Here is a 144,179-nt window from a genome sequence, read left to right on the forward strand (position 1 = left end):
GCAAGTTTTCTTGCATTTTGTTTCGTACGAAAAATCATCGAATTTAGCAATATTTTGACGCTTATTATCTCCTTTTCCTTCATGTGATTAAAACAAAATATCATCGAATTAGGCAATATTTTGCCGTTTTTCCACGTTTTTGTGAATTTTCAGTTCATAGGTATTATTTCATTATATATACGATAAAAATGATGCAAACACATAATTGATTAGATAATAACCTTAAATACTTCATTTTCAATCAACTATTTGTTTCTCGTTAAAATACTGAGTAAGATATTGAAAATGGGAGAAGTTCTGTTTTTATTGCATATATCGACATTTCAGCCGGAATAGAGCGGTTTTCGTGTACATCTTCCATCGGTAATATAAACGGAAAATCAGGAACATTTTAGTTAATTCTAATGAAAACACATTGGTTTTTATCATTTGTATTGGAAACAACATTGTCATATGTCTTTTCTTGGATCTAAATAATACGAAACCTCGCTCTATGATTTGAAGTTAAAATCCACATTACATGGTAAAATAGTGACTTTTTTCACGTTTTTCATGTAGTGTGATTTTACGTAAATATATTCGTTTTTACCAATATTTCGATACTATTTTATGTAGTATCACGATATGTGATTTGGCCTTCAAATCTCAGAATTTCGCATAATATTGCATTTTAAGCAAGTTTTCTTGCATTTTGTTTCGTACGAAAAATCATCGAATATAGCAATATTTTGACGTTTATCATCTCCTTTTCCTTTATGTGATTTAAACAAAATATCATCGAATTAGGCAATATTTTGCCGTTTTTCCACGTTTTTGTAAATTTTCAGTCTATGGGTATTAATTCATTAAATATACGATAAAAATGATGCAAACACATAATTGATTGGAAATTAACCTTAAATACTTCATTTTCAATCAACTATTTGTTTCTCGTTAAAATACTGAGTAGGATATTGAAAAGGGGAGAAGTTCGGTTTTTATTGCAAATATCGACGTTTCAGCCGGATTAGAGCGGTTTTACGTGTACATCTTCCATCTGTAATATAAACGGAAAATCAGAAACATTCTAATTAATTATAATGTTAATTCTAATGAAAACAGATTGGTTTTATCATTTGTATTGGAAACAACATTGTCATATGTCTTTTCTTGGATCTAAATAATACGAAACCTTGCTCTATGATTTGAAGTTAAAATCCTCATATATGGTAAAATAGTGACTTTTTTCACGTTTTTCATGTAGTGTGATTTTACGTAAATATATTCGTTTTTACCAATATTTCGATACTATTTCATGTAACGATAAAAATGATGCAAACACATAATTGATTAGATAAAAACCTTAAATACTTCATTTTCAATCAACTATTTGTTTCTCGTTAAAATACTGAGTAAGATATTGAAAATGGGAGAAGTTCTGTTTTTATTGCATATATCGACATTTCAGCCGGAATAGAGCGGTTTTCGTGTACATCTTCCATCGGTAATATAAACGGAAAATCAGGAACATTTTAGTTAATTCTAATGAAAACACATTGGTTTTTATCATTTGTATTGGAAACAACATTGTCATATGTCTTTTCTTGGATCTAAATAATACGAAACCTCGCTCTATGATTTGAAGTTAAAATCCACATTACATGGTAAAATAGTGACTTTTTTCACGTTTTTCATGTAGTGTGATTTTACGTAAATATATTCGTTTTTACCAATATTTCGATACTATTTTATGTAGTATCACGATATGTGATTTGGCCTTCAAATCTCAGAATTTCGCATAATATTGCATTTTAAGCAAGTTTTCTTGCATTTTGTTTCGTACGAAAAATCATCGAATATAGCAATATTTTGACGTTTATCATCTCCTTTTCCTTTATGTGATTTAAACAAAATATCATCGAATTAGGCAATATTTTGCCGTTTTTCCACGTTTTTGTAAATTTTCAGTCTATGGGTATTAATTCATTAAATATACGATAAAAATGATGCAAACACATAATTGATTGGAAATTAACCTTAAATACTTCATTTTCAATCAACTATTTGTTTCTCGTTAAAATACTGAGTAGGATATTGAAAAGGGGAGAAGTTCGGTTTTTATTGCAAATATCGACGTTTCAGCCGGATTAGAGCGGTTTTACGTGTACATCTTCCATCTGTAATATAAACGGAAAATCAGAAACATTCTAATTAATTATAATGTTAATTCTAATGAAAACAGATTGGTTTTATCATTTGTATTGGAAACAACATTGTCATATGTCTTTTCTTGGATCTAAATAATACGAAACCTTGCTCTATGATTTGAAGTTAAAATCCTCATATATGGTAAAATAGTGACTTTTTTCACGTTTTTCATGTAGTGTGATTTTACGTAAATATATTCGTTTTTACCAATATTTCGATACTATTTCATGTAACGATAAAAATGATGCAAACACATAATTGATTAGATAAAAACCTTATATACTTCATTTATAATCAACTATTTGTTTCTCGTTAAAATACTGAGTAAGATATTGAAAAGGGGAGAAGTTCTGCTTTTATTGCATATATCGACGTTTCAGCCGGAATAGAGCGGTTTTCGTGTACATCTTCCATTGGTAATATAAACTGAAAATCAGGAACATTTTAGTTAATTCTAATGAAAACACATTGGTTTTTATCATTTGTATTGGAAACAACATTGTCATATTTCTTCTCTTGGATCTAAATAATACGAAACCTCGCTCTATGATTTGAAGTTAAAATCCTCATATATGGTAAAATAGTGACTATTTTCACGTTTTTCATGTAGTGTGATTTTACGTAAATATATTCGTTTTTACCAATATTTCGATACTATTTCATGTAGTATCACGATATGTGATTTGGCCTTCAAATCTCAGAATTTCGCATAATATTGCATTTTAAGCAAGTTTTCTTGCATTTTGTTTCGTACGAAAAATCATCGAATATAGCAATATTTTGACGTTTATCATCTCCTTTTCCTTTATGTGATTTAAACAAAATATCATCGAATTAGGCAATATTTTGCCGTTTTTCCACGTTTTTGTGAATTTTCAGTCTATGGGTATTAATTCATTAAATATACGATAAAAATGATGCAAACACATAATTTATTGGAAATTAACCTTAAATACTTCATTTTCAATCAACTATTTGTTTCTCGTTAAAATACTGAGTAGGATATTGAAAAGGGGAGAAGTTCGGTTTTTATTGCAAATATCGACGTTTCAGCCGGATAAGAGCGGTTTTACGTGTACATCATCCATCTGTAATATAAACGGAAAATCAGAAACATTCTAATTAATTCTAATGTTAATTCTAATGAAAACAGATTGGTTTTATAATTTGTATTGAAAACAACATTGTCATATGTCTTTTCTTGGATCTAAATAATACGAAACCTTGCTCTATGATTTGAAGTTAAAATCCTCATATATGGTAAAATAGTGACTTTTTTCACGTTTTTCATGTAGTGTGATTTTACGTAAATATATTCGTTTTTACCAATATTTCGATACTATTTCATGTAACGATAAAAATGATGAAAACACATCATTGATTAGATAAAAACCTTATATACTTCATTTTTAATCAACTATTTGTTTCTCGTTAAAATACTGAGTAAGATATTGAAAAGGGGAGAAGTTCTGCTTTTATTGCATATATCGACGTTTCAGCCGGAATAGAGCGGTTTTCGTGTACGTCTTCCATCGGTAATATAAACTGAAAATCAGGAACATTTTAGTTAATTCTAATGAAAACACATTGGTTTTTATCATTTGTATTGGAAACAACATTGTCATATGTCTTCTCTTGGATCTAAATAATACGAAACCTCGCTCTATGATTTGAAGTTAAAATCCTCATATATGGTAAAATAGTGACTATTTTCACGTTTTTCATGTAGTGTGATTTTACGTAAATATATTCGTTTTTACCAATATTTCGATACTATTTCATGTAGTATCACGATATGTGATTTGGCCTTCAAATCTCAGAATTTCGCATAATATTGCATTTTAAGCAAGTTTTCTTGCATTTTGTTTCGTACGAAAAATCATCGAATTTAGCAATATTTTGACGTTTATTATCTCCTTTTCCTTCATGTGATTAAAACAAAATATCATCGAATTAGGCAATATTTTGCCGTTTTTCCACGTTTTTGTGAATTTTCAGTTCATAGGTATTATTTCATTATATATACGATAAAAATGATGCAAACACATAATTGATTAGATAATAACCTTAAATACTTCATTTTCAATCAACTATTTGTTTCTCGTTAAAATACTGAGTAAGATATTGAAAATGGGAGAAGTTCTGTTTTTATTGCATATATCGACATTTCAGCCGGAATAGAGCGGTTTTCGTGTACATCTTCCATCGGTAATATAAACGGAAAATCAGGAACATTTTAGTTAATTCTAATGAAAACACATTGGTTTTTATCATTTGTATTGGAAACAACATTGTCATATGTCTTTTCTTGGATCTAAATAATACGAAACCTCGCTCTATGATTTGAAGTTAAAATCCTCATTACATGGTAAAATAGTGACTTTTTTCACGTTTTTCATGTAGTGTGATTTTACGTAAATATATTCGTTTTTACCAATATTTCGATACTATTTTATGTAGTATCACGATATGTGATTTGGCCTTCAAATCTCAGAATTTCGCATAATATTGCATTTTAAGCAAGTTTTCTTGCATTTTGTTTCGTACGAAAAATCATCGAATATAGCAATATTTTGACGTTTATCATCTCCTTTTCCTTTATGTGATTTAAACAAAATATCATCGAATTAGGCAATATTTTGCCGTTTTTCCACGTTTTTGTGAATTTTCAGTCTATGGGTATTAATTCATTAAATATACGATAAAAATGATGCAAACACATAATTGATTGGAAATTAACCTTAAATACTTCATTTTCAATCAACTATTTGTTTCTCGTTAAAATACTGAGTAGGATATTGAAAAGGGGAGAAGTTCGGTTTTTATTGCAAATATCGACGTTTCAGCCGGATTAGAGCGGTTTTACGTGTACATCTTCCATCTGTAATATAAACGGAAAATCAGAAACATTCTAATTAATTATAATGTTAATTCTAATGAAAACAGATTGGTTTTGTCATTTGTATTGGAAACAACATTGTCATATGTCTTTTCTTGGATCTAAATAATACGAAACCTTGCTCTATGATTTGAAGTTAAAATCCTCATATATGGTAAAATAGTGACTTTTTTCACGTTTTTCATGTAGTGTGATTTTTCGTAAATATATTCGTTTTTACCAATATTTCGATACTATTTCATGTAACGATAAAAATGATGCAAACACATAATTGATTAGATAAAAACCTTATATACTTCATTTTTAATCAACTATTTGTTTCTCGTTAAAATACTGAGTAAGATATTGAAAAGGGGAGAAGTTCTGCTTTTATTGCATATATCGACGTTTCAGCCGGAATAGAGCGGTTTTCATGTACATCTTCCATCGTTAATATAAACTGAAAATCAGGAACATTTTTGTTAATTCTAATGAAAACACATTGGTTTTTAGCATTTGTATTGGAAACAACATTGTCATATGTCTTCTCTTGGATCTAAATAATACGAAACCTCGCTCTATGATTTGAAGTTAAAATCCTCATATATGGTAAAATAGTGACTTTTTTCACGTTTTTCATGTAGTGTGATTTTACGTAAATATATTCGTTTTTACCAATATTTCGATACTATTTCATGTAGTATCACGATATGTGATTTGGCCTTCAAATCTCAGAATTTCGCATAATATTGCATTTTAAGCAAGTTTTCTTGCATTTTGTTTCGTACGAAAAATCATGGAATACAGCAATATTTTGACGTTTATCATCTCCTTTTCCTTTATGTGATTTAAACAAAATATCATCGAATTAGGCAATATTTTGCCGTTTTTCCACGTTTTTTGAATTTTCATTCTATGGGTATTAATTCATTATATACACGATAAAAATGATGCAAACACATAATTGATTAGAAATTAACCTTAAATACTTCATTTTCAATCAACCATTTGTTTCTCGTTAAAATACTGAGTAGGATATTGAAAAGGGGAAAAGTTCGGTTTTTATTGCATATATTGACGTTTCAGCCGGATTAGAGCGCTTTTACGTGTAAATCTTCCATCGGTAATATAAACGGAAAATCAGGAACATTTTAGTTAATTCTAATGAAAACACATTGATTTTTATCATTTGTATTGGAAACAACATTGTCATATGTCTTTTCTTGGATCTAAATAATACGAATCCTCGCTCTATGATTTGAAGTTAAAATCCTCAAATATGGTTAAATAGTGACTTTTTTCACGTTTCTCATGTAGTTTGATATTACGTAAATATATTCATTTTTACCAATATTTCGATACTCTTTCATGTAGTATCACGATATGTGATTTGGCCTTCAAATCACAGAATGTCGCATAATATTGCATTTTAAGCAAGTTTTCTTGCATTTTGTTTCGTACGAAAAATCATCGAATTTAGCAATATTTTGACGTTTATTATCTCCTTTTCTTTCATGTGATTAAAACAAAATATCATCGAATTAGGCAATATTTTGCCGTTTTTCCACGTTTTTGTGAATTTTCAGTTCATAGGTATTATTTCATTAAATATACGATAAAAATGATGCAAACACATAATTGATTGGAAATTAACCTTAAATACTTCATTTTCAATCAACTATTTGTTTCTCGTTAAAATACTGAGTAGGATATTGAAAAGGGGAGAAGTTCGGTTTTTATTGCAAATATCGACGTTTCAGCCGGATTAGAGCGGTTTTACGTGTACATCATCCATCTGTAATATAAACGGAAAATCAGAAACATTCTAATTAATTCTAATGTTAATTCTAATGAAAACAGATTGGTTTTATCATTTGTATTGGAAACAACATTGTCATATGTCTTTTCTTGGATCTAAATAATACGAAACCTTGCTCTATGATTTGAAGTTAAAATCCTCATATATGGTAAAATAGTGACTTTTTTCACGTTTTTCATGTAGTGTGATTTTACGTAAATATATTCGTTTTTACCAATATTTCGATACTATTTCATGTAACGATAAAAATGATGCAAACACATCATTGATTAGATAAAAACCTTATATACTTCATTTTTAATCAACTATTTGTTTCTCGTTAAAATACTGAGTAAGATATTGAAAAGGGGAGAAGTTCTGCTTTTATTGCATATATCGACGTTTCAGCCGGAATAGAGCGGTTTTCGTGTACATCTTCCATCGGTAATATAAACTGAAAATCAGGAACATTTTAGTTAATTCTAATGAAAACACATTGGTTTTTATCATTTGTATTGGAAACAACATTGTCATATGTCTTCTCTTGGATCTAAATAATACGAAACCTCGCTCTATGATTTGAAGTTAAAATCCTCATATATGGTAAAATAGTGACTATTTTCACGTTTTTCATGTAGTGTGATTTTACGTAAATATATTCGTTTTTACCAATATTTCGATACTCTTTCATGTAGTATCACGATATGTGATTTGGCCTTCAAATCTCAGAATTTCGCATAATATTGCATTTGAAGCAAGTTTTCTTGCATTTTGTTTCGTACGAAAAATCATCGAATATAGCAATATTTTGACGTTTATCACCTCCTTTTCCTTTATGTGATTTAAACAAAATATCATCGAATTAGGCAATATTTTGCCGTTTTTCCACGTTTTTGTGAATTTTCAGTCTATGGGTATTAATTCATTAAATATACGATAAAAATGATGCAAACACATAATTGATTGGAAATTAACCTTAAATACTTCATTTTCAATCAACTATTTGTTTCTCGTTAAAATACTGAGTAGGATATTGAAAAGGGGAGAAGTTCGGTTTTTATTGCAAATATCGACGTTTCAGCCGGATTAGAGCGGTTTTTACGTGTACATCTTCCATCTGTAATATAAACGGAAAATCAGAAACATTCTAATTAATTATCATGTTAATTCTAATGAAAACAGATTGGTTTTATAATTTGTATTGGAAACAACATTGTCATATGTCTTTTCTTGGATCTAAATAATACGAAACCTTGCACTATGATTTGAAGTTAAAATCCTCATATATGGTAAAATAGTGACTTTTTTCACGTTTTTCATGTAGTGTGATTTTACGTAAATATATTCGTTTTTACCAATATTTCGATACTATTTCATGTAACGATAAAAATGATGCAAACACATCATTGATTAGATAAAAACCTTATATACTTCATTTTTAATCAACTATTTGTTTCTCGTTAAAATACTGAGTAAGATATTGAAAAGGGGAGAAGTTCTGCTTTTATTGCATATATCGACGTTTCAGCCGGAATAGAGCGGTTTTCGTGTACATCTTCCATCGGTAATATAACCTGAAAATCAGGAACATTTTAGTTAATTCTAATGAAAACACATTGGTTTTTATCATTTGTATTGGAAACAACATTGTCATATGTCTTCTCTTGGATCTAAATAATACGAAACCTCGCTCTATGATTTGAAGTTAAATCCTCATATATGGTAAAATAGTGACTATTTTCACGTTTTTCATGTAGTGTGATTTTACGTAAATATATTCGTTTTTACCAATATTTCGATACTATTTCATGTAGTATCACGATATGTGATTTGGCCTTCAAATCTCAGAATTTCGCATAATATTGCATTTTAAGCAAGTTTTCTTGCATTTTGTTTCGTACGAAAAATCATCGAATATAGCAATATTTTGACGTTTATCATCTCCTTTTCCTTTATGTGATTTAAACAAAATATCATCGAATTAGGCAATATTTTGCCGTTTTTCCACGTTTTTGTGAATTTTCAGTCTATGGGTATTAATTCATTATATACACGATAAAAATGATGCAAACACATAATTGATTAGAAATTAACCTTAAATACTTCATTTTCAATCAACCATTTGTTTCTCGTTAATATACTGAGTAGGATATTGAAAAGGGGAAAAGTTCGGTTTTTATTGCATATATTGACGTTTCAGCCGGATTAGAGCGCTTTTAAGTGTACATCTTCCATCGGTAATATAAACTGAAAATCAGGAACATTTTAGTTAATTCTAATGAAAACACATTGGTTTTTATCATTTGTATTGGAAACAACATTGTCATATGTCTTTTCTTGGATCTAAATAATACGAAACCTCGCTTTATGATTTGAAGTTAAAATCCTCAAATATGGTTAAATAGTGACTTTCTTCACGTTTTTCATGTAGTTTGACATTACGTAAATATATTTATTTTTACCAATATTTCGATACTATTTCATGTAGTATCACGATATGTGATTTGGCCTTGAAATCTCAGAATGTCGCATAATATTGCATTTTAAGCAAGTTTTCTTGCATTTTGTTTCGTACGAATAATCATCGAATTTAGCAATATTTTGACGTTTATCATCCCCCTTTTCCTCTATGTTATTTAAACAAAATATAATCGAATTAGGCAATATTTTGCCGTTTTTCCACGTTTTTGTGAATTTTCAGTTTATGGGTATTAATTCATTATATATACGATAAAAATGATGCAAACACATAATTGATTAGATAAAAAGCTTATATACTTCATTTTCAATCAACAATTTGTTTCTCGTTAAAATACTGAGTAAGATATTGAAAAGGGGAGAAGTTCTGTTTTTATTGCATATATCGACGTTTCATCCGGAATAGAGCGGTTTTCGTGTACATCTTCCATCGGTAATATAAACGGAAAATCAGGAACATTTTAGTTAATTCTAATGAAAACTCATTGGTTTTTATCATTTGTATTGGAAACAACATTGTCATATGTCTTTTCTTGGATCTAAATAATACGAAACCTCGCTCTATGATTTGAAGTTAAAATCCTCATATATGGTAAAATAGTGACTTTTTTCACGTTTTTCTTGTAGTGTGATTTTACGTAAATATATTCGTTTTTACCAATATTTCGATACTATTTCATGTAGTATCACGATATGTGATTTGGCCTTGAAATCTCAGAATTTCGCATAATATTGCATTTTAAGCAAGTTTTCTTGCATTTTGTTTCGTACGAAAAATCATCGAATTTAGCAATATTTTGACGTTTATCATCTCCTTTTCCTTCATGTGATTTAAACAAAATATCATCGAATTAGGCAATATTTTGCCGTTTTTCCACGTTTTTGTGAATTTTCAGTCTTTGGGTATTAATTCATTAAATATACGATAAAAATGATGCAAACACATAATTGATTGGAAATTAACCTTAAATACTTCATTTACAATCAACTATTTGTTTTTCGTTAAAATACTGAGTAGGATATTGTAAAGGGGAGAAGTTCGGTTTTTATTGCATATATCGACGTTTCAGCCGGATTAGAGCGGTTTTACGTGTGCATCTTCCATCGGTAATATAAACGGAAAATCAGGATCATTTTAGTTAATTCTAATGAAAACACATTGGATTTTATCATTTGTATTGGAAACATCATTGTCATATGTCTTTTCTTTGATCTAAATACTTCGAAACCTCGCTCTATGATTTGAAGTTAAAATCCTCAAATATGGTTAAATAGTGAATTTTTTCACGTTTTTCATGTAGTTTGATATTACGTAAATATATTCATTTTTACCAATATTTCGATACTATTTCATGTAGTATCACGATATGTGATTTGGCCTTCAAATATCAGAATGTCGCATAATATTGCATTTTAAGCAAGTTTTCTTGCATTTTGTTTCTTACGAAAAATCATCGAATTTAGCAATATTTTGACGGTTATAATCCCCTTTTCCTCTATGTGATTAAAACAAATTATAATCGAATTAGGCGATATTTTGACGTTTTTCCACGTTTTTGTTAATTTTCAGTCTATGGGTATTAATTCATTAAATATACAATAAATATGATGCAAACACATAATTGATTAGAAATTAACCTTAAATACTTCATTTTCAATCAACCATTTGTTTCTCGTTAAAATACTGAGTAGGATATTGAAAAGGGGAGAAGTTCGGTTTTTATAGCATATATCGACGTTTCAGCCGGATTAGAGCGGTTTTACGTGTACATCTTCCAACGGTAATATTTACGGAAAATCAGGAACATTTTAGTTAATTCTAATGAAAACACATTGGTTTTTATCATTTGTATTGGAAACAACATCGTCATATGTCTTTTCTTGGATCTAAATAATTCGAAACCTCGCTCTATGATTTGAAGTTAAAATCCTCAAATTTTGTAAAATAGTGACTTTTTCACGGTAATTATGTAGTTTGATACTACGTAAATATATTCATATTTACCAATATTTCGGGACTAATTCATGTAGTATCACGATATGTGATTTGGCCTTTAAATCTCAGAATGTCGCATAATATTGCATTTTAAGGTTATTATCTAATCAATTATGTGTTTGCATCATTTTTATCGTATATATAATGAATTAATACCCATAAACTGAAAATTCACAAAAACGTGGAAAAACGGCAAAATATTGCCTAAATCGATGATATTTTGTTTTAATCACATGAAGGAAAAGGAGATGATAAACGTCAAAATATTGCTAAATTCGATGATTTTTCGTACGAAACAAAATGCAAGAAAACTTGCTTAAAATGCAATATTATGCGAAATTCTGAGATTTGAAGGCCAAATCACACATCGTGATACTACATGAAATAGTATCGAAATATTGGTTAAAACGAATATATTTACGTAAAATCACTTTACGTAAAAAATGAAAAATGAAAAAAAAGACATGAAAAACGTGAAAAAAGTCACTATTTTACCATATATGAGGATTTTAACTTCAAATCATAGAGCGAGGTTTCGTATTATTTAGATCCAAGAAAAGTCATATGACAATGTTGTCTCCAATACAAATGATAAAAACCAATGTGTTTTCATTAGAATTAACTAAAATGTTCCTGATTTTCCGTTTATATTACCGATGTAAGATGTACACGAAAACCGCTCTATTCCGGCTGAAACGTCGATATATGCAATAAAAACAGAACTTCTCCCCTTTTCAATATCCTACTCAGTATTTTAACGAGAAACAAATAGTTGATTGAAAATGAAGTATTTAAGGTTATTATTTAATCAATTATGTGGTGTCATCATTTTTATCGTATATATAATGAATTAATACCCATAAACTGAAAATTCACAAAAACGTGGAAAAACTGCAAAATATTGCCTAATTCGATGATATTTTGTTTTAATCACATGAAGGAAAGGAGATAATAAACGTCAAAATATTGCTAAATTCGATGATTTTTCGTACGAAACAAAATACAAGAAAACCTGCTTAAAATGCAATATTATGCGAATTTCTGAGATTTCAAGGCCAAATCACATATCGTGATACTACATGAAATAGTATCGAAATATTGGTAAAAATGAATATATTTACGTAATGTCAAACTACATGAAAAACGTGAAAAAAGTCACTATTTAACCATATTTAAGGATTTTAACTTCAAACCATAGAGCGAGGTTTCGTATTATTTAGATCCGAGAAAAGACATATGACAAGGTTGTTTCCAATACAAATGATAAAACCAATCTGTTTTCATTAGAATTAACATTAGAATTAATTAGAATGTTCCTGATTTTTCCGTTTATATTACCGATGGAAGATGTAAACGTAAAACCGCTCTAATCCGGCTGAAACGTCGATATATGCAATAAAAACCGAACTTCTCCCCTTTTCAATATCCTACTCAGTATTTTAAGGAGAAACAAATAGTTGATTGAAAATGAAGTATTTAGGGATAATTTCCAATCAATTATGTGTTTGCATCATTTTTATCGTATATTTAATGAATTAATACCCAAAGACTGAAAATTCACAAAAACGTGGAAAAACGGCAAAATATTGCCTAATTCGATGATATTTTGTTTAAATCACACGAAGGAAAAGGAGATGATAAACGTCAAAGTATTGCTAAATTCGATGATTTTTCGTACGAAACAAAATGCAAGAAAACTTGCTTAAAATGCAATATTATGCGAAATTCTGAGATTTGAGGCCAAATCACATATCGTGATACTACATGAAATAGTATTGAAATATTGGTATATATGAATATATTTACGTAGTATCAAACTACATAATTACCGTGAAAAAGTCACTATTATACAATATTTGAGGACTTTAACTTCAAATCATAGAGCGAGGTTTCGAATTGTTTAGATCCAAGAAAAGACATATGGCAATGTTGTTTCCAATACAAATGATAAAAACCAATGTGTTTTCATTAGAATTAACTAAAATGTTCCTGATTTTCCGTTTATTTTACCGATGGAAGATGTACACGTAAAACCGCTCTAATCCGGATGAAACGTCGATATATGCAATAAAAACAGAACTTCTCCCCTTTTCAATATCCTACTCAGTATTTTAAGGAGAAACAAATACTTGAGTGAAAATGAAGTATTTAAGGTTAATTTCTAACTAATTATGTGTTTGCATCATTTTTATCGTATATTTAATGAATTAATACCCGTAGACTGAAAATTCACAAAAACGTGGAAAAACCGCAAAATATTGCCTAATTCGATGATATTTTGTTTTAATCACATAGAGGAAAAGGGGATAATAAACGTCAAAATATTGCTAAATTCGATGATTTTTCGTACGAAACAAAATGCAAGAAAACTTGCTTAAAATGCAATATTATACCACATTCTGAGAATTCAAGGCCAAATCACATATCGTGATACTACATGAAATTGTATCGAAATATTGGTAAAAATGAATATATTTACGTAATGTCAAACTACATGAAAAACGTGAAAAAAGTCACTATTTAACCATATTTGAGGATTTTAACTTCAAATCATAGAGCGAGGTTTCGTATTATTTAGATCCAAGAAAAGAAATATGACAAGGTTGTTTCCAATACAAATGATAAAACCAATCTGTTTTCATTAGAATTAACATTAGAATTAATTAGAATGTTCCTGATTTTCCGTTTATATTACCGATGGAAGATGTACACGAAAACCGCTCTATTCCGGCTGAAATTTCGATATATTCAATAAAAACAGAATTTCTCCCCTTTTCAAAATCTTACTCAGTATTTTAACGAGAAACAAATAGTTGATTGAAAATGAAGTATTTAAGGTTATTATCTAATCAATTATGTGTTTGCATCATTTTTATCGTATATATAATGAATTAATACCCATAAACTGAAAATTCACAAAAACGTGGAAAAACGGCAAAATATTGCCTAATTCAATGATATTTTGTTTTAATCACATGAAGGGAAAGGAGATAATAAACGTCAAAATATTACGAAATTCGATGATTTTTCGTACGAAACAAAATGCAAGAAAACTTGCTTAAAATGCAATATTATGCGAAATTCTGAGGGTTGAAGGCCAAATCACATATCGTGATACTACATGATATAGTATCGAAATATTGGTAAAAACGAATATATTTACGTAAAATCACACTACATGAAAACGTGAAAATATCACTATTTTACCATATATGAGGATTTTAACTTCAAATCATAGAGCGAGGTTTCGTATTATTTAGATGCAAGAAAAGACATATGACAATGTTGTTTCCAATACAAATGATAAAAACCTATGTGTTTTCATTAGAATTAACTAAAATATTCCTGATTTTCCGTTTATATTACCGATGGAAGATGTACACGAAAACCGCTCTATTCCGGCTAAAACTTCGATATATGCAATAAAAACCGAACTTCTCCCCTTTTCAATATCCTACTCAGTATTTTAACGAGAAACAAATAGTTGATTGAAAATGATGTATTTAAGGTTATTATCTAATCAATTATGTGTTTGCATCATTTTTATCGTATATATAATGAATTAATACCCATAAACTGAAAATTCACAAAAACGTAAAAAAACGGCAAAATATTGCCTTAATCGATATTTTGTTTTAATCACATGAAGGAAAAGGAGATAATAAACGTCAAAATATTGCTAAATTCGATGATTTTTCGTACGAAACAAAATACAAGAAAACCTGCTTAAAATGCAATATTATGCGACATTCTGAGATTTCAAGGCCAAATCACATATCGTGATACTACATGAAATAGTATCGAAATATTGGTAAAAAAGAATATATTTACGTAATGTCAAACTACATGAAAAACGTGAAAAAAGTCACTATTTAACCATATTTAAGGATTTTAACTTCAAATCATAGAGCGAGGTTTCGTATTATTTAGATCCAAGAAAAGACATATGACAAGGTTGTTTCCAATACAAATGATAAAACCAATCTGTTTTCATTAGAATTAACTAAAATGTTCCTGATATTCCGTTTGAAAAGGGGATGATAAACATTAAAATATTGCTAAATTCGATTATTTTTCGTACGAAACAAAATGCAAGAAAACTTGCTTAAAATGCAATATTATGCGACATTCTGAGATTTGAAGGCCAAATCACATGTCGTGATACTACATGAAATAGTATCGAAATATTGGTATATATGAATATATTTACGTAGTATCAAACTACATAATTACCGTGAAAAAGTCACTATTATACAATATTTGAGGATTTTAACTTCAAATCATAGAGCGAGGTTTCGAATTATTTGGATCCAAGAAAAGACATATGTCAATGTTGTTTCCAATACAAATGATAAAAACCAATGTGTTTTCATTAGAATTAACTAAAATGTTCCTGATTTTCCGTTTATATTACCGATGTAAACCGTTTGTACACGTAAAACCGCTCTAATCCGGCTGAAACGTCGATATATGCAATAAAAACCGAACTTCTCCCGTTTTAATACCCTACTCAGTATTTTAACGAGAAACAAATAGTTGAGTGAAAATGAAGTATTTAAATTTAATTTCTAACTAATTATGTGTTTACATCATTTTTATCGTATATTTAATGAATTAATACCCATAGACTGAAAATTCACAAAAACGTGGAAAAACCGCAAAATATTGCCTAATTCGATGATATTTTGTTTTAATCACACAGAGGAAAAGGGGATAATAAACGTCAAAATATTGCTAAATTCGATGATTTTTCTTAAGAAACAAAATGCAAGAAAACTTGCTTAAAATGCAATATTATGCGTCATTCTGAGATTTGAAGGCCAAATCACATATCGTGATACTACATGAAATAGTATCGAAATATTGGTAAAACGAATATATTTATGTAATGTCAAACTACGTGAAAAACGTGAAAAAAGTCACTATTTAACCATATTTGAGGATTTAAACTTAAAATCATAGAGCGAGGTTCCGTATTATTTAGATCCAAAAAAAGACATATGACAATGTTGTTTCCAATACAAATGATAAAAACCAATGTGTTTTCATTTGAATTAACTAAAATGTTCCTGATTTTCCGTTTATATTACCGATGGAAGATGTACACGAAAACCGCTCTATTCCGGCTGAAATTTCGATATATTCAATAAAAACAGAATCTCTCCCCTTTTCAAAATCTTACTCAGTATTTTAACGAGAAACAAATAGTTGATTGAAAATGAAGTATTTAAGGTTATTATCTAATCAATTATGTGTTTGCATCATTTTTATCGTATATATAATGAATTAATACCCATAAACTGAAAATTCACAAAAACGTGGAAAAACGGCAAAATATTGCCTAATTCAATGAAATTTTGTTTTAATCACATGAAGGAAAAGGAGATAATAAACGTCAAAATATTACTAAATTCGATGATTTTTCGTACGAAACAAAATGCAAGAAAACTTGCTTAAAATGCAATATTATGCGACATTCTGAGATTTGAAGGCCAAATCACATAACGTGATACTACATAAAATAGTATCGAAATATTGGTAAAAATGAATATATTTACGTAATATCACAAAACATGAGAAACGTGAAAACAGTCACTATTTAACCATATTTGAGGATTTTAACTTCAAATCATTGTGCGAGGTTTCGTACTATTTAGATCCAAGAAAAGACATATGACAAGGTTGTTTCCAATACAAATGATAAAACCAATCTGTTTTCATTAGAATTAACAAAAATGTTCCTGATATTCCGTTTGAAAAGGGGATGATAAACATCAAAATATTGCTAAATTCGATTATTTTTCGTACGAAACAAAATGCAAGAAAACTTGCTTAAAATGCAATATTATGCGAAATTCTGAGATTTGAAGGCCAAATCACATATCGTGATACTACATGATATAGTATCGAAATATTGGTAAAAACGAATATATTTACGTAAAATCACACTACATGAAAACGTGAAAATATCACTATTTTACCATATATGAGGATTTTAACTTCAAATCATAGAGCGAGGTTTCGTATTATTTAGATGCAAGAAAAGACATATGACAATGTTGTTTCCAATACAAATGATAAAAACCTATGTGTTTTCATTAGAATTAACTAAAATGTTCCTGATTTTCCGTTTATATTACCGATGGAAGATGTACACGAAAACCGCTCTATTCCGGCTAAAACTTCGATATATGCAATAAAAACCGAACTTCTCCCCTTTTCAATATCCTACTCAGTATTTTAACGAGAAACAAATAGTTGATTGAAAATGATGTATTTAAGGTTATTATCTAATCAATTATGTGTTTGCATCATTTTTATCGTATATATAATGAATTAATACCCATAAACTGAAAATTCACAAAAACGTAAAAAAACGGCAAAATATTGCCTTAATCGATATTTTGTTTTAATCACATGAAGGAAAAGGAGATAATAAACGTCAAAATATTGCTAAATTCGATGATTTTTCGTACGAAACAAAATACAAGAAAACCTGCTTAAAATGCAATATTATGCGACATTCTGAGATTTCAAGGCCAAATCACATATCGTGATACTACATGAAATAGTATCGAAATATTGGTAAAAAAGAATATATTTACGTAATGTCACACTACATGAAAAACGTGAAAAAAGTCACTATTTAACCATATTTGAGGTTTTTTACTTCAAATCATAGAGCGAGGTTTCGTATTATTTAGATCCAAGAAAAGACATATGACAAGGTTGTTTCCAATACAAATGATAAAACCAATCTGTTTTCATTAGAATTAACTAAAATGTTCCTGATATTCCGTTTGAAAAGGGGATGATAAACATCATAATATTGCTAAATTCGATTATTTTTCGTACGAAACAAAATGCAAGAAAACTTGCTTAAAATGCAATATTATGCGACATTCTGAGATTTGAAGGCCAAATCACATGTCGTGATACTACATGAAATTGTATCGAAATATTGGTATATATGAATATATTTACGTAGTATCAAACTACATAATTACCGTGAAAAAGTCACTATTATACAATATTTGAGGATTTTTACTTCAAATCATAGAGCGAGGTTTCGAATTATTTAGATCCAAGAAAAGACATATGGCAATGTTGTTTCCAATACAAATGATAAAAACCAATGTGTTTTCATTAGAATTAACTAAAATGTTCCTGATTTTCCGTTTATATTACCGATGTAAACCGTTTGTACACGTAAAACCGCTCTAATCCGGCTGAAACATCGATATATGCAATAAAAACCGAACTTCTCCCTTTTTAATATCCTACTCAGTATTTTAACGAGAAACAAATAGTTGAGTGAAAATGAAGTATTTAAATTTAATTTCTAACTAATTATGTGTTTACATCATTTTTATCGTATATTTAATGAATTAATACGCATAGACTGAAAATTCACAAAAACGTGGAAAAACCGCAAAATATTGCCTAATTCGATGATATTTTGTTTTAATCACACAGAGGAAAAGGGGATAATAAACGTCAAAATATTGCTAAATTCGATGATTTTTCTTAAGAAACAAAATGCAAGAAAACTTGCTTAAAATGCAATATTATGCGTCATTCTGAGATTTGAAGGCCAAATCACATATCGTGATACTACATGAAATAGTATCGAAATATTGGTAAAACGAATATATTTATGTAATGTCAAACTACGTGAAAAACGTGAAAAAAGTCACTATTTAACCATATTTGAGGATTTAAACTTAAAATCATAGAGCGAGGTTCCGTATTATTTAGATCCAAAAAAAGACATATGACAATGTTGTTTCCAATACAAATGATAAAAACCAATGTGTTTTCATTTGAATTAACTAAAATGTTCCTGATTTTCCGTTTATATTACCGATGGAAGATGTACACGAAAACCGCTCTATTCCGGCTGAAATTTCGATATATTCAATAAAAACAGAATTTCTCCCCTTTTCAAAATCTTACTCAGTATTTTAACGAGAAACAAATAGTTGATTGAAAATGAAGTATTTAAGGTTATTATCTAATCAATTATGTGTTTGCATCATTTTTATCGTATATATAATGAATTAATACCCATAAACTGAAAATTCACAAAAACGTGGAAAAACGGCAAAATATTGCCTAATTCAATGATATTTTGTTTTAATCACATGAAGGAAAAGGAGATAATAAACGTCAAAATATTACTAAATTCGATGATTTTTCGTACGAAACAAAATGCAAGAAAACTTGCTTAAAATGCAATATTATGCGACATTCTGAGATTTGAAGGCCAAATCACATAACGTGATACTACATAAAATAGTATCGAAATATTGGTAAAAATGAATATATTTACGTAATATCACAAAACATGAGAAACGTGAAAACAGTCACTATTTAACCATATTTGAGGATTTTAACTTCAAATCATTGAGCGAGGTTTCGTATTATTTAGATCCAAGAAAGGACATATGACAAGGTTGTTTCCAATACAAATGATAAAACCAATCTGTTTTCATTAGAATTAACTAAAATGTTCCTGATATTCCGTTTGAAAAGGGGATGATAAACATCAAAATATTGCTAAATTCGATTATTTTTCGTACGAAACAAAATGCAAGAAAACTTGCTTAAAATGCAATATTATGCGACATTCTGAGATTTGAAGGCCAAATCACATGTAGTGATACTACATGAAATAGTATCGAAATATTGGTGTATATGAATATATTTACGTAGTATCAAACTACATAATTACCGTGAAAAAGTCACTATTATACAATATTTGAGGATTTTAACTTCAAATCATAGAGCGAGGTTTCGAATTATTTAGATCCAAGAAAAGACATATGACAATGTTGTTTCCAATACAAATGATAAAAACCAATGTGTTTTCATTAGAATTAACTAAAATGTTCCTGATTTTCCGTTTATATTACCGATGTAAACCGTTTGTACACGTAAAACCGCTCTAATCCGGCTGAAACGTCGATATATGCAATAAAAACCGAACTTCTCCCTTTTTAATATCCTACTCAGTATTTTAACGAGAAACAAATAGTTGAGTGAAAATGAAGTATTTAAATTTAATTTCTAACTAATTATGTGTTTACATCATTTTTATCGTATATTTAATGAATTAATACCCATAGACTGAAAATTCACAAAAACGTGAAAAAAACGCAAAATATTGCCTAATTCGATGATATTTTGTTTTAATCACATTGAGGAAAAGGGGATAATAAACGTCAAAATATTGCTAAATTCGATGATTTTTCTTAAGAAACAAAATGCAAGAAAACTTGCTTAAAATGCAATATTATGCGTCATTCTGAGATTTGAAGGCCAAATCATATATCGTGATACTACATGAAATAGTATCGAAATATTGGTAAAAACGAATATATTTATGTAATGTCAAACTACGTGAAAAACGTGAAAAAAGTCACTATTTAACCATATTTGAGGATTTAAACTTAAAATCATAGAGCGAGGTTCCGTATTATTTAGATCCAAAAAAAGACATGACAATGTTGTTTCCAATACAAATGATAAAAACCAATGTGTTTTCATTTGAATTAACTAAAATGTTCCTGATTTTCCGTTTATATTACCGATGGAAGATGTACACGAAAACCGCTCTATTCCAGCTGAAACGTCGATATATGCAATAAAAACAGAATTTCTCCCCTTTTCAATATCTTACTCAGTATTTTAACGAGAAACAAACAGTTGATTGAAAATGAAGTATTTAAGGTTATTATCTAATCAATTATGTGTTTGCATCATTTTTATCGTATATATAATGAATTAATACCCATAAACTGAAAATTCACAAAAACGTGGAAAAACGGCAAAATATTGCCAAAATCGATGATATTTTGTTTTAATCACATGAAGGAAAAGGAGATAATAAACGTCAAAATATTGCTAAATTCGATGATTTTTCGTACGAAACAAAATACAAGAAAACTTGCTTAAAATGCAATATTGTGCGACATTCTGAGATTTCAAGGCCAAATCACATATCGTGATACTACATGAACTAGTATCGAAATATTGGTAAAAATGAATATATTTACGTAATGTCAAACTACATGAAAAAAGTCACTATTTAACCATATTTGATGATTTTAACTTCAAATCATAGAGCGATGTTTCGTATTATTTAGATCCAAGAAAAGACATATGACAAGGTTGTTTCCAATACAAATGATAAAACCAATCTGTTTTCATTAGAATTAACTTTAGAATTAATTAGAATGTTCCTGATTTTCCGTTTATATTTCCGATGGAAGATGTACACGTAAAACCGCTCTAATCCGGCTGTAACGTCGATATATGCAATAAAAACCGAACTTCTCCCCTTTTCAATATCCTACTCAGTATTTTAACGAGAAACAAATAGTTGATTGAAAATGAAGTATTTAAGGTTAATTTCCAATCAATTATGTGTTTGCATCATTTTTATCGAATATTTAATGAATTAATACCCAAAGACTGAAAATTCACAAAAACGTGGAAAAACGGCAAAATATTTCCTAATATGATGATATTTTGTTTAAATCATATGAAGGAAAAGGCGATGATAAACGTCAAAATATTGCTAAATTCGATGATTTTTCGTACGAAACAAAATGCAAGAAAACTTGCTTAAAATGCAATATTATGCGAAATTCTGAGATTTGAAGGCCAAATCACATATCGTGATACTACATGAAATAGTATCGAAATATTGGTAAAAACGAATATATTTACGTAAAATCACACTACATGAAAACGTGAAAATATCACTATTTTACCATATATGAGGATTTTAACTTCAAATCATAGAGCGAGGTTTCGTATTATTTAGATGCAAGAAAAGACATATGACAATGTTGTTTCCAATACAAATGATAAAAACCTATGTGTTTTCATTAGAATTAATTAAAATGTTCCTGATTTTCCGTTTATATTACCGATGGAAGATGTACACGAAAACCGCTCTATTCCGGCTAAAACTTCGATATATGCAATAAAAACCGAACTTCTCCCCTTTTCAATATCCTACTCAGTATTTTAACGAGAAACAAATAGTTGATTGAAATGATGTATTTAAGGTTATTATCTAATCAATTATGTGTTTGCATCATTTTTATCGTATATATAATGAATTAATACCCATAAACTGAAAATTCACAAAAACGTAAAAAAAACGGCAAAATATTGCCTTAATCGATATTTTGTTTTAATCACATGAAGGAAAAGGAGATAATAAACGTCAAAATATTGCTAAATTCGATGATTTTTCGTACGAAACAAAATACAAGAAAACCTGCTTAAAATGCAATATTATGCGACATTCTGAGATTTCAAGGCCAAATCACATATCGTGATACTACATGAAATAGTATCGAAATATTGGTAATAAACAACATATTTACGTAATGTCAAACTACATGAAAAACGTGAAAAAAGTCACTATTTAACCATATTTAAGGATTTTAACTTCAAATCATAGAGCGAGGTTTCGTATTATTTAGATCCAAGAAAAGACATATGATAAGGTTGTTTCCAATACAAATGATAAAACCAATCTGTTTTCATTAGAATTAACTAAAATGTTCCTGATATTCCGTTTGAAAAGGGGATGATAAACATCAAAATATTGCTAAATTCGATTATTTTTCGTATGAAACAAAATGCAAGAAAACTTGCTTAAAATGCAATATTATGCGACATTCTGAGATTTGAAGGCCAAATCACATAACGTGATACTACATAAAATAGTATCGAAATATTGGTAAAAATGAATATATTTACGTAATATAAAAAAAACATGAGAAACGTGAAAATAGTCACTATTTAACCATATTTGAGGATTTTAACTTCAAATCATAGAGTGAGGTTTCGTATTATTTAAATCCAAGAAAAGACATATAACAAGGTTGTTTCCAATAGAAATGATAAAACCAATCTGTTTTCATTAGAATTAACATTAGAATTAATTAGAATGTTCCTGATTTTCCGCTTATATTACGGATGGAAGATGTACACGTAAAACCGCTCTAATCCGGCTGAAACGTCGATATATGCAATAAAAACCGAACTTCTCCCCTTTTCAATATCCTACTCAGTATTTTAACGAGAAACAAATAGTTGATTGAAAATGAAGTATTTAAGGATAATTTCCAATCAATTATGTGTTTGCATCATTTTTATCGTATATTTAATGAATTAATACCCAAAGACTGAAAATTCACAAAAACGTGGAAAAACGGCAAAATATTTCCTAATTCGATGATATTTTGTTCAAATCACATGAAGGAAAAGGCGATAATAAACTTCAAAATATTGCTAAATTCGATGATTTTTCGTATGAAACAAAATGCAAGAAAACTTGCTTAAAATGCAATATTATGCGACATTCTGAGATTTGAAGGCCATATCACATATCGTGATACTACATGAAATAGTATCGAAATATTGGTATATATGAATATATTTACGTAATGTCAAACTACATGAAAAACGTGAAAAAAGTCACTATTTAACCATATTTGAGGATTTTAACTTCAAATCATAGAGCGAGGTTTCGTATTATTTAGATCCAAGAAAAGACATATGACAAGGTTGTTTCCAATACAAATGATAAAACCAATCTGTTTTCATTAGAATTAACATTAGAATTAATTAGAATGTTCCTGATTTTCCGCTTATATTACGGATGGAAGATGTACACGTAAAACCGCTCTAATCCGGCTGAAACGTCGATATATGCAATAAAAACCGAACTTCTCCCCTTTTCAATATCCTACTCAGTATTTTAACGAAAAAACAAATAGTTGATTGAAAATGAAGTATTTAAGGATAATTTCCAATCAATTATGTGTTTGCATCATTTTTATCGTATATTTAATGAATTAATACCCAAAGACTGAAAATTCACAAAAACGTGGAAAAACGGCAAAATATTTCCTAATTCGATGATATTTTGTTCAAATCACGTGAAGGAAAAGGCGATAATAAACGTCAAAATATTGCTAAATTCGATGATTTTTCGTATGAAACAAAATGCAAGAAAACTTGCTTAAAATGCAATATTATGCGACATTCTGAGATTTGAAGGCCAAATCACATATCGTGATACTACATGAAATAGTATCGAAATATTGGTATATATGAATATATTTACGTAGTATCAAACTACATAATTACCGTGAAAAAGTCACTATTATACAATATATAAGGATTTTAACTTCAAATCATAGAGCGAGGTTTCGAATTATTTAGATCCAAGAAAAGACATATGACAATGTTGTTTCCAATACAAATGATAAAAACCAATGTGTTTTCATTAGAATTAACTAAAATGTTCCTGATTTTCCGTTTATATTACCGATGAAAGATGTACACGTAAAACCGCTCTAATCCGGCTGAAACGTCGATATATGCAATAAAAACCGAACTTCTCCCCTTTTGAATATCCTACTCAGTATTTTAACGAGAAACAAATAGTTGATTGAAAATGAAGTCTTTAAGGCTATTAACTAATCAATTATGTGTTTGCATCATTTTTATCGTATATATAATGAATTAATACCCATAAACTGAAAATTCACAAAAACGTGGAAAAACGGCAAAATATTGCCTAAATCGATATTTTGTTTTAATCACATGAAGGAAAAGGAGATAATAAACGTCAAAATATTGCTAAACTCGATGATTTTTATTACGAAACAAAATACAAGAAAACTTGCTTAAAATGCAATATTATGCGACATTCTGAGATTTGAAGGCCAAATCACATATCGTGATACTACATGAAATAGTATCGAAATATTGGTAAAAATGAATATATTTACGTAATGTCAAACTACATGAAAAACGTGAAAAAAGTCACTATTTAACCATATTTGAGGATTTTAACTTCAAATCATAGAGCGAGGTTTCGTATTATTTAGATCCAAGAAAAGACATATGACAAGGTTGTTTCCAATACAAATGATAAAACCAATGTGTTTTCATTAGAATTAACATTAGAATTAATTAGAATGTTCCTGATTTTCCGCTTATATTACGGATGGAAGATGTACACGTAAAACCGCTCTAATCCGGCTGAAACGTCGATATATGCAATAAAAACCGAACTTCTCCCCTTTTCAATATCCTACTCAGTATTTTAACGAGAAACAAATAGTTGATTGAAAATGAAGTATTTAAGGATAATTTCCAATCAATTATGTGTTTGCATAATTTTTATCGTATATTTAATGAATTAATACCCAAAGACTGAAAATTCACAAAAACGTGGAAAAACGGCAAAATATTTCCTAATTCGATGATATTTTGTTCAAATCACATGAAGGAAAAGGCGATAATAAACGTCAAAATATTGCTAAATTCGATGATTTTTCGTATGAAACAAAATGCAAGAAAACTTGCTTAAAATGCAATATTATGCGACATTCTGAGATTTGAAGGCCAAATCACATATCGTGATACTACATGAAATAGTATCGAAATATTGGTAAAAATGAATATATTTACGTAATGTCAAACTACATGAGAAACGTGAAAACAGTCACTATTTAACCATATTTGAGGATTTTAACTTCAAATCATAGATCGAGGTTTCGTATTATTTAGATCCAAGAAAAGACATATGACAAGGTTGTTTCCAATACAAATGATAAAACCAATCTGTTTTCATTAGAATTAACATTAGAATTAATTAGAATGTTCCTGATTTTCCGTTTATATTACCGATGGAAGATGTACTCGAAAACCGCTCTATTCCGGCTGAAACATCGATATATGCAATAAAAACCGAACTTCTCCCCTTTTCAATATCTTACTCAGTATTTTAACGAGAAACAAATAGTTGATTGAAAATGAAGTATTTAAGGTTATTATCTAATCAATCATGTGTTTGCATCATTTTTATCGTATATATAATGAATTAATACCCATAAACTGAAAATTCACAAAAACGTGGAAAAACGGCAAAATATTGCCTAATTCGATGATATTTTGTTTTAATCACATGAAGGAAAAGGAAATAATAAACGTCAAAATATTGCTAAATTCGATGATTTTTCGTACGAAACAAAATACAAGAAAACTTGCTTAAAATGGAATATTATGCGACATTCTGAGATTTGAAGGCCAAATCACATATCGTGATACTACATGAAATATTATCGAAATATTGGTAAAAATAAATATATTTACGTATAATCAAACTACATGAGAAACGTGAAAAAAGTCACTATTTAACCATATTTGAGGATTTTAACTTCAAATCATAGGGCGAGGTTTCGTATTAATTAGATCCAAGGAAAGACATATGACAATGTTGTTTCCAATACAAATGATAAAAACCAATGTGTTTTCATTAGAATTAACTAAAATGTTCCTGATATTCCGTTTGAAAAGGGGATGATAAACGTCAAAATATTGCTAAATTCGATGATTTTTCGTACGAAACAAAATGCAAGAAAACTTGCTTAAAATGCTATATTATGCGACATTCTGAGATTTGAAGGCCAAATCACATATCGTGATACTACATGAAATAGTATCGAAATATTGGTAAAAATAAATATATTTACGTATTATCAAACTACATGAGAAACGTGAAAAAAGTCACTATTTTACAAAATTTGAGGATTTTAACTTCAAATCATAGAGCGAGGTTTCGTATTATTTAGATCCAAGAAAAGACATATGACGATGTTGTTTCCAATACAAATGATAAAAACCAATGTGTTTTCATTAGAATTAACTAAAATGTTCCTGATTTTCCGTTAATATTACCGATGGAAGATGTACACGTAAAACCGCTCTAATCCGGCTGAAACGTCGATATATGCAATAAAAACCGAACTTCTCCCCTTTTCAATATCCTACTCAGTATTTTAACGAGAAACAAATGGTTGATTGAAAATGAAGTATTTAAGGTTAATTTCTAATCAATTATGTGTTTGCATCATATTTATCGTATATTTAATGAATTAATACCCATAGACTGAAAATTCACAAAAACGTGGAAAAACGGCAAAATATTGCCTAATTCGATGATATTTTGTTTTAATCACATAGAGGAAAAGGGGATGATAAACGTCAAAATATTGCTAAATTCGATGATTTTTTGTAAGAAACAAAATGCAAGAAAACTTGCTTAAAATGCAATATTATGCGACATTCTGAGATTTGAAAGCCAAATCACATATCGTGATACTACATGAAATAGTATCGAAATATTGGTATAAACGAATATATTTACGTAAAATCACACTACATGAAAAACGTGAAAAAAGTCACTAATTTACCATATATGAGGATTTTACCTTCAAATCATTGAGCGAGGTTTCGTATTATTTAGATCCAAGAAAAGTCATATGACAATGTTGTTTCCAATACAAATGATAAAAACCAATGTGTTTTCATTAGAATTAACTAAAATGTTCCTGATTTTCCGTTTATATTACCGATGGAAGATGTACTCGAAAACCGCTCTATTCCGGCCGAAACATCGATATATGCAATAAAAACAGAACTTCTCCCCTTTTCAATATCTTACTCAGTATTTTAACGAGAAACAAATAGTTGATTGAAAATGAAGTATTTAAGGTTATTATCTAATCAATTATTTGTTTGCATCATTTTTATCGTATATATAATGAATTAATACCCATAAACTGAAAATTCACAAAAACGTGGAAAAACGGCAAAATATTGCCTAATTCGATGATATTTTGTTTTAATCACATGAAGGAAAAGGAAATAATAAACGTCAAAATATTGCTAAATTCGATGATTTTTCGTACGAAACAAAATACAAGAAAACTTGCTTAAAATGGAATATTATGCGACATTCTGAGATTTGAAGGCCAAATCACATATCGTGATACTACATGAAATAGTATCGAAATATTGGTAAAAATAAATATATTTACGTATTATCAAACTACATGAGAAACGTGGAAAAAGTCACTATTTAACCATATTTGAGGATTTTAACTTCAAATCATAGGGCGAGGTTTCGTATTAATTAAATCCAAGGAAAGACATATGACAATGTTGTTTCCAATACAAATGATAAAAACCAATGTGTTTTCATTAGAATTAACTAAAATGTTCCTGATATTCCGTTTGAAAAGGGGATGATAAACGTCAAAATATTGCTAAATTCGATGATTTTTCTTACGAAACAAAATGCAAGAAAACTTGCTTAAAATGCAATATTATGCGACATTCTGAGATTTGAAGGCCAAATCACATATCGTGATACTACATGAAATAGTATCGAAATATTGGTAAAAATAAATATATTTACGTATTATCAAACTACATGAGAAACGTGAAAAAAGTCACTATTTAACCATATTTGAGGATTTTAACTTCAAATCATAGAGCGAGGTTTCGTATTAATTAGATCCAAGGAAAGACATATGACAATGTTGTTTCCAATACAAATGATAAAAACCAATGTGTTTTCATTAGAATTAACTAAAATGTTCCTGATATTCCGTTTGAAAAGGGGATGATAAACGTCAAAATATTGCTAAATTCGATGATTTTTCGTACAAAACAAAATGCAAGAAAACTTGCTTAAAATGCAATATTATGCGACATTCTAAGATTTGAAGGCCAAATCACATATCGTGATACTACATGAAATAGTATCGAAATATTGGTAAATATGAATATATTTACGTAGTATCAAACTACATAATTACCGTGAAAAAGCCACTATTTTACAAAATTTGAGGATTTTAACTTCAAATCATAGAGCGAGGTTTCGAATTATTTAGATCCAAGAAAAGACATATGACGATGTTGTTTCCAATACAAATGATAAAAACCAATGTGTTTTCATTAGAATTAACTAAAATGTTCCTGATTTTCCGTTTATATTACCGATGGAAGATGTACACGTAAAACCGCTCTAATCCGGCTGAAACGTCGATATATGCAATAAAAACCGAACTTCTCCCCTTTTCAATATCCTACGCAGTATTTTAACGAGAAACAAATGGTTGATTGAAAATGGAGTATTTAAGGTTAATTTCTAATCAATTATGTGTTTGCATCATATTTATCGTATATTTAATGAATTAATACCCATAGACTGAAAATTCACAAAAACGTGGAAAAACGGCAAAATATTGCCTAATTCGATGATATTTTGTTAAAATCACATAGAGGAAAAGGGGACGATAAACGTCAAAATATTGCTAAATTCGATGATTTTTCGTAAGAAACAAAATGCAAGAAAACTTGCTTAAAATGCAATATTATGCGACATTCTGAGATTTGAAAGCCAAATCACATACTACTTGAAATAGTATCGAAATATTGGTATAAACGAATATATTTACGTAAAATCACACTACATGAAAAAGGTGAAAAAAGTCACTAATTTACCATATATGAGGATTTTAACTTCAAATCATAGAGCGAGGTTTCGTATTATTTAGATCCAAGAAAAGACATATGACAATGTTGTTTCCAATACAAATGATAAAAACCAATGTGTTTTCATTAGAATTAACTAAAATGTTCCTGATTTTCCGTTTATATTACCGATGGAAGATGTACTCGAAAACCGCTCTATTCCGGCAGAAACATCGAAATATGCAATAAAAACAGAACTTCTCCCCTTTTCAATATCTTACTCAGAATTTTAACGAGAAACAAATAGTTGATTGAAAATGAAGTATTTAAGGTTATTATCTAATCAATTATTTGTTTGCATCATTTTTATCGTATATATAATGAATTAATACCCATTAACTGAAAATTCACAAAAACGTGGAAAAACGGCAAAATATTGCCTAATTCGATGATATTTTGTTTTAATCACATGAAGGAAAAGGAAATAATAAACGTAAAAATATTGCTAAATTCGATGATTTTTCGTACGAAACAAAATACAAGAAAACTTGCTTAAAATGGAATATTATGCGACATTCTGAGATTTGAAGGCCAAATCACATATCGTGATACTACATGAAATAGTATCGAAATATTGGTAAAAATAAATATATTTACGTATTATCAAACTACATGAGAAACGTGAAAAAAGTCACTATTTAACCATATTTGAGGATTTTAACTTCAAATCATAGAGCGAGGTTTCGTATTAATTAGATCCAAGGAAAGACATATGACAATGTTGTTTCCAATACAAATGATAAAAACCAATGTGTTTTCATTAGAATTAACTAAAATGTTCCTGATACTCCGTTTGAAAAGGGGATGATAAACGTCAAAATATTGCTAAATTCGATGATTTTTCGTACGAAACAAAATGCAAGAAAACTTGCTTAAAATGCAATATTATGCGACATTCTGAGATTTGAAGGCCAAATCACATATCGTGATACTACATGAAATAGTATCGAAATATTGGTAAATATGAATATATTTACGTAGTATCAAACAACATAATTACCGTGAAAAAGTCACTATTTTACAAAATTTGAGGATTTTAACTTCAAATCATAGAGCGAGGTTTCGAATTATTTAGATCCAAGAAAAGACATATGACGATGTTGTTTCCAATACAAATGATAAAAACCAATGTGTTTTCATTAGAATTAACTAAAATGTTCCTGATTTTCCGTTTATATTACCGATGGAAGATGTACACGTAAAACCGCTCTAATCCGGCTGAAACGTCGATATATGCAATAAAAACCGAACTTCTCCCCTTTTCAATATCCTACTCAGTATTTTAACGAGAAACAAATGGTTGATTGAAAATGAAGTATTTAAGGTTAATTTCTAATCAATTATGTGTTTGCATCATATTTATCGTATATTTAATGAATTAATACCCATAGACTGAAAATTCACAAAAACGTGGAAAAACGGCAAAATATTGCCTAATTCGATGATATTTTGTTTTAATCACATAGAGGAAAAGGGGATGATAAACGTCAAAATATTGCTAAATTCGATGATTTTTCGTAAGAAACAAAATGCAAGAAAACTTGCTTAAAATGCAATATTATGCGACATTCTGAGATTTGAAGGCCAAATCACATATCGTGATACTACATGAAATAGTATCGAAATATTGGTATAAACGAATATATTTACGTAAAATCACACTACATGAAAAACGTGAAAAAAGTCACTAATTTGCCATATATGAGGATTTTAACTTCAAATCATAGAGCGAGGTTTCGTATTATTTAGATCCAAGAAAAGACATATGACAATGTTGTTTCCAATACAAATGATAAAAACCAATGTGTTTTCATTAGAATTAACTAAAATGTTCCTGATTTTCCGTTTATATTGCCGATGGAAGATGTACTCGAAAACCGCTCTATTCTGGCCGAAACATCGATATATGCAATAAAAACAGAACTTCTCCCCTTTTCAATATCTTACTCAGTATTTTAACGAAAAACAAACAGTTGATTGAAAATGAAGTATTTAAGGTTATTATCTAATCAATTATTTGTTTGCATCATTTTTATCGTATATATAATGAATTAATACCCATAAACTGAAAATTCACAAAAACGTGGAAAAACGGCAAAATATTGCCTAATTCGATGATATTTTGTTTTAATCACATGAAGGAAAAGGAAATAATAAACATCAAAATATTGCTAAATTCGATGATTTTTCGTACGAAACAAAATACAAGAAAACTTGCTTAAAATGGAATATTATGCGACATTCTGAGATTTGAAGGCCAAATCACATATCGTGATACTACATGAAATAGTATCGAAATATTGGTAAAAATAAATATATTTACGTATTTTCAAACTACATGAGAAACGTGAAAAAAGTCACTATTTAACCATATTTGAGGATTTTAACTTCAAATCATAGAGCGAGGTTTCGTATTAATTAGATCCAAGGAAAGACATATGACAATGTTGTTTCCAATACAAATGATAAAAACCAATGTGTTTTCATTAGAATTAACTAAAATGTTCCTGATACTCCGTTTGAAAAGGGGATGATAAACGTCAAAATATTGCTAAATCCGATGATTTTTCGTACGAAACAAAATGCAAGAAAACTTGCTTAAAATGCAATATTATGCGACATTCTGAGATTTGAAGGCCAAATCACATATCGTGATACTACATGAAATAGTATCGAAATATTGGTAAATATGAATATATTTACGTAGTATCAAACAACATAATTACCGTGAAAAAGTCACTATTTTACAAAATTTGAGGATTTTAACTTCAAATCATAGAGCGAGGTTTCGAATTATTTAGATCCAAGAAAAGACATATGACGATGTTGTTTCCAATACAAATGATAAAAACCAATGTGTTTTCATTAGAATTAACTAAAATGTTCCTGATTTTCCGTTTATATTACCGATGGAAGATGTACACGTAAAACCGCTCTAATCCGGCTGAAACGTCGATATATGCAATAAAAACCGAACTTCTCCCCTTTTCAATATCCTACTCAGTATTTTAACGAGAAACAAATGGTTGATTGAAAATGAAGTATTTAAGGTTAATTTCTAATCAATTATGTGTTTGCATCATATTTATCGTATATTTAATGAATTAATACCCATAGACTGAAAATTCACAAAAACGTGGAAAAACGGCAAAATATTGCCTAATTCGATGATATTTTGTTTTAATCACATAGAGGAAAAGGGGATGATAAACGTCAAAATATTGCTAAATTCGATGATTTTTCGTAAGAAACAAAATGCAAGAAAACTTTCTTAAAATGCAATATTATGCGACATTCTGAGATTTGAAGGCCAAATCACATATCGTGATACTACATGAAATAGTATCGAAATATTGGTATAAACGAATATATTTACGTAAAATCACACTACATGAAAAACGTGAAAAAAGTCACTAATTTACCATATATGAGGATTTTAACTTCAAATCATAGAGCGAGGTTTCGTATTATTTAGATCCAAGAAAAGACATATGACAATGTTGTTTCCAATACAAATGATAAAAACCAATGTGTTTTCATTAGAATTAACTAAAATGTTCCTGATTTTCCGTTTATATTACCGATGGAAGATGTACTCGAAAACCGCTCTCTTCTGGCCGAAACATCGATATATGCAATAAAAACAGAACTTCTCCCCTTTTCAATATCTTACTCAGTATTTTAACGAAAAACAAATAGTTGATTGAAAATGAAGTATTTAAGGTTATTATCTAATCAATTATTTGTTTGCATCATTTTTATCGTATATATAATGAATTAATACCCATAAACTGAAAATTCACAAAAACGTTGAAAAACGGCAAAATATTGCCTAATTCGATGATATTTTGTTTTAATCACATGAAGGAAAAGGAAATAATAAACGTCAAAATATTGCTAAATTCGATGATTTTTCGTACGAAACAAAATACAAGAAAACTTGCTTAAAATGGAATATTATGCGACATTCTGAGATTTGAAGGCCAAATCACATATCGTGATACTACATGAAATAGTATCGAAATATTGGTAAAAATAAATATATTTACGTATTATCAAACTACATGAGAAACGTGAAAAAAGTCACTATTTAACCATATTTGAGGATTTTAACTTCAAATCATAGAGCGAGGTTTCGTATTAATTAGATCCAAGGAAAGACATATGACAATGTTGTTTCCAATACAAATGATAAAAACCAATGTGTTTTCATTAGAATTAACTAAAATGTTCCTGATACTCCGTTTGAAAAGGGGATGATAAACGTCAAAATATTGCTAAATTCGATGATTTTTCGTACGAAACAAAATGCAAGAAAACTTGCTTAAAATGCAATATTATGCGACATTCTGAGATTTGAAGGCCAAATCACATATCGTGATACTACATGAAATAGTATCGAAATATTGGTAAATATGAATATATTTACGTAGTATCAAACAACATAATTACCGTGAAAAAGTCACTATTTTACAAAATTTGAGGATTTTAACTTCAAATCATAGAGCGAGGTTTCGAATTATTTAGATCCGAGAAAAGACATATGACGATGTTGTTTCCAATACAAATGATAAAAACCAATGTGTTTTCATTAGAATTAACTAAAATGTTCCTGATTTTCCGTTTATATTACCGATGGAAGATGTACACGTAAAACCGCTCTAATCCGGCTGAAACGTCGATATATGCAATAAAAACCGAACTTCTCCCCTTTTTAATATCCTACTCAGTATTTTAACAAGAAACAAATGGTTGATTGAAAATGAAGTATTTAAGGTTAATTTCTAATCAATTATGTGTTTGCATCATATTTATCGTATATTTAATGAATTAATACCCATAGACTGAAAATTCACAAAAACGTGGAAAAACGGCAAAATATTGCCTAATTCGATGATATTTTGTTTTAATCACATAGAGGAAAAGGGGATGATAAACGTCAAAATATTGCTAAATTCGATGATTTTTCGTAAGAAACAAAATGCAAGAAAACTTGCTTAAAATGCAATATTATGCGACATTCTGAGATTTGAAGGCCAAATCACATATCGTGATACTACATGAAATAGTATCGAAATATTGGTATAAACGAATATATTTACGTAAAATCACACTACATGAAAAACGTGAAAAAAGTCACTAATTTACCATATATGAGGATTTTAACTTCAAATCATAGAGCGAGGTTTCGTATTATTTAGATCCAAGAAAAGACATATGACAATGTTGTTTCCAATACAAATGATAAAAACCAATGTGTTTTCATTAGAATTAACTAAAATGTTCCTGATTTTCCGTTTATATTACCGATGGAAGATGTACTCGAAACCGCTCTATTCTGGCCGAAACATCGATATATGCAATAAAAACAGAACTTCTCCCCTTTTCAATATCTTACTCAGTATTTTAACGAGAAACAAATAGTTGATTGAAAATGAAGTATTTAAGGTTATTATCTAATCAATTATTTGTTTGCATCATTTTTATCGTATATATAATGAATTAATACCCATTAACTGAAAATTCACAAAAACGTGGAAAAACGGCAAAATATTGCCTAATTCGATGATATTTTGTTTTAATCATATGAAGGAAAAGGAAATAATAAACGTCAAAATATTGCTAAATTCGATGATTTTTCGTACGAAACAAAATACAAGAAAACTTGCTTAAAATGGAATATTATGCGACATTCTGAGATTTGAAGGCCAAATCACATATCGTGATACTACATGAAATAGTATCGAAATATTGGTACAAATAAATATATTTACGTATTATCAAACTACATGAGAAACGTGAAAAAAGTCACTATTTAACCATATTTGAGGATTTTAACTTCAAATCATAGAGCGAGGTTTCGTATTAATTAGATCCAAGGAAAGACATATGACAATGTTGTTTCCAATACAAATGATAAAAACCAATGTGTTTTCATTAGAATTAACTAAAATGTTCCTGATACTCCGTTTGAAAAGGGGATGATAAACGTCAAAATATTGCTAAATTCGATGATTTTTCGTACGAAACAAAATGCAAGAAAACTTGCTTAAAAAGCAATATTATGCGACATTCTGAGATTTGAAGGCCAAATCACATATCGTGATACTACATGAAATAGTATCGAAATATTGGTAAATATGAATACATTTACGTAGTATCAAACAACATAATTACCGTGAAAAAGTCACTATTTTACAAATTTTGAGGATTTTAACTTCAAATCATAGAGCGAGGTTTCGAATTATTTAGATCCAAGAAAAGACATATGACGATGTTGTTTCCAATACAAATGATGAAAACCAATGTGTTTTCATTAGAATTAACTAAAATGTTCCTGATTTTCCGTTTATATTACCGATGGAAGATGTACACGTAAAACCGCTCTAATCCGGCTGAAACGTCGATATATGCAATAAAAACCGAACTTCTCCCCTTTTCAATATCTTACTCAGTATTTTAACGAAAAACAAATAGTTGATTGAAAATGAAGTATTTAAGGTTATTATCTAATCAATTATTTGTTTGCATCATTTTTATCGTATATATAATGAATTAATACCCATAAACTGAAAATTCACAAAAACGTGGAAAAACGGCAAAATATTGCCTAATTCGATGATATTTTGTTTTAATCACATGAAGGAAAAGGAAATAATAAACGTCAAAATATTGCTAAATTCGATGATTTTTCGTACGAAACAAAATACAAGAAAACTTGCTTAAAATGGAATATTATGCGACATTCTGAGATTTGAAGGCCAAATCACATATCGTGATACTACATGAAATAGTATCGAAATATTGGTAAAAATAAATATATTTACGTATTATCAAACTACATGAGAAACGTGAAAAAAGTCACTATTTAACCATATTTGAGGATTTTAACTTCAAATCATAGAGCGAGGTTTCGTATTAATTAGATCCAAGGAAAGACATATGACAATGTTGTTTCCAATACAAATGATAAAAACCAATGTGTTTTCATTAGAATTAACTAAAATGTTCCTGATACTCCGTTTGAAAAGGGGATGATAAACGTCAAAATATTGCTAAATTCGATGATTTTTCGAACGAAACAAAATGCAAGAAAACTTGCTTAAAATGCAATATTATGCGACATTCTGAGATTTGAAGGCCAAATCACATATCGTGATACTACATGAAATAGTATCGAAATATTGGTAAATATGAATATATTTACGTAGTATCAAACAACATAATTACCGTGAAAAAGTCACTATTTTACAAAATTTGAGGATTTTAACTTCAAATCATAGAGCGAGGTTTCGAATTATTTAGATCCAAGAAAAGACATATGACGATGTTGTTTCCAATACAAATGATAAAAACCAATGTGTTTTCATTAGAATTAACTAAAATGTTCCTGATTTTCCGTTTATATTACCGATGGAAGATGTACACGTAAAACCGCTCTAATCCGGCTGAAACGTCGATATATGCAATAAAAACCGAACTTCTCCCCTTTTCAATATCCTACTCAGTATTTTAACGAGAAACAAATGGTTGATTAAAAATGAAGTATTTAAGGTTAATTTCTAATCAATTATGTGTTTGCATCATATTTATCGTATATTTAATGAATTAATACCCATAGACTGAAAATTCACAAAAACGTGGAAAAACGACAAAATATTGCCTAATTCGATGATATTTTGTTTTAATCACATAGAGGAAAAGGGGATGATAAACGTCAAAATATTGCTAAATTCGATGATTTTTCGTAAGAAACAAAATGCAAGAAAACTTGCTTAAAATGCAATATTATGCGACATTCTGAGATTTGAAAGCCAAATCACATATCGTGATACTACATGAAATAGTATCGAAATATTGGTATAAACGAATATATTTACGTAAAATCACACTACATGAAAAACGTGAAAAAAGTCACTAATTTACCATATATGAGGATTTTAACTTCAAATCATAGAGCGAGGTTTCGTATTATTTAGATCCAAGAAAAGACATATGACAATGTTGTTTCCAATACAAATGATAAAAACCAATGTGTTTTCATTAGAATTAACTAAAATGTTCCTGATTTTCCGTTTATATTACCGATGGAAGATGTACTAGAAAACCGCTCTATTCCGGCCGAAATATCGATATATGCAATAAAAACAGAACTTCTCCCCTTTTCAATATCTTACTCAGTATTTTAACGAGAAACAAATAGTTGATTGAAAATGAAGTATTTAAGGTTATTATCTAATCAATTATTTGTTTGCATCATTTTTATCGTATATATAATGAATTAATACCCATAAACTTAAAATTCACAAAAACGTGGAAAAACGGCAAAATATTGCCTAATTCGATGATATTTTGTTTTAATCACATGAAGGAAAAGGAAATAATAAACGTCAAAATATTGCTAAATTCGATGATTTTTCGTACGAAACAAAATACAAGAAAACTTGCTTAAAATGGAATATTATGCGACATTCTGAGATTTGAAGGCCAAATCACATATCGTGATACTACATAAAATAGTATCGAAATATTGGTAAAAATAAATATATTTACGTATTATCAAACTACATGAGAAACGTGAAAAAAATCACTATTTAACCATATTTGAGGATTTTAACTTCAAATCATAGGGCGAGGTTTCGTATTAATTAGATCCAAGGAAAGACATATGACAATGTTGTTTCCAATACAAATGATAAAAACCAATGTGTTTTCATTAGAATTAACTAAAATGTTCCTGATATTCCGTTTGAAAAGGGGATGATAAACGTCAAAATATTGCTAAATTCGATGATTTTTCGTACGAAACAAAATGCAAGAAAACTTGCTTAAAATGCAAAATTTGCGACATTCTGAGATTTGAAGGCCAAATCACATATCGTGATACGACATGAAATAGTATCGAAATATTGGTAAAAATAAATATATTTACGTATTATCAAACTACATGAGAAACGTGAAAAAGTCACTATTTAACCATATTTGAGGATTTTAACTTCAAATCATAGAGCGAGGTTTCGTATTAATTAGATCCAAGGAAGGACATATGACAATGTTGTTTCCAATACAAATGATAAAAACCAATGTGTTTTCATTAGAATTAACTAAAATGTTCCTGATTTTCCGTTTATATTACCGATGGAAGATGTACTCGAAAACCGCTCTATTCCGGCTGAAACATCGATATATGCAATAAAAACCGAACTTCTCCCCTTTTCAATATCTTACTCAGTATTTTACCGAGAAACATATAGTTAATTGAAAATGAAGTATTTAAGGTTATTATCTAATCAATTATGTGTTTGCATCATTTTTATCGTATATATAATGAATTAATACCCATAAACTGAAAATTCACAAAAACGTGGAAAAACGGCAAAATATTGCCTAATTCGATGATATTTTGTTTTAATCACATGAAGGAAAAGGAAATAATAAACGTCAAAATATTGCTAAATTCGATGATTTTTCGTACGAAACAAAATACAAGAAAACTTGCTTAAAATGGAATATTATGCGACATTCTGAGATTTGAAGGCCAAATCACATATCGTGATACTACATGAAATAGTATCGAAATATTGGTAAAAATAAATATATTTACGTATTATCAAACTACATGAGAAACGTGAAAAAAGTCACTATTTAACCATATTTGAGGATTTTAACTTCAAATCATAGAGCGAGGTTTCGTATTAATTAGATCCAAGGAAAGACATATGACAATGTTGTTTCCAATACAAATGATAAAAACCAATGTGTTTTCATTAGAATTAACTAAAATGTTCCTGATATTCCGTTTGAAAAGGGGATGATAAACGTCAAAATATTGCTAAATTCGATGATTTTTCGTACGAAACAAAATACAAGAAAACTTGCTTAAAATGCAATATTATGCGACATTCTGAGATTTGAAGGCCAAATCACATATCGTGATACTACATGAAATAGTATCGAAATATTGGTAAATATGAATATATTTACGTAGTATCAAACTACATAATTACCGTGAAAAAGTCACTATTTTACAAAATTTGAGGATTTTAACTTCAAATCATAGAGCGAGGTTTCGAATTATTTAGATCCAAGAAAAGACATATGACGATGTTGTTTCCAATACAAATGATAAAAACCAATGTGTTTTCATTAGAATTAACTAAAATGTTCCTGATTTTCCGTTTATATTACCGATGGAAGATGTACACGTAAAACCGCTCTAATCCGGCTGAAACGTCGATATATGCAATAAAAACCGAACTTCTCCCCTTTTCAATATCCTACTCAGTATTTTAACGAGAAACAAATGGTTGATTGAAAATGAAGTATTTAAGGTTAATTTCTAATCAATTATGTGTTTGCATCATATTTATCGTATATTTAATGAATTAATACCCATAGACTGAAAATTCACAAAAACGTGGAAAAACAGCAAAATATTGCCTAATTCGATGATATTTTGTTTTATTCACATAGAGGAAAAGGGGATGATAAACGTCAAAATATTGCTAAATTCGATGATTTTTCGTAAGAAACAAAATGCAAGAAAACTTGCTTAAAATGCAATATTATGCGACATTCTGAGATTTGAAAGCCAAATCACATATCGTGATACTACATGAAATAGTATCGAAATATTGGTATAAACGAATATATTTACGTAAAATCACACTACATGAAAAACGTGAAAAAAGTCACTAATTTACCATATATGAGGATTTTAACTTCAAATCATAGAGCGAGGTTTCGTATTATTTAGATCCAAGAAAAGACATATGACAATGTTGTTTCCAATACAAATGATAAAAACCAATGTGTTTTCATTAGAATTAACTAAAATGTTCCTGATTTTCCGTTTATATTACCGATGGAAGATGTACTAGAAAACCGCTCTATTCCGGCCGAAATATCGATATATGCAATAAAAACAGAACTTCTCCCCTTTTCAATATCTTACTCAGTATTTTAACGAGAAACAAATAGTTGATTGAAAATGAAGTATTTAAGGTTATTATCTAATCAATTATTTGTTTGCATCATTTTTATCGTATATATAATGAATTAATACCCATAAACTTAAAATTCACAAAAACGTGGAAAAACGGCAAAATATTGCCTAATTCGATGATATTTTGTTTTAATCACATGAAGGAAAAGGAAATAATAAACGTCAAAATATTGCTAAATTCGATGATTTTTCGTACGAAACAAAATACAAGAAAACTTGCTTAAAATGGAATATTATGCGACATTCTGAGATTTGAAGGCCAAATCACATATCGTGATACTACATGAAATAGTATCGAAATATTGGTAAAAATAAATATATTTACGTATTATCAAACTACATGAGAAACGTGAAAAAAGTCACTATTTAACCATATTTGAGGATTTTAACTTCAAATCATAGGGCGAGGTTTCGTATTAATTAGATCCAAGGAAAGACATATGACAATGTTGTTTCCAATACAAATGATAAAAACCAATGTGTTTTCATTAGAATTAACTAAAATGTTCCTGATATTCCGTTTGAAAAGGGGATGATAAACGTCAAAATATTGCTAAATTCGATGATTTTTCGTACGAAACAAAATGCAAGAAAACTTGCTTAAAATGCAAAATTTGCGACATTCTGAGATTTGAAGGCCAAATCACATATCGTGATACGACATGAAATAGTATCGAAATATTGGTAAAAATAAATATATTTAAGTATTATCAAACTACATGAGAAACGTGAAAAAAGTCACTATTTAACCATATTTGAGGATTTTAACTTCAAATCATAGAGCGAGGTTTCGTATTAATTAGATCCAAGGAAGGACATATGACAATGTTGTTTCCAATACAAATGATAAAAACCAATGTGTTTTCATTATAATTAACTAAAATGTTCCTGATTTTCCGTTTATATTACCGATGGAAGATGTCCTCGAAAACCGCTCTATTCCGGCTGAAACATCGATATATGCAATAAAAACCGAACTTCTCCCCTTTTCAATATCTTACTCAGTATTTTAACGAGAAACATATAGTTAATTGAAAATGAAGTATTTAAGGTTATTATCTAATCAATTATGTGTTTGCATCATTTTTATCGTATATATAATGAATTAATACCCATAAACTGAAAATTCACAAAAACGTGGAAAAACGGCAAAATATTGCCTAATTCGATGATATTTTGTTTTAATCACATGAAGGAAAAGGAAATAATAAACGTCAAAATATTGCTAAATTCGATGATTTTTCGTACGAAACAAAATACAAGAAAACTTGCTTAAAATGGAATATTATGCGACATTCTGAGATTTGAAGGCCAAATCACATATCGTGATACTACATGAAATAGTATCGAAATATTGGTAAAAATAAATATATTTACGTATTATCAAACTACATGAGAAACGTGAAAAAAGTCACTATTTAACCATATTTGAGGATTTTAACTTCAAATCATAGAGCGAGGTTTCGTATTAATTAGATCCAAGGAAAGACATATGACAATGTTGTTTCCAATACAAATGATAAAAACCTATGTGTTTTCATTAGAATTAACTAAAATGTTCCTGATATTCCGTTTGAAAAGGGGATGATAAACGTCAAAATATTGCTAAATTCGAAGATTTTTCGTACGAAACAAAATGCAAGAAAACTTGCTTAAAATGCAATATTATGCGACATTCTGAGATTTGAAGGCCAAATCACATATCGTGATACTACATGAAATAGTATCGAAATATTGGTAAATATGAATATATTTACGTAGTATCAAACTACATAATTACCGTGAAAAAGTCACTATTTTACAAAATTTGAGGATTTTAACTTCAAATCATAGAGCGAGGTTTCGAATTATTTAGATCCAAGAAAAGACATATGACGATGTTGTTTCCAATACAAATGATAAAAACCAATGTGTTTTCATTAGAATTAACTAAAATGTTCCTGATTTTCCGTTTATATTACCGATGGAAGATGTACACGTAAAACCGCTCTAATCCGGCTGAAACGTCGATATATGCAATAAAAACCGAACTTCTCCCCTTTTCAATATCCTACTCAGTATTTTAACGAGAAACAAATGGTTGATTGAAAATGAAGTATTTAAGGTTAATTTCTAATCAATTATGTGTTTGCATCATATTTATCGTAAATTTAATGAATTAATACCCATAGACTGAAAATTCACAAAAACGTGGAAAAACGGCAAAATATTGCCTAATTCGATGATATTTTGTTTTATTCACATAGAGGAAAAGGGGATGATAAACGTCAAAATATTGCTAAATTCGATGATTTTTCGTAAGAAACAAAATGCAAGAAAACTTGCTTAAAATGCAATATTATGCGACATTCTGAGATTTGAAAGCCAAATCACATATCGTGATACTACATGAAATAGTATCGAAATATTGGTAAAATAAATATATTTACGTATTATCAAACTACATGAGAAACGTGAAAAAAGTCACTATTTAACCATATTTGAGGATTTTAACTTCAAATCATAGAGCGAGGTTTCGTATTAATTAGATCCAAGGAAAGACATATGACAATGTTGTTTCCAATACAAATGATAAAAACCAATGTGTTTTCATTAGAATTAACTAAAATGTTCCTGATAATCCGTTTGAAAAGGGGATGATAAACGTCAAAATATTGCTAAATTCGATGATTTTTCGTACGAAACAAAATGCAAGAAAACTTGCTTAAAATGCTATATTATGCGACATTCTGAGATTTGAAGGCCACATCACATATCGTGATACTACATGAAATAGTATCGAAATATTGGTAAAAATAAATATATTTACGTATTATCAAACTACATGAGAAACGTGAAAAAAGTCAGTTCATTTTCAATCAACTATTTGTTTCTCGTTAAAATACTGAGTAAGATATTGAAAAGGGGAGAAGTTCTGTTTTTATTGCATATATCGATGTTTCAGCCGGAATAGAGCGGTTTTCGAGTACATCTTCCATCGGTAATATAAACGGAAAATCAGGAACATTTTAGTTAATTCTAATTAAAACACATTGGTTTTTATCATTTGTATTGGAAACAACATTGTCATATGTCTTTTCTTGGATCTAAATAATACGAAACCTCGCTCTATGATTTGAAGTTAAAATCCTCATATATTGTAAAATAGTGACTTTTTCACTGTAATTAAGTAGTTTGATACAACGTAAATATATTCATATTTACCAATATTTCGATACTATTTCATGTAGTATCACGATATGTGATTTGGCCTTCAAATCTCAGAATGTCGCAAAATATTGCATTTTAAGCAAGTTTTCTTGCATTTTGTTTCGTACGAAAAATCATCGAATTTAGCAATATTTTGACGTTTATCATCCCCTTTTCAAACGGAATATCAGGAACATTTTAGTTAATTCTAATGAAAACACATTGGTTTTTATCATTTGTATTGGAAACAACATTGTCATATGTCTTTTCTTGGATCTAAATAATACGAAACCTCGCACTATGATTTGAAGTTAAAATCCTCATATATGGTAAATTAGTGACTTTTTTCACGTTTTTCATGTAGTGTGATTTTACGTAAATATATTCGTTTATACCAATATTTCGATACTATTTCATTTAGTATCACGATATGTGATTTGGCCTTCAAATCTCAGAATGTCGCATAATATTGCATTTTAAGCAAGTTTTCTTGCATTTTGTTTCGTACGAAAAATCATCGAATTTAGCAATACTTTGACGTTTATCATCTCCTTTTCCTTCATGTGATTTAAACAAAATATCATCGAATTAGGCAATATTTTGCCGTTTTTCCACGTTTTTGTGAATTTTCAGTCTTTGGGTATTAATTCATTAAATATACGATAAAAATGATGCAAACACATAATTGATTGGAAATTATCCCTAAATACTTCATTTTCAATCAACTATTTGTTTCTCGTTAAAATACTGAGTAGGATATTGAAAAGGGGAGAAGTTCGGGTTTTATTGCATATATCGACGTTTCAGCAGGATTAGAGCGGTTTTACGTTTACATCTTCCATCGGTAATATAAACGGAAAATCAGGAACATTCTAATTAATTCTAATGTTAATTCTAATGAAAACAGATTGGTTTTATCATTTGTATTGGAAACAATCTTGTCATATGTCTTTTCTTGGATCTAAATAATACGAAACCTCGCTGTATGATTTGAAGTTAAAATCCTCAAATATGGTTAAATATTGACTTTTTTCACGTTTTTCATGTAGTTTGACATTACGTAAATATATTCATTTTTACCAATATTTCGATACTATTACATTTAGTATCACGATATGTGATTTGGCCTTCAAATCTCAGAATGTCACATAATATTGCATTTTAAGCAAGTTTTCTTGTATTTTGTTTCGTACGAAAAATCATCGAATTTAGCAATATTTTGACGTTTATTATCTCCTTTTCCTTCATGTGATTAAAACAAAATATCGATTTAGGCAACATTTTGCCGTTTTTCCACGTTTTTGTGAATTTTCAGTTTATGGGTATTAATTCATTATATATACGATAAAAATGATGCAAACACATAATTGATTAGATAATAACCTTAAATACTTCATTTTCAATCAACTATTTGTTTCTCGTTAAAATACTGAGTAGGATATTGAAAAGGGGAGAAGTTAGGTTTTTTTTGCATATATCGACGTTTCAGCCGGATTAGAGCGGTTTTACGTGTACATCTTAAATCGGTAATATAAACGGAAAATCAGGAACATTTTAGTTAATTCAAATGAAAACACATTGGTTTTTATCATTTGTATTGGAAACAACATTGTCATATGTCTTTTCTTGGATCTAAATAATACGAAACTTCGCTCTATGATTTGAAGTTAAAATCCTCATATATGGTAAATTAGTGATTTTTTTCACGTTTTTCATGTAGTGTGATTTTACGTAAATATATTTGTTTATACCAATATTTCGATACTATTTCATGTAGTATCACGATATGTGATTTGGCCTTCAAATCTCAGAATTTCGCATAATATTGCATTTTAAGCAAGTTTTCTTGCATTTTGTTTCGTACGAAAAATCATCGAATTTAGCAATATTTTGACGTTTATTATCGCCTTTTCCTTCATGTGATTTGAACAAAATATCATCGAAATAGGAAATATTTTGCCGTTTTTCCACGTTTTTGTGAATTTTCAGTCTTTGGGTATTAATTCATTAAATATACGATAAAAATGATGCAAACACATAATTGATTGGAAATTAACCTTAAATACTTCATTTTCAATCAACTATTTGTTTCTCGTTAAAATACTGAGTAAGATATTGAAAAGGGGAGAAGTTCGGTTTTTATTGCATATATCGACGTTTCAGCCGGATTAGAGCGGTTTTACGTGTACATCTTCCATCCGTAATATAAACGGAAAATCAGGAACATTCTAATTAATTCTAATGTTAATTCTAATGAAAACAGATTGGTTTTTTTCATTTGTATTGGAAACAACCTTGTCATATGTCTTTTCTTGGATCTAAATAATACGAAACCTCGCTCTATGATTTGAAGTTAAAATCCTCAAATATGGTTAAATAGTGACTTTTTTCATGTAGTTTGACATTACGTAAATATATTCATTTTTACCAATATTTCGATACTATTTCATGTAGTATCACGATATGTGATTTGGCCTTGAAATCTCAGAATGTCGGATAATATTGCATTTTAAGCAAGTTTTCTTGTATTTTGTTTCGTACGAAAAATCATCGAATTTAGCAATATTTTGACGTTTATTATCTCCTTTTCCTTCATGTGATTAAAACAAAATATCATCGATTTAGGCAATATTTTGCCGTTTTTCCACGTTTTTGTGAATTTTCAGTTTATGGGTATTAATTCATTATATATACGATAAAAATGATGCAAACACATAATTGATTAGATAATAACCTTAAATACTTCATTTTCAATCAACTTTTTGTTTCTCGTTAAAATACTGAGTAAGATATTGAAAAGGGGAGAAGTTCTGTTTTTATTGCATATATCGACGTTTCAGCTGGAATAGAGCGGTTTTCGTGTACATCTTCCATCGGTAATATAAACGGAAAATCAGGAACATTTTAGTTAATTCAAATGAAAACACATTGGTTTTTATCATTTGAATTGGAAACAACATTGTCATATGTCTTTTCTTGGATATAAATAATACGGAACCTCGCTCTATGATTTGAAGTTAAAATCCTCAAATACGGTTAAATAGTGACTTTTTTCACGTTTTTCACGTAGTTTGACATTACGTAAATATATTCGTTTTTACCAATATTTCGATACTATTTCATGTAGTATCACGATATGTGATTTGGCCTTCAAATCTCAGAATGTCGCATAATATTGCATTTTAAGCAAGTTTTCTTGCATTTTGTTTCTTACGAAAAATCATCGAATTTAGCAATATTTTGACGTTTATTATCCCCTTTTTCTCTATGTGATTAAAACAAAATATCATCGAATTAGGCAATATTTTGCGTTTTTTCCACGTTTTTGTGAATTTTCAGTCTATGGGTATTAATTCATTAAATATACGATAAAAATGATGTAAACACATAATTAGTTAGAAATTAACCTTAAATACTTCATTTTCACTCAACTATTTGTTTCTCGTTAAAATACTGAGTAGGATATTGAAAAGGGGAGAAGTTCGGTTTTTATTGCATATATCGACGTTTCAGCCGGAATAGAGCGGTTTTCGTGTACATCTTCCATCGGTAATATAAACGGAAAATCAGGAACATTTTAGTTAGTTCTAATGAAAACACATTGGTTTTTATCATTTGTATTGGAAACAACATTGTCATATGTCTTTTCTTGGATCTAAATAATACGAAACCTCGCTCTATGATTTGAAGTTAAAATCCTCATATATGGTAAATTAGTGACTTTTTTCACGTTTTTCATGTAGTGTGATTTTACGTAAATATATTTGTTTATACCAATATTTCGATACTATTTCATGTAGTATCACGATATGTGATTTGGCCTTCAAATCTCAGAATTTCGCATAATATTGCATTTTAAGCAAGTTTTCTTGCATTTTGTTTCGTACGAAAAATCATCGAATTTAGCAATATTTTGACGTTTATTATCTCCTTTTCCTTCATGTGATTAAAACAAAATATCATCGAATTAGGCAATATTTTGCCGTTTTTCCACGTTTTTGTGAATTTTCAGTTTATGGGTATTAATTCATTATATATACGATAAAATTGATGCAAACACATAATTGATTAGATAATAACCTTAAATACTTCATTTTCAATCAACTATTTGTGTCTCGTTAAAATACTGAGTAGGATATTGAAAAGGGGAGAAGTTCGGTTTTTATTGCATATATCGAAGTTTTAGCGGGAATAGAGCGGTTTTCGTGTACATCTTCCATCGGTAATATAAACGGAAAATCAGGAACATTTTAGTTAATTCTAATGAAAACACATAGGTTTTTATCATTTGTATTGGAAACAACATTGTCATATGTCTTTTCTTGCATCTAAATAATACGAAACCTCGCTCTATGATTTGTAGTTAAAATCCTCATATATGGTAAAATAGTGACTTTTTTCACGTTTTCATGTAGTGTGATTTTACGTAAATATATTCGTTTTTACCAATATTTCGATACTATTTCATGTAGTATCACGACATGTGATTTGGCCTTCAAATCTCAGAATTTCGCATAATATTGCATTTTAAGCAAGTTTTCTTGCATTATGTTTCGTACGAAAAATCATCGAATTTAGCAATATTTTGACGTTTATCATCGCCTTTTCATTCATGTGATTTAAACAAAATATCATCAAATTAGGAAATATTTTGCCGTTTTTCCACGTTTTTGTGAATTTTCAGTCTTTGGGTATTAATTCATTAAATATACAATAAAAATGATGCAAACACATAATTGATTGGAAATTAACCTTAAATACTTCATTTTCAATCAACTATATGTTTCTCGTTAAAATACTGAGTAGGATATTGAAAAGGGGGGAAGTTCGGTTTTTATTGCATATATCGACGTTACAGCCGGATTAGAGCGGTTTTACGTGTACATCTTCCATCGGTAATATAAACGGAAAATCAGGAACATTCTAATTAATTCTAATGTTTATTCTAATGAAAACAGATTGGTTTTATCATTTGTATTGGAAACAACCTTGTCATATGTCTTTTCTTGGATTTAAATAATACGAAACCTCGCTCTATGATTTGAAGTTGAAATCCTCAAATATGGTTAAATAGTGACTGTTTTCACGTTTCTCATGTAGTTTGATATTACGTAAATAATATCTTTTATATTAATAATATAGTAAATAATAAATATAATAATAATATAATAATAATATAATAATAATAATATAGTAAATAATATAGTAAATAATAATGCATTTTTACCAATATTTCGATACTATTTTATGTAGTATCACGATATGTGATTTGGCCTTCAAATCTCAGAATGTCGCATAATATTGCATTTTAAGCAAGTTTTCTTGCATTTTGTTTCAGACGAAAAATCATCGAATTTAGCAATATTTTGACGTTCATCATCCCCCTTTTCCTCTATGTGATTTAACCAAAATATCATCGAATTAGGCAATATTTTGCCGTTTTTCCACGTTTCTGTGAATTTTCAGTTTATGGGTATTAATTCATTATATATACGATAAAAATGATGCAACCACATAATTGATTAGATAATAACCTTAAATACTTCATTTTCAATCAACTATTTGTTTCTCGTTAAAATACTGAGTAAGATATTGAAAAGGGGAGAAGTTCTGCTTTTATTGCATATATCGAAGTTTTAGCCGTAATAGAGCGGTTTTCGTGTACATCTTCCATCGGTAATATAAACGGAAAATCAGGAACATTTTAGTTAATTCTAATGAAAACACATAGGTTTTTATCATTTGTATTGGAAACAACATTGTCATATGTCTTTTCTTGGATCCAAATAATACGAAACCTCGCTCTATGATTTGAAGTTAAAATCCTCATATATGGTAAAATAGTGACTTTTTCACGTTTTTCATGTCGTTTTTTTTTTTTCATTTTTCATTTTTTATGTAAAGTGATTTTACGTAAATATATTCGTTTTTACCAATATTTCGATACTATTTCATGTAGTATCACGATATGTGATTTGGCCTTCAAATCTCAGAATTTCGCATAATATTAAATTTTAAGCAAGTTTTCTTGCATTTTGTTTCGTACGAAAAATCATCGAATTTAGCAATATTTTGACGTTTATCATCGCCTTTTCCTTCATGTGATAAAAACAAAATATCATCGAATTAGGCAATATTTTGCCGTTTTTCCACGTTTTTGTGAATTTTCAGTCTTTGGGTATTAATTCATTAAATATACGATAAAAATGATGCAAACACATAATTGATTGGAAATTAACCTTAAATACTTCATTTTCAATCAACTATTTGTTTCTCGTTAAAATACTGAGTAGGATATTGAAAAGGGGAGAAGTTCGGTTTTTATTGCATATATCGACGTTTCAGCCGGATTAGAGCGGTTTTACGTGTACATCTTCCATCGGTAATATAAACGGAAAATCAGGAACATTCTAATTAATTCTAAAGTTAATTCTAATGAAACAGATTGGTTTTATCATTTGTATTGGAAACAACCTTGTCATATGTCTTTTCTTGGATCTAAATAATACGAAACCTCGCTCTATGATTTGAAGTTAAAATCCTCAAATATGGTTAAATAGTGACTTTTTTCACGTTTTTCATGTAGTTTGACATTACGTAAATATATTCATTTTTACCAATATTTCGATACTATTTCATGTAGTATCACGATATGTGATTTGGCCTTGAAATCTCAGAATGTCGCATAATATTGCATTTTAAGCAAGTTTTCTTGCATTTTGTTTCGTACGAAAAATCTTCGAATTTAGCAATATTTTGATGTTTATCATCCCCCTTTTCCTCTATGTGATTTAAACAAAATATCATCGAATTAGGCAATATTTTGCGGTTTTTCCACGTTTTTGTGAATTTTCAGTCTATGGGTATAATTCATTAAATATACGATAAAAATGATGCAAACACATAATTAGTTAGAAATTAACCTTAAATACTTCATTTTCACTCAACTATTTGTTTCTCGTTAAAATACTGAGTAGGATATTGAAAAGGGAAGAAGTTCGGTTTTTATTGCATATATCGACGTTTCAGCCGGAATACAGCGGTTTTACGTGTACATTTTTCATCGGTAATATAAACGGAAAATCTGGAACATTTTAGTTAATTCTAATGAAAACACATTGGTTTTTATCATTTGTATTGGAAACAACATTGTCATATGTATTTTCTTGGATCTAAATAATTCGAAACCTCGCTCTATGATTTGAAGTTAAAATACTCAAATATTGTATAATAGTGACTTTTTCACGGAAATTATGTAGTTTGATACTACGTAAATATATTCATATATACCAATATTTCGATACTATTTCATGTAGTATCACGATATGTGATTTGGCCTTCAAATCTCAGAATGTCGCATAATATTGCATTTTAAGCAAGTTTTCTTGCATTTTGTTTCGTACGAAAAATCATCGAATTTAGCAATATTTTGACGTTTATCATCCCCTTTTCAAACGGAATATCAGGAACATTTTAGTTAATTCTAATGAAAACACATTGGTTTTTATCATTTGTATTGGAAAAAAACATTGTCATATGTCTTTTCGTGGATCTAAATAATACGAAACCTCGCTCTATGATTTGAAGTTGAAATCCTCAAATATGGTTAAATAGTGACTGTTTTCACGTTTCTCATGTAGTTTGATATTACGTAAATATATTCATTTTTACCAATATTTCGATACTATTTCATGTAGTATCACGATATGTGATTTGGCCTTGAAATCTCAGAATGTCGCATAATATTGCATTTTAAGCAAGTTTTCTTGCATTTTGTTTCGTACGAAAAATCATCGAATTTAGCAATATTTTGACGTTTATTATCTCCTTTTCCTTCATGTGATTAAAACAAAATATCATCGAATTAGGCAATATTTTGCCGTTTTTCCACGTTTTTGTGAATTTTCAGTTTATGGGTATTAATTCATTATATATACGATAAAAATGATGCAAACACATAATTGATTAGATAATAACCTTAAATACTTCATTTTCAATAAACTATTTTTTCTCGTTAAAATACTGAGTAAGATATTGAAAAGGGGAGAAGTTCTGTTTTTATTGCATATATCGAAATTTCAGCCGGAATAGAGCGGTTTTCGTGTACATCTTCCATCGGTAATATAAACGGAAAATCAGGAACATTTTAATTAATTGTAATGAAAACACATTGGTTTTTATCATTTGTATTGGCAACAACATAGTCAAATGTCTTTTCTTGGATCTAAATAATACGAAACCTCGCTCTATGATTTGAAGTTAAAATCCTCATATATGGTAAAATAGTGAATTTTTTCACGTTTTTCAAGTAGTGTGATTTTACGTAAATATATTCGTTTTTACCAATATTTCGATACTATTTCATGTAGTATCACGATATGTGATTTGGCCTTCAAATCGCAGAATTTCGCATAATATTGCATTTTAAGCAAGTTTTCTTGCATTTTGTTTCGTACGAAAAATCATCGAATTTAGCAATACTTTGACGTTTATCATCTCCTTTTCCTTCATGTGATTTAAACAAAATATCATCAAATTAGGCAATATTTTGCCGTTTTTCCACGTTTTTGTGAATTTTCAGTCTTTGGGTATTAATTCATTAAATATACGATAAAAATGATGCAAACACATAATTGATTGGAAATTATCCCTAAATACTTCATTTTCAATCAACTGTTTGTTTCTCGTTAAAATACTGAGTAGGATATTGAAAAGGGGAGAAGTTCGGTTTTTATTGCATATATCGACGTTTCAGCCGGATTAGAGCGATTTTACGTTTACATCTTCAATCGGTAATATAAACGGAAAATCAGGAACATTCTAATTAATTCTAATGTTAATTCTAATGAAAACAGATTGGTTTTATCATTTGTATTGGAAACAACCTTGTCATATGTCTTTTCTTGGATCTAAATAATACGAAACCTCGCTCTATGATTTGAAGTTAAAATCCTCAAATATGGTTAAATAGTGACTGTTTTCACGTTTCTCATGTAGTTTGATATTACGTAAATATATTCATTTTTACAATATTTCGATACTATTTTATGTAGTATCACGATATGTGATTTGGCCTTCAACTATCAGAATGTCGCATAATATTGCATTTTAAGCAAGTTTTCTTGTATTTTGTTTCGTACGAAAAATCATCGAATTTAGCAATATTTTGACGTTTATTATCTCCTTTTCCTTCATGTGATTAAAACAAAATATCATCGAATTAGACAATATTTTGCCGTTTTTCCACGTTTTTGTGAATTTTCAGTTTATTGGTATTAGTTCATTATATATACGATAAAAATGATGCAAACACATAATTGATTAGATAATAACCTTAAATACTTCATTTTCAATCAACTATTTGTTTCTCGTTAAAATACTGAGTAAGATATTGAAAAGGGGAGAAGTTCTGTTTTTATTGAATATATCGAAATTTCAGCCGGAATAGAGCGGTTTTCGTGTACATCTTCCATCGGTAATATAAACGGAAAATCAGGAACATTTTAATTAATTCTAATGAAAACACATTGGTTTTTATCATTTGTATTGGAAACAACATTGTCATATGTCTTTTCTTGGATCTAAATAATACGAAACCTCGCTCTATGATTTGAAGTTAAAATCCTCATATATGGTAAAATAGTGACTTTTTTCACGTTTTTCAAGTAGTGTGATTTTACGTAAATATATTCGTTTTTACCAATATTTCGATACTATTTCATGTAGTATCACGATATGTGATTTGGCCTTCAAATCTCAGAATTTCGCATAATATTGCATTTTAAGCAAGTTTTCTTGCATTTTGTTTCGTACGAAAAATCATCGAATTTAGCAATACTTTGACGTTTATCATCTCCTTTTCCTTCATGTGATTTAAACAAATTATCATCGAATTAGGCAATATTTTGCCGTTTTTCCACGTTTTTGTGAATTTTCAGTCTTTGGGTATTAATTCATTATATATACGATAAAAATGATGCAAACACATAATTGATTGGAAATTATCCTTAAATACTTCATTTTCAATCAACTATTTGTTTCTCGTTAAAATACTGAGTAGGATATTGAAAAGGGGAGAAGTTCGGTTTTTATTGCATATATCGACGTTTCAGCCGGATTAGAGCGGTTTTACGTTTACATCTTCCATCGGTAATATAAACGGAAAATCAGGAACATTCTAATTAATTCTAAAGTTAATTCTAATGAAACAGATTGGTTTTATCATTTGTATTGGAAACAACCTTGTCATATGTCTTTTCTTGGATCTAAATAATACGAAACCTCGCTCTATGATTTGAAGTTAAAATCCTCAAATATGGTTAAATAGTGACTGTTTTCACGTTTCTCATGTAGTTTGATATTACGTAAATATATTCATTTTTACCAATATTTCGATACTATTTCATGTAGTATCACGATATGTGATTTGGCCTTGAAATCTCAGAATGTCGCATAATATTGCATTTTAAGCAGGTTTTCTTGTATTTTGTTTCGTACAAAAAATCATCGAATTTAGCAATATTTTGACGTTTATTATCTCCTTTTCCTTCATGTGATTAAAACAAAATATCGATTTAGGCAGTATTTTGCCGTTTTTCCACGTTTTTGTGAATTTTCAGTTTATGGGTATTAATTCATTATATATACGATAAAAATGATGCAAACACATAATTGATTAGATAATAACCTTAAATACTTCATTTTCAATCAACTATTTGTTTCTCGTTAAAATACTGAGTAGGATATTGAAAAGGGGAGAAGTTCGGTTTTTATTGCATATATCGAAGTTTTAGCCGGAATAGAGCGGTTTTCGTGTACATCTTCCATCGGTAATATAAACGGAAAATCAGGAACATTTTAGTTAATTCTAATGAAAACACATAGGTTTTTATCATTTGTATTGGAAACAACATTGTCATATGTCTTTTCTTGCATCTAAATAATACGAAACCTCGCTCTATGATTTGAAGTTAAAATCCTCATATATGGTAAAATAGTGACTTTTTTCACGTTTTCATGTAATGTGATTTTACGTAAATATATTCGTTTTTACCAATATTTCGATACTATTTCATGTAGTATCATGATATGTGATGTGGCCTTCAAATCTCAGAATTTCGCATAATATTGCATTTTAAGCAAGTTTTCTTGCATTTTGTTTCGTACGAAAAATCATCGAATTTAGCAATATTTTGACGTTTATCATCGCCTTTTCCTTCTTGTGATTTAAACAAAATATCATCGAATTAGGAAATATTTTGCCGTTTTTCCACGTTTTTGTGAATTTTCAGTCTTTGGGTATTAATTCATTAAATATACGATAAAAATGATGCAAAACCATAATTGATTGAAAATTAACCGTAAATACTTTATTTTCAATCAACTATTTGTTTCTCGTTAAAATACTGAGTAGGATATTGAAAAGGGGAGAAGTTCGGTTTTTATTGCATATATCGACGTTTCAGCCGGATTAGAGCGGTTTTTCGTGTACATCTTCCATCGGTAATATAAACGGAAAATCAGGAACATTTTAATTAATTCTAATGAAAACACATTGGTTTTTATCATTTGTATTGGAAACAACATTGTCATATGTCTTTTCTTGGATCTAAATAATACGAAACCTCGCTCTATGATTTGAAGTTAAAATCCTCAAATATGGTTAAATAGTGACTGTTTTCACGTTTCTCATGTAGTTTGATATTACGTAAATATATTCATTTTTACAATATTTCGATACTATTTTATGTAGTATCACGATATGTGATTTGGCCTTCAACTATCAGAATGTCGCATAATATATCATTTTAAGCAAGTTTTCTTGTATTTTGTTTCGTACGAAAAATCATCGAATTTAGCAATATTTTGACGTTTATTATCTCCTTTTCCTTCATGTGATTAAAACAAAATATCATCGAATTAGGCAATATTTTGCCGTTTTTCCACGTTTTTGTGAATTTTCAGTTTATTGGTATTAGTTCATTATATATACGATAAAAATGATGCAAAGACATAATTGATTAGATAATAACCTTAAATACTTCATTTTCAATCAACTATTTGTTTCTCGTTAAAATACTGAGTAAGATATTGAAAAGGGGAGAAGTTCTGTTTTTATTGAATATATCGAAATTTCAGCCGGAATAGAGCGGTTTTCGTGTACATTTTCCATCGGTAATATAAACGGAAAATCAGGAACATTTTAATTAATTCTAATGAAAACACATTGGTTTTTATCATTTGTATTGGAAACAACATTGTCATATGTCTTTTCTTGGATCTAAATAATACGAAACCTCGCTCTATGATTTGAAGTTAAAATCCTCATATATGGTAAAATAGTGACTTTTTTCACGTTTTTCACGTAGTTTGACATTACGTAAATATATTCGTTTTTACCAATATTTCGATACTATTTCATGTAGTATCACGATATGTGATTTGGCCTTCAAATCTCAGAATGTCGCATAATATTGCATTTTAAGCAAGTTTTCTTGCATTTTGTTTCTTACGAAAAATCATCGAATTTAGCAATATTTTGACGTTTATTATCCCCTTTTTCTCTATGTGATTAAAACAAAAATATCATCGAATTAGGCAATATTTTGCGTTTTTTCCACGTTTTTGTGAATTTTCAGTCTATGGGTATTAATTCATTAAATGTACGATAAAAATGATGTAAACACATAATTAGTTAGAAATTAACCTTAAATACTTCATTTTCACTCAACTATTTGTTTCTCGTTAAAATACTGAGTAGGATATTGAAAAGGGGAGAAGTTCGGTTTTTATTGCATATATCGACGTTTCAGCCGGATTAGAGCGGTTTTACGTGTACAAACGGTTTACATCGGTAATATAAACGGAAAATCAGGAACATTTTAGTTAATTCTAATGAAAACACATTGGTTTTTATCATTTGTATTGGAAACAACATTGTCATATGTCTTTTCTTGGATCTAAATAATTCGAAACCTCGCTCTATGATTTGAAGTTAAAATCCTCAAATATTGTATAATAGTGACTTTTTCACGGTAATTATGTAATTTGATACTACGTAAATATATTCATATATACCAATATTTCGATACTATTTCATGTAGTATCACGATATGTGATTTGGCCTTCAAATCTCAGAATGTCGCATAATATTGCATTTTAAGCAAGTTTTCTTGCATTTTGTTTCGTACGAAAAATCATCGAATTTAGCAATATTTTGACGTTCATCATCCCCCTTTTCCTCTATGTGATTTAAACAAAATATCATCGAATTAGGCAATATTTTGCCGTTTTTCCACGTTTCTGTGAATTTTCAGTTTATGGGTATTAATTCATTATATATACGATAAAAATGATGCAACCACATAATTGAATAGATAATAACCTTAAATACTTCATTTTCAATCAACTATTTGTTTCTCGTTAAAATACTGAGTAGGATATTGAAAAGGGGAGAAGTTCTGTTTTTATTGCATATATCGACGTTTCAGCCGGAATAGAGCGGTTTTCGTGTACATCTTCCATCGGTAATATAAACGGAAAATCAGGAACATTTTAGTTAGTTCTAATGAAAACACATTGGTTTTTATCATTTGTATTGGAAACAACATTGTCATATGTCTTTTCTTGGATCTAAATAATACGAAACCTCGCTCTATGATTTGAAGTTAAAATCCTCATATATGGTAAATTAGTGACTTTTTTCACGTTTTTCATGTAGTGTGATTTTACGTAAATATATTTGTTTATACCAATATTTCGATACTATTTCATGTAGTATCACGATATGTGATTTGGCCTTCAAATCTCAGAATTTCGCATAATATTGCATTTTAAGCAAGTTTTCTTGCATTTTGTTTCTTACGAAAAATCATCGAATTTAGCAATATTTTGACGTTTATTATCGCCTTTTCCTTCATGTGATTTAAACAAAATATCATCGAATTAGGAAATATTTTGCCGTTTTTCCACGTTTTTGTGAATTTTCAGTCTTTGGGTATTAATTCATTAAATATACGATAAAAATGATGCAAACACATAATTGATTGGAAATTAACCTTAAATACTTCATTTTCAATCAACTATTTGTTTCTCGTTAAAATACTGAGTAGGATATTGAAAAGGGGAGAAGTTCGGTTTTTATTGCATATATCGACGTTCAGCCGGAATAGAGCGGTTTTCGTGTACATCTTCCATCGGTAATATAAACGGAAAATCAGGAACATTTTAGTTAATTCTAATGAAAACACATTGGTTTTTATCATTTGTATTGGAAACAACATTGTCATATGTCTTTTCTTGGATCTAAATAATACGAAACCTCGCTCTATGATTTGAAGTTAAAATCCTTATATATGGTAAAATAGTGACTTTTTTCACGTTTTTCATGTAGTGTGATTTTACGTAAATATATTCGTTTTTACCAATATTTCGATACTATTTTATGTAGTATCACGATATGTGATTTGGCCTTCAAATCTCAGAATGTCGCATAATATTGCATTTTAAGCAAGTTTTCTTGCATTTTGTTTAGTACGAAAAATCATCGAATTTAGCAATATTTTGACGTTTATTATCTCCGTTTCCTTCATGTGATTAAAACAAAATATCATCGAATTAGGCAATATTTTGCCGTTTTTCCACGTTTTTGTGAATTTTCAGTTTATGGGTATTAATTCATTATATATACGATAAAAATGATGTAAACACATAATTGATTACATAATAACCTTAAATACTTCATTTTCAGTCAACAATTTGTTTCTCGTTAAAATACTGAGTAAGTTATTGAAAAGGGGAGAAGTTCTGTTTTTATTGCATATATCGAAATTTCAGCCGGAATAGAGCGGTTTTCGTGTACATCTTCCATCGCTAATATAAACGGAAAATCAGGAACATTTTAATTAATTCTAATGAAAACACATTGGTTTTTATCATTTGTATTGGAAACAACATTGTCATATGGCTTTTCTTGGATCTAAATAATACGAAACCTCGCTCTATGATTTGAAGTTAAAATCCTCATATATGGTTAAATAGTGACTTTTTTCACGTTTTTCATGTAGTTTGACATTACGTAAATATTTACATTTTTACCAATATTTTGATACTATTTCATGTAGTATCACGATATGTGATTTGGCCTTCAAATCTCAGAATGTCGCATAATATTGCATTTTAAGCAAGTTTTCTTGCATTTTGTTTCGTACGAAAAATCATCGAATTTAGCAATATTTTGACGTTTATTATCTCCTTTTCCTTCATGTGATTAAAACAAAATATCATCGAATTAGGCAATATTTTGCCGTTTTTCCACGTTTTTGTGAATTTTCAGTTTATGGGTATTAATTCATTATATATACGATAAAATTGATGCAAACACATAATTGATTAGATAATAACCTTAAATACTTCATTTTCAATCAACTATTTGTTTCTCGTTAAAATACTGAGTAGGATATTGAAAAGGGGAGAAGTTCGGTTTTTATTGCACATATCGAAGTTTTAGCGGGAATAGAGCGGTTTTCGTGTACATCTTCCATCGGTAATATAAACGGAAAATCAGGAACATTTTAGTTAGTTCTAATGAAAACACATAGGTTTTTATCATTTGTATTGGAAACAACATTGTCATATGTCTTTTCTTGCATCTAAATAATACGAAACCTCGCTCTATGATTTGAAGTTAAAATCCTCATATATGGTAAAATAGTGACTTTTTTCACGTTTTCATGTAGTGTGATTTTACGTAAATATATTCGTTTTTACCAATATTTCGATACTATTTCATGTAGTATCACGATATGTGATTTGGCCTTCAAATCTCAGAATTTCGCATAATATTGCATTTTAATCAAGTTTTCTTGCATTTTGTTTTGTACGAAAAATCATCGAATTTAGCAATATTTTGACGTTTATCATCGCCTTTTCATTCATGTGATTTAAACAAAATATCATCAAATTAGGAAATATTTTGCCGTTTTTCCACGTTTTAGTGAATTTTCAGTCTTTGGGTATTAATTCATTAAATATACAATAAAAATGATGCAAACACATAATTGATTGGAAATTAACCTTAAATACTTCATTTTCAATCAACTATTTGTTTCTCGTTAAAATACTGAGTAGGATATTGAAAAGGGGGGAAGTTCGGTTTTTATTGCATATATCGACGTTCAGCCGGAATAGAGCGGTTTTCGTGTACATCTTCCATCGGTAATATAAACGGAAAATCAGGAACATTTTAGTTAATTCTAATGAAAACACATTGGTTTTTATCATTTGTATTGGAAACAACATTGTCATATGTCTTTTCTTGGATCTAAATAATACGAAACCTCGCTCTATGATTTGAAGTTAAAATCCTTATATATGGTAAAATAGTGACTTTTTTCACGTTTTTCATGTAGTGTGATTTTACGTAAATATATTCGTTTTTACCAATATTTCGATACTATTTTATGTAGTATCACGATATGTGATTTGGCCTTCAAATCTCAGAATGTCGCATAATATTGCATTTTAAGCAAGTTTTCTTGCATTTTGTTTCGTACGAAAAATCATCGAATTTAGCAATATTTTGACGTTTATTATCTCCTTTTCCTTCATGTGATTAAAACAAAATATCATCGAATTAGGCAATATTTTGCCGTTTTTCCACGTTTTTGTGAATTTTCAGTTTAAGGGTATTAATTCATTATATATACGATAAAATTGATGCAAACACATAATTGATTAGATAATAACCTTAAATACTTCATTTTCAATCAACTATTTGTTTCTCGATAAAATACTGAGTAGGATATTGAAAAGGGGAGAAGTTCGGTTTTTATTGCATATATCGAAGTTTTAGCGGGAATAGAGCGGTTTTCGTGTACATTTCCCATCGGTAATATAAACGGAAAATCAGGAACATTTTAGTTAATTCTAATGAAAACACATAGGTTTTTATCATTTGTATTGGAAACAACATTGTCATTTGTCTTTTCTTGCATCTAAATAATACGAAACCTCGCTCTATGATTTGAAGTTAAAATCCTCATATATGGTAAAATAGTGACTTTTTCACGTTTTCATGTAGTGTGATTTTACGTAAATATATTCGTTTTTACCAATATTTCGATACTATTTCATGTAGTATCACGATAAGTGATTTGGCCTTCAAATCTCAGAATTTCGCATAATATTGCATTTTAATCAAGTTTTCTTGCATTTTGTTTCGTACGAAAAATCATCGAATTTAGCAATATTTTGACGTTTATCATCGCCTTTTCATTCATGTGATTTAAACAAAATATCATCAAATTAGGAAATATTTTGCCGTTTTTCCACGTTTTTGTGAATTTTCAGTCATTGGGTATTAATTCATTAAATATACAATAAAAATGATGCAAACACATAATTGATTGGAAATTAACCTTAAATACTTCATTTTCAATCAACTATTTGTTTCTCGTTAAAATACTGAGTAGGATATTGAAAAGGGGGGAAGTTCGGTTTTTATTGCATATATCGACGTTACAGCCGGATTAGAGCGGTTTTACGTGTACATCTTCCATCGGTAATATAAACGGAAAATCAGGAACATTCTAATTAATTCTAATGTTTATTCTAATGAAAACAGATTGGTTTTATCATTTGTATTGGAAACAACCTTGTCATATGTCTTTTCTTGGATCTAAATAATACGAAACCTCGCTCTATGATTTGAAGTTGAAATCCTCAAATATGGTTAAATAGTGACTGTTTTCACGTTTCTCATGTAGTTTGATATTACGTAAATAATATCTTTTATATTAATAATATAGTAAATAATAAATATAATAATAATATAATAATAATATAATAATAATAATATAGTAAATAATATAGTAAATAATAATGCATTTTTACCAATATTTCGATACTATTTTATGTAGTATCACGATATGTGATTTGGCCTTCAAATCTCAGAATGTCGCATAATATTGCATTTTAAGCAAGTTTTCTTGCATTTTGTTTCGTACGAAAAATCATCGAATTTAGCAATATTTTGACGTTCATCATCCCCCTTTTCCTCTATGTGATTTAAACAAAATATCATCGAATTAGGCAATATTTTGCCGTTTTTCCACGTTTCTGTGAATTTTCAGTTTATGGGTATTAATTCATTATATATACGATAAAAATGATGCAACCACATAATTGAATAGATAATAACCTTAAATACTTCATTTTCAATCAACTATTTGTTTCTCGTTAAAATACTGAGTAGGATATTGAAAAGGGGAGAAGTTCTGTTTTTATTGCATATATCGACGTTTCAGCCGGAATAGAGCGGTTTTCGTGTACATCTTCCATCGGTAATATAAACGGAAAATTAGGAACATTTTAGTTAGTTCTAATGAAAACACATTGGTTTTTATCATTTGTATTGGAAACAACATTTTCATATGTCTTTTCTTGGATCTAAATAATACGAAACCTCGCTCTATGATTTGAAGTTAAAATCCTCATATATGGTAAATTAGTGACTTTTTTCACGTTTTTCATGTAGTGTGATTTTACGTAAATATATTTGTTTATACCAATATTTCGATACTATTTCATGTAGTATCACGATATGTGATTTGGCCTTCAAATCTCAGAATTTCGCATAATATTGCATTTTAAGCAAGTTTTCTTGCATTTTGTTTCGTACGAAAAATCATCGAATTTAGCAATATTTTGACGTTTATTATCGCCTTTTCCTTCATGTGATTTAAACAAAATATCATCGAATTAGGAAATATTTTGCCGTTTTTCCACGTTTTTGTGAATTTTCAGTCTTTGGGTATTAATTCATTAAATATACGATAAAAATGATGCAAACACATAATTGATTGGAAATTAACCTTAAATACTTCATTTTCAATCAACTATTTGTTTCTCGTTAAAATACTGAGTAGGATATTGAAAAGGGGAGAAGTTCGGTTTTTATTGCATATATCGACGTTCAGCCGGAATAGAGCGGTTTTCGTGTACATCTTCCATCGGTAATATAAACGGAAAATCAGGAACATTTTAGTTAATTCTAATGAAAACACATTGGTTTTTATCATTTGTATTGGAAACAACATTGTCATATGTCTTTTCTTGGATCTAAATAATACGAAACCTCGCTCTATGATTTGAAGTTAAAATCCTTATATATGGTAAAATAGTGACTTTTTCACGTTTTTCATGTAGTGTGATTTTACGTAAATATATTCGTTTTTACCAATATTTCGATACTATTTTATGTAGTATCACGATATGTGATTTGGCCTTCAAATCTCAGAATGTCGCATAATATTGCATTTTAAGCAAGTTTTCTTGCATTTTGTTTAGTACGAAAAATCATCGAATTTAGCAATATTTTGACGTTTATTATCTCCGTTTCCTTCATGTGATTAAAACAAAATATCATCGAATTAGGCAATATTTTGCCGTTTTTCCACGTTTTTGTGAATTTTCAGTTTATGGGTATTAATTCATTATATATACGATAAAAATGATGTAAACACATAATTGATTACATAATAACCTTAAATACTTCATTTTCAGTCAACAATTTGTTTCTCGTTAAAATACTGAGTAAGTTATTGAAAAGGGGAGAAGTTCTGTTTTTATTGCATATATCGAAATTTCAGCCGGAATAGAGCGGTTTTCGTGTACATCTTCCATCGCTAATATAAACGGAAAATCAGGAACATTTTAATTAATTCTAATGAAAACACATTGGTTTTTATCATTTGTATTGGAAACAACATTGTCATATGGCTTTTCTTGGATCTAAATAATACGAAACCTCGCTCTATGATTTGAAGTTAAAATCCTCATATATGGTTAAATAGTGACTTTTTTCACGTTTTTCATGTAGTTTGACATTACGTAAATATTTACATTTTTACCAATATTTTGATACTATTTCATGTAGTATCACGATATGTGATTTGGCCTTCAAATCTCAGAATGTCGCATAATATTGCATTTTAAGCAAGTTTTCTTGCATTTTGTTTCGTACGAAAAATCATCGAATTTAGCAATATTTTGACGTTTATTATCTCCTTTTCCTTCATGTGATTAAAACAAAATATCATCGAATTAGGCAATATTTTGCCGTTTTTCCACGTTTTTGTGAATTTTCAGTTTATGGGTATTAATTCATTATATATACGATAAAATTGATGCAAACACATAATTGATTAGATAATAACCTTAAATACTTCATTTTCAATCAACTATTTGTTTCTCGTTAAAATACTGAGTAGGATATTGAAAAGGGGAGAAGTTCGGTTTTTATTGCACATATCGAAGTTTTAGCGGGAATAGAGCGGTTTTCGTGTACATCTTCCATCGGTAATATAAACGGAAAATCAGGAACATTTTAGTTAGTTCTAATGAAAACACATAGGTTTTTATCATTTGTATTGGAAACAACATTGTCATATGTCTTTTCTTGCATCTAAATAATACGAAACCTCGCTCTATGATTTGAAGTTAAAATCCTCATATATGGTAAAATAGTGACTTTTTTCACGTTTTCATGTAGTGTGATTTTACGTAAATATATTCGTTTTTACCAATATTTCGATACTATTTCATGTAGTATCACGATATGTGATTTGGCCTTCAAATCTCAGAATTTCGCATAATATTGCATTTTAATCAAGTTTTCTTGCATTTTGTTTTGTACGAAAAATCATCGAATTTAGCAATATTTTGACGTTTATCATCGCCTTTTCATTCATGTGATTTAAACAAAATATCATCAAATTAGGAAATATTTTGCCGTTTTTCCACGTTTTTGTGAATTTTCAGTCTTTGGGTATTAATTCATTAAATATACAATAAAAATGATGCAAACACATAATTGATTGGAAATTAACCTTAAATACTTCATTTTCAATCAACTATTTGTTTCTCGTTAAAATACTGAGTAGGATATTGAAAAGGGGGGAAGTTCGGTTTTTATTGCATATATCGACGTTCAGCCGGAATAGAGCGGTTTTCGTGTACATCTTCCATCGGTAATATAAACGGAAAATCAGGAACATTTTAGTTAATTCTAATGAAAACACATTGGTTTTTATCATTTGTATTGGAAACAACATTGTCATATGTCTTTTCTTGGATCTAAATAATACGAAACCTCGCTCTATGATTTGAAGTTAAAATCCTTATATATGGTAAAATAGTGACTTTTTTCACGTTTTTCATGTAGTGTGATTTTACGTAAATATATTCGTTTTTACCAATATTTCGATACTATTTTATGTAGTATCACGATATGTGATTTGGCCTTCAAATCTCAGAATGTCGCATAATATTGCATTTTAAGCAAGTTTTCTTGCATTTTGTTTCGTACGAAAAATCATCGAATTTAGCAATATTTTGACGTTTATTATCTCCTTTTCCTTCATGTGATTAAAACAAAATATCATCGAATTAGGCAATATTTTGCCGTTTTTCCACGTTTTTGTGAATTTTCAGTTTAAGGGTATTAATTCATTATATATACGATAAAATTGATGCAAACACATAATTGATTAGATAATAACCTTAAATACTTCATTTTCAATCAACTATTTGTTTCTCGTTAAAATACTGAGTAGGATATTGAAAAGGGGAGAAGTTCGGTTTTTATTGCATATATCGAAGTTTTAGCGGGAATAGAGCGGTTTTCGTGTACATCTTCCATCGGTAATATAAACGGAAAATCAGGAACATTTTAGTTAATTCTAATGAAAACACATAGGTTTTTATCATTTGTATTGGAAACAACATTGTCATATGTCTTTTCTTGCATCTAAATAATACGAAACCTCGGTCTATGATTTGAAGTTAAAATCCTCATATATGGTAAAATAGTGACTTTTTTCACGTTTTCATGTAGTGTGATTTTACGTAAATATATTCGTTTTTACCAATATTTCGATACTATTTCATGTAGTATCACGATATGTGATTTGGCCTTCAAATCTCAGAATTTCGCATAATATTGCATTTTAATCAAGTTTTCTTGCATTTTGTTTCGTACGAAAAATCATCGAATTTAGCAATATTTTGACGTTTATCATCGCCTTTTCATTCATGTGATTTAAACAAAATATCATCAAATTAGGAAATATTTTGCCGTTTTTCCACGTTTTTGTGAATTTTCAGTCATTGGGTATTAATTCATTAAATATACAATAAAAATGATGCAAACACATAATTGATTGGAAATTAACCTTAAATACTTCATTTTCAATCAACTATTTGTTTCTCGTTAAAATACTGAGTAGGATATTGAAAAGGGGGGAAGTTCGGTTTTTATTGCATATATCGACGTTACAGCCGGATTAGAGCGGTTTTACGTGTACATCTTCCATCGGTAATATAAACGGAAAATCAGGAACATTCTAATTAATTCTAATGTTTATTCTAATGAAAACAGATTGGTTTTATCATTTGTATTGGAAACAACCTTGTCATATGTCTTTTCTTGGATCTAAATAATACGAAACCTCGCTCTATGATTTGAAGTTGAAATCCTCAAATATGGTTAAATAGTGACTGTTTTCACGTTTCTCATGTAGTTTGATATTACGTAAATAATATCTTTTATATTAATAATATAGTAAATAATAAATATAATAATAATATAATAATAATATATTAATAATAATATAGTAAATAATATAGTAAATAATAATGCATTTTTACCAATATTTCGATACTATTTTATGTAGTATCACGATATGTGATTTGGCCTTCAAATCTCAGAATGTCGCATAATATTGCATTTTAAGCAAGTTTTCTTGCATTTTGTTTCATACGAAAAATCATCGAAATTAGCAATATTTTGACGTTCATCATCCCCCTTTTCCTCTATGTGATTTAACCAAAATATCATCGAATTAGGCAATATTTTGCCGTTTTTCCACGTTTCTGTGAATTTTCAGTTTATGGGTATTAATTCATTATATATACGATAAAAATGATGCAACCACATAATTGATTAGATAATAACCTTAAATACTTCATTTTCTATCAACTATTTGTTTCTCGTTAAAATACTGAGTAGGATATTGAAAAGGGGAGAAGTTCTGTTTTTATTGCATATATCGACGTTTCAGCCGGAATAGAGCGTTTTTCGTGAACATCTTACATCAGTAATATAAACGGAAAATCAGGAACATTTTAGTTAATTCTAATGAAAACACATTGGTTTTTATCATTTGTATTGGAAACAACATTGTCATATATCTTTTCTTGGATCTAAATAATACGAAACCTCGCTCTATGGTTTGAAGTTAAAATCCTCATATATGGTAAATTAGTGACTTTTTTCACGTTTTTCTTGTAGTGTGATTTTACGTAAATATATTTGTTTATACCAATATTTCGATACTATTTCATGTAGTATCACGATGTGTGATTTGGCCTTCAAATCTCAGAATGTCGCATAATATTGCATTTTAAGCAAGTTTTCTTGCATTTTGTTTCTTACGAAAAATCATCGAATTTAGCAATATTTTGACGTTTATCATCCCCTTTTCCTCTATGTGATTAAAACAAAATATCATCGAATTAAGCAATATTTTGCCGTTTTTCCACGTTTTTGTGAATTTTCAGTTTATGGGTATTAATTCATTATATATACGATAAAAATGATGCTAACACATAATTGATTAGATAATAACCTTAAATACTTCATTTTCAATCAACTATTTGTTTCTCGTTAAAATACTGAGTAAGATATTGAAAAGGGGAGAAGTTCTGCTTTTATTGCATATATCGAAGTTTTAGCCGTAATAGAGCGGTTTTCGTGTACATCTTCCATCGGTAATATAAACGGAAAATCAGGAACATTTTAGTTAATTCTAATGAAAACACATAGGTTTTTATCATTTGTATTGGAAACAACATTGTCATATGTCTTTTCTTGGATCTAAATAATACGAAGCCTCGCTCTATGATTTGAAGTTAAAATCCTCATATATGGTAAAATAGTGACTTTTTCACGTTTTTCATGTCGTTTTTTTTTCATTTTTCATTTTTTATGTAAAGTGATTTTACGTAAATATATTCGTTTTTACCAATATTTCGATACTATTTCATGTAGTATCACGATATGTGATTTGGCCTTCAAATCTCAGAATTTCGCATAATATTGCATTTTAAGCAAGTTTTCTTGCATTTTGTTTCGTACGAAAAATCATCGAATTTAGCAATATTTTGACGTTTATCATCGCCTTTTCCTTCATGTGATAAAAACTAAATATCATCGAATTAGGCAATATTTTGCCGTTTTTCCACGTTTTTGTGAATTTTCAGTCTTTGGGTATTAATTCATTAAATATACGATAAAAATGATGCAAACACATAATTAGTTAGAAATTAACCTTAAATACTTCATTTTCACTCAACTATTTGTTTCTCGTTAAAATACTGAGTAGGATATTGAAAAGGGAAGAAGTTCGGTTTTTATTGCATATATCGACGTTTCAGCCGGATTACAGCGGTTTTACGTGTACATTTTTCATCGGTAATATAAACGGAAAATCTGGAACATTTTAGTTAATTCTAATGAAAACACATTGGTTTTTATCATTTGTATTGGAAACAACATTGTCATATGTATTTTCTTGGATCTAAATAATTCGAAACCTCGCTCTATGATTTGAAGTTAAAATCCTCAAATATTGTATAATAGTGACTTTTTCACGGAAATTATGTAGTTTGATACAACGTAAATATATTCATATATACCAATATTTCGATACTATTTCATGTAGTATCACGATATGTGATTTGGCCTTCAAATCTCAGAATGTCGCATAATATTGCATTCTAAGCAAGTTTTCTTCCATTTTGTTTCGTACGAAAAATCATCGAATTTAGCAATATTTTGACGTTTATCACCCCCTTTTCAAACGGAATATCAGTAACATTTTAGTTAATTCTAATGAAAACACATTGGTTTTTATCATTTGTATTGGAAAAAACATTGTCATATGTCTTTTCGTGGATCTAAATAATACGAAACCTCGCTCGATGATTTGAAGTTGAAATCCTCAAATATGGTTAAATAGTGACTGTTTTCACGTTTCTCATGTAGTTTGATATTACGTAAATATATTCATTTTTACCAATATTTCGATACTTTTTCATGTAGTATCACGATATATGATTTGGCCTTGAAATCTCAGAATGTCGCATAATATTGCATTTTAAGCAAGTTTTCTTGCATTTTGTTTCGTACGAAAAATCATCGAATTTAGCAATATTTTGACGTTTATTATCTCCTTTTCCTTCATGTGATTAAAACAAAATATCATCGAATTAGGCAATATTTTGCCGTTTTTCCACGTTTTTGTGAATTTTCAGTTTATGGGTATTAATTCATTATATATACGATAAAAATGATGCAAACACATAATTGATTAGATAATAACCTTAAATACTTCATTTTCAATAAACTATTTTTTCTCGTTAAAATACTGAGTAAGATATTGAAAAGGGGAGAAGTTCTGTTTTTATTGCATATATCGAAATTTCAGCCGGAATAGAGCGGTTTTCGTGTACATCTTCCATCGGTAATATAAACGGAAAATCAGGAACATTTTAATTAATTGTAATGAAAACACATTGGTTTTTATCATTTGTATTGGCAACAACATAGTCAAATGTCTTTTCTTGGATCTAAATAATACGAAACCTCGCTCTATGATTTGAAGTTAAAATCCTCATATATGGTAAAATAGTGAATTTTTTCACGTTTTTCAAGTAGTGTGATTTTACGTAAATATATTCGTTTTTACCAATATTTCGATACTATTTCATGTAGTATCACGATATGTGATTTGGCCTTCAAATCTCAGAATTTCACATAATATTGCATTTTAAGCAAGTTTTCTTGCATTTTGTTTCGTAAGAAAAATCATCGAATTTAGCAATACTTTGACGTTTATCATCTCCTTTTCCTTCATGTGATTTAAACAAAATATCATCAAATTAGGCAATATTTTGCCGTTTTTCCACGTTTTTGTGAATTTTCAGTCTTTGGGTATTAATTCATTAAATATACGATAAAAATGATGCAAACACATAATTGATTGGAAATTATCCCTAAATACTTCATTTTCAATCAACTGTTTGTTTCTCGTTAAAATACTGAGTAGGATATTGAAAAGGGGAGAAGTTCGGTTTTTATTGCATATATCGACGTTTCAGCCGGATTAGAGCGATTTTACGTTTACATCTTCAATCAGTAATATAAACGGAAAATCAGGAACATTCTAATTAATTCTAATGTTAATTCTAATGAAAACAGATTGGTTTTATCTTTTGCATTGGAAACAACCTTGTCATATGTCTTTTCTTGGATCTAAAACATACTAAACATCGCTCTATGATTTGAAGTTAAAATCCCTAAATATGGTTAAATAGTGACTTTTTTCACGTTTTTCATGTAATTTGAAATTACGTAAATATATTCATTTTTACCAATATTTCGATACTATTTCATGTAGTATCACGATATGTGATTTGGCCTTGAAATCTCAGAATGTCGCATAATATTGCATTTTAAGCAGGTTTTCTTGTATTTTGTTTCGTACAAAAAATCATCGAATTTAGCAATATTTTGACGTTTATTATCTCCTTTTCCTTCATGTGATTAAAACAAAATATCGATTTAGGCAATATTTTGCCGTTTTTCCACGTTTTTGTGAATTTTCAGTTTATGGGTATTAATTCATTATATATACGATAAAAATGATGCAAACACATAATTGATTAGATAATAACCTTAAATACTTCATTTTCAATCAACTATTTGTTTCTCGTTAAAATACTGAGTAGGATATTGAAAAGGGGAGAAGTTCGGTTTTTATTGCATATATCGAAGTTTTAGCCGGAATAGAGCGGTTTTCGTGTACATCTTCCATCGGTAATATAAACGGAAAATCAGGAACATTTTAGTTAATTCTAATGAAAACACATAGGTTTTTATCATTTGTATTGGAAACAACATTGTCATATGTCTTTTCTTGCATCTAAATAATACGAAACCTCGCTCTATGATTTGAAGTTAAAATCCTCATATATGGTAAAATAGTGACTTTTTTCACGTTTTCGTGTAGTGTGATTTTACGTAAATATATTCGTTTTTACCAATATTTCGATACTATTTCATGTAGTATCACGATATGTGATTTGGCCTTCAAATCTCAGAATTTCGCATAATATTGCATTTTAAGCAAGTTTTCTTGCATTTTGTTTCGTACGAAAAATCATCGAATTTAGCAATATTTTGACGTTTATCATCGCATTTTCCTTCTTGTGATTTAAACAAAATATCATCGAATTAGGAAATATTTTGCCGTTTTTCCACGTTTTTGTGAATTTTCAGTCTTTGGGTATAAATTCATTAAATATACGATAAAAATGATGCAAAAACATAATTGATTGGAAATTAACCGTAAATACTTCATTTTCAATCGACTATTTGTTTCTCGTTAAAATACTGAGTAGGATATTGAAAAGGGGAGAAGTTCGGTTTTTATTGCATATATCGACGTTTCAGCCGGATTAGAGCGGTTTTACGTGTACATCTTCCATCGGTAATATAAACGGAAAATCAGGAACATTCTAATTAATTCTAATGTTAATTCTAATGAAAACAGATTGGTTTTATCATTTGTATTGGAAACAACCTTGTCATATGTCTTTTCTTGGATCTAAATAATACGAAACCTCGCTCTATGATTTGAAGTTAAAATCCTCAAATATGGTTAAATAGTGACTGTTTTCACGTTTCTCATGTAGTTTGATATTACGTAAATATATTCATTTTTACAATATTTCGATACTATTTTATGTAGTATCACGATATGTGATTTGGCCTTCAACTATCAGAATGTCGCATAATATTGCATTTTAAGCAAGTTTTCTTGTATTTTGTTTCGTACGAAAAATCATCGAATTTAGCAATATTTTGACGTTTATTATCTCCTTTTCCTTCATGTGATTAAAACAAAATATCATCGAATTAGACAATATTTTGCCGTTTTTCCACGTTTTTGTGAATTTTCAGTTTATTGGTATTAGTTCATTATATATACGATAAAAATGATGCAAACACATAATTGATTAGATAATAACCTTAAATACTTCATTTTCAATCAACTATTTGTTTCTCGTTAAAATACTGAGTAAGATATTGAAAAGGGGAGAAGTTCTGTTTTTATTGAATATATCGAAATTTCAGCCGGAATAGAGCGGTTTTCGTGTACATCTTCCATCGGTAATATAAACGGAAAATCAGGAACATTTTAATTAATTCTAATGAAAACACATTGGTTTTTATCATTTGTATTGGAAACAACATTGTCATATGTCTTTTCTTGGATCTAAATAATACGAAACCTCGCTCTATGATTTGAAGTTAAAATCCTCATATATGGTAAAATAGTGACTTTTTTCACGTTTTTCAAGTAGTGTGATTTTACGTAAATATATTCGTTTTTACCAATATTTCGATACTATTTCATGTAGTATCACGATATGTGATTTGGCCTTCAAATCTCAGAATTTCGCATAATATTGCATTTTAAGCAAGTTTTCTTGCATTTTGTTTCGTACGAAAAATCATCGAATTTAGCAATACTTTGACGTTTATCATCTCCTTTTCCTTCATGTGATTTAAACAAATTATCATCGAATTAGGCAATATTTTGCCGTTTTTCCACGTTTTTGTGAATTTTCAGTCTTTGGGTATTAATTCATTAAATATACGATAAAAATGATGCAAACACATAATTGATTGGAAATTATCCTTAAATACTTCATTTTCAATCAACTATTTGTTTCTCGTTAAAATACTGAGTAGGATATTGAAAAGGGGAGAAGTTCGGTTTTTATTGCATATATCGACGTTTCAGCCGGATTAGAGCGGTTTTACGTTTACATCTTCCATCGGTAATATAAACGGAAAATCAGGAACATTCTAATTAATTCTAAAGTTAATTCTAATGAAACAGATTGGTTTTATCATTTGTATTGGAAACAACCTTGTCATATGTCTTTTCTTGGATCTAAATAATACGAAACTCAATGATTTGAAGTTAAAATCCTCAAATATGGTTAAATAGTGACTGTTTTCACGTTTCTCATGTAGTTTGATATTACGTAAATATATTCATTTTTACCAATATTTCGATACTATTTCATGTAGTATCACGATATGTGATTTGGCCTTGAAATCTCAGAATGTCGCATAATATTGCATTTTAAGCAGGTTTTCTTGTATTTTGTTTCGTACAAAAAATCATCGAATTTAGCAATATTTTGACGTTTATTATCTCCTTTTCCTTCATGTGATTAAAACAAAATATCGATTTAGGCAGTATTTTGCCGTTTTTCCACGTTTTTGTGAATTTTCAGTTTATGGTATTAATTCATTATATATACGATAAAAATGATGCAAACACATAATTGATTAGATAATAACCTTAAATACTTCATTTTCAATCAACTATTTGTTTCTCGTTAAAATACTGAGTAGGATATTGAAAAGGGGAGAAGTTCGGTTTTTATTGCATATATCGAAGTTTTAGCCGGAATAGAGCGGTTTTCGTGTACATCTTCCATCGGTAATATAAACGGAAAATCAGGAACATTTTAGTTAATTCTAATGAAAACACATAGGTTTTTATCATTTGTATTGGAAACAACATTGTCATATGTCTTTTCTTGCATCTAAATAATACGAAACCTCGCTCTATGATTTGAAGTTAAAATCCTCATATATGGTAAAATAGTGACTTTTTTCACGTTTTCATGTAATGTGATTTTACGTAAATATATTCGTTTTTACCAATATTTCGATACTATTTCATGTAGTATCACGATATGTGATTTGGCCTTCAAATCTCAGAATTTCGCATAATATTGCATTTTAAGCAAGTTTTCTTGCATTTTGTTTCGTACGAAAAATCATCGAATTTAGCAATATTTTGACGTTTATCATCGCCTTTTCCTTCTTGTGATTTAAACAAAATATCATCGAATTAGGAAATATTTTGCCGTTTTTCCACGTTTTTGTGAATTTTCAGTCTTTGGGTATTAATTCATTAAATATACGATAAAAATGATGCAAAAACATAATTGATTGAAAATTAACCGTTAATACTTCATTTTCAATCAACTATTTGTTTCTCGTTAAAATACTGAGTAGGATATTGAAAAGGGGAGAAGTTCGGTTTTTATTGCATATATCGACGTTTCAGCCGGATTAGAGCGGTTTTACGTGTACATCTTCCATCGGTAATATAAACGGAAAATCAGGAACATTCTAATTAATTCTAATGTTAATTCTAATGAAAACAGATTGGTTTTATCATTTGTATTGGAAACAACCTTGTCATATGTCTTTTCTTGGATCTAAATAATACGAAACCTCGCTCTATGATTTGAAGTTAAAATCCTCAAATATGGTTAAATAGTGACATGTTTTCACGTTTCTCATGTAGTTTGATATTACGTAAATATATTCATTTTTACAATATTTCGATACTATTTTATGTAGTATCACGATATGTGATTTGGCCTTCAACTATCAGAATGTCGAATAATATATCATTTTAAGCAAGTTTTCTTGTATTTTGTTTCGTACGAAAAATCATCGAATTTATCAAAATTTTGACGTTTATTATCTCCTTTTCCTTCATGTGATTAAAACAAAATATCATCGAATTAGGCAATATTTTGCCGTTTTTCCACGTTTTTGTGAATTTTCAGTTTATTGGTATTAGTTCATTATATATACGATAAAAATGATGCAAACACATAATTGATTAGATAATAACCCTTAATACTTCATTTTCAATCAACTATTTGTTTCTCGTTAAAATACTGAGTAAGATATTGAAAAGGGGAGAAGTTCTGTTTTTATTGAATATATCGAAATTTCAGCCGGAATAGAGCGGTTTTCGTGTACATCTTCCATCGGTAATATAAACGGAAAATCAGGAACATTTTAATTAATTATAATGAAAACACATTGGTTTTTATCATTTGTATTGGAAACAACATTGTCATATGTCTTTTCTTGGATCTAAATAATACGAAACCTCGCTCTATGATTTGAAGTTAAAATCCTCATATATGGTAAAATAGTGACTTTTTTCACGTTTTTCAAGTAGTGTGATTTTACGTAAATATATTCGTTTTTACCAATATTTCGATACTATTTCATGTAGTATCACGATATGTGATTTGGCCTTTAAATCTCAGAATTTCGCATAATATTGCATTTTAAGCAAGTTTTCTTGCATTTTGTTTCGTACGAAAAATCATCGAATTTAGCAATACTTTGACGTTTATCATCTCCTTTTCCTTCATGTGATTTAAACAAATTATCATCGAATTAGGCAATATTTTGCCGTTTTTCCACGTTTTTGTGAATTTTCAGTCTTTGGGTATTAATTCATTAAATATACGATAAAAATGATGCAAACACATAATTGATTGGAAATTATCCTTAAATACTTCATTTTCAATCAACTATTTGTTTCTCGTTAAAATACTGAGTAGGATATTGAAAAGGGGAGAAGTTCGGTTTTTATTGCATATATCGACGTTTCAGCCGGATTAGAGCGGTTTTACGTTTACATCTTCCATCGGTAATATAAACGGAAAATCAGGAACATTCTAATTAATTCTAAAGTTAATTCTAATGAAACAGATTGGTTTTATCATTTGTATTGGAAACAACCTTGTCATATGTCTTTTCTTGGATCTAAATAATACGAAACCTCGCTCTATGATTTGAAGTTAAAATCCTCAAATATGGTTAAATAGTGACTGTTTTCACGTTTCTCATGTAGTTTGATATTACGTAAATATATTCATTTTTACCAATATTCCGATACTATTTTATGTAGTATCACGATATGTGATTTGGCCTTCAAATCTCAGAATGTTGCATAATATTGCATTTTAAGCAAGTTTTCTTGCATTTTGTTTCGTACGAAAAATCATCGAATTTAGCAATATTTTGACGTTTATTATCTCCTTTTCCTTCATGTGATTAAAACAAAATATCATCGAATTAGGCAATATTTTGCCGTTTTTCCACGTTTTTGTGAATTTTCAGTTTATGGGTATTAATTCATTATATATACGATAAAAATGATGCAAACACATAATTGATTAGATAATATCCTTAAATACTTCATTTTCAATCAACTATTTGTTTCTCGTTAATATACTGAGTAAGATATTGAAAAGGGGAGAAGTTCTGTTTTTATTGCATATATCGAAATTTCAGCCGGAATAGAGCGGTTTTCGTGTACATCTTCAATCGGTAATATAAACTGAAAATCAGGAACATTTTAATTAATTCTAATGAAAACACATTGGTTTTTATCATTTGTATTGGAAACAACAATGTCATATGTCTTTTCTTGGATCTAAATAATACGAAACCTCGCTCTATGATTTGAAGTTAAAATCCTCAAATATGGTTAAATAGTGACTTTTTTCACGTTTTTCATGTAGTTTGACATTACGTAAATATATTCATTTTTACCAATATTTCGATACTATTTCATGTAGTATCACGATATGTGATTTGGCCTTGAAATCTCAGAATGTCGCATAATATTGCATTTTAAGCAAGTTTTCTTGCATTTTGTTTCGTACGAAAAATCTTCGAATTTAGCAATATTTTGATGTTTATCATCCCCCTTTTCCTCTATGTGATTTAAACAAAATATCATCGAATTAGGCAATATTTTGCGGTTTTTCCACGTTTTTGTTAATTTTCAGTCTATGTGTATTAATTCATTAAATATACGATAAAAATGATGCAAACACATAATTAGTTAGAAATTAACCTTAAATACTTCATTTTCACTCAACTATTTGTTTCTCGTTAAAATACTGAGTAGGATATTGAAAAGGGAAGAAGTTCGGTTTTTATTGCATATATCGACGTTTCAGCCGGATTACAGCGGTTTTACGTGTACATTTTTCATCGGTAATATAAACGGAAAATCTGGAACATTTTAGTTAATTCTAATGAAAACACATTGGTTTTTATCATTTGTATTGGAAACAACATTGTCATATGTATTTTCTTGGATCTAAATAATTCGAAACCTCGCTCTATGATTTGAAGTTAAAATCCTCAAATATTGTATAATAGTGACTTTTTCACGGAAATTATGTAGTTTGATACTACGTAAATATATTCATATATAACAATATTTCGATACTATTTCATGTAGTATCACAATATGTGATTTGGCCTTCAAATCTCAGAATGTCGCATAATATTGCATTTTAAGCAAGTTTTCTTGCATTTTGTTTCGTACGAAAAATCATCGAATTTAGCAATATTTTGACGTTTATCATCGCATTTTCCTTCTTGTGATTTAAACAAAATATCATCGAATTAGGAAATATTTTGCCGTTTTTCCACGTTTTTGTGAATTTTCAGTCTTTGGGTATTAATTCATTAAATATACGATAAAAATGATGCAAACACATAATTGATTAGATAATAACCTTAAATACTTCATTTTCAATAAACTATTTTTTCTCGTTAAAATACTGAGTAAGATATTGAAAAGGGGAGAAGTTCTGTTTTTATTGCATATATCGAAATTTCAGCCGGAATAGAGCGGTTTTCGTGTACATCTTCCATCGGTAATATAAACGGAAAATCAGGAACATTTTAATTAATTGTAATGAATACACATTGGTTTTTATCATTTGTATTGGCAACAACATAGTCAAATGTTTTTTCTTGGATCTAAATAATACGAAACCTCGCTCTATGATTTGAAGTTAAAATCCTCATATATGGTAAAATAGTGAATTTTTTCACGTTTTTCAAGTAGTGTGATTTTACGTAAATATATTCGTTTTTACCAATATTTCGATACTATTTCATGTAGTATCACGATATGTGATTTGGCCTTCAAATCTCAGAATTTCGCATAATATTGCATTTTAAGCAAGTTTTCTTGCATTTTGTTTCGTACGAAAAATCATCGAATTTAGCAATATTTTGACGTTTATCATCCCCTTTTCAAACGGAATATCAGGAACATTTTAGTTAATTCTAATGAAAACACATTGGTTTTTATCATTTGTATTGGAAAAAACATTGTCATATGTCTTTTCGTGGATCTAAATAATACGAAACCTCGCTCTATGATTTGAAGTTGAAATCCTCAAATATGGTTAAATAGTGACTGTTTTCACGTTTCTCATGTAGTTTGATATTACGTAAATATATTCATTTTTACCAATATTTCGATACTATTTCATGTAGTATCACGATATGTGATTTGGCCTTGAAATCTCAGAATGTCGCATAATATTGCATTTTAAGCAAGTTTTCTTGCATTTTGTTTCGTACGAAAAATCATCGAATTAAGCAATATTTTGACGTTTATTATCTCCTTTTCCTTCATGTGATTAAAACAAAATATCATCGAATTAGGCAATATTTTGCCGTTTTTCCACGTTTTTGTGAATTTTCAGTTTATGGGTATTAATTCATTATATATACGATAAAAATGATGCAAACACATAATTGATTAGATAATAACCTTAAATACTTCATTTTCAATAAACTATTTTTTCTCGTTAAAATACTGAGTAAGATATTGAAAAGGGGAGAAGTTCTGTTTTTATTGCATATATCGAAATTTCAGCCGGAATAGAGCGGTTTTCGTGTACATCTTCCATCGGTAATATAAACGGAAAATCAGGAACATTTTAATTAATTGTAATGAAAACACATTGGTTTTTATCATTTGTATTGGCAACAACATAGTCAAATGTCTTTTCTTGGATCTAAATAATACGAAACCTCGCTCTATGATTTGAAGTTAAAATCCTCATATATGGTAAAATAGTGAATTTTTTCACGTTTTTCAAGTAGTGTGATTTTACGTAAATATATTCGTTTTTACCAATATTTCGATACTATTTCATGTAGTATCACGATATGTGATTTGGCCTTCAAATCTCAGAATTTCGCATAATATTGCATTTTAAGCAAGTTTTCTTGCATTTTGTTTCGTACGAAAAATCATCGAATTTAGCAATACTTTGACGTTTATCATCTCCTTTTCCTTCATGTGATTTAAACAAATTATCATCGAATTAGGCAATATTTTGCCGTTTTTCCACGTTTTTGTGAATTTTCAGTCTTTGGGTATTAATTCATTAAATATACGATAAAAATGATGCAAACACATAATTGATTGGAAATTATCCTTAAATACTTCATTTTCAATCAACTATTTGTTTCTCGTTAAAATACTGAGTAGGATATTGAAAAGGGGAGAAGTTCGGTTTTTATTGCATATATCGACGTTTCAGCCGGATTAGAGCGGTTTTACGTTTACATCTTCCATCGGTAATATAAACGGAAAATCAGGAACATTCTAATTAATTCTAAAGTTAATTCTAATGAAACAGATTGGTTTTATCATTTGTATTGGAAACAACCTTGTCATATGTCTTTTCTTGGATCTAAATAATACGAAACTCTATGATTTGAAGTTAAAATCCTCAAATATGGTTAAATAGTGACTGTTTTCACGTTTCTCATGTAGTTTGATATTACGTAAATATATTCATTTTTACCAATATTTCGATACTATTTCATGTAGTATCACGATATGTGATTTGGCCTTGAAATCTCAGAATGTCGCATAATATTGCATTTTAAGCAGGTTTTCTTGTATTTTGTTTCGTACAAAAAATCATCGAATTTAGCAATATTTTGACGTTTATTATCTCCTTTTCCTTCATGTGATTAAAACAAAATATCGATTTAGGCAGTATTTTGCCGTTTTTCCACGTTTTTGTGAATTTTCAGTTTATGGGTATTAATTCATTATATATACGATAAAAATGATGCAAACACATAATTGATTAGATAATAACCTTAAATACTTCATTTTCAATCAACTATTTGTTTCTCGTTAAAATACTGAGTAGGATATTGAAAAGGGGAGAAGTTCGGTTTTTATTGCATATATCGAAGTTTTAGCCGGAATAGAGCGGTTTTCGTGTACATCTTCCATCGGTAATATAAACGGAAAATCAGGAACATTTTAGTTAATTCTAATGAATACACATAGGTTTTTATCATTTGTATTGGAAACAACATTGTCATATGTCTTTTCTTGCATCTAAAAATAACGAAACCTCGCTCTATGATTTGAAGTTAAAATCCTCATATATGGTAAAATAGTGACTTTTTTCACGTTTTCATGTAATGTGATTTTACGTAAATATATTCGTTTTTACCAATATTTCGATACTATTTCATGTAGTATCACGATATGTGATTTGGCCTTCAAATCTCAGAATTTCGAATAATATTGCATTTTAAGCAAGTTTTCTTGCATTTTGTTTCGTACGAAAAATCATCGAATTTAGCAATATTTTGACGTTTATCATCGCCTTTTCCTTCTTGTGATTTAAACAAAATATCATCGAATTAGGAAATATTTTGCCGTTTTTCCACGTTTTTGTGAATTTTCAGTCTTTGGGTATTAATTCATTAAATATACGATAAAAATGATGCAAAAACATAATTGATTGAAAATTAACCGTAAATACTTCATTTTCAATCAACTATTTGTTTCTCGTTAAAATACTGAGTAGGATATTGAAAAGGGGAGAAGTTCGGTTTTTATTGCATATATCGACGTTTCAGCCGGATTATAGCGGTTTTACGTGTACATCTTCCATCGGTAATATAAACGGAAAATCAGGAACATTCTAATTAATTCTAATGTTAATTCTAATGAAAACAGATTGGTTTTATCATTTGTATTGGAAACTACCTTGTCATATGTCTTTTCTTGGATCTAAATAATACGAAACCTCGCTCTATGATTTGAAGTTAAAATCCTCAAATATGGTTAAATAGTGACATGTTTTCACGTTTCTCATGTAGTTTGATATTACGTAAATATATTCATTTTTACAATATTTCGATACTATTTTATGTAGTATCACGATATGTGATTTGGCCTTCAACTATCAGAATGTCGCATAATATTGCATTTTAAGCAAGTTTTCTTGTATTTTGTTTCGTACGAAAAATCATCGAATTTAGCAATATTTTAACGTTTATTATCTCCTTTTCCTTCATGTGATTAAAACAAAATATCATCGAATTAGGCAATATTTTGCCGTTTTTCCACGTTTTTGTGAATTTTCAGTTTATTGGTATTAGTTCATTATATATACGATAAAAATGATGCAAACACATAATTGATAAGATAATAACCCTTAATACTTCATTTTCAATCAACTATTTGTTTCTCGTTAAAATACTGAGTAAGATATTGAAAAGGGGAGAAGTTCTGTTTTTATTGAATATATCGAAATTTCAGCCGGAATAGAGCGGTTTTCGTGTACATCTTCCATCGGTAATATAAACGGAAAATCAGGAACATTTTAATTAATTCTAATGAAAACACATTGGTTTTTATCATTTGTATTGGAAACAACATTGTCATATGTCTTTTCTTGGATCTAAATAATACGAAACCTCGCTCTATGATTTGAAGTTAAAATCCTCATATATGGTAAAATAGTGACTTTTTTCACGTTTTTCAAGTAGTGTGATTTTACGTAAATATATTCGTTTTTACCAATATTTCGATACTATTTCATGTAGTATCACGATATGTGATTTGGCCTTCAAATCTCAGAATTTCGCATAATATTGCATTTTAAGCAAGTTTTCTTGCATTTTGTTTCGTACGAAAAATCATCGAATTTAGCAATACTTTGACGTTTATCATCTCCTTTTCCTTCATGTGATTTAAACAAATTATCATCGAATTAGGCAATATTTTGCCGTTTTTCCACGTTTTTGTGAATTTTCAATCTTTGGGTATTAATTCATTAAATATACGATAAAAATGATGCAAACACATAATTGATTGGAAATTATCCTTAAATACTTCATTTTCAATCAACTATTTGTTTCTCGTTAAAATACTGAGTAGGATATTGAAAAGGGGAGAAGTTCGGTTTTTATTGCATATATCGACGTTTCAGCCGGATTAGAGCGGTTTTACGTTTACATCTTCCATCGGTAATATAAACGGAAAATCAGGAACATTCTAATTAATTCTAAAGTTAATTCTAATGAAACAGATTGGTTTTATCATTTGTATTGGAAACAACCTTGTCATATGTCTTTTCTTGGATCTAAATAATACGAAACCTCGCTCTATGATTTGAAGTTAAAATCCTCAAATATGGTTAAATAGTGACTGTTTTCACGTTTCTCATGTAGTTTGATATTACGTAAATATATTAATTTTTACCAATATTCCGATACTATTTTATGTAGTATCACGATATGTGATTTGGCCTTCAAATCTCAGAATGTTGCATAATAATGCATTTTAAGCAAGTTTTCTTGCATTTTGTTTCGTACGAAAAATCATCGAATTTAGCAATATTTTGACGTTTATTATCTCCTTTTCCTTCATGTGATTAAAACAAAATATCATCGAATTAGGCAATATTTTGCCGTTTTTCCACGTTTTTGTGAATTTTCAGTTTATGGGTATTAATTCATTATATATACGATAAATATGATGCAAACACATAATTGATTAGATAATATCCTTAAATACTTCATTTTCAATCAACTATTTGTTTCTCGTTAAAATACTGAGTAAGATATTGAAAAGGGGAGAAGTTCTGTTTTTATTGCATATATCGACGTTTCAGCCGGATTACAGCGGTTTTACGTGTACATTTTTCATCGGTAATATAAACGGAAAATCTGGAACATTTTAGTTAATTCTAATGAAAACACATTGGTTTTTATCATTTGTATTGGAAACAACAATGTCATATGTCTTTTCTTGGATCTAAATAATACGAAACCTCGCTCTATGATTTGAAGTTAAAATCCTCAAATATGGTTAAATAGTGACTTTTTTCACGTTTTTCATGTAGTTTGACATTACGTAAATATATTCATTTTTACCAATATTTCGATACTATTTCATGTAGTATCACGATATGTGATTTGGCCTTGAAATCTCAGAATGTCGCATAATATTGCATTTTAAGCAAGTTTTCTTGCATTTTGTTTCGTACGAAAAATCTTCGAATTTAGCAATATTTTGATGTTTATCATCCCTCTTTTCCTCTATGTGATTTAAACAAAATATCATCGAATTAGGCAATATTTTGCGGTTTTTCCACGTTTTTGTGAATTTTCAGTCTATGTGTATTAATTCATTAAATATACGATAAAAATGATGCAAACACATAATTAGTTAGAAATTAACCTTAAATACTTCATTTTCACTCAACTATTTGTTTCTCGTTAAAATACTGAGTAGGATATTGAAAAGGGAAGAAGTTCGGTTTTTATTGCATATATCGACGTTTCAGCCGGATTACACCGGTTTTACGTGTACATTTTTCATCGGTAATATAAACGGAAAATCTGGAACATTTTAGTTAATTCTAATGAAAACACATTGGTTTTTATCATTTGTATTGGAAACAACATTGTCATATGTATTTTCTTGGATCTAAATAATTCGAAACCTCGCTCTATGATTTGAAGTTAAAATCCTCAAATATTGTATAATAGTGACTTTTTCACGGAAATTATGTAGTTTGATACTACGTAAATATATTCATATATACCAATATTTCGATACTATTTCATGTAGTATCACGATATGTGATTTGGCCTTCAAATCTCAGAATGTCGCATAATATTGCATTTTAAGCAAGTTTTCTTGCATTTTGTTTCGTACGAAAAATCATCGAATTTAGCAATATTTTGACGTTTATCATCGCATTTTCCTTCTTGTGATTTAAACAAAATATCATCGAATTAGGAAATATTTTGCCGTTTTTCCACGTTTTTGTGAATTTTCAGTCTTTGGGTATTAATTCATTAAATATACGATAAAAATGATGCAAACACATAATTGATTAGATAATAACCTTAAATACTTCATTTTCAATAAACTATTTTTTCTCGTTAAAATACTGAGTAAGATATTGAAAAGGGGAGAAGTTCTGTTTTTATTGCATATATCGAAATTTCAGCCGGAATAGAGCGGTTTTCGTGTACATCTTCCATCGGTAATATAAACGGAAAATCAGGAACATTTTAATTAATTGTAATGAAAACACATTGGTTTTTATCATTTGTATTGGCAACAACATAGTCAAATGTTTTTTCTTGGATCTAAATAATACGAAACCTCGCTCTATGATTTGAAGTTAAAATCCTCATATATGGTAAAATAGTGAATTTGTTCACGTTTTTCAAGTAGTGTGATTTTACGTAAATATATTCGTTTTTACCAATATTTCGATACTATTTCATGTAGTATCACGATATGTGATTTGGCCTTCAAATCTCAGAATTTCGCATAATATTGCATTTTAAGCAAGTTTTCTTGCATTTTGTTTCGTACGAAAAATCATCGAATTTAGCAATATTTTGACGTTTATCATCCCCTTTTCAAACGGAATATCAGGAACATTTTAGTTAATTCTAATGAAAACACATTGGTTTTTATCATTTGTATTGGAAAAAACATTGTCATATGTCTTTTCGTGGATCTAAATAATACGAAACCTCGCTCTATGATTTGAAGTTGAAATCCTCAAATATGGTTAAATAGTGACTGTTTTCACGTTTCTCATGTAGTTTGATATTACGTAAATATATTCATTTTTACCAATATTTCGATACTATTTCATGTAGTATCACGATATGTGATTTGGCCTTGAAATCTCAGAATGTCGCATAATATTGCATTTAAGCAAGTTTTCTTGCATTTTGTTTCGTACGAAAAATCATCGAATTAAGCAATATTTTGACGTTTATTATCTCCTTTTCCTTCATGTGATTAAAACAAAATATCATCGAATTAGGCAATATTTTGCCGTTTTTCCACGTTTTTGTGAATTTTCAGTTTATGGGTATTAATTCATTATATATACGATAAAAATGATGCAAACACATAATTGATTAGATAATAACCTTAAATACTTCATTTTCAATAAACTATTTTTTCTCGTTAAAATACTGAGTAAGATATTGAAAAGGGGAGAAGTTCTGTTTTTATTGCATATATCGAAATTTCAGCCGGAATAGAGCGGTTTTCGTGTACATCTTCCATCGGTAATATAAACGGAAAATCAGGAACATTTTAATTAATTGTAATGAAAACACATTGGTTTTTATCATTTGTATTGGCAACAACATAGTCAAATGTCTTTTCTTGGATCTAAATAATACGAAACCTCGCTCTATGATTTGAAGTTAAAATCCTCATATATGGTAAAATAGTGAATTTTTTCACGTTTTTCAAGTAGTGTGATTTTACGTAAATATATTCGTTTTTACCAATATTTCGATACTATTTCATGTAGTATCACGATATGTGATTTGGCCTTCAAATCTCAGAATTTCGCATAATATTGCATTTTAAGCAAGTTTTCTTGCATTTTGTTTCGTACGAAAAATCATCGAATTTAGCAATACTTTGACGTTTATCATCTCCTTTTCCTTCATGTGATTTAAACAAATTATCATCGAATTAGGCAATATTTTGCCGTTTTTCCACGTTTTTGTGAATTTTCAGTCTTTGGGTATTAATTCATTAAATATACGATAAAAATGATGCAAACACATAATTGATTGGAAATTATCCTTAAATACTTCATTTTCAATCAACTATTTGTTTCTCGTTAAAATACTGAGTAGGATATTGAAAAGGGGAGAAGTTCGGTTTTTATTGCATATATCGACGTTTCAGCCGGATTAGAGCGGTTTTACGTTTACATCTTCCATCGGTAATATAAACGGAAAATCAGGAACATTCTAATTAATTCTAAAGTTAATTCTAATGAAACAGATTGGTTTTATCATTTGTATTGGAAACAACCTTGTCATATGTCTTTTCTTGGATCTAAATAATACGAAACTCAATGATTTGAAGTTAAAATCCTCAAATATGGTTAAATAGTGACTGTTTTCACGTTTCTCATGTAGTTTGATATTACGTAAATATATTCATTTTTACCAATATTTCGATACTATTTCATGTAGTATCACGATATGTGATTTGGCCTTGAAATCTCAGAATGTCGCATAATATTGCATTTTAAGCAGGTTTTCTTGTATTTTGTTTCGTACAAAAAATCATCGAATTTAGCAATATTTTGACGTTTATTATCTCCTTTTCCTTCATGTGATTAAAACAAAATATCGATTTAGGCAGTATTTTGCCGTTTTTCCACGTTTTTGTGAATTTTCAGTTTATGGGTATTAATTCATTATATATACGATAAAAATGATGCAAACACATAATTGATTAGATAATAACCTTAAATACTTCATTTTCAATCAACTATTTGTTTCTCGTTAAAATACTGAGTAGGATATTGAAAAGGGGAGAAGTTCGGTTTTTATTGCATATATCGAAGTTTTAGCCGGAATAGAGCGGTTTTCGTGTACATCTTCCATCGGTAATATAAACGGAAAATCAGGAACATTTTAGTTAATTCTAATGAAAACACATAGGTTTTTATCATTTGTATTGGAAACAACATTGTCATATGTCTTTTCTTGCATCTAAATAATACGAAACCTCGCTCTATGATTTGAAGTTAAAATCCTCATATATGGTAAAATAGTGACTTTTTTCACGTTTTCATGTAATGTGATTTTACGTAAATATATTCGTTTTTACCAATATTTCGATACTATTTCATGTAGTATCACGATATGTGATTTGGCCTTCAAATCTCAGAATTTCGAATAATATTGCATTTTAAGCAAGTTTTCTTGCATTTTGTTTCGTACGAAAAATCATCGAATTTAGCAATATTTTGACGTTTATCATCGCCTTTTCCTTCTTGTGATTTAAACAAAATATCATCGAATTAGGAAATATTTTGCCGTTTTTCCACGTTTTTGTGAATTTTCAGTCTTTGGGTATTAATTCATTAAATATACGATAAAAATGATGCAAAAACATAATTGATTGAAAATTAACCGTAAATACTTCATTTTCAATCAACTATTTGTTTCTCGTTAAAATACTGAGTAGGATATTGAAAAGTGGAGAAGTTCGGTTTTTATTGCATATATCGACGTTTCAGCCGGATTATAGCGGTTTTACGTGTACATCTTCCATCGGTAATATAAACGGAAAATCAGGAACATTCTAATTAATTCTAAAGTTAATTCTAATGAAACAGATTGGTTTTATCATTTGTATTGGAAACAACCTTGTCATATGTCTTTTCTTGGATCTAAATAATACGAAACCTCGCTCTATGATTTGAAGTTAAAATCCTCAAATATGGTTAAATAGTGACTGTTTTCACGTTTCTCATGTAGTTTGATATTACGTAAATATATTCATTTTTACCAATATTCCGATACTATTTTATGTAGTATCACGATATGTGATTTGGCCTTCAAATCTCAGAATGTTGCATAATAATGCATTTTAAGCAAGTTTTCTTGCATTATGTTTCGTACGAAAAATCATCGAATTTAGCAATATTTTGACGTTTATTATCTCCTTTTCCTTCATGTGATTAAAACAAAATATCATCGAATTAGGCAATATTTTGCCGTTTTTCCACGTTTTTGTGAATTTTCAGTTTATGGGTATTAATTCATTATATATACGATAAATATGATGCAAACACATAATTGATTAGATAATATCCTTAAATACTTCATTTTCAATCAACTATTTGTTTCTCGTTAAAATACTGAGTAAGATATTGAAAAGGGGAGAAGTTCTGTTTTTATTGCATATATCGAAATTTCAGCCGGAATAGAGCGGTTTTCGTGTACATCTTCAATCGGTAATATAAACTGAAAATCAGGAACATTTTAATTAATTCTAATGAAAACACATTGGTTTTTATCATTTGTATTGGAAACAACAATGTCATATGTCTTTTCTTGGATCTAAATAATACGAAACCTCGCTCTATGATTTGAAGTTAAAATCCTCAAATATGGTTAAATAGTGACTTTTTTCACGTTTTTCATGTAGTTTGACATTACGTAAATATATTCATTTTTACCAATATTTCGATACTATTTCATGTAGTATCACGATATGTGATTTGGCCTTGAAATCTCAGAATGTCGCATAATATTGCATTTAAGCAAGTTTTCTTGCATTTTGTTTCGTACGAAAAATCTTCGAATTTAGCAATATTTTGATGTTTATCATCCCTCTTTTCCTCTATGTGATTTAAACAAAATATCATCGAATTAGGCAATATTTTGCGGTTTTTCCACGTTTTTGTGAATTTTCAGTCTATGTGTATTAATTCATTAAATATACGATAAAAATGATGCAAACACATAATTAGTTAGAAATTAACCTTAAATACTTCATTTTCACTCAACTATTTGTTTCTCGTTAAAATACTGAGTAGGATATTGAAAAGGGAAGAAGTTCGGTTTTTATTGCATATATCGTCGTTTCAGCCGGATTACAGCGGTTTTACGTGTACATTTTTCATCGGTAATATAAACGGAAAATCTGGAACATTTTAGTTAATTCTAATGAAAACACATTGGTTTTTATCATTTGTATTGGAAACAACATTGTCATATGTATTTTCTTGGATCTAAATAATTCGAAACCTCGCTCTATGATTTGAAGTTAAAATCCTCAAATATTGTATAATAGTGACTTTTTCACGGAAATTATGTAGTTTGATACTACGTAAATATATTCATATATACCAATATTTCGATACTATTTCATGTAGTATCACGATATGTGATTTGGCCTTCAAATCTCAGAATGTCGCATAATATTGCATTTAAGCAAGTTTTCTTGCATTTTGTTTCGTACGAAAAATCATCGAATTTAGCAATATTTTGACGTTTATCATCGCATTTTCCTTCTTGTGATTTAAACAAAATATCATCGAATTAGGAAATATTTTGCCGTTTTTCCACGTTTTTGTGAATTTTCAGTCTTTGGGTATTAATTCATTAAATATACGATAAAAATGATGCAAACACATAATTGATTAGATAATAACCTTAAATACTTCATTTTCAATAAACTATTTTTTCTCGTTAAAATACTGAGTAAGATATTGAAAAGGGGAGAAGTTCTGTTTTTATTGCATATATCGAAATTTCAGCCGGAATAGAGCGGTTTTCGTGTACATCTTCCATCGGTAATATAAACGGAAAATCAGGAACATTTTAATTAATTGTAATGAAAACACATTGGTTTTTATCATTTGTATTGGCAACAACATAGTCAAATGTTTTTTCTTGGATCTAAATAATACGAAACCTCGCTCTATGATTTGAAGTTAAAATCCTCATATATGGTAAAATAGTGAATTTTTTCACGTTTTTCAAGTAGTGTGATTTTACGTAAATATATTCGTTTTTACCAATATTTCGATACTATTTCATGTAGTATCACGATATGTGATTTGGCCTTCAAATCTCAGAATTTCGCATAATATTGCATTTTAAGCAAGTTTTCTTGCATTTTGTTTCATACGAAAAATCATCGAATTTAGCAATACTTTGACGTTTATCATCTCCTTTTCCTTCATGTGATTTAAACAAATTATCATCGAATTAGGCAATATTTTGCCGTTTTTCCACGTTTTTGTGAATTTTCAGTCTTTGGGTATTAATTCATTAAATATACGATAAAAATGATGCAAACACATAATTGATTGGAAATTATCCTTAAATACTTCATTTTCAATCAACTATTTGTTTCTCGTTAAAATACTGAGTAGGATATTGAAAAGGGGAGAAGTTCGGTTTTTATTGCATATATCGACGTTTCAGCCGGATTAGAGCGGTTTTACGTTTACATCTTCCATCGGTAATATAAACGGAAAATCAGGAACATTCTAATTAATTCTAAAGTTAATTCTAATGAAACAGATTGGTTTTATCATTTGTATTGGAAACAACCTTGTCATATGTCTTTTCTTGGATCTAAATAATACGAAACTCAATGATTTGAAGTTAAAATCCTCAAATATGGTTAAATAGTGACTGTTTTCACGTTTCTCATGTAGTTTGATATTACGTAAATATATTCATTTTTACCAATATTTCGATACTATTTCATGTAGTATCACGATATGTGATTTGGCCTTGAAATCTCAGAATGTCGCATAATATTGCATTTTAAGCAGGTTTTCTTGTATTTTGTTTCGTACAAAAAATCATCGAATTTAGCAATATTTTGACGTTTATTATCTCCTTTTCCTTCATGTGATTAAAACAAAATATCGATTTAGGCAGTATTTTGCCGTTTTTCCACGTTTTTGTGAATTTTCAGTTTATGGGTATTAATTCATTATATATACGATAAAAATGATGCAAACACATAATTGATTAGATAATAACCTTAAATACTTCATTTTCAATCAACTATTTGTTTCTCGTTAAAATACTGAGTAGGATATTGAAAAGGGGAGAAGTTCGGTTTTTATTGCATATATCGAAGTTTTAGCCGGAATAGAGCGGTTTTCGTGTACATCTTCCATCGGTAATATAAACGGAAAATCAGGAACATTTTAGTTAATTCTAATGAAAACACATAGGTTTTTATCATTTGTATTGGAAACAACATTGTCATATGTCTTTTCTTGCATCTAAATAATACGAAACCTCGCTCTATGATTTGAAGTTAAAATCCTCATATATGGTAAAATAGTGACTTTTTTCACGTTTTCATGTAATGTGATTTTACGTAAATATATTCGTTTTTACCAATATTTCGATACTATTTCATGTAGTATCACGATATGTGATTTGGCCTTCAAATCTCAGAATTTCGAATAATATTGCATTTTAAGCAAGTTTTCTTGCATTTTGTTTCGTACGAAAAATCATCGAATTTAGCAATATTTTGACGTTTATCATCGCCTTTTCCTTCTTGTGATTTAAACAAAATATCATCGAATTAGGAAATATTTTGCCGTTTTTCCACGTTTTTGTGAATTTTCAGTCTTTGGGTATTAATTCATTAAATATACGATAAAAATGATGCAAAAACATAATTGATTGAAAATTAACTGTAAATACTTCATTTTCAATCAACTATTTGTTTCTCGTTAAAATACTGAGTAGGATATTGAAAAGGGGAGAAGTTCGGTTTTTATTGCATATATCGACGTTTCAGCCGGATTATAGCGGTTTTACGTGTACATCTTCCATCGGTAATATAAACGGAAAATCAGGAACATTCTAATTAATTCTAATGTTAATTCTAATGAAAACAGATTGGTTTTATCATTTGTATTGGAAACAACCTTGTCATATGTCTTTTCTTGGATCTAAATAATACGAAACCTCGCTCTATGATTTGAAGTTAAAATCCTCATATATGGTAAAATAGTGACTTTTTTCACGTTTTTCAAGTAGTGTGATTTTACGTAAATATATTCGTTTTTACCAATATTTCGATACTATTTCATGTAGTATCACGATATGTGATTTGGCCTTCAAATCTCAGAATGTCGCATAATATATCATTTTAAGCAAGTTTTCTTGTATTTTGTTTCGTACGAAAAATCATCGAATTTAGCAATATTTTGACGTTTATTATCTCCTTTTCCTTCATGTGATTAAAACAAAATATCATCGAATTAGGCAATATTTTGCCGTTTTTCCACGTTTTTGTGAATTTTCAGTTTATTGGTATTAGTTCATTATATATACGATAAAAATGATGCAAACACATAATTGATTAGATAATAACCCTTAATACTTCATTTTCAATCAACTATTTGTTTCTCGTTAAAATACTGAGTAAGATATTGAAAAGGGGAGAAGTTCTGTTTTTATTGAATATATCGAAATTTCAGCCGGAATAGAGCGGTTTTCGTGTACATCTTCCATCGGTAATATAAACGGAAAATCAGGAACATTTTAATTAATTCTAATGAAAACACATTGGTTTTTATCATTTGTATTGGAAACAACATTGTCATATGTCTTTTCTTGGATCTAAATAATACGAAACCTCGCTCTATGATTTGAAGTTAAAATCCTCATATATGGTAAAATAGTGACTTTTTTCACGTTTTTCAAGTAGTGTGATTTTACGTAAATATATTCGTTTTTACCAATATTTCGATACTATTTCATGTAGTATCACGATATGTGATTTGGCCTTCAAATCTCAGAATGTCGCATAATATTGCATTTTAAGCAAGTTTTCTTGCATTTTGTTTCGTACGAAAAATCATCGAATTTAGCAATATTTTGACGTTTATCATCGCATTTTCCTTCTTGTGATTTAAACAAAATATCATCGAATTAGGAAATATTTTGCCGTTTTTCCACGTTTTTGTGAATTTTCAGTCTTTGGGTATTAATTCATTAAATATACGATAAAAATGATGCAAACACATAATTGATTAGATAATAACCTTAAATACTTCATTTTCAATAAACTATTTTTTCTCGTTAAAATACTGAGTAAGATATTGAAAAGGGGAGAAGTTCTGTTTTTATTGCATATATCGAAATTTCAGCCGGAATAGAGCGGTTTTCGTGTACATCTTCCATCGGTAATATAAACGGAAAATCAGGAACATTTTAATTAATTGTAATGAAAACACATTGGTTTTTATCATTTGTATTGGCAACAACATAGTCAAATGTTTTTTCTTGGATCTAAATAATACGAAACCTCGCTCTATGATTTAAAGTTAAAATCCTCATATATGGTAAAATAGTGAATTTTTTCACGTTTTTCAAGTAGTGTGATTTTACGTAAATATATTCGTTTTTACCAATATTTCGATACTATTTCATGTAGTATCACGATATGTGATTTGGCCTTCAAATCTCAGAATTTCGCATAATATTGCATTTTAAGCAAGTTTTCTTGCATTTTGTTTCGTACGAAAAATCATCGAATTTAGCAATATTTTGACGTTTATCATCCCCTTTTCAAACGGAATATCAGGAACATTTTAGTTAATTCTAATGAAAACACATTGGTTTTTATCATTTGTATTGGAAAAAACATTGTCATATGTCTTTTCGTGGATCTAAATAATACGAAACCTCGCTCTATGATTTGAAGTTGAAATCCTCAAATATGGTTAAATAGTGACTGTTTTCACGTTTCTCATGTAGTTTGATATTACGTAAATATATTCATTTTTACCAATATTTCGATACTATTTCATGTAGTATCACGATATGTGATTTGGCCTTGAAATCTCAGAATGTCGCATAATATTGCATTTAAGCAAGTTTTCTTGCATTTTGTTTCGTACGAAAAATCATCGAATTAAGCAATATTTTGACGTTTATTATCTCCTTTTCCTTCATGTGATTAAAACAAAATATCATCGAATTAGGCAATATTTTGCCGTTTTTCCACGTTTTTGTGAATTTTCAGTTTATGGGTATTAATTCATTATATATACGATAAAAATGATGCAAACACATAATTGATTAGATAATAACCTTAAATACTTCATTTTCAATAAACTATTTTTTCTCGTTAAAATACTGAGTAAGATATTGAAAAGGGGAGAAGTTCTGTTTTTATTGCATATATCGAAATTTCAGCCGGAATAGAGCGGTTTTCGTGTGCATCTTCCATCGGTAATATAAACGGAAAATCAGGAACATTTTAATTAATTGTAATGAAAACACATTGGTTTTTATCATTTGTATTGGCAACAACATAGTCAAATGTCTTTTCTTGGATCTAAATAATACGAAACCTCGCTCTATGATTTGAAGTTAAAATCCTCATATATGGTAAAATAGTGAATTTTTTCACGTTTTTCAAGTAGTGTGATTTTACGTAAATATATTCGTTTTTACCAATATTTCGATACTATTTCATGTAGTATCACGATATGTGATTTGGCCTTCAAATCTCAGAATTTCGCATAATATTGCATTTTAAGCAAGTTTTCTTGCATTTTGTTTCGTACGAAAAATCATCGAATTTAGCAATACTTTGACGTTTATCATCTCCTTTTCCTTCATGTGATTTAAACAAATTATCATCGAATTAGGCAATATTTTGCCGTTTTTCCACGTTTTTGTGAATTTTCAGTCTTTGGGTATTAATTCATTAAATATACGATAAAAATGATGCAAACACATAATTGATTGGAAATTATCCTTAAATACTTCATTTTCAATCAACTATTTGTTTCTCGTTAAAATACTGAGTAGGATATTGAAAAGGGGAGAAGTTCGGTTTTTATTGCATATATCGACGTTTCAGCCGGATTAGAGCGGTTTTACGTTTACATCTTCCATCGGTAATATAAACGGAAAATCAGGAACATTCTAATTAATTCTAAAGTTAATTCTAATGAAACAGATTGGTTTTATCATTTGTATTGGAAACAACCTTGTCATATGTCTTTTCTTGGATCTAAATAATACGAAACTCAATGATTTGAAGTTAAAATCCTCAAATATGGTTAAATAGTGACTGTTTTCACGTTTCTCATGTAGTTTGATATTACGTAAATATATTCATTTTTACCAATATTTCGATACTATTTCATGTAGTATCACGATATGTGATTTGGCCTTGAAATCTCAGAATGTCGCATAATATTGCATTTTAAGCAGGTTTTCTTGTATTTTGTTTCGTACAAAAAATCATCGAATTTAGCAATATTTTGACGTTTATTATCTCCTTTTCCTTCATGTGATTAAAACAAAATATCGATTTAGGCAGTATTTTGCCGTTTTTCCACGTTTTTGTGAATTTTCAGTTTATGGGTATTAATTCATTATATATACGATAAAAATGATGCAAACACATAATTGATTAGATAATAACCTTAAATACTTCATTTTCAATCAACTATTTGTTTCTCGTTAAAATACTGAGTAGGATATTGAAAAGGGGAGAAGTTCGGTTTTTATTGCATATATCGAAGTTTTAGCCGGAATAGAGCGGTTTTCGTGTACATCTTCCATCGGTAATATAAACGGAAAATCAGGAACATTTTTGTTAATTCTAATGAAAACACATAGGTTTTTATCATTTGTATTGGAAACAACATTGTCATATGTCTTTTCTTGCATCTAAATAATACGAAACCTCGCTCTATGATTTGAAGTTAAAATCCTCATATATGGTAAAATAGTGACTTTTTTCACGTTTTCATGTAATGTGATTTTACGTAAATATATTCGTTTTTACCAATATTTCGATACTATTTCATGTAGTATCACGATATGTGATTTGGCCTTCAAATCTCAGAATTTCGAATAATATTGCATTTTAAGCAAGTTTTCTTGCATTTTGTTTCGTACGAAAAATCATCGAATTTAGCAATATTTTGACGTTTATCATCGCCTTTTCCTTCTTGTGATTTAAACAAAATATCATCGAATTAGGAAATATTTTGCCGTTTTTCCACGTTTTTGTGAATTTTCAGTCTTTGGGTATTAATTCATTAAATATACGATAAAAATGATGCAAAAACATAATTGATTGAAAATTAACTGTAAATACTTCATTTTCAATCAACTATTTGTTTCTCGTTAAAATACTGAGTAGGATATTGAAAAGGGGAGAAGTTCGGTTTTTATTGCATATATCGACGTTTCAGCCGGATTATAGCGGTTTTACGTGTACATCTTCCATCGGTAATATAAACGGAAAATCAGGAACATTCTAATTAATTCTAATGTTAATTCTAATGAAAACAGATTGGTTTTATCATTTGTATTGGAAACAACCTTGTCATATGTCTTTTCTTGGATCTAAATAATACGAAACCTCGCTCTATGATTTGAAGTTAAAATCCTCAAATATGGTTAAATAGTGACATGTTTTCACGTTTCTCATGTAGTTTGATATTACGTAAATATATTCATTTTTACAATATTTCGATACTATTTTATGTAGTATCACGATATGTGATTTGGCCTTCAACTATCAGAATGTCGCATAATATATCATTTTAAGCAAGTTTTCTTGTATTTTGTTTCGTACGAAAAATCATCGAATTTAGCAATATTTTGACGTTTATTATCTCCTTTTCCTTCATGTGATTAAAACAAAATATCATCGAATTAGGCAATATTTTGCCGTTTTTCCACGTTTTTGTGAATTTTCAGTTTATTGGTATTAGTTCATTATATATACGATAAAAATGATGCAAACACATAATTGATTAGATAATAACCCTTAATACTTCATTTTCAATCAACTATTTTTTCTCGTTAAAATACTGAGTAAGATATTGAAAAGGGGAGAAGTTCTGTTTTTATTGCATATATCGAAATTTCAGCCGGAATAGAGCGGTTTTCGTGTACATCTTCCATCGGTAATATAAACGGAAAATCAGGAACATTTTAATTAATTGTAATGAAAACACATTGGTTTTTATCATTTGTATTGGCAACAACATAGTCAAATGTTTTTTCTTGGATCTAAATAATACGAAACCTCGCTCTATGATTTGAAGTTAAAATCCTCATATATGGTAAAATAGTGAATTTTTTCACGTTTTTCAAGTAGTGTGATTTTACGTAAATATATTCGTTTTTACCAATATTTCGATACTATTTCATGTAGTATCACGATATGTGATTTGGCCTTCAAATCTCAGAATTTCGCATAATATTGCATTTTAAGCAAGTTTTCTTGCATTTTGTTTCGTACGAAAAATCATCGAATTTAGCAATATTTTGACGTTTATCATCCCCTTTTCAAACGGAATATCAGGAACATTTTAGTTAATTCTAATGAAAACACATTGGTTTTTATCATTTGTATTGGAAAAAACATTGTCATATGTCTTTTCGTGGATCTAAATAATACGAAACCTCGCTCTATGATTTGAAGTTGAAATCCTCAAATATGGTTAAATAGTGACTGTTTTCACGTTTCTCATGTAGTTTAATATTACGTAAATATATTCATTTTTACCAATATTTCGATACTATTTCATGTAGTATCACGATATGTGATTTGGCCTTGAAATCTCAGAATGTCGCATAATATTGCATTTAAGCAAGTTTTCTTGCATTTTGTTTCGTACGAAAAATCATCGAATTAAGCAATATTTTGACGTTTATTATCTCCTTTTCCTTCATGTGATTAAAACAAAATATCATCGAATTAGGCAATATTTTGCCGTTTTTCCACGTTTTTGTGAATTTTCAGTTTATGGGTATTAATTCATTATATATACGATAAAAATGATGCAAACACATAATTGATTAGATAATAACCTTAAATACTTCATTTTCAATAAACTATTTTTTCTCGTTAAAATACTGAGTAAGATATTGAAAAGGGGAGAAGTTCTGTTTTTATTGCATATATCGAAATTTCAGCCGGAATAGAGCGGTTTTCGTGTACATCTTCCATCGGTAATATAAACGGAAAATCAGGAACATTTTAATTAATTGTAATGAAAACACATTGGTTTTTATCATTTGTATTGGCAACAACATAGTCAAATGTCTTTTCTTGGATCTAAATAATACGAAACCTCGCTCTATGATTTGAAGTTAAAATCCTCATATATGGTAAAATAGTGAATTTTTTCACGTTTTTCAAGTAGTGTGATTTTACGTAAATATATTCGTTTTTACCAATATTTCGATACTATTTCATGTAGTATCACGATATGTGATTTGGCCTTCAAATCTCAGAATTTCGCATAATATTGCATTTTAAGCAAGTTTTCTTGCATTTTGTTTCGTACGAAAAATCATCGAATTTAGCAATACTTTGACGTTTATCATCTCCTTTTCCTTCATGTGATTTAAACAAATTATCATCGAATTAGGCAATATTTTGCCGTTTTTCCACGTTTTTGTGAATTTTCAGTCTTTGGGTATTAATTCATTAAATATACGATAAAAATGATGCAAACACATAATTGATTGGAAATTATCCTTAAATACTTCATTTTCAATCAACTATTTGTTTCTCGTTAAAATACTGAGTAGGATATTGAAAAGGGGAGAAGTTCGGTTTTTATTGCATATATCGACGTTTCAGCCGGATTAGAGCGGTTTTACGTTTACATCTTCCATCGGTAATATAAACGGAAAATCAGGAACATTCTAATTAATTCTAAAGTTAATTCTAATGAAACAGATTGGTTTTATCATTTGTATTGGAAACAACCTTGTCATATGTCTTTTCTTGGATCTAAATAATACGAAACTCAATGATTTGAAGTTAAAATCCTCAAATATGGTTAAATAGTGACTGTTTTCACGTTTCTCATGTAGTTTGATATTACGTAAATATATTCATTTTTACCAATATTTCGATACTATTTCATGTAGTATCACGATATGTGATTTGGCCTTGAAATCTCAGAATGTCGCATAATATTGCATTTTAAGCAGGTTTTCTTGTATTTTGTTTCGTACAAAAAATCATCGAATTTAGCAATATTTTGACGTTTATTATCTCCTTTTCCTTCATGTGATTAAAACAAAATATCGATTTAGGCAGTATTTTGCCGTTTTTCCACGTTTTTGTGAATTTTCAGTTTATGGGTATTAATTCATTATATATACGATAAAAATGATGCAAACACATAATTGATTAGATAATAACCTTAAATACTTCATTTTCAATCAACTATTTGTTTCTCGTTAAAATACTGAGTAGGATATTGAAAAGGGGAGAAGTTCGGTTTTTATTGCATATATCGAAGTTTTAGCCGGAATAGAGCGGTTTTCGTGTACATCTTCCATCGGTAATATAAACGGAAAATCAGGAACATTTTTGTTAATTCTAATGAAAACACATAGGTTTTTATCATTTGTATTGGAAACAACATTGTCATATGTCTTTTCTTGCATCTAAATAATACGAAACCTCGCTCTATGATTTGAAGTTAAAATCCTCATATATGGTAAAATAGTGACTTTTTTCACGTTTTCATGTAATGTGATTTTACGTAAATATATTCGTTTTTACCAATATTTCGATACTATTTCATGTAGTATCACGATATGTGATTTGGCCTTCAAATCTCAGAATTTCGAATAATATTGCATTTTAAGCAAGTTTTCTTGCATTTTGTTTCGTACGAAAAATCATCGAATTTAGCAATATTTTGACGTTTATCATCGCCTTTTCCTTCTTGTGATTTAAACAAAATATCATCGAATTAGGAAATATTTTGCCGTTTTTCCACGTTTTTGTGAATTTTCAGTCTTTGGGTATTAATTCATTAAATATACGATAAAAATGATGCAAAAACATAATTGATTGAAAATTAACTGTAAATACTTCATTTTCAATCAACTATTTGTTTCTCGTTAAAATACTGAGTAGGATATTGAAAAGGGGAGAAGTTCGGTTTTTATTGCATATATCGACGTTTCAGCCGGATTATAGCGGTTTTACGTGTACATCTTCCATCGGTAATATAAACGGAAAATCAGGAACATTCTAATTAATTCTAATGTTAATTCTAATGAAAACAGATTGGTTTTATCATTTGTATTGGAAACAACCTTGTCATATGTCTTTTCTTGGATCTAAATAATACGAAACCTCGCTCTATGATTTGAAGTTAAAATCCTCAAATATGGTTAAATAGTGACATGTTTTCACGTTTCTCATGTAGTTTGATATTACGTAAATATATTCATTTTTACAATATTTCGATACTATTTTATGTAGTATCACGATATGTGATTTGGCCTTCAACTATCAGAATGTCGCATAATATATCATTTTAAGCAAGTTTTCTTGTATTTTGTTTCGTACGAAAAATCATCGAATTTAGCAATATTTTGACGTTTATTATCTCCTTTTCCTTCATGTGATTAAAACAAAATATCATCGAATTAGGCAATATTTTGCCGTTTTTCCACGTTTTTGTGAATTTTCAGTTTATTGGTATTAGTTCATTATATATACGATAAAAATGATGCAAACACATAATTGATTAGATAATAACCCTTAATACTTCTTTTTCAATCAACTATTTGTTTCTCGTTAAAATACTAAGTAAGATATTGAAAAGGGGAGAAGTTCTGTTTTTATTGAATATATCGAAATTTCAGCCGGAATAGAGCGGTTTTCGTGTACATCTTCCATCGGTAATATAAACGGAAAATCAGGAACATTTTAATTAATTGTAATGAAAACACATTGGTTTTTATCATTTGTATTGGCAACAACAATGTCATATGTCTTTTCTTGGATCTAAATAATACGAAACCTCGCTCTATGATTTGAAGTTAAAATCCTCAAATATGGTTAAATAGTGACTTTTTTCACGTTTTTCATGTAGTTTGACATTACGTAAATATATTCATTTTTACCAATATTTCGATACTATTTCATGTAGTATCACGATATGTGATTTGGCCTTGAAATCTCAGAATGTCGCATAATATTGCATTTTAAGCAAGTTTTCTTGCATTTTGTTTCGTACGAAAAATCTTCGAATTTAGCAATATTTTGATGTTTATCATCCCTCTTTTCCTCTATGTGATTTAAACAAAATATCATCGAATTAGGCAATATTTTGCGGTTTTTCCACGTTTTTGTGAATTTTCAGTCTATGTGTATTAATTCATTAAATATACGATAAAAATGATGCAAACACATAATTAGTTAGAAATTAACCTTAAATACTTCATTTTCACTCAACTATTTGTTTCTCGTTAAAATACTGAGTAGGATATTGAAAAGGGAAGAAGTTCGGTTTTTATTGCATATATCGACGTTTCAGCCGGATTACAGCGGTTTTACGTGTACATTTTTCATCGGTAATATAAACGGAAAATCTGGAACATTTTAGTTAATTCTAATGAAAACACATTGGTTTTTATCATTTGTATTGGAAACAACATTGTCATATGTATTTTCTTGGATCTAAATAATTCGAAACCTCGCTCTATGATTTGAAGTTAAAATCCTCAAATATTGTATAATAGTGACTTTTTCACGGAAATTATGTAGTTTGATACTACGTAAATATATTCATATATACCAATATTTCGATACTATTTCATGTAGTATCACGATATGTGATTTGGCCTTCAAATCTCAGAATGTCGCATAATATTGCATTTTAAGCAAGTTTTCTTGCATTTTGTTTCGTACGAAAAATCATCGAATTTAGCAATATTTTGACGTTTATCATCGCATTTTCCTTCTTGTGATTTAAACAAAATATCATCGAATTAGGAAATATTTTGCCGTTTTTCCACGTTTTTGTGAATTTTCAGTCTTTGGGTATTAATTCATTAAATATACGATAAAAATGATGCAAACACATAATTGATTAGATAATAACCTTAAATACTTCATTTTCAATAAACTATTTTTTCTCGTTAAAATACTGAGTAAGATATTGAAAAGGGGAGAAGTTCTGTTTTTATTGCATATATCGAAATTTCAGCCGGAATAGAGCGGTTTTCGTGTACATCTTCCATCGGTAATATAAACGGAAAATCAGGAACATTTTAATTAATTGTAATGAAAACACATTGGTTTTTATCATTTGTATTGGCAACAACATAGTCAAATGTTTTTTCTTGGATCTAAATAATACGAAACCTCGCTCTATGATTTGAAGTTAAAATCCTCATATATGGTAAAATAGTGACTTTTTTCACGTTTTTCAAGTAGTGTGATTTTACGTAAATATATTCGTTTTTACCAATATTTCGATACTATTTCATGTAGTATCACGATATGTGATTTGGCCTTCAAATCTCAGAATTTCGCATAATATTGCATTTTAAGCAAGTTTTCTTGCATTTTGTTTCGTACGAAAAATCATCGAATTTAGCAATATTTTGACGTTTATCATCCCCTTTTCAAACGGAATATCAGGAACATTTTAGTTAATTCTAATGAAAACACATTGGTTTTTATCATTTGTATTGGAAAAAACATTGTCATATGTCTTTTCGTGGATCTAAATAATACGAAACCTCGCTCTATGATTTGAAGTTGAAATCCTCAAATATGGTTAAATAGTGACTGTTTTCACGTTTCTCATGTAGTTTAATATTACGTAAATATATTCATTTTTACCAATATTTCGATACTATTTCATGTAGTATCACGATATGTGATTTGGCCTTGAAATCTCAGAATGTCGCATAATATTGCATTTAATCAAGTTTTCTTGCATTTTGTTTCGTACGAAAAATCATCGAATTAAGCAATATTTTGACGTTTATTATCTCCTTTTCCTTCATGTGATTAAAACAAAATATCATCGAATTAGGCAATATTTTGCCGTTTTTCCACGTTTTTGTGAATTTTCAGTTTATGGGTATTAATTCATTATATATACGATAAAAATGATGCAAACACATAATTGATTAGATAATAACCTTAAATACTTCATTTTCAATAAACTATTTTTTCTCGTTAAAATACTGAGTAAGATATTGAAAAGGGGAGAAGTTCTGTTTTTATTGCATATATCGAAATTTCAGCCGGAATAGAGCGGTTTTCGTGTACATCTTCCATCGGTAATATAAACGGAAAATCAGGAACATTTTAATTAATTGTAATGAAAACACATTGGTTTTTATCATTTGTATTGGCAACAACATAGTCAAATGTCTTTTCTTGGATCTAAATAATACGAAACCTCGCTCTATGATTTGAAGTTAAAATCCTCATATATGGTAAAATAGTGAATTTTTTCACGTTTTTCAAGTAGTGTGATTTTACGTAAATATATTCGTTTTTACCAATATTTCGATACTATTTCATGTAGTATCACGATATGTGATTTGGCCTTCAAATCTCAGAATTTCGCATAATATTGCATTTTAAGCAAGTTTTCTTGCATTTTGTTTCGTACGAAAAATCATCGAATTTAGCAATACTTTGACGTTTATCATCTCCTTTTCCTTCATGTGATTTAAACAAATTATCATCGAATTAGGCAATATTTTGCCGTTTTTCCACGTTTTTGTGAATTTTCAGTCTTTGGGTATTAATTCATTAAATATACGATAAAAATGATGCAAACACATAATTGATTGGAAATTATCCTTAAATACTTCATTTTCAATCAACTATTTGTTTCTCGTTAAAATACTGAGTAGGATATTGAAAAGGGGAGAAGTTCGGTTTTTATTGCATATATCGACGTTTCAGCCGGATTAGAGCGGTTTTACGTTTACATCTTCCATCGGTAATATAAACGGAAAATCAGGAACATTCTAATTAATTCTAAAGTTAATTCTAATGAAACAGATTGGTTTTATCATTTGTATTGGAAACAACCTTGTCATATGTCTTTTCTTGGATCTAAATAATACGAAACTCAATGATTTGAAGTTAAAATCCTCAAATATGGTTAAATAGTGACTGTTTTCACGTTTCTCATGTAGTTTGATATTACGTAAATATATTCATTTTTACCAATATTTCGATACTATTTCATGTAGTATCACGATATGTGATTTGGCCTTGAAATCTCAGAATGTCGCATAATATTGCATTTTAAGCAGGTTTTCTTGTATTTTGTTTCGTACAAAAAATCATCGAATTTAGCAATATTTTGACGTTTATTATCTCCTTTTCCTTCATGTGATTAAAACAAAATATCGATTTAGGCAGTATTTTGCCGTTTTTCCACGTTTTTGTGAATTTTCAGTTTATGGGTATTAATTCATTATATATACGATAAAAATGATGCAAACACATAATTGATTAGATAATAACCTTAAATACTTCATTTTCAATCAACTATTTGTTTCTCGTTAAAATACTGAGTAGGATATTGAAAAGGGGAGAAGTTCGGTTTTTATTGCATATATCGAAGTTTTAGCCGGAATAGAGCGGTTTTCGTGTACATCTTCCATCGGTAATATAAACGGAAAATCAGGAACATTTTAGTTAATTCTAATGAAAACACATAGGTTTTTATCATTTGTATTGGAAACAACATTGTCATATGTCTTTTCTTGCATCTAAATAATACGAAACCTCGCTCTATGATTTGAAGTTAAAATCCTCATATATGGTAAAATAGTGACTTTTTTCACGTTTTCATGTAATGTGATTTTACGTAAATATATTCGTTTTTACCAATATTTCGATACTATTTCATGTAGTATCACGATATGTGATTTGGCCTTCAAATCTCAGAATTTCGAATAATATTGCATTTTAAGCAAGTTTTCTTGCATTTTGTTTCGTACGAAAAATCATCGAATTTAGCAATATTTTGACGTTTATCATCGCCTTTTCCTTCTTGTGATTTAAACAAAATATCATCGAATTAGGAAATATTTTGCCGTTTTTCCACGTTTTTGTGAATTTTCAGTCTTTGGGTATTAATTCATTAAATATACGATAAAAATGATGCAAAAACATAATTGATTGAAAATTAACTGTAAATACTTCATTTTCAATCAACTATTTGTTTCTCGTTAAAATACTGAGTAGGATATTGAAAAGGGGAGAAGTTCGGTTTTTATTGCATATATCGACGTTTCAGCCGGATTATAGCGGTTTTACGTGTACATCTTCCATCGGTAATATAAACGGAAAATCAGGAACATTCTAATTAATTCTAATGTTAATTCTAATGAAAACAGATTGGTTTTATCATTTGTATTGGAAACAACCTTGTCATATGTCTTTTCTTGGATCTAAATAATACGAAACCTCGCTCTATGATTTGAAGTTAAAATCCTCATATATGGTAAAATAGTGACTTTTTTCACGTTTTTCAAGTAGTGTGATTTTACGTAAATATATTCGTTTTTACCAATATTTCGATACTATTTCATGTAGTATCACGATATGTGATTTGGCCTTCAAATCTCAGAATGTCGCATAATATATCATTTTAAGCAAGTTTTCTTGTATTTTGTTTCGTACGAAAAATCATCGAATTTAGCAATATTTTGACGTTTATTATCTCCTTTTCCTTCATGTGATTAAAACAAAATATCATCGAATTAGGCAATATTTTGCCGTTTTTCCACGTTTTTGTGAATTTTCAGTTTATTGGTATTAGTTCATTATATATACGATAAAAATGATGCAAACACATAATTGATTAGATAATAACCCTTAATACTTCATTTTCAATCAACTATTTGTTTCTCGTTAAAATACTGAGTAAGATATTGAAAAGGGGAGAAGTTCTGTTTTTATTGAATATATCGAAATTTCAGCCGGAATAGAGCGGTTTTCGTGTACATCTTCCATCGGTAATATAAACGGAAAATCAGGAACATTTTAATTAATTCTAATGAAAACACATTGGTTTTTATCATTTGTATTGGAAACAACATTGTCATATGTCTTTTCTTGGATCTAAATAATACGAAACCTCGCTCTATGATTTGAAGTTAAAATCCTCATATATGGTAAAATAGTGACTTTTTTCACGTTTTTCAAGTAGTGTGATTTTACGTAAATATATTCGTTTTTACCAATATTTCGATACTATTTCATGTAGTATCACGATATGTGATTTGGCCTTCAAATCTCAGAATTTCGCATAATATTGCATTTTAAGCAAGTTTTCTTGCATTTTGTTTCGTACGAAAAATCATCGTATTTAGCAATACTTTGACGCGTATCATCTCCTTTTCCTTCATGTGATTTAAACAAATTATCATCGAATTAGGCAATATTTTGCCGTTTTTCCACGTTTTTGTGAATTTTCAGTCTTTGGGTATTAATTCATTAAATATACGATAAAAATGATGCAAACACATAATTGATTGGAAATTATCCTTAAATACTTCATTTTCAATCAACTATTTGTTTCTCGTTAAAATACTGAGTAGGATATTGAAAAGGGGAGAAGTTCGGTTTTTATTGCATATATCGACGTTTCAGCCGGATTAGAGCGGTTTTACGTTTACATCTTCCATCGGTAATATAAACGGAAAATCAGGAACATTCTAATTAATTCTAAAGTTAATTCTAATGAAACAGATTGGTTTTATCATTTGTATTGGAAACAACCTTGTCATATGTCTTTTCTTGGATCTAAATAATACGAAACCTCGCTCTATGATTTGAAGTTAAAATCCTCAAATATGGTTAAATAGTGACTGTTTTCACGTTTCTCATGTAGTTTGATATTACGTAAATATATTCATTTTTACCAATATTTCGATACTATTTCATGTAGTATCACGATATGTGATTTGGCCTTCAAATCTCAGAATGTTGCATAATATTGCATTTTAAGCAAGTTTTCTTGCATTTTGTTTCGTACAAAAAATCATCGAATTTAGCAATATTTTGACGTTTATTATCTCCTTTTCCTTCATGTGATTAAAACAAAATATCATCGAATTAGGCAATATTTTGCCGTTTTTCCACGTTTTTGTGAATTTTCAGTTTATGGGTATTAATTCATTATATATACGATAAAAATGATGCAAACACATAATTGATTAGATAATATCCTTAAATACTTCATTTTCAATCAACTATTTGTTTCTCGTTAAAATACTGAGTAAGATATTGAAAAGGGGAGAAGTTCTGTTTTTATTGCATATATCGAAATTTCAGCCGGAATAGAGCGGTTTTCGTGTACATCTTCAATCGGTAATATAAACTGAAAATCAGGAACATTTTAATTAATTCTAATGAAAACACATTGGTTTTTATCATTTGTATTGGAAACAACATTGTCATATGTCTTTTCTTGGATCTAAATAATACGAAACCTCGCTCTATGATTTGAAGTTAAAATCCTCAAATATGGTTAAATAGTGACTTTTTTCACGTTTTTCATGTAGTTTGACATTACGTAAATATATTCATTTTTACCAATATTTCGATACTATTTCATGTAGTATCACGATATGTGATTTGGCCTTGAAATCTCAGAATGTCGCATAATATTGCATTTTAAGCAAGTTTTCTTGCATTTTGTTTCGTACGAAAAATCTTCGAATTTAGCAATATTTTGATGTTTATCATCCCCCTTTTCCTCTATGTGATTTAAACAAAATATCATCGAATTAGGCAATATTTTGCGGTTTTTCCACGTTTTTGTGAATTTTCAGTCTATGTGTATTAATTCATTAAATATACGATAAAAATGATGCAAACACATAATTAGTTAGAAATTAACCTTAAATACTTCATTTTCACTCAACTATTTGTTTCTCGTTAAAATACTGAGTAGGATATTGAAAAGGGAAGAAGTTCGGTTTTTATTGCATATATCGACGTTTCAGCCGGATTACAGCGGTTTTACGTGTACATTTTTCATCGGTAATATAAACGGAAAATCTGGAACATTTTAGTTAATTCTAATGAAAACACATTGGTTTTTATCATTTGTATTGGAAACAACATTGTCATATGTATTTTCTTGGATCTAAATAATTCGAAACCTCGCTCTATGATTTGAAGTTAAAATCCTCAAATATTGTATAATAGTGACTTTTTCACGGAAATTATGTAGTTTGATACTACGTAAATATATTCATATATACCAATATTTCGATACTATTTCATGTAGTATCACGATATGTGATTTGGCCTTCAAATCTCAGAATGTCGCATAATATTGCATTTTAAGCAAGTTTTCTTGCATTTTGTTTCGTACGAAAAATCATCGAATTTAGCAATATTTTGACGTTTATCATCGCATTTTCCTTCTTGTGATTTAAACAAAATATAATCGAATTAGGAAATATTTTGCCGTTTTTCCACGTTTTTGTGAATTTTCAGTCTTTGGGTATTAATTCATTAAATATACGATAAAAATGATGCAAACACATAATTGATTAGATAATAACCTTAAATACTTCATTTTCAATAAACTATTTTTTCTCGTTAAAATACTGAGTAAGATATTGAAAAGGGGAGAAGTTCTGTTTTTATTGCATATATCGAAATTTCAGCCGGAATAGAGCGGTTTTCGTGTACATCTTCCATCGGTAATATTAACCGAAAATCAGGAACATTTTAATTAATTGTAATGAAAACACATTGGTTTTTATCATTTGTATTGGCAACAACATAGTCAAATGTTTTTTCTTGGATCTAAATAATACGAAACCTCGCACTATGATTTGAAGTTAAAATCCTCATATATGGTAAAATAGTGAATTTTTTCACGTTTTTCAAGTAGTGTGATTTTACGTAAATATATTCGTTTTTACCAATATTTCGATACTATTTCATGTAGTATCACGATATGTGATTTGGCCTTCAAATCTCAGAATTTCGCATAATATTGCATTTTAAGCAAGTTTTCTTGCATTTTGTTTCGTACGAAAAATCATCGAATTTAGCAATACTTTGACGTTTATCATCTCCTTTTCCTTCATGTGATTTAAACAAAATATCATCAAATTAGGCAATATTTTGCCGTTTTTCCACGTTTTTGTGAATTTTCAGTCTTTGGGTATTAATTCATTAAATATACGATAAAAATGATGCAAACACATAATTGATTGGAAATTATCCCTAAATACTTCATTTTCAATCAACTGTTTGTTTCTCGTTAAAATACTGAGTAGGATATTGAAAAGGGGAGAAGTTCGGTTTTTATTGCATATATCGACGTTTCAGCCGGATTAGAGCGATTTTACGTTTACATCTTCAATCGGTAATATAAACGGAAAATCAGGAACATTCTAATTAATTCTAATGTTAATTCTAATGAAAACAGATTGGTTTTATCATTTGCATTGGAAACAACCTTGTCATATGTCTTTTCTTGGATCTAAAACATACGAAACCTCGCTCTATGATTTGAAGTTAAAATCCCTAAATATGGTTAAATAGTGACTTTTTTCACGTTTTTCATGTAGTTTGAAATTACGTAAATATATTCATTTTTACCAATATTTCGATACTATTTCATGTAGTATCACCATATGTGATTTGGCCTTGAAATCTCAGAATGTCGCATAATATTGCATTTTAAGCAGGTTTTCTTGTATTTTGTTTCGTACAAAAAATCATCGAATTTAGCAATATTTTGACGTTTATTATCTCCTTTTCCTTCATGTGATTAAAACAAAATATCGATTTAGGCAATATTTTGCCGTTTTTCCACGTTTTTGTGAATTTTCAGTTTAAGGTTATTAGTTCATTATATATACGATAAAAATGATGCAAACACATAATTGATTAGATAATAACCTTAAATACTTCATTTTCAATCAACTATTTGTTTCTCGTTAAAATACTGAGTAGGATATTGAAAAGGGGAGAAGTTCGGTTTTTATTGCATATATCGAAGTTTTAGCCGGAATAGAGCCGTTTTCGTGTACATCTTCCATCGGTAATATAAACGGAAAATCAGGAACATTTTAGTTAATTCTAATGAAAACACATAGGTTTTTATCATTTGTATTGGAAACAACATTGTCATATGTCTTTTCTTGCATCTAAATAATACGAAACCTCGCTCTATGATTTGAAGTTAAAATCCTCATATATGGTAAAATAGTGACTTTTTTCACGTTTTCATGTAGTGTGATTTTACGTAAATATATTCGTTTTTACCAATATTTCGATACTATTTCATGTAGTATCACGATATGTGATTTGGCCTTCAAATCTCAGAATTTCGCATAATATTGCATTTTAAGCAAGTTTTCTTGCATTTTGTTTCGTACGAAAAATCATCGAATTTAGCAATATTTTGACGTTTATCATCGCCTTTTCCTTCTTGTGATTTAAACAAAATATCATCGAATTAGGAAATATTTTGCCGTTTTTCCACGTTTTTGTGAATTTTCAGTCTTTGGGTATTAATTCATTAAATATACGATAAAAATGATGCAAAAACATAATTGATTGGAAATTAACCGTAAATACTTCATTTTCAATCAACTATTTGTTTCTCGTTAAAATACTGAGTAGGATATTGAAAAGGGGAGAAGTTCGGTTTTTATTGCATATATCGACGTTTCAGCCGGATTAGAGCGGTTTTACGTGTACATCTTCCATCGGTAATATAAACGGAAAATCAGGAACATTCTAATTAATTCTAATGTTAATTCTAATGAAAACAGATTGGTTTTATCATTTGTATTGGAAACAACCTTGTCATATGTCTTTTCTTGGATCTAAATAATACGAAACCTCGCTCTATGATTTGAAGTTAAAATCCTCAAATATGGTTAAATAGTGACTGTTTTCACGTTTCTCATGTAGTTTGATATTACGTAAATATATTCATTTTTACCAATATTCCGATACTATTTTATGTAGTATCACGATATGTGATTTGGCCTTCAAATCTCAGAATGTTGCATAATATTGCATTTTAAGCAAGCTTTCTTGCATTTTGTTTCGTACGAAAAATCATCGAATTTAGCAATATTTTGACGTTTATTATCTCCTTTTCCTTCATGTGATTAAAACAAAATATCATCGAATTAGGCAATATTTTGCCGTTTTTCCACGTTTTTGTGAATTTTCAGTTTATGGGTATTAATTCATTATATATGCGATAAAAATGATGCAAACACATAATTGATTAGATAATATCCTTAAATACTTCATTTTCAATCAACTATTTGTTTCTCGTTAAAATACTGAGTAAGATATTGAAAAGGGGAGAAGTTCTGTTTTTATTGCATATATCATAATTTCAGCCGGAATAGAGCGGTTTTCGTGTACATCTTCCATCGGTAATATAAACTGAAAATCAGGAACATTTTAATTAATTCTAATGAAAACACATTGGTTTTTATCATTTGTATTGGAAACAACATTGTCATATGTCTTTTCTTGGATCTAAATAATACGAAACCTCGCTCTATGATTTGAAGTTAAAATCCTCAAATATGGTTAAATAGTGACTTTTTTCACGTTTTTCATGTAGTTTGACATTACGTAAATATATTCATTTTTACCAATATTTCGATACTATTTCATGTAGTATCACGATATGTGATTTGGCCTTGAAATCTCAGAATGTCGCATAATATTGCATTTTAAGCAAGTTTTCTTGCATTTTGTTTCGTACGAAAAATCTTCGAATTTAGCAATATTTTGATGTTTATCATCCCCCTTTTCCTCTATGTGATTTAAACAAAATATCATCGAATTAGGCAATATTTTGCGGTTTATCCACGTTTTTGTGAATTTTCAGTCTATGGGTATTAATTCATTAAATATACGATAAAAATGATGCAAACACATAATTAGTTAGAAATTAACCTTAAATACTTCATTTTCACTCAACTATTTGTTTCTCGTTAAAATACTGAGTAGGATATTGAAAAGGGAAGAAGCTCGGTTTTTATTGCATATATCGACGTTTCAGCCGGATTACAGCGGTTTTACGTGTACATTTTTCATCGGTAATATAAACGGAAAATCTGGAACATTTTAGTTAATTCTAATGAAAACACATTGGTTTTTATCATTTGTATTGGAAACAACATTGTCATATGTATTTTCTTGGATCTAAATAATTCGAAACCTCGCTCTATGATTTGAAGTTAAAATCCTCAAATATTGTATAATAGTGACTTTTTCACGGTAATTATGTAGTTTGATACTACGTAAATATATTCATATATACCAATATTTCGATACTATTTCATGTAGTATCACGATATGTGATTTGGCCTTGAAATCTCAGAATTTCGCATAATATTGCATTTTAAGCAAGTTTTCTGGCATTTTGTTTCTTACGAAAAATCATCGAATTTAGCAATATTTTGACGTTTATTATCCCCTTTTCCTCTATGTGATTAAAACAAAATATCATCGAATAAGCCAATATTTTGCGGTTTTTCCACGTTTTTGTGAATATTCAGTCTATGGGTATTAATTCATTAAATATACGATAAAAATGATGCAAACACATAATTAGTTAGAAATTAACCGTAAATACTTCATTTTCAATCAACTATTTGTTTGTCGTTAAAATACTGAGTAGGATATTGAAAAGGGGAGAAGTTCGGTTTTTATTGCATATATCGACGTTTCAGCCGGATTAGAGCGATTTTACGTGTACATCTTCCATCGGTAATATAAACGGAAAATCAGGAACATTCTAATTAATTCTAATGTTAATTCTAATGAAAACAGATTGGTTTTATCATTTGTATTGGAAACAACCTTGTCATATGTCTTTTCTTTGATCTAAAACATACGAAACCTCGCTCTATGATTTGAAGTTAAAATCCCTAAATATGGTTAAATAGTGACTTTTTTCACGTTTTTCATGTAGTTTGAAATTACGTAAATATATTCATTTTTACCAATATTTCGATACTATTTCATGTAGTATCACGATATGTGATTTGGCCTTGAAATCTCAGAATGTCGCATAATATTGCATTTTAAGCAGGTTTTCTTGTATTTGGTTTCGTACAAAAAATCATCGAATTTAGCAATATTTTGACGTTTATTATCTCCTTTTTCTTCATGTGATTAAAACAAAATATCGATTTAGGCAATATTTTGCCGTTTTTCCACGTTTTTGTGAATTTTCAGTTTATGGGTATTAATTCATTATATATACGATAAAAATGATGCAAACACATAATTGATTAGATAATAACCTTAAATACTTCATTTTCAATCAACTATTTGTTTCTCGTTAAAATACTGAGTAGGATATTGAAAAGGGGAGAAGTTCGGTTTTTATTGCATATATCGACGTTTCAGCCGGATTAGAGCGGTTTTACGTTTACATCTTCAATCGGTAATATAAACGGAAAATCAGGAATATTCTAATTAATTCTAATGTTAATTCTAATGAAAACAGATTGGTTTTATCATTTGTATTGGAAACAACCTTGTCATATGTCTTTTCTTGGATCTAAATAATACGAAACCTCGCTCTATGATTTGAAGTTAAAATCCCTAAATATGGTTAAATAGTGACTTTTTTCACGTTTTTCATGTAGTTTGAAATTACGTAAATATATTCATTTTTAACAATATTTCGATCCTATTTCTTGTAGTATCACGATATGTGATTTGGCCTTGAAATCTCAGAATGTTGCATAATATTGCATTTTAATCAGGTTTTCTTGTATTTTGTTTCGTACGAAAAATCATCGAATTTAGCAATATTTTGACGTTTATTATCTCCTTTTCCTTCATGTGATTAAAACAAAATATCGAGTTAGGCCATATTTTGCCGTTTTTCCACGTTTTTGTGAATTTTCAGTTTATGGGTATAAATTCATTATATATACGATAAAAATGAGGCAAACACATAATTGATTAGATAATAACCTTAAATACTTCATTTTCAATCAACTATTTGTTTCTCGTTAAAATACTGAGTAAGATATTGAAAAGGGGAGAAGTTCTGTTTTTATTGCATATATCGACGTTTCAGCTGGAATAGAGCGGTTTTCGTGTACATCTTCCATCGGTAATATAAACGGAAAATCAGGAACATTTTAGTTAATTCTAATGAAAACACATTGGTTTTTATCATTTGTATTGGAAACAACATTGTCATATGTCTTTTCTTGGATCTAAATAATACGGAACCTCGCTCTATGATTTGAAGTTAAAATCCTCAAATATGGTTAAATAGTGACTTTTTTCACGTTTTTCACGTAGTTTGACATTACGTAAATATATTCGTTTTTACCAATATTTCGATACTATTTCATGTAGTATCACGATATGTGATTTGGCCTTGAAATCTCAGAATGTCGCATAATATTGCATTTAAGCAAGTTTTCTTGCATTTTGTTTCTTACGAAAAATCATCGAATTTAGCAATATTTTGACGTTTATTATCCCCTTTTCCTCTATGTGATTAAAACAAAATATCATCGAATTAGGCAATATTTTGCGGTTTTTCCACGTTTTTGTGAATTTTCAGTCTATGGGTATTAATTCATTATATATACGATAAAAATGATGCAAACACATAATTAGTTAGAAATTAACCTTAAATACTTCATTTTCACTCAACTATTTGTTTCTCGTTAAAATACTGAGTAGGATATTGAAAAGGGGAGAAGTTCGGTTTTTATTGCATATATCGACGTTTCAGCCGGAATAGAGCGGTTTTCGTGTACATCTTCCATCGGTAATATAAACGGAAAATCAGGAACATTTTAGTTAATTCTAATGAAAACACATTGGTTTTTATCATTTGTATTGGAAAAAACATTGTCATATGTCTTTTCTTGGATCTAAATAATACGAAACCTCGCTCGATGATTTGAAGTTAAAATCCTCATATATGGTAAAATAGTGACTTTTTCACGTTTTTCATGTAGTGTGATTTTACGTAAATATATTCGTTTTTACCAATATTTCGATACTATTTCATGTAGTATCACGATATGTGATTTGGCCTTCAAATCTCAGAATTTCGCATAATATTGCATTTTAAGGAAGTTTTCTTGCATTTTGTTTCGTACGAAAAATCATCGAATTTAGCAATATTTTGACGTTTATCATCGCCTTTTCCTTCATGTGATTTAAACAAAATATCATCGAATTAGGAAATATTTTGCCGTTTTTCCACTTTTTTGTGAATTTTCAGTCTTTGGGTATTAATTCATTAAATATACGATAAAAATGATGCAAACACATAATTGATTGGAAATTAACCTTAAATACTTCATTTTCAATCAACTATTTGTTTCTCGTTAAAATACTGAGTAGGATATTGAAAAGGGAGAAGTTCGGTTTTTATTGCATATATCGACGTTTCAGCCGGATTAGAGCGGTTTTACGTGTACATCTTCCCTCGGTAATATAAACGGAAAATCAGGAACATTCTAAATAATTCTAATGTTAATTCTAATGAAAACAGATTGGTTTTATCATTTGTATTGGAAACAACCTTGTCATATGACTTTTCTTGGATCTAAATAATACGAAACCTCGCTCTATGATTTGAGTTAAAATCCTCAAATATCGTTAAATAGTGACTGTTTTCACGTTTCTCATGTAGTTTGATATTACGTAAAAATATTCATTTTTACCAATATTTCGATACTATTTTATGTAGTATCACGATATGTGATTTGGCCTTCAAATCTCAGAATGTCACCTAATATTGCATTTTAAGCAAGTTTTCTTGCATTTTGTTTCGTACGAAAAATCATCGAATTTAGCAATATTTTGACGTTTATCATCCCTTTTCAAACGGAATATCAGGAACATTTTAGTTAATTCTAATGAAAACACATTGGTTTTTATCATTTGTATTGGAAAAAAACATTGTCATATGTCTTTTCTTGGATCTAAATAATACGAAACCTCGCTCTATGATTTGAAGTTAAAATCCTCAAATATAGTTAAATAGTGACTTTTTTCACGTTTTTCATGTAGTTTGACATTGCGTAAATATATTCATTTTTACCAATATTTCGATACTATTTCATGTAGTATCACGATATGTGATTTGGCCTTGAAATCTCAGAATGTCGCATAATATAGCATTTTAAGCAAGTTTTTTTGCATTTTGTTTCGTACGAAAAATCATCGAATTTAGCAATATTTTGACGTTTATTATCTCCTTTTCCTTTATGTGATTAAAACAAAATATCACCGAATTAGGCAATATTTTGCCGTTTTTCCACGTTTTTGTGAATTTTCAGTTTATGGGTATTAATTATTAATTATATACGATAAAAATGGTGCAAACACATAATTGATTAGAAAATAACCTTAAATACTTCATTTTCAATCAACTATTTGTTTCTCGTTAAAATACTGAGTAAGATATTGAAAAGGGGAGAAGTTCTGTTTTTATTGAATATATCGAAATTTCAGCCGGAATAGAGCGGTTTTCGTGTACATCTTCCATCGGTAATATAAACGGAAAATCAGGAACATTTTAATTAATTCTAATGAAAACACATTGGTTTTTATCATTTGTATTGGAAACAACATTGTCATATGTCTATTCTTGGATCTAAATAATACGAAACCTCTCTCTATGATTTGAAGTTAAAATCCTCATATATGGTAAAATAGTGACTTTTTTCACGTTTTACCAAGTAGTGTGATTTTACGTAAATATATTCGTTTTTACCAATATTTCGATACTATTTCATGTAGTATCACGATATGTGATTTGGCCTTCAAATCTCAGAATTTCGCATAATATTGCATTTTAAGCAAGTTTTCTTGCATTTTGTTTCGTACGAAAAATCATCGAATTCAGCAATACTTTGACGTTTATCATCTCCTTTTCCTTCATGTGATTTAAACAAAATATCATCGAATTAGGCAATATTTTGCCGTTTTTCCACGTTTTTGTGAATTTTCAGTCTTTGGGTATTAATTCATTAAATATACGATAAAAATGATGCAAACACATAATTGATTGGAAATTAACCTTAAATACTTCATTTTCAATCAACTATTTGTTTCTCGTTAAAATACTGAGTAGGATATTGAAAAGGGAGAAGTTCGGTTTTTATTGCATATATCGACGTTTCAGCCGGATTAGAGCGGTTTTACGTGTACATCTTCCATCGGTAATATAAACGGAAAATCAGGAACATTCTAATTAATTCTAATGTTAATTCTAATGAAAATAGATTGGTTTTATCATTTGTATTGGAAACAACCTTGTCATATGTCTTTTCTTGGATCTAAATAATACGAAACCTCGCTCTATGATTTGAAGTTAAAATCCTCAAATATCGTTAAATAGTGACTGTTTTCACGTTTCTCATGTAGTTTGATATTACGTAAAAATATTCATTTTTACCAATATTTCGATAATATTTTATGTAGTATCACGATATGTGATTTGGCCTTCAAATCTCAGAATGTTGCATAATATTGCATTTTAAGCAAGTTTTCTTGCATTTTGTTTCGTACGAAAAATCATCGAATTTAGCAATATTTTGACGTTTATCATCCCTTTTCAAACGGAATATCAGGAACATTTTAGTTAATTCTAATGAAAACACATTGGTATTTTTCATTTGTATTGGAAAAAACATTGTCATATGTCTTTTCTTGGATCTAAATAATACGAAACCTCGCTCTATGATTTGAAGTTAAAGTCGTCAAATATGGTTAAATAGAGACTGTTTTCACGTTTCTCATGTAGTTTGATATTACGTAAATATATTCATTTTTACCAATATTTCGATACTATTTTATGTAGTATCACGATATGTGATTTGGCCTTCAAATCTCAGAATGTTGCATAATATTGCATTTTGAGCAAGTTTTCTTGCATTTTGTTTCGTACGAAAAATCTTCGAATTTAGCAATATTTTGACGTTTATCATCCCCCTTTTCCTCTATGTGATTTAAACAAAATATCATCGAATTAGGCAATATTTTGCCGTTTTTCCACGTTTCTGTGAATTTTCAGTTTATGGGTATTAATTCATTATATATACGATAAAAATGATGCAAACACATAATTGATTGGAAATTATCCTTAAATACTTCATTTTCAATCAACTATTTGTTTCTCGTTAAAAAACTGAGTTGGATATTGAAAAGGGGAGAAGTTTGGTTTTTATTGCATATATCGACGTTTCATCCGAATTAGAGCGGTTTTACGTTTACATCTTCCATCGGTAATATAAACGGAAAATCAGGAACATTCTAATTAATTCTAATGTTAATTCTAATGAAAACAGATTGGTTTTATCATTTGTATTAGAAACAACCTTGTCATATGTCTTTTCTTGGATCTAAATAATACGAAACTTCGCTCTATGATTTGAAGTTAAAATCCTCAAATATGGTTAAATAGTGACTTTTTTCACGTTTTTCATGTAGTTTGACATTACGTAAATATATTGATTTTTACCAATATTTCAATACTATTTCATGTAGTATCACGATATGTGATTTGGCCTTGAAATCTCAGAATGTCACATAATATTGCATTTTAAGCAAATTTTCTTGTATTTTGTTTCGTACAAAAATCATCGAATTTAGCAATATTTTGACGTTTATTATCTCCTTTTCCTTCATGTGATTAAAACAAAAAATCATCGATTTAGGCAATATTTTGCCGTTTTTCCACGTTTTTGTGAATTTTCAGTTTATGGGTATTAATTCATTATATATACGATAAAAATGATGCAAACACATAATTGATTGGAAATTATCCTTAAATACTTCATTTTCAATCAACTATTTGTTTCTCGTTAAAATACTGAGTAGGATATTGAAAAGGGGAGAAGTTTGGTTTTTATTGCATATATCGACGTTTCAGCCGGATTAGAGCGGTTTTACGTTTACATCTTCCATGGGTAATATAAACGGAAAATCAGGAACATTCTAATTATTCTAATGTTAATTCTAATGAAAACAGATTGGTTTTATCATTTGTATTGGAAACAACCTTGTCATATGTCTTTTCTTGGATCTAAATAATACGAAACTTCGCTCTATGATTTGAAGTTAAAATCCTCATATATGGTAAAATAGTGACTTTTTTTACGTTTTTCATGTAGTTTGACATTACGTAAATATATTCATTTTTACCAATATTTCAATACTATTTCATGTAGTATCACGATATGTGATTTGGCCTTGAAATCTCAGAATGTCGCATAATATTGCATTTTAAGCAAGTTTTCGTGTATTTTGTTTCGTACGAAAAATCATCGAATTTAGCAATATTTTGAAGTTTATTATCTCCTTTTCCTTCATGTGATTAAAACAAAATATCATCGATTTAGGCAATATTTTGCCGTTTTCCACGTTTTTGTGTATTTTCAGTTTATGGGTATTAATTCATTATATATACGATAAAAATGATGCAAACACATAATTGATTAGATAATAACCTTAAATACTTCATTTTCAATCAACTATTTGTTTCTCGTTAAAATATTGAGTAGGAGAAGAGGGGAGAAGTTCGGTTTTTATTGCATATATCGACGTTTCAGCCGGATTAGAGCGGTTTTACGTTTACATCTTTCGTCGGTAATATAAACGGAAAATCAGGAACATTCTAAATAATTCTAATGTTAATTCTAATGAAAACAGATTGGTTTTATCATTTGTATTGGAAACAACCTTGTCATATGTCTTTTCTTGGATCTAAATAATACGGAACCTCGCTCTATGATTTGAAGTTAAAATCCTCAAATATGGTTAAATAGTGACTTTTTTCACGTTTTTCACGTAGTTTGACATTACGTAAATATATTCGTTTTTACCAATATTTCGATACTATTTCATGTAGTATCACGATATGTGATTTGGCCTTCAAATCTCAGAATGTCGCATAATATTGCATTTAAGCAAGTTTTCTTGCATTTTGTTTCTTACGAAAAATCATCGAATTTAGCAATATTTTGACGTTTATTATCCCCTTTTCCTCTATGTGATTAAAACAAAATATCATCGAATTAGGCAATATTTTGCGGTTTTTCCACGTTTTTGTGAATTTTCAGTCTATGGGTATTAATTCATTATATATACGATAAAAATGATGCAAACACATAATTAGTTAGAAATTAACCTTAAATACTTCATTTTCACTCAACTATTTGTTTCTCGTTAAAATACTGAGTAGGATATTGAAAAGGGGAGAAGTTCGGTTTTTATTGCATATATCGACGTTTCAGCCGGAATAGAGCGGTTTTCGTGTACATCTTCCATCGGTAATATAAACGGAAAATCAGGAACATTTTAGTTAATTCTAATGAAAACACATTGGTTTTTATCATTTGTATTGGAAAAAACATTGTCATATGTCTTTTCTTGGATCTAAATAATACGAAACCTCGCTCTATGATTTGAAGTTAAAATCCTCATATATGGTAAAATAGTGACTTTTTCACGTTTTTCATGTAGTGTGATTTTACGTAAATATATTCGTTTTTACCAATATTTCGATACTATTTCATGTAGTATCACGATATGTGATTTGGCCTTCAAATCTCAGAATGTCGCATAATATTGCATTTTAAGGAAGTTTTCTTGCATTTTGTTTCGTACGAAAAATCATCGAATTTAGCAATATTTTGACGTTTATCATCGCCTTTTCCTTCATGTGATTTAAACAAAATATTATCGAATTAGGAAATATTTTGCCGTTTTTCCACGTTTTTGTGAATTTTCAGTCTTTGGGTATTAATTCATTAAATATACGATAAAAATGATGCAAACACATAATTGATTAGAAATTAACCTTAAATACTTCATTTTCAATCAACTATTTGTTTCTCGTTAAAATACTGAGTAGGATATTGAAAAGGGAGAAGTTCGGTTTTTATTGCATATATCGACGATTCAGCCGGATTAGAGCGGTTTTACGTGTACATCTTCCATCGGTAATATAAACGGAAAATCAGGAACATTCTAAATAATTCTAATGTTAATTCTAATGAAAACAGATTGGTTTTATCATTTGTATTGGAAACAACCTTGTCATATGACTTTTCTTGGATCTAAATAATACGAAACCTCGCTCTATGATTTGAGTTAAAATCCTCAAATATCGTTAAATAGTGACTGTTTTCACGTTTCTCATGTAGTTTGATATTACGTAAAAATATTCATTTTTACCAATATTTCGATACTATTTTATGTAGTATCACGATATGTGATTTGGCCTTGAAATCTCAGAATGTCGCATAATATAGCATTTTAAGCAAGTTTTTTTGCATTTTGTTTCGTACGAAAAATCATCGAATTTAGCAATATTTTGACGTTTATTATCTCCTTGTCCTTCATGTGATTAAAACAAAATATCACCGAATTAGGCAATATTTTGCCGTTTTTCCACGTTTTTGTGAATTTTCAGTTTATGGGTATTAATTCATTATATATACGATAAAAATGGTGCAAACACATAATTGATTAGATAATAACCTTAAATACTTCATTTTCAATCAACTATTTGTTTCTCGTTAAAATACTGAGTAAGATATTGAAAAGGGGAGAAGTTCTGTTTTTATTGAATATATCGAAATTTCAGCCGGAATAGAGCGGTTTTCGTGTACATCATCCATCGGTAATATAAACGGAAAATCAGGAACATTTTAATTAATTCTAATGAAAACACATTGGTTTTTATCATTTGTATTGGAAACAACATTGTCATATGTCTTTTCTTGGATCTAAATAATACGAATCCTCTCTCTATGATTTGAAGTTAAAATCCTCATATATGGTAAAATAGTGACTTTTTTCACGTTTTTCAAGTAGTGTGAATCTACGTAAATATATTCGTTTTTACCAATATTTCGATACTATTTCATGTAGTATCACGATATGTGATTTGGCCTTCAAATCTCAGAATTTCGCATAATATTGCATTTTAAGAAAGTTTTCTTGCATTTTGTTTCGTACGAAAAATTATCGAATTTAGCAATACTTTGACGTTTATCATCTCCTTTTCCTTCATGTGATTTAAACAAAATATCATCGAATTAGGCAATATTTTGCCGTTTTTCCACGTTTTTGTGAATTTTCAGTCTTTGGGTATTAATTCAATAAATATACGATAAAAATGATGCAAACACATAGTTGATTGGAAATTATCCTTAAATACTTCATTTTCAATCAACTATTTGTTTCTCGTTGAAATACTGAGTAGGATATTGAAAAGGGGAGAAGTTCGGTTTTTATTGCATATATCGACGTTTCAGCCGGATTAGAGCGGCTTTACGTTTACATCTTCCATCGGTAATATAAACGGAAAATCACGAACATTCTAATTAATTCTAATGTTAATTCTAATGAAAACAGATTGGTTTTATCATTTGTATTGGAAACAACCTTGTCATATGTCTTTTCTTGGATCTAAATAATACGAAACCTCGCTCTATGATTTGAAGTTAAAATCCTCAAATATGGTTAAATAGTGACTTTTTTCACGTTTTTCATGTAGTTTGACATTACGTAAATATATTCATTTTTACCAATATTTCGATACTATTTTATGTAGTATCACGATATGTGATTTGGCCTTGAAATCTCAGAATGTCGCATAATATTGCATTTTAAGCAAGTTTTCTTGTATTTCGTTTCGTACAAAAAATCATCGAATTTAGCAATATTTTGACGTTTATTATCTCCTTTTCCTTCATGTGATTAAAACAAAATATCATCGATTTAGGCAATATTTTGCCGTTTTTCCACGTTTTTGTGAATTTTCAGTTTATGGGTATTAATTCATTATATATACGATAAAAATGATGCAAACACATAATTGATTAGATTATAACCTTAAATACTTCATTTTCAATCAACTATTTGTTTCTCGTTAAAATACTGTGTAAGATATTGAGAAGGGGAGAAGTTCTGTTTTTATTGCATATATCGACGTTTCAGCTGGAATGTAGCGGTTTTCGTGTACATCTTCCATCGGTAATATAAACGGAAAATCAGGAACATTTTAGTTAATTCTAATGAAAACACATTGGTTTTAATCATTTGTATTGGAAACAACATTGTCATGGCTTTTCTTGGATCTAAATAATACGGAACCTCGCTCTATGATTTGAAGTTAAAATCCTCAAATATGGTTAAATAGTGACTTTTTTCACGTTTTTCACGTAGTTTGACATTACGTAAATATATTCGTTTTTACCAATATTTCGATACTATTTCATGTAGTATCACGATATGTGATTTGGCCTTCAAATCTCAGAATGTCGCATAATATTGCATTTAAGCAAGTTTTCTTGCATTTTGTTTCGTACGAAATATCATCGAATTTAGCAATATTTTGACGTTTATTATCTCCTTTTCCTTCATGTGATTAAAACAAAATATCATCGAATTAGGCAATATTTTGCGGTTTTTCCACGTTTTTGTGAATTTTCAGTCTATGGGTATTAATTCAATATATATACGATAAAAATGATGCAAACACATAATTAGTTAGAAATTAACCTTAAATACTTCATTTTCACTCAACTATTTGTTTCTCGTTAAAATACTGAGTAGGATATTGAAAAGGGGAGAAGTTCGGTTTTTATTGCATATATCGACGTTTCAGCCGGAATAGAGCTGTTTACGTGTACATGTTCCATCGGTAATATAAACGGAAAATCAGGAACATTTTAGTTAATTCTAATGAAAACACATTGGTTTTTATCATTTGTATTGGAAAAAACATTGTCATATGTCTTTTCTTGGATCTAAATAATACGAAACCTCGCTCTATGATTTGAAGTTAAAATCCTCATATATGGTAAAATAGTGACTTTTTCACGTTTTTCATGTAGTGTGATTTTACGTAAATATATTCGTTTTTACCAATATTTCGATACTATTTCATGTAGTATCACGATATGTGATTTGGCCTTCAAATCTCAGAATGTCGCATAATATTGCATTTTAAGGAAGTTTTCTTGCATTTTGTTTCGTACGAAAAATCATCGAATTTAGCAATATTTTGACGTTTATCATCGCCTTTTCCTTCATGTGATTTAAACAAAATATTATCGAATTAGGAAATATTTTGCCGTTTTTCCACGTTTTTGTGAATTTTCAGTCTTTGGGTATTAATTCATTAAATATACGATAAAAATGATGCAAACACATAATTGATTAGAAATTAACCTTAAATACTTCATTTTCAATCAACTATTTGTTTCTCGTTAAAATACTGAGTAGGATATTGAAAAGGGAGAAGTTCGGTTTTTATTGCATATATCGACGTTTCAGCCGGATTAGAGCGGTTTTACGTGTACATCTTCCATCAGTAATATAAACGGAAAATCAGGAACATTCTAATTAATTCTAATGTTAATTCTAATGAAAATAGATTGGTTTTATCATTTGTATTGGAAACAACCTTGTCATATGTCTTTTCTTGGATCTAAATAATATGAAACCTCGCTCTATGATTTGAAGTTAAAATCCTCGTATATGGTAAAATAGTGACTTTTTTCACGTTTTTCATGTAGTGTGATTTTACGTAAACATATTCGTTTTTACCAATATTTCGATATTATTTCATGTAGTATCACGATATGTGATTTGGCCTTCAAATCTCAGAATTTCGCATAATATTGCATTTTAAGCAAGTTTTCTTGCATTTTGTTTCGTACGAAAAATCATCGAATTTAGCAATATTTTGACGTTTATCATCTCATTTTCCTTCATGTGATTTAAACAAAATATCATCGAATTAGGCAATATTTTGCCATTTTTCCACGTTTTTGTGAATTTTCAGTCTTTGGGTATTAATTCATTAAATATACGATAAAAATGATGCAAACACATAATTCATTGGAAATTAACCTTAAATACTTCATTTTGAATCAACTATTTGTTTCTCGTTAAAATACTGAGTAGGATATTGAAAAGGGGAGAAATACGGTTTTTATTGCATATATCGACGTTTCAGCCGGATTAGAGCGGTTTTACGTTTACATCTTCCATCGGTAATATAAACGGAAAATCAGGAACATTCTAATTAATTCTTATGTTAATTCTAATGAAAACAGATTGGTTTTATCATTTGTATTGGAAACAACCTTGTCATATGTCTTTTCTTGGATCTAAATAATACGAAACCTCGCTCTATGATTTGAAGTTAAAATCCTCGTATATGGTAAAATAGTGACTTTTTTCACGTTTTTCATGTAGTGTGATTTTACGTAAACATATTCGTTTTTACCAATATTTCGATACTATTTCATGTAGTATCACGATATGTGATTTGGCCTTCAAATCTCAGAATTTCGAATAATATTGCATTTTAAGCAAGTTTTCTTGCATTTTGTTTCGTACGAAAAATTATCGAATTTAGCAATATTTTGACGTTTATTATCTCCGTTTCCTTCATGTGATTAAAACAAAATATCATCGAATTAGGCAATATTTTGCCGTTTTTCCACGTTTCTGTGAATTTTCAGTTTATGGGTATTAATTCATTATATATACGATAAAAATGATGCAAACACATAATTGATTAGATAATAACCTTAAATACTTCATTTTCAATCAACTATTTGTTTCTCGTTAAAATACTGAGTAAGATATTGAAAAGGGGAGAAGTTCTGTTTTTATTGCATATATCGAAATTTCAGCCGGAATAGAGCGGTTTTCGTGTACATCTTCCATCGGTAATATAAACGGAAAATCAGGAACATTTTAGTTAATTCTAATGAAAACACATTGGTTTTTATCATTTGTATTGGAAACAACATTGTCATATGTCTTTTCTTGGATCTAAATAATACGAAACCTCGCTCTATGATTTGAAGTTAAAATCCTCAAATATGGTAAAATAGTGACTTTTTTCACGTTTTTCAAGTAGTGTGGTTTTTACGTAAATATATTCGTTTTTACCAATATTTCGATACTATTTCATGAAGTATCACGATATGTGATTTGGCCTTCAAATCTCAGAATTTCGCATAATATTGCATTTTAAGCAAGTTTTCTTGCATTTTGTTTCGTACGAAAAATCATCGAATTTAGCAATACTTTGACGTTTATCATCTCCTTTTCCTTCATGTCATTTAAACAAAATATCATCGAATTAGGCAATATTTTGCTGTTTTTCCAAGTTTTGTGAATTTTCAGTCTTTGGGTATTAATTCATTAAATATACGATAAAAATGATGCAAACACATAATTGATTGGAAAATAACCTTAAATACTTCATTTTCAATCAACTATTTGTTTCTCGTTAAAATACTGAGTAGGATATTGAAAAGGGGAGAAGTTCGGTTTTTATTGCATATATCGACGTTTCAGCCGGATTAGAGCGGTTTTACGTGTACATCTTCCATCGGTAATATAAACGGAAAATCAGGAACATTCTAATTAATTCTAATGTTAATTCTAATGAAAACAGATTGGTTTTATCATTTGTATTGGAAACAACCTTGTCATATGTCTTTTCTTGGATCTAAATAATACGAAACCTCGCTCTATGATTTGAAGTTAAAATCCTCAAATATGGTTAAATAGTGACTTTTTTCACGTTTTTCATGTAGTTTGACATTACGTAAATATATTCATTTTTACCAATATTTCGATACTATTTTATGTAGTATCACGATATGTGATTTGGCCTTGAAATCTCAGAATGTCGCATAATATTGCATTTTAAGCAAGTTTTCTTGTATTTCGTTTCGTACAAAAAATCATCGAATTTAGCAATATTTTGACGTTTATTATCTCCTTTTCCTTCATGTGATTAAAACAAAATATCATCGATTTAGGCAATATTTTGCCGTTTTTCCACGTTTTTGTGAATTTTCAGTTTATGGGTATTAATTCATTATATATACGATAAAAATGATGCAAACACATAATTGATTAGATTATAACCTTAAATACTTCATTTTCAATCAACTATTTGTTTCTCGTTAAAATACTGTGTAAGATATTGAAAAGGGGAGAAGTTCTGTTTTTATTGCATATATCGACGTTTCAGCTGGAATGTAGCGGTTTTCGTGTACATCTTCCATCGGTAATATAAACGGAAAATCAGGAACATTTTAGTTAATTCTAATGAAAACACATTGGTTTTAATCATTTGTATTGGAAACAACATTGTCATGGCTTTTCTTGGATCTAAATAATACGGAACCTCGCTCTATGATTTGAAGTTAAAATCCTCAAATATGGTTAAATAGTGACTTTTTTCACGTTTTTCATGTAGTGTGATTTTACGTAAATATATTCGTTTTTACCAATATTTCGATACTATTTCATGTAGTATCACGATATGTGATTTGGCCTTCAAATCTCAGAACTTCGCATAATATTGCATTTTAAGCAAGTTTTCTTGCATTTTGTTTCGTACGAAAAATCATCGAATTTAGCAATATTTTGACGTTTATCATCGCCTTTTCCTTCATGTGATTTAAACAAAATATCATCGAATTAGGAAATATTTCGCCGTTTTTCCACGTTTTTGTGAATTTTCAGTCTATGGGTATTAATTCAATATATATACGATAAAAATGATGCAAACACATAATTAGTTAGAAATTAACCTTAAATACTTCATTTTCACTCAACTATTTGTTTCTCGTTAAAATACTGAGTAGGATATTGAAAAGGGGAGAAGTTCGGTTTTTATTGCATATATCGACGTTTCAGCCGGAATAGAGCTGTTTACGTGTACATGTTCCATCGGTAATATAAACGGAAAATCAGGAACATTTTAGTTAATTCTAATGAAAACACATTGGTTTTTATCATTTGTATTGGAAAAAACATTGTCATATGTCTTTTCTTGGATCTAAATAATACGAAACCTCGCTCTATGATTTGAAGTTAAAATCCTCATATATGGTAAAATAGTGACTTTTTCACGTTTTTCATGTAGTGTGATTTTACGTAAATATATTCGTTTTTACCAATATTTCGATACTATTTCATGTAGTATCACGATATGTGATTTGGCCTTCAAATCTCAGAACTTCGCATAATATTGCATTTTAAGCAAGTTTTCTTGCATTTTGTTTCGTACGAAAAATCATCGAATTTAGCAATATTTTGACGTTTATCATCGCCTTTTCCTTCATGTGATTTAAACAAAATATCATCGAATTAGGAAATATTTCGCCGTTTTTCCACGTTTTTGTGAATTTTCAGTCTTTGGGTATTAATTCATTAAATATACGATAAAAATGATGCAAACACATAATTGATTGGAAATTAACCTTAAATACTTCATTTTCAATCAACTATTTGTTTCTCGTTAAAATACTGAGTAGGATATTGAAAAGGGAGAAGTTCGGTTTTTATTGCATATATCGACGTTTCAGCCGGATTAGAGCGGTTTTACGTGTACATCTTCCATCAGTAATATAAACGGAAAATCAGGAACATTCTAATTAATTCTAATGTTAATTCTAATGAAAATAGATTGGTTTTATCATTTGTATTGGAAACAACCTTGTCATATGTCTTTTCTTGGATCTAAATAATATGAAACCTCGCTCTATGATTTGAAGTTAAAATCCTCGTATATGGTAAAATAGTGACTTTTTTCACGTTTTTCATGTAGTGTGATTTTACGTAAACATATTCGTTTTTACCAATATTTCGATATTATTTCATGTAGTATCACGATATGTGATTTGGCCTTCAAATCTCAGAATTTCGCATAATATTGCATTTTAAGCAAGTTTTCTTGCATTTTGTTTCGTACGAAAAATCATCGAATTTAGCAATATTTTGACGTTTATCATCTCATTTTCCTTCATGTGATTTAAACAAAATATCATCGAATTAGGCAATATTTTGCCATTTTTCCACGTTTTTGTGAATTTTCAGTCTTTGGGTATTAATTCATTAAATATACGATAAAAATGATGCAAACACATAATTCATTGGAAATTAACCTTAAATACTTCATTTTGAATCAACTATTTGTTTCTCGTTAAAATACTGAGTAGGATATTGAAAAGGGGAGAAATACGGTTTTTATTGCATATATCGACGTTTCAGCCGGATTAGAGCGGTTTTACGTTTACATCTTCCATCGGTAATATAAACGGAAAATCAGGAACATTCTAATTAATTCTTATGTTAATTCTAATGAAAACAGATTGGTTTTATCATTTGTATTGGAAACAACCTTGTCATATGTCTTTTCTTGGATCTAAATAATACGAAACCTCGCTCTATGATTTGAAGTTAAAATCCTCGTATATGGTAAAATAGTGACTTTTTTCACGTTTTTCATGTAGTGTGATTTTACGTAAACATATTCGTTTTTACCAATATTTCGATACTATTTCATGTAGTATCACGATATGTGATTTGGCCTTCAAATCTCAGAATTTCGAATAATATTGCATTTTAAGCAAGTTTTCTTGCATTTTGTTTCGTACGAAAAATCATCGAATTTAGCAATATTTTGACGTTTATTATCTCCGTTTCCTTCATGTGATTAAAACAAAATATCATCGAATTAGGCAATATTTTGCCGTTTTTCCACGTTTCTGTGAATTTTCAGTTTATGGGTATTAATTCATTATATATACGATAAAAATGATGCAAACACATAATTGATTAGATAATAACCTTAAATACTTCATTTTCAATCAACTATTTGTTTCTCGTTAAAATACTGAGTAAGATATTGAAAAGGGGAGAAGTTCTGTTTTTATTGCATATATCGAAATTTCAGCCGGAATAGAGCGGTTTTCGTGTACATCTTCCATCGGTAATATAAACGGAAAATCAGGAACATTTTAGTTAATTCTAATGAAAACACATTGGTTTTTATCATTTGTATTGGAAACAACATTGTCATATGTCTTTTCTTGGATCTAAATAATACGAAACCTCGCTCTATGATTTGAAGTTAAAATCCTCAAATATGGTAAAATAGTGACTTTTTTCACGTTTTTCAAGTAGTGTGGTTTTTACGTAAATATATTCGTTTTTACCAATATTTCGATACTATTTCATGAAGTATCACGATATGTGATTTGGCCTTCAAATCTCAGAATTTCGCATAATATTGCATTTTAAGCAAGTTTTCTTGCATTTTGTTTCGTACGAAAAATCATCGAATTTAGCAATACTTTGACGTTTATCATCTACTTTTCCTTCATGTCATTTAAACAAAATATCATCGAATTAGGCAATATTTTGCTGTTTTTCCAAGTTTTGTGAATTTTCAGTCTTTGGGTATTAATTCATTAAATATACGATAAAAATGATGCAAACACATAATTGATTGGAAATTAACCTTAAATACTTCATTTTCAATCAACTATTTGTTTCTCGTTAAAATACTGAGTAGGATATTGAAAAGGGGAGAAGTTCGGTTTTTATTGCATATATCGACGTTTCAGCCGGATTAGAGCGGTTTTACGTGTACATCTTCCATCGGTAATATAAACGGAAAATCAGGAACATTCTAATTAATTCTAATGTTAATTCTAATGAAAACAGATTGGTTTTATCATTTGTATTGGAAACAACCTTGTCATATGTCTTTTCTTGGATCTAAATAATACGAAACCTCGCTCTATGATTTGAAGTTAAAATCCTCATATATGGTTAAATAGTGACTTTCTTCACGATTTTCATGTAGTTTGACATTACGTAAATATATTCATTTTTACCAATATTTCGATACTATTTCATGTAGTATCACGATATGTGATTTGGCCTTCAAATCTCAGAATGTCGCATAATATTGCATTTTAAGCAAGTTTTCTTGCATTTTGTTTCGTACGAAAAATCATCGAATTTAGCAATATTTTGACGTTTAATATCTCCGTTTCCTTCATGTGATTTAAACAAAATATCATCGAATTAGGCAATATTTTGCCGTTTTTCCACGTTTCTGTGAATTTTCAGTTTATGGGTATTAATTCATTATATATACGATAAAAATGATGCAAACACATAATTGATTAGATAATAACCTCAAGTACTTCATTTTCAATCAACTATTTGTTTCTCGTTAAAATACTGAGTAGGATATTTAAAAGGGGAGAAGTTCTGTTTTTATTGCATATATCGATGTTTCAGCTGGAATAGAGCGGTTTTACGTGTACATCTTCCATCGGTAATATAAACGGAAAATCAGGAACATTTTAGTTAATTCTAATGAAAACACATTGGTTTTTATCATTTGTATTGGAAACAACATTGTCATATATCTTTTCTTGGATCTAAATAATACGAAACCTCGCTCTATGATTTGAAGTTAAAATCCTCAAATATGGTAAAATAGTGACTTTTTTCACGTTTTTCAAGTAGTGTGATTTTACGTAAATATATTCGTTTTTACCAATATTTCGATACTATTTCATGTAGTATCACGATATGTGATTTGGCCTTCAAATCTCAGAATTTCGCATAATATTGCATTTTAAGCAAGTTTTCTTGCATTTTGTTTCGTACGAAAAATCATCGAATTTAGCAATACTTTGACGTTTATCATCTCCTTTTCCTTCATGTGATTTAAACAAAATATCATCGAATTAGGCAATATTTGGCCGTTTTTCCACGTTTTTGTGAATTTTCAGTCTTTGGGTATTAATTCATTAAATATACGATAAAAATGATGCAAACACATAATTGATTGGAAATTATCCTTAAATACTTCATTTTCAATCAACTATTTGTTTCTCGTTAAAATACTGAGTAGGATATTGAAAAGGGGAGAAGTTCGGTTTTTATTGCATATATCGACGTTTCAGCCGGATTAGAGCGGTTTTACGTTTACATCTTCCATCGGTAATATAAACGGAAAATCAGGAACATTCTAATTAATTCTTATGTTAATTCTAATGAAAACAGATTGGTTTTATCATTTGTATTGGAAACAACCTTGTCATATGTCTTTTCTTGGATCTAAATAATACGGAAACTCGCTCTATGATTTGAAGTTAAAATCCTCAAATATGGTTAAATAGTGACTTTTTTCACGTTTTTCACGTAGTTTGACATTACGTAAATATATTCGTTTTTACCAATATTTCGATACTATTTCATGTAGTATCACGATATGTGATTTGGCCTTCAAATCTCAGAATGTCGCATAATATTGCATTTAAGCAAGTTTTCTTGCATTTTGTTTCTTACGAAAAATCATCGAATTTAGCAATATTTTGACGTTTATTATCCCCTTTTCCTCTATGTGATTAAAACAAAATATCATCGAATTAGGCAATATTTTGCGGTTTTTCCACGTTTTTGTGAATTTTCAGTCTACGGGTATTAATTCATTAAATATACGATAAAAATTATGCAAACACATAATTAGTTAGAAATTAACCTTAAATACTTCATTTTCACTCAACTATTTGTTTCTCGTTAAAATACTGAGTAGGATTTTGAAAAGGGGAGAAGTTAGGTTTTTATTGCATATATCGACGTTTCAGCCGGATTAGAGCGGTTTTACGTGTACATCTTCCATCGGTAATATAAACGGAAAATCAGGAACATTTTAGTTAATTCTAATGAAAACACATTGGTTTTTATCATTTGTATTGGAAACAACATTGTCATATGTCTTTTCTTGGATCTAAATAATTCGAAACCTCGCTCTATGATTTGAAGTTAAAATCCTCAAATATTGTATAATAGTGACTTTTTCACGGTAATTATGTAGTTTGATACTACGTAAATATATTCATATATACCAATATTTCGATACTATTTCATTTAGTATCACGATATGTGATTTGGCCTTCAAATCTCAGAATGTCGCATAATATTGCATTTTAAGCAAGTTTTCTTGCATTTTGTTTCTTACGAAAAATCATCGAATTTAGCAATATTTTGACGTTTATCATCCCCTTTTCCTCTATGTGATTAAAACAAAATATCAACGAATTAGGCAATATTTTGCCGTTTTTCCACGTTTTTGTGAATTTTCAGTTTATGGGTATTAATTCATTATATATACGATAAAAATGATGCTAACACATAATTGATTAGACAATAACCTTAAATGCTTCATTTTCAATCAACTATTTGTTTCTCGTTAAAATACTGAGTAAGATATTGAAAAGGGGAGAAGTTCTGCTTTTATTGCATATATCGAAGTTTTAGCCGGAATAGAGCGGTTTTCGTGTACATCTTCCATCGGTAATATAAACGGAAAATCTGGAACATTTTATTTAATTCTAATGAAAACACATTGGTTTTTATCATTTGTATTGGAAACAACATTGTCATATGTCTTTTCTTGGATCTAAATAATACGAAACCTCGCTCTATGATTTGAAGTTAAAATCCTCAAATATCGTTAAATAGTGACTGTTTTAACGTTTCTCATGTAGTTTGATATTACGTAAATATATTCCTTTTTACCAATATTTCGATACTATTTTATGTAGTATCACGATATGTGATTTGGCCTTCAAATCTCAGAATGTCACATAATATTGCATTTTAAGCAAGTTTTCTTGCATTTTGTTTCGTACGATAAATCATCGAATTTTGCAATATTTTGACGCTTATTATCTCCTTTTCCTTCATGTGATTAAAACAAAATATCATCGAATTAGGCAATATTTTGCCGTTTTTCCACGTTTTTGTGAATTTTCAGTTTATGGGTATTAATTCATTATATATACGATAAAAATGATGCAAACACATAATTGACTAGATAATAACCTTAAATACTTCATTTTCAATCAACTATTTGTTTCTCGTTAAAATACTGAGTAAGATATTGAAAAGGGGAGAAGTTCTGTTTTTATTGCATATATCGACGTTTCAGCTGGAATAGAGCGGTTTTCGTGTACATCTTAAATCGGTAATATAAACGGAAAATCGGGAACATTTTAGTTAATTCTAATGAAAACACATTGGTTTTTATCATTTGTATTGGAAACAACATTGTCATATGTCTTTTCTTGGATCTAAATAATACGGAACCTCGCTCTATGATTTGAAGTTAAAATCCTCAAATATGGTTAAATAATGACTTTTTCACGTTTTTCACGTAGTTTGACATTACGTAAATATATTCGCTTTTACCAATATTTCGATACTATTTCATGTAGTATCACGATATGTGATTTGGCCTTCAAATCTCAGAATGTCGCATAATATTGCATTTTAAGCAAGTTTTCTTGTATTTTGTTTCGTACGAAAAATCATCGAATTTAGCAATATTTTGACGTTTATTATCTCATTTTCCTTCATGTGATTAAAACAAAATATCATCGATTATGCAATATTTTGCCGTTTTTCCACGTTTTTGTGAATTTTCAGTCTATGGGTATTAATTCATTATATATACGATAAAAATGATGCAAACACATAATTAGTTAGAAATTAACCTTAAGTACTTCATTTTCAATCAACTATTTGTTTCTCGTTAAAATACTGAGTAGGATATTGAAAAGGGGAGAAGTTCGGTTTTTATTGCATATGTCGACGTTTCAGCCGGATTAGAGCGGTTTTACGTGTACGTCTTCCATCGGTAATATAAACGGAAAATCAGGAACATTTTAGTTAATTCTAATGAAAACACATTGGTTTTTATCATTTGTATTGGAAACAACATTGTCATATGTCTTTTCTTGGATCTAAATAATACGAAACCTCGCTCTATGATTTAAAGTTAAAATCCTCATATATGGTAAATTAGTGACTTTTTTCACGTTTTTCATGTAGTGTGATTTTACGTAAATATATTTGTTTATACCAATATTTCGATACTATTTCATGTAGTATCACGATATGTGATTTGGCCTTCAAATCTCAGAATGTCGCATAATATTGCATTTTAAGCAAGTTTTCTTGCATTTTGTTTCTTACGAAAAATCATCGAATTTAGCAATATTTTGACGTTTATCATCCCCTTTTCCTCTATGTGATTAAAACAAAATATCAACGAATTAGGCAATATTTTGCCGTTTTTCCACGTTTTTGTGAATTTTCAGTTTATGGGTATTAATTCATTATATATACGATAAAAATGATGCTAACACATAATTGATTAGACAATAACCTTAAATGCTTCATTTTCAATCAACTATTTGTTTCTCGTTAAAATACTGAGTAAGATATTGAAAAGGGGAGAAGTTCTGCTTTTAATGCATATATCGAAGTTTTAGCCGGAATAGAGCGGTTTTCGTGTACATCTTCCATCGGTAATATAAACGGAAAATCTGGAACATTTTATTTAATTCTAATGAAAACACATTGGTTTTTATCATTTGTATTGGAAACAACATTGTCATATGTCTTTTCTTGGATCTAAATAATACGAAACCTCGCTCTATGATTTGAAGTTAAAATCCTCAAATATCGTTAAATAGTGACTGTTTTAACGTTTCTCATGTAGTTTGATATTACGTAAATATATTCATTTTTACCAATATTTCGATACTATTTTATGTAGTATCACGATATGTGATTTGGCCTTCAAATCTCAGAATGTCACATAATATTGCATTTTAAGCAAGTTTTCTTGCATTTTGTTTCGTACGAAAAATCATCGAATTTAGCAATATTTTGACGTTTATTATCTCCTTTTCCTTCATGTGATTAAAACAAAATATCATCGAATTAGGCAATATTTTGCCGTTTTTCCACGTTTTTGTGAATTTTCAGTTTATAGGTATTAATTCATTATATATACGATAAAAATGATGCAAACACATAATTGACTAGATAATAACCTTAAATACTTCATTTTCAATCAACTATTTGTTTCTCGTTAAAATACTGAGTAAGATATTGAAAAGGGGAGAAGTTCTGTTTTTATTGCATATATCGACGTTTCAGCTGGAATAGAGCGGTTTTCGTGTACATCTTAAATCGGTAATATAAACGGAAAATCAGGAACATTTTAGTTAATTCTAATGAAAACACATTGTTTTTTATCATTTGTATTGGAAACAACATTGTCATATGTCTTTTCTTGGATCTAAATAATACGAAACCTCGCTCTATGATTTGAAGTTAAAATCCTCAAATATGGTTAAATAATGACTTTTTCACGTTTTTCACGTAGTTTGACATTACGTAAATATATTCGTTTTTACCAATATTTCGATACTATTTCATGTAGTATCACGATATGTGATTTGCCCTTCAAATCTCAGAATGTCGCATAATATTGCATTTTAAGCAAGTTTTCTTGCATATTGTTTCTTACGAAAAATCATCGAATTTAGCAATATTGTGACGTTTATTATCCCCTTTTCCTCTTTGTGATTAAAACAAAATATCATCGAATTAGGCAATATTTTGCGGTTTTTCCACGTTTTTGTGAATTTTCAGTCTATGGGTATTAATTCATTATATATACGATAAAAATGATGCAAACACATAATTAGTTAGAAATTAACCTTAAATACTTCTTTTTCACTCAACTATTTGTTTCTCGTTAAAATACTGAGTAGGATATTGAAAAGGGGGGAAGTTCGGTTTTTATTGCATATATCGACGTTTCAGCCGGATTAGAGCGGTTTTACGTGTACATCTTCCATCGGTAATATAAACGGAAAATCAGGAACATTTTAGTTAATTATAATGAAAACACATTGGTTTTTATCATTTGTTTTGGAAACAACATTGTCATATGTCTTTTCTTGGATCTAAATAATTCGAAACCTCGCTCTATGATTTGAAGTTAAAATCCTCAAATATTGTATAATAGTGACTTTTTCACGGTAATTATGTAGTTTGATACTACGTAAATATATTCATATATACCAATATTTCGATACTATTTCATTTAGTATCACGATACGTGATTTGGCCTTCAAATCTCAGAATGTCGCATAATATTGCATTTTAAGCAAGTTTTCTTGCATTTTGTTTCGTACGAAAAATCATCGAATTTAGCAATATTTTGACGTTCATCATCCCCCTTTTCCTCTATATAATTTAAACAAAATATCATCGAATTAGGCAATATTTTGCCGTTTTTCCACGTTTCTGTGAATTTTCAGTTTATGGGTATTAATTCATTATATATACGATAAAAATGAAGCAACCACATAATTGATTAGATAATAACCTTAAATACTTCATTTTAAATCAACTATTTGTTTCTCGTTAAAATACTGAGTAGGATATTGAAAAGGGGAGAAGTTCTGTTTTTATTGCATATATCGACGTTTCAGCCGGAATAGAGCGGTTTTCGTGTACATCTTACATCGGTAATATAAACGGAAAATCAGGAACATTTTAGTTAATTCTAATGAAAACACATTGGTTTTTATCATTTGTATTGGAAACAACATTGTCATATGTCTTTTCTTGGATCTAAATAATACGAAACCTCGCTCTATGATTTAAAGTTAAAATCCTCATATATGGTAAAATAGTGACTTTTTTCACGTTTTTCAAGTAGTGTGATTTTACGTAAATATATTCGTTTTTACCAATATTTCGATACTATCTCATGTAGTATCACGATATGTGATTTGGCCTTCAAATCTCAGAATTTCGCATAATATTGCATTTTAAGCAAGTTTTCTTGCATTTTGTTTCGTACGAAAAATCATCGAATTTAGCAATATTTTGACGTTTATCATCCCCTTTTCCTCTATGTGATTAAAACAAAATATCATCGAATTGGGCAATATTTAGCCGTTTTTCCATGTTTTTGTGAATTTTCAGTTTATGGGTATTAATTCATTAAATATACTATAAAAATGATGCAAACACATAATTAGTTAGAAATTAACCTTAAATACTTCTTTTTCACTCAACTATTTGTTTCTCGTTAAAAAATACTGAGTAGGATATTGAAAAGGGGGGAAGTTCGGTTTTTATTGCATATATCGACGTTTCAGCCGGATTAGAGCGGTTTTACGTGTACATCTTCCATCGGTAATATAAACGGAAAATCAGGAACATTTTAGTTAATTATAATGAAAACACATTGGTTTTTATCATTTGTATTGGAAACAACATTGTCATATGTCTTTTCTTAATCTAAATAATTCGAAACCTCGCTCTATGATTTGAAGTTAAAATCCTCAAATATTGTATAATAGTGACTTTTTCACGGTAATTATGTAGTTTGATACTACGTAAATATATTCATATATACCAATATTTCGATACTATTTCATTTAGTATCACGATACGTGATTTGGCCTTCAAATCTCAGAATGTCGCATAATATTGCATTTTAAGCAAGTTTTCTTGCATTTTGTTTCGTACGAAAAATCATCGAATTTAGCAATATTTTGACGTTCATCATCCCGCTTTTCCTCTATATGATTTAAACAAAATATCATCGAATTAGGCAATATTTTGCCGTTATTCCACGTTTCTGTGAATTTTCAGTTTATGGGTATTAATTCATTATATATACGATAAGAATAAAGCAACCACATAATTGATTAGATAATAACCTTAAATACTTCATTTTAAATCAACTATTTGTTTCTCGTTAAAATACTGAGTAGGATATTGAAAAGGGGAGAAGTTCTGTTTTTATTGTGTGACGATAATCTCCTTCAAGAGATTGAGCCTGCTCTTCCCTCCACAATTACGTCGTTGAAATTATATAAAACTACTATGGAAGAAATGTCCAACAACGACAACAACATCTCCAAGGTTTGCCAGAGCGCAAAACGTATGCAGCCAGAGACACCTGTTCAGACTCAAACCGCCAAACTACCTGTTGATCGCTACCGGCCCCGCTGATTGGTCGCTGGTCTGGCTGCACCTGCACTCGCCCCCCCCCCCATACTACTTGATGTCTGGGGTCGCCACGACCTCAGACCTCAGAATATTCTGTGCTTTCGCAGTTACCACTCCTCCCGGCTAGACGTTAGCGTATACTGAGAGAGGTGGTAGCTTAAAGCCAATATTCCAGCACCTTACCTTTATTTTTGTATTGCACTTCTTGTTATTTTGTCTTAACGTAACTTTTCATTGTGTCATTTAATTATTCTTATTATTTTGATTGATTGATTTTATTATACAAATTTGTTTGTCCATTTTTTCATGTTTTGATTTATTTAACGTAATTAAAATTTCATTGTTAAAGTTTACTTGTGTTTTGTGTGTCTTCTCCTTACCTTACCACAGACGAAGTTCCAGTTTTTCTATTTTTTTTATAACTATGTGACGAGGCCATACCCCTAGCCTTAGACAGCCGAACACCAACGCGTTACCGTCACAAGTTATATGGGGGCCTGTCCGGGAGCTTCACTCAGGTACTGGTGCCAAGTGGTAATTTATGGTAAGCGTATTTAACTTTGTTAACGTAGCTTTACTATTTTTCATATTCAATTTCATTTTTTATAAGGTGCGGTGTATTGTGCATTACGAAAGTAACATATAGTGAAGGTGAGACAACTTTGGATTACGTGGTGACTGTAGGCCGCAGTCATACTCTTAATTGGTCATCTCTCCCTCCGTGTTATTACTCGTGTTTACCATCTATGTCCCTTGAATATTTCTCATTTTGACAGATCATCATATTGGTACCCTGGTACTGTGGTCTGCCCCGGGTCAAGAGTACCCAATCTTCTGCAATCTGACTGTAGGAGGACAAAGAGGGCCATAGTTCCTCTAGCTCGAACTTTAGTTGCTGAATTGGGACCTCAGCAGCAGTTCTCGTCACCAGTTGACACCTCGCACCCCTACACGTCAGTCAGAGATGATGATACATACAACGGTAGGGAATTAGCTTACTTTTTCAGAGCACAAAAGTTCGCTAATTCTGTAAGTATCATATTAAATTCAGTAGGAAAAACTTGCTTTATGTCCTAAAGAGACTCGGCAAGGTATGCCTACATCCTTGGACTACCAATTTTACTTTTGAAGCATTTCAGTTTCATTTGTTTTCGAAACTCTGTTTCATTTGTTAGTAGGATTTTCTTGCCCTTATCCTCTTATACGAGTACCGGGTACAAGATTTCCTGCGCCCTTGATTTAATTTAATCATTTAATATCTTTCACTTAACTTTAATTGTTAAAGATCTCACAGGATAGGTACCAGTTGCCATGTTGTCCTGTTTCTGACATTCACTATTGAATATTCGTGTACCTTTATTTGCTAATTTCACCATGTTTCGTCTCCAAGCTTTCCGTACAAATCCAACAGGTGAAATAGGGACTTTAAGTCGTGCCAAGAAGACTGAATTACAAACTCTTGCACATGAGTATCAACTAGAAGTTCCCTACCAAGCCAACAAAAATGACCTACACAACCTGTTGCTGGATTACTATTTAGAGCAAGGTAAGATAGACTCTGAAACTCATGAAACTTACTATATTACAGATAAAACTGATTTGGCGACGATGAAACTCAAACTAGAGCTGGCCAAGATTGAACAACGAACAGCTGCCATACGGAGGGAAGAACAAGAACGAGAAATCACCCTCAGAGAACGCGAAGCTGCTTTGAGGAGAGAAGAACATGAACGTGAGGCTGCCTTAAGAAGGGAAGAAATCGCCCTCAAGGAACGTGAGTTTGCAATGCTCCGTGAGCGGGAACAAGTACAGCTTGAAACAAAACGACGCGAGTTGGAGATGCAACGTGAACATGACAAGCAACAAGCGTCTCTGGCTCTAGAGTGTCGTCAACGGGAATACACGTTGGAAACTTCACACCTCGCTCAACGCCAGCAAGCTACTGCCAATCTTCCCGTCAGTTTTAATATATCACATGCAAGTAAGTTAATGCCATCCTTTGTAGAAGCAGAAGTTGATGTGTTTTTCACCACCTTTGAAACCCTTGCTAATCAACTCAGTTGGCCTGTCGACCAATGGGCCACACTTCTCAGAGTCCATCTTACAGGTAGAGCTGCAGTCACACTCAGTACTTTGGCGTCTGAGAATGACTACTACACTCTGAAACAAGCAGTGTTAGACGCCTACCTACTTTCCACCGAAAGTTATAGAAGGAAATTCCGTGACCACCTGAAGGCAAGTACCACTACCTTCCTTGAGTTTGCTAACACGAAACGGAGGTATTTCATGAAATGGCTGGAAGCAGCACATGTCTCTACTTTTACAGAACTCGTCAACCTGATGCTTGTTGAAGAATTCTTGAGGCGTGTGCCGCCTCCTGTCCGCCTCTACTTAGCAGATAAAGAAGAAACCGACTACCTGAAGTGTGCTAAGTCGGCTGACACTTACAGCCTCATCCACCGGCTGACACCCGAACCATCCTCCAGTAAGAAGTCGTGGTACAGTTACGAGAAAGTGAGCCCCGATCAAGCTGGTTCACAACTGTACTGCAAGTATTGTAGACTCTATGGACATACCATAGACAAGTGTGGTAAGTCTCAATACAAGGGAATCACTGACCAACAAAAACCCAAACCAACTCCTCCTAAGTCCGGTAAGCCTGTGATGAATGTTGGTGTTAATGTTAATGATCTTTCTCTTTTCAGTAACCACCTGTATACTGGAACTGTCTCTGCCAACGGTTCAAATCCGGAGGGACGTTTCAAATTGAAGATCTTGAGGGACACAGCGGCTCTACAATCGATCATCTTGAAGTCGGCTGTGCCCAACATCACCTACACCGGAGAAACTGTCTTCATCACTGACCTCACTGCTACCACTCCATACCCTCTCGCCAGAGTCCACCTGGATTGTCCCTACGTGAACGGGGAAGTCCAAGTCGCCGTCAGGGAAAAGCCTTTTCCCATGCCTGGAGTGCAACTTCTCCTAGGCAACGACTTGGCAGAAGACCTGCAACCGACCAACCTGATCGTCATGGACAAACCCCAGGTGTGTAACTCTGTGCCAATAAACCCTATTCTAGCGTATGTTCCAGCAGAGGTTCAAGAGAGTGATGAAGTTTCTCCTCCGGTTCTCGTGACCACCCGTGCACAAGCCGCACGTCCACAGCCAGCTGACTCTACTGCTACCGCTGTCCCTCAAGACCCTCAGAAACTCCCCCCCGCATCTGACCAAGTTGGAGTTCCGTAAGTTGCAGAGGGAAGATCTTACTTTAACACCATTGTTTTTCCAGGCTGAGACTCAACCCGACAGTATTCCTGGGTTCTTCCTAGAGAACGACTTGCTCTACCGCAGATATAGACCCAGTAAACTGAAGGAGGAGGACGATTGGGCCAACATCGAACAACTTGTGATTCCCACCAGCCTGCGGCCCACTATTCTACACCTGGCCCACGGAGCATTCTCCCACTACGGCTTCAACAAGACTTACCATGGAATTCGTCAAGACTACTACTGGCCAGGTATGGTAAATAACGTCAAACAGTACGTAAAACAGTGTCATACATGTCAGATGGCAGGCAAACCGAACGTCTCCATTCCCAGAGCGCCACTGATTCCCATACAGGTGCCTGCGGAACCTTTCCACAGACTCATAATAGACTGTGTTGGTCCTTTACCTCGGACCAGTTCAGGTAACGCCTACATCCTAACCATCCTGTGTCCTACCACCAGATTTCCCATAGCAGTTCCAGTGAAGAACATCACGGATGCTACGGTTATAAAACATCTATTGAAGATCTTCACTCAATACGGATTTCCCAGGGAGATTCAAAGCGACTGTGGTACCAACTTCACCAGTGATCTCTTCAAAAGGACACTGGAGGAGTTCAACATCAAACAGGTATTGTCCAGCCCCTATCATCCTGCTTCACAGGGTTCTCTTGAACGTAGTCATCAGACCATCAAAGCACTCTTGAAAAAGTTTTGTAGTGAAACCTCGAAGGATTGGGATAAGCAGATTGACCTAATAATGTGTATTTTCAGAAGTCTCCCCAATGAGTCCCTAGGAGTATCTCCTTATGAGATGCTCTACGGCCGTAAGTGCCGTACTCCCCTTAAGGCTTTCAAAGACTCTCTCCGAGATGCCACCTTCAGTGAGCATCAGAATGTGCCCCAGTTTCTTCAAAACCTTCAACACATTCTAGAGAGAGTCCACCGCTTTGCCCATGATAATCTATTGAAAGCCCAAGAGAGAATGAAGACTCATTATGACCAGACCAGCAAAGTAAGAAAATTCAAGCCGGGAGACTTCATCCTTGCATATTTCCCTATCCCAGGTTCACCTTTACAAAACAGGTTTTCAGGACCCTACCGCGTCAAAGAGTGCAGGAATAATAACAACTACGTAATAGAGACTCCAGATAGGCGGCGGAAGACCCAGCTGTGCCACGTCAACCTCCTGAAGCAATATAATGGTACTCCTCCCACTGTCCTGACTAATTGTTCTACCTTCACAGAACCCTACATCCACAGTGAGACCATCCCAGCTTCTCCTCCCGAAAGCACTGACAAGGAGTCAGCGCTTTTTAATTCCAAAATCCTTAATGATCTTCCCAAATGCTTTCAGGATAATAATCGTGCTCCTTTGACCTCTTCTAATTCCACTCTCACCTCGTCAGATAAGCCCTTCATCCTCCATGTCGACGCCAATGGTAACGACGTTTGTGGTGTCGTGATGCAGCAACGAGGCGAGAAGAATCCACCTGTCAACGACTACTGCTACAAGGAACTACGGAACAATTGGCAAGGAGCTACTCTTCCTCATCCTGAAGCTTCAGCACTTCACTCCACACCTGAAAGGTGCTCGGTCCACCATCAACACGGACCACACCACCCTACATCTCCTGCAGCACACCCACTTCTCATCTCAACGTCTTCTACTATGGGCTTGCTACCTGCAGAAATTCAACCTGGAGACACGCTATACCAAGAGTCTGACAACATCTTAGCCCATGATCTCTCCAGAGTTTATGAAGTAGAAGCAACTCCACCCATTACTCCACCACATAACGACGTACTTCTTCCAGAACCGCAGGCTTCGGGGGAGAGTTGTGACGATAATCTCCTTCAAGAGATTGAGCCTGCTCTTCCCTCCACAATTACGTCGTTAAAATTTTATAAAACTACTATGGAAGAAATGTCCAACAACGACAACAACATCTCCAAAGTTTGCCAGAGCGCAAAACGTATGCAGCCAGAGACACCTGTTCAGACTCAAACCGCCAAACTACCTGTTGATCGCTACCGGCCCCGCTGATTGGTCGCCGGTCTGGCTGCACCTGCACTCGCCCCCCCCCCCATACTACTTGATGTCTGGGGTCGCCACGACCTCAGACCTCAGAATATTCTGTGCTTTCGCAGTTACCACTCCTCCCGGCTAGACGTTAGCGTATACTGAGAGAGGTGGTAGCTTAAAGCCAATATTCCAGCACCTTACCTTTATTTTTGTATTGCACTTCTTGTTATTTTGTTTTAACGTAACTTTTCATTGTGTCAATTAATTATTCTTATTATTTTGATTGATTGATTTTATTATACAAATTTGTTTGTCCATTTTTTCATGTTTTGATTTATTTAACGTAATTAAAATTTCATTGTTAAAGTTTACTTGTGTTTTGTGTGTCTTCTCCTTACCTTACCACAGACGAAGTTCCAGTTTTTCTATTTTTTTTTATAACTATGTGACGAGGCCATACCCCTAGCCTTAGACAGCCGAACACCAACGCGTTACCGTCACAATTGCATATATCGACGTTTCAGCCGGAATAGAGCGGTTTTCGTGTACATCTTACATCGGTAATATAAACGGAAAATCAGGAACAGTTTAGTTAATTCTAATGAAAACACATTGGTTTTTATCATTTGTATTGGAAACAACATTGTCATATGTCTTTTCTTGGATCTAAATAATACGAAACCTCGCTCTATGATTTGAAGTTAAAATCCTCATATATGGTAAATTAGTGACTTTTTTCACGTTTTTCATGTAGTGTGATTTTACGTAAATATATTTGTTTATACCAATATTTCGATACTATTTCATGTAGTATCACGATATGTGATTTGGCCTTCAAATCTCAGAATGTCGCATAATATTGCATTTTAAGCAAGTTTTCTTGCATTTTGTTTCTTACGAAAAATCATCGAATTTTGCAATATTTTGACGTTTATCA

This window comes from Procambarus clarkii, chromosome 77, assembly GCF_040958095.1.
Source record: "Procambarus clarkii isolate CNS0578487 chromosome 77, FALCON_Pclarkii_2.0, whole genome shotgun sequence".
Taxonomy (NCBI): domain Eukaryota; kingdom Metazoa; phylum Arthropoda; class Malacostraca; order Decapoda; family Cambaridae; genus Procambarus; species Procambarus clarkii.